Source organism: Aplidium turbinatum, chromosome 4, assembly GCF_918807975.1.
Source record: "Aplidium turbinatum chromosome 4, kaAplTurb1.1, whole genome shotgun sequence".
Lineage (NCBI taxonomy): Eukaryota > Metazoa > Chordata > Ascidiacea > Aplousobranchia > Polyclinidae > Aplidium > Aplidium turbinatum.
This window is the reverse complement of record NC_137475.1, coordinates 39,782,488-39,888,233: the sequence shown is the minus strand read 5'-3', so window position 1 is coordinate 39,888,233 and position 105,746 is coordinate 39,782,488. Positions and strand designations below refer to the sequence as shown.

Here is a 105,746-nt window from a genome sequence, read left to right as displayed (position 1 = left end):
AGTATATTGACGATGGCAAAAACAGCGGGTTTGCAATAGCCTCAAGTCATTTGTATTGCAGTGCGATATTATATTATTTAAACTACGAGGATAATTTAGTATTCTTCCCTGTTACCACTAAAGCGCGTTCTAAAACACTTTTTGTCATGTCTGCCAAATGCCTGTGAGTAGCCTATAGCTAGCAGCAACGAATCTGACTTTGAAATGCAATCATTTCTTCAAACTAATGTTTAAAAGTGAATCATCCACTTAAGATGACAACTGGTAAATGCGTACAAAAACGCTCCAAATTTGCTTAAAACGTTAACATCAATTCCATGACTAACCTTACTTTTTCAGTCTAAATTGAACCTAATATGAACCATAGGCATACGAAGCCGAGCAACGTTATCAAGTTTAACATATTTAAAGATTATTATATTTACAAAAAAACACAAAACTACGCAACAATTAAATATCGAACGTTTTCGACATCACAAGATGTCCTCTTCAGGAATAATATACATACAACTTAACTACATCTGAATAAAATACAATAAAACGTCACATAAAACGTCACAACCCACTTTTAAACAGACAATTGTATGCTTGCGGCTCGTCTTTCTTGCTCTCTGTATTTTAAAATTAGTTTTTTCGCACCTTGCCTTTCTACCATATCATGTGATCTGTTTAACACCTTTTGATGCAGTTAACTTTGATTCTCGTGGAGCCTATCGTTGAGTTTGAGCTAGTCAGAAGTACTGTGCAGTTTTTGTTTTTTCCTGTTTATAGATTTAGTTAACCATTGTATTTTATTCAGATGTAGTCAAGTTGTATGTATATTATTCCTGAAGAGGACATCTTGTGATGTTGAAAACGTTCGATATTTAATTGTTGCGTAGTTTTGTGTTTTTTTGTAAATATAATAATCTTTAAATATGTTAAACTTGATAACGTTGCTCGGCTTCCTATGCCTATGGTTCAACAAGACAAACTCTCTACGGTACCGAAGCTGAACCTAATATATAGCCTACACAGCTTTCTTGTTTTCGACTGCTTCTCATACCAATCAGTAATGTGGCCCCAAAAACTTTTACATGTAGCCTAGGTTACAAAATAGGGATTAGCTCAAGATCACGATCACTGGTTCGTCTCTCGGGGTGTGCACTTGAGCAACGCATTTCAGGACTGCTCTCCATTCAGCGGCACCTAGTGAATGGAATAATTCCCCGGCGGGCGGCAACAACACTTCAACAATCGGAAAACTTCACTCTGCCAATCTCGGTAACCGGCCCTGCGTCAAGAGCCTCTACATCTACAAGTAGGCCTATGCGAAACTGCCAGGAATAATCTATCAAGGCTTTGTCAGTCTGAGGATAAAGATTCAAAACCAAACCAGCTCAGTCTCACGGGCATGCAGCTTTAGGAATTATTTTGCTGATATTTTGTCTTCTAACGTTCTGACGCAGGGCCGTTAAGAGAATAATTTCGGCCTGGTTCCAAGTTCCAACGCTATCCCAGCCCAGGGTCTTCGAACAACTCTAAAAAAATTGCTTGTTAAATTATCAAGGAAAGAAGTGATTTTCCTAAAAAGAAGGAGTTATTTCCAACAACCATAAATTTGGTGCAGGCACACAATATCTAAAAATCCGACTTGGCTTCGTTAATGTTATGAGCCCCTAGGAAAATTTTTGAACCCTAAAACAGGGGCGTATCTTCAATGGAAGCAAGGGAAGCATTGCTTCCCCTGTCAAAATTGAAAAAAGAAAAGCTGATATTTTTCAGTAAAACGATTTCGTAATTTCTTTACCTAAATGCGATTTAGAACGGTTTTTAACTCATGCCCCCCGTATGAGTTTGAACTCGGTTTTAATTTTAAAAAAGTTGGACGCCAACGGAAGCAAAGATTCGTATTGCATCCGTTGCTCTCGTTTTTGCAATAAGAAGAAACAAGTTTGAAAGAAAGGAAAAAAGCAGCGCAAAGTTTTCGCAATTTACGTTTCTTTTAACTAATCGCTGGAAGCGATTTAAAAATTGCTTCCAGTCGCGGGGTTGCCAGATTAGCCAAATTCCGCGAATTAGTTTTTTTTTAAATAACTTTTCAAAATGCATAATAATCAATATTTCTCTAATATTGTAACCTTACCAGATGAAACCATATTCAACATTGTTCAATACATGTTCTATACTTGTTTAATACTCGTAATGTGGCGGATCAAAACTCATCCGCTACTTTTATAGGCTAACTTGCTATTTTTTGGGCTACCGTACTTTCAGAATTATTTTTGCTACAATTTAATAAAATCCACTACAAGTTATAAAATATATACGCAAATTTTATTATTTTTGATAGAAACAGGTAAATATATCGATTTGGCCTTTTTTGTCTAATATTTTCCTTGTTTTGGATTTTGGCTTTAAGACTTTTTCATAGTCTGGCAACTCTGCTCTGTTGGATGTTGTGCCAGTGAGCTATGTAATGAGAAAATCTAGGGCACTGTTATGGTTATAATTAGGGCAACCAATTTTTTGACCTAAAAACTTGAAATTTTGACTTTATAATTTACAAATTTTGACCTAATTTTGACAAATAACTTTATGCGTTTGCAACTCCAATGCGAAATATAAAGCATATTAGAAATCAAACCGTTAGGTAAGGATATCTTCTTTTTGTAATAAAATAAAAGAAAAATGTGGAAAACTCAACGACACCACAGCTAACGAAGAGGTAATGAAAGTAACTCGAAAAACGGCAAACGATAAATATGGAGTATGTCTTTAAATATCCCGAAATTACTGAAAGGCTTTTGCAGTATTATACAGTAGAATTCGCCTATAGTGACACCCCTGAAGGGACCGCGGAAAAAGTGTCACCATAACCGAAGTGTCACTATAGCCAAATGCTACTCAACTTTTGCGTATGCAAACGGGACTTTGCAACAGGTGTCACTATAGGCGAAGTGTCACTATAGCCAAAGTCACTATAGGCGAATTCTACTGTACTTCTAGCTAAAGACAAATTTGAGAACATCTGGAAGCTAAAACTCAATAAACAGTTGTAAACTTATACTGGTTTGAGCATTCACCTAACCAAGAACAAAGGCCACGTTATCTGCATTCCACGCCTAGCCTACTTAATGTTCAATTCAGTAGTGGACGAAGCAAGATTATTACCTCAGAAATTGCAACAAATAGATCATTACGTCAGAATAGCAACAGAAATTGCAACAAAAAATCAGTATCTGTATAGCTTTAATAAAATATCAATAGAGATAACAAAAACTACGTTAATAGAAAATTTTGACCTAACCATAAAATTTGACTTTTTTTTTACTTAATAACTTTGAAACCTCTCTTCGTGTCAGCCTGAAATTTAGTTTATGGACGTTTTATAAACTTTGAACAAGGCAGAAAAATTTTGACTTTATTGACTTTTGGTTGCCCTAGTTATAATATCGGCCTTGTAAGCAAAAGTTTGAGCCAAATGTTGGCTTTACACTGTTATCCTGGCTGGATAGACTTTGGAATAAGACAGGATATGTGAGGTCTAAGCTAGACTTGACTTTGTAGCTGAGTTTTTGGTGTTCTCTAAATATAGTCGCATTTTTGCCCTTTGCCCGTTCGTGTGTAAGAGCTACCTTTAATAAGTTAATAGCTGTTTATCTGCTAATAAATTTCATATAAAAATTACCCTAAAAGTGTTTCCATAAAGCAGTATAATTCATTATTTGAGTGTAATTTTGCAAAATTTTTCCGGGGGAGCATGCCCCCGGTCCCCCTAGAAAACACGTGCCTTCGGCACGCTCTATTCCCCCACGAGTTTTATTGCTTCCCTTGCTCAACCAATCAGGATACGCCACTGCCCTAAAATCATTTCTAGTCTTGGTCAAAAATTACGCTACCTCTTTGACCTCCGTCTCTCCCTCAACGCTACAGGGCCCACGACATGGTCACTCTGCTGACCATCAATGTCGATGTTGAGTTCCTCCCTGTCAGACAAAATAGGCAATGATGCACCCACACAGGGGTTCCGAGAGGGGGGGAAGTCGGGTAACTTTTACCCCTAGCACAACACTGTAAAGGAAAAACGCGTACCAGCAGTTTTTTGTGTTTTCACTTTTGAGGAAGACCCATTTTGTTACTACAATAAAAAAAATGCTCCTACTTCATGGTAATACGAATTAATGAAACATGTGTTCTTTCACTTTTCCCTACTATACAGTAGACTCAAGGATTTCTAGAAGTAGGCTACGGGATGCAAAGGCACTTGTTCAGAGTAAGGTGAGTTGTGAAATGGTGTTGCCAGATGTTTTTCAGCAAAAAAACTCTATTCTTAGTCAGCTCCAGGGGTTTACTGATGGGGCCTATGGCACTTTTAGATCGGAGTCCTCGTGCAAAAAAAATTATCGCGCCGATTGAAAGTCACCCACACCGTTACTAATGCTTTTCAGTGAAACTAATGTGAAGCTGAGTCGCCACCTTGTTACTAAAAATTAACCTTGAAAGAAAAAAGAGGCAAAAGAGGAAGAAACTTCAAAGGCTGAGAGAAAATAATAATAATAAGACCAAATCACATTTTTCCACGTCGGGGGCTCTTCAAAAGGAGACCCGGAGCAACTGCACTCCCCCTTTCAATTGAACCAATTGTAGATCCACTCTTGCCCAGGGAGCAAGCTAGTTTTCGACATGGAAAATCTATTGTACAGTAGGCCTACACCGCAAATCACTCCCATGACTCAAGAGATCGAAGACTGTTTTGAGGCCAAGAAGAAGGTCGGCGCTGTGTTTCTCAACCTCACAGTCGCATACGAGACTGTATGGCACCAAGGCCTCACCTGCAAACTGCACCACCTTTTTTCATGGTCCGCATGATCATGGAGCTCGTATTAGAACAGGAGTTTTACTCTTACCACCGAAAGTGGCAAACTAAGCAGGTTCAGTTCAACAGGCCATAGCCCTAAAAGGACCATAAGTATTTCTTTGTAAAGCAGCGTAGCCTACTGTTCATAAATGAGATAAATCAAAGGCTATTATAATCGAAAGGGCGCCACTCCGCAATCGTCGGCGTGCCTTTAGGCTAAATGTCTTGCCAAAGACACAGCTATGCTGTTGAGCGGTATCACACTCAGCTAAGTAAGTTACGACGCCTCTTAACTATGGTGCTCCTCAAATATCTGTCCTGACTCCCCTTCTGTTCAACATCTACAGTTTTACAATACACCGACGACCTGCTAAGTGCTAAACGCCGTGGCCTATCTGCACGTATGCCTATGCAAATGATTTAGGCATTCTACACCAGTCGAAACATTGGGAAACATCCAGAGATGTTCGTATACGCCGCAAATTCTACGCCGTAGACTTGCGGCGTAGACCTTTTGTTTACGCTAACGCTTGCGGCCACATTCTTTGGATAGTTGTCTCTTGAGGCTACGCCGTAAAGTTTTCGCAGTTTTTTAGCGCATAGTGTCAACGGATACTTTTTAATGTCTTAGCTGTTGTTTGCATTTTTTTTTTATCAAACTTTCCAAATTTTGAATAAGTTGAAAGAATGTTTTCAATGGGCAAAGACATATTGAAACCAAAACGCAGTAAAATGTCAGATGAAAACTTTCAGATGCTTGTGTTTCTTCGTAGAAATTCAAAATAAAACTTGTTTGTTTCGAGTAGTTTATAGGCTACCGTGTGAATGTTGGGCACCTAGCAAACAAAATGAGTTACGCTAGTGTATGCGCTGACGCCGCCAACTTTTTTTACAAGTTACGTTGACGCATACGGCGTATGGTTTTTCGAACGTTTGCGTTTACGCTGACGGCATCAATATTTTTTGTGTGCGCGTACATCACTGGAAACATCAGAAGGGAATCTAAATCAGGATATTTTTATAGGCTACTTTCGGCATAGGCTACTAGGCTACATCCAAAGATGGAGATTGAAGCTCGACGAAATCACAAAAGTGATGACAGTCTTCCATTTAAAAAATCTGGAAGCAAAACCTTAGATCAAGGTCCACACCGATGGAGAAACCATATCTTTCTGCTCAAACACCAAATATTTAGGCTAGCCTAGTCCTGGACAGGTCGCTCACATACCGTCAACATTTGGATTCACACCCAAAAAAAGATATCACGCACAGCTTTGCTAAGGCGACTGATCGGTTCTGGCTGGGGAGCCGGAGCTGACACCTGCGTATTGCCATTATTAAGCTAGTCTACCATCCAGAAGAATTCTCTTCACCTGCCTAGAATCGCAGATCACCATCATATATCTCACTGGCCTTGTAGGCTGGCAGGCATCCAACCAGTTAAGCTTCCTCGCAAAGAAGCTATCCTGTCTCTTTCCCACCTCGCTATTTAACCCCCAACCACTTGCTCCATTCAAGGTTCTACCTGTCTGCAAGCAAGCAATCCTGATAATTGAAATCAAGACATCCATTTGCACAGGCCGCACAACTCTTAATGAAAACCGCTGGACTAATCTATTAGTGTGGCTACCTGGGAAGACCACAAATGGAGCTTGGAGTGGAAAAAGCTCCTCAAGTCCTCAAGACTCCAAAGCTTTATCTCGGACACTAGCTGTCATCCTGCTGGAATGCTTATGCCAAGAAAGGCCTAGGTGCGGCTCAACCGCTTGATTGATTGACTGAATCTTTGTCCTCGGACTGGGAAAGCTTCTTGCAGAGCTTAATCCTAGCAGTTTCGCATACTTGTAGAGGCTTTGAATCACTGACGCAGGCCCGGTCACCGAGGTTGACAGAGTGAAGTTTGAAGTTTCCGATTGTTGGAGTGTTGTTGCCTGGGAATTATTCCATTCACTAGGTGCCGCTGAATGGAGAGCAGTCCTTAAAGTGCGTTGCTCAAGCGCTCGCCGTGAGAGTCGAAAAAGCGCCGCTTGATCGTGAAGCTTCTTCGTTTCAGAAGTGACGCGCTAACCAATTGAGCTATCTTGGCAGTGTCGTGGGACTATTCTGCACCAACATACACAAATACAGAATGACTCCATGTGCGATCTGTGAGTGCACAGGGAAGAACTTACCGCAGACCACACTATTAGCAACTGTGTCATTTATTATGTGTCAAATAGTGTGCATAGTCTGAGCGAGCTGGATGACGAATCCATCTAGTGGCTGCTCGACACCTTCCCAAATATCTAGCTTGAGTCGCCGCCACTGTTAAGGGTGGAAAAAGGCAGAGCCCCTCGGTCCTTGGAAAAGCTTCACACGAAAAAGATCTTGCTGATTTGGGCAGCCATAAAAATGAATTAGTTAATATAGCCTAATTGGCTCTGATTGAAATTAAGTACTTTTTGTAGTGTTGATTAGATAGGCTAGTAGGCTTAGGCTATAAGTTAGCCTATATTGTTTTGTATTTTTATTTATAGGCTTATTTTATTGCTTTTGCTTCCATTATTCCTTCTATCTTTGTCCTCCATCAACAGTCAACACATGCATATTTGGGCAATTTCAATAAAATTATGCTATTTGGAAAGTTCTAGTTTCGCCCACAAAATGTCTAGTTCTGTAACCTACATACCTCTACATCAGGGGCGTATCCTCAATGGAAGCAAGGGAAGCATTGCTTCCCTTGTCAAAATTGAAAAAAGAGAAGCTGATATTTTTCAGTAAAACGATTTCGTAATTTCTTTACCTAAATGCGATTTAGAACGGTTTTTAACTCATGCCCCCCGTATGATTTTGAAATCGGTTTTAATTTTAAAAAAGTTGGAAGCCAACGGAAGCGAAGATTCGTATTGCATCCGTTGCTCTCGTTTTTGCAATAAGAAGAAACAAGTTTGAAAGAAAGGAAAAAAGCAGCGCAAAGTTTTCGCAATTTACGTTTCTTTTAACTAATCGCTGGAAGCGATTTAAAAATTGCTTCCAGTCGCGGGGTTGCCAGATTAGTCAAATTCCGCGAATTAGTTTTTTTTTAAATAACTTTTCAAAATGCATAATAATCAATATTTCTCTAATATTGTAACCTTACCAGATGAAACCATATTCACCATTGTTCAATACATGTTCTATACTTGTTTAATACTCGTAATGTGGCGGATCAAAACTCATCCGCTACTTTTATAGGCTAACTTGCTATTTTTTGGGCTACTTTCAGAATTATTTTTGCTACAATTTATTAAAATCCACTACAAGTTATAAAATATATATGTAAATTTTATTATTTTTGATAGAAACAGGTAAATATATCCATTTGGCCTTTTTTGTCTAATATTTTCCTTGTTTTGGCCTTTTCTTTGTATTATTTTGGCTTTAGGACTTTTTCATAGTCTGGCAACTCTGCTCTGTTGGATGTTGTGCCAGTGAGCTACGTAATGAGAAAATCTAGGGCACTGTTATGGTTATAAATAATATCGGCCTTGTAAGCAAAAGTTTGAGCCAAATGTTGGCTTTACACTGTTATCCTGGCTGGATAGACTTTGGAATAAGACAGGATATGTGAGGTCTAAGCTAGACTTGACTTTGTAGCTGAGTTTTTGGTTTTCACTAATTATAGTCGCATTTTTGCCCTTTGCCCGTTCGTGTGTAAGAGCTACCTTTAATAAGTTAATAGCTGTTTATCTGCTAATAAATTTCATACAAAAATTACCCTAAAAGTGTTTCCAGAAAGCAGTATAATTCATTATTTGAGTGTAATTTTGCAAAATTTTTCCGGGGGAGCATGCCCCCGGACCCCCCTAGAAAACACGTGCCTTCGGCACGCTCTATTCCCCCACGAGTTTTATTGCTTCCCTTGCTCAACCAACCAGGATACGCCACTGCTCTACATCTACATGTATGCAAAACTGCCAAGACTGTGCTTTCAAAAAAGATTTTCTTTGTCCAATAAATAATAAACATTAAGATTTTCATAATAATTTCACCCGCTACAGAGGGTTGCATAATACATAGCCCATTTCAAATATTCTTTTCAGCAAAACTCAAGCTTTTGATATGAACCAACTAATTTACAGTTGGTAGGGTACATGAATTGCTGTTGCTGCAAAATTTCTTATTGAAGTGCAGGCTACGGCTATTAGACAAAAAATATAACGTCAAATCACATTTTTTCATGGACCTTATGGAGACTAGTAATTTAGTTGACCTATGATTGAAGTAACTTTACGTAAAGAAGGTTTTTGCTTGGTATGCCTTTCTTTTCCTTTCACAAATTTTGCTTTCCAACTTGGCTGTGGTTGGTTTTGAATCTTTATCATTGGACTGGCAAAGCCTCTGGTAGGTTATTCCTGGCAGTTTGGCATACTTGTTAGGGTTTTGAATCACTATCGCATTCGCAGGGCCAGTTGACAGAGTAATTGTTTCTATACTGTAGTTGTTTAAGTGTTGATCTCGGAAGATTATTAAATCCACTAGGTGCCGCTGAATGGAGAGCAGTCTTCAAATCAAGCGCACACCACAAGAGCAGAACCAGCGTCGCTTGATCTTGAGCCAGGCGCTTAACAACTGAGCTAACGGGACTAACTTGATTTCCAAAAGCAGCCAATGCAACCTGTGGTGTAACGTTGTTCCAGCCAATTGTTCACCAAATCAAACGTCATATAAAACCGTTATGGTCTACTTAACCTAGCTGGTATCTTACGTCATGGAAATTGCTAGAAAATGTCCAAATATTGCACCATCGTTTGTAAGACCTGATGAAACATTGCATCATCACCTTTGAACACCTGTTTGAATTGCTTCACAATTCCTTTCATTATTACGTCACATAACTGCTTACGTGAGTTTGAGATATCGTAAATTATTCTGACCATTCGTAAAATTGTTACTTGGAAGTTGGTCGCAAATTTAACTGTTTTGCTTATTGCTTGCTAGCTGGACAAAGTTTCCGTCTTTTATCTAAGTAGTTTGTTGTAGTGACAAGTTTTTAGTGGTGTATTGCGTTGCACTTCATTTTCGATAGCCGCTGGCTAATTTTACAGAAATACACTTTTTAAATAGACGTTTCAAAGGAGTGTTTCTTTTTCGGTCATTACATACAGACGAACGGATCTGGGAATCTTATGTTACAATTTTCCCACGAAGAGATTATGGTTTACCGCTGTGACCAAACGTGAACATTTTTCATAGGAAGTATACTAAAATAAGTATACCGGTATAACAGTAGTAGGCTAGAGTTCGTGGTTGTGATATAGGGTAACGGTGTACCATGGTAACAAACTGGCGTCGTGGCAGTCGAAGTTGCTGGAGATGGTATTGGTAACGATGAGCAGCCGAAGGAAATTAAAGTTGATACTGTTTTCTGCTGTCTTAGGCCTACTACTGGGGAAGATGAAAGTTAAGAATCATCCTAATCATTATTAGCTGATTGCAATGACTAGAATCTAGTCAGTCTAGTCACTAGATGCTCTAATTGAATTTTAGATGAATCCATTTATTGAGAGCCCAGCACACATGGCGATTCACTCAGATAACCAAGCGATCGCAGCATTAGCTGAGATTGTCCATTTTAAAGATACCGTACCGATAAAGAGTTTGCAATCGGTTATACAAGCTACTAAACGAAAATAGTGACGTCAAGTGGCGAATGAGGAAAAATATTAATTATCGATTTTGTATCAAGAATAGGAATATCAGTATGTGATGAGAATGAAATGTAGAATATGATACAAAAATACCGTACAAATATGTGAGAATGCCAAGTCGCAGTCGGTACAGTGGCGTAGCCAGAAAAATAATTTGTGGGGGTCAAATATTTGACGAATTGAAGAAAACGACAAAGTGTTTTGTTTGTTTGTTTGTTTGTTTGTTTATCTTTATCCTGCATTGCGGGAAAGCGGACTTGAGCGCTATGCATCGGTGTACGCCTTCCGACGTACACCTGACCCACGCTGCAGCCGACGGCAATGTCTGTTTCCGGTTGTCTACTCTACTTATGACTTAAATTTGGTACTACCCATTACTCGAAATCGATCACTGGGTAGAGGCAATTATCGTAAAGTTTCTTGCCCAGAGAAACAACAGCAAGTGCGGGTGGCTGGAGTCGAACATGCAGGCTTTCGACTGTGAGCCCAACGCGCTAACCACTCGCCATTTGATTTAAGACATCGCCACCTGATGTGCAGTGGCGTATCCTGGTGGGTTAGGGAAGGGAAGCAATAAAGCTGGCCGTGCCGAAGGCACGCGTATTCTAGGGGGTCCTGGGGACACTCAAATATTGGATTATAGCGCTTTTTGGATACACTTTCAGGGCAATATTTGTATGAAATTTGTTAGCAGACAAACAGCTATTAACTTGTAGCTGTCAGCCTACACACGAACGGGAAAAAACTGCTGCTAAAATTAGAGAACAAAAAAAACTCAACCACACAAAAACTATACAAAAACCCAACAAAGTAAGCGATTTTGAAATTGCTTCCACAGATTAGTTAAAAGTAGCGTAAATCGCGTAAACTTTGCGTGATTTACGATTTGCAAAATTTCATGGTGTCTTTCTGTGTGTCTAAAACAAGTTCTGGGGGTTGTTAATAGCCAGATGTCTTGGAAAACGATATGTGTATGTCGGAAGGCGTACACCGATGCATAGCGCTCAAGTCCGCTTTCCCGCAATGCAGGATAAAGATAAACAAACAAACAAACAAAGGGTTCAACTTCGGAATCCAAACTTTGAAAATTTGGGGGGCCATGGCCCCTTTCGCCCCCCCTGGCTACGCCTATGAGTCGGTACAAGAGCACTTGCCACATTTTTTATGCAAGCACAGCATTTTCGATGCAAGCTTTTACATTTGCTTTATCAAAGGAACGGTTTGTGCTTGTGCTTCTACCATAATACTGTTTTTTGATCGATAAATGACACAAAATCGTAGTTCTTTCGACTCTAGCAGGAGTTACAGTAAGTATTGTTCTTTAGCGTTCTCCAGTGATAAGTAAAATAATGTGTGTTCAACCGCTAGGTAAGATACAGAGTAGTCCTACTTGTTGCCACGGTCACTGAGACACTAAACTTAGGTTGGAACAGAGATAGCAGATTCGAGCGGAAAGCGAGATTTTTTATTAGCTTTTCAAATAGCGGTTGAGAAACAGTGAAGCACAGATACATGCAATTGAAAAGACAGGGAGTACGAAACAACCTTGTGGTTTTCTAGTGTAGATGCTACCTGAACAGATGAGACTGTTGCTCTTGTACCGTTCTGCCGTACTCACAAAGGCCAGTTGTGCTGAATTGCCCAACCATACGATGTTAAAATCAGTAGCAGAGTTCATCTATCTGTAGTGAATGAAAGTTTGAAGTGATTATTTTCCTACACAAAACCTTGAGGTGTTGAATGTAAGCCTACTAAGGTTAACGATAACTTTTAGCCTAGGTTTCTTCATTAGGTTGGTTGTGGTAATATTAAATTAGCCTAAGTAGCACATCAAGAAAACCAAATAAATGGTGCCGTACAGAAAAGTTTGTCTACTGGACTTGGATTTGAAGCATTTTCGCCTGATTTTACATCAAGTGAAATAGACTGAGGACTGAAGCTAACCAACTGATAAAAGCAAGCTAGAAATGTCAGATTTTTTACCCTTGTTTTAAAGTGGAATACATGTGACAGCTGTTCGAAAAGACACACAAGATGTACTGGTATAGGTAGGCTACTTTATTACCGTACTTGTAAGTTCTGGTTCTAGTATGTACATATGATCAGAATTCAGGAAGTTAATTGGTAATGCCTACATGTGGCAATGGTAAAGAAAACCTGAGCAATCCATAATTTCCCAGCTTAAACAGTTAGAACATATGGAATATTTTAAACTTATAGGTTTATTTTTGTCAATGAAGATATGTTTTAACATTTGAATGGAATAAAAACTCATTTCTTTGCATTTCCTTTGAATGCATCACTGTCCTGTGGTGTTAAACTGGTGTCTTTTTGAGTGTAGGTCAAACTTATTTATCACTAGGCCATACATAGGCAGTTAACATATTGCAATTTTTCCTATGAGGCAATAAAAAAATCAATGATGCTTTTTTAATAAGTATCATAAGACCAACAATGTCTTCAAAGCAACTTGTTTATTGTATGTTTAAAGGTTCTGGCAAATGATCCCGGTATCAAATTGTCTAGTCATAACATTGTTTTAAAGTTTAAAGCCACCATATTGTGAGACACATCATTTTCCCATGATATAATGTAGTGGAAAGCTTAAAACCTACAAGACCTTCGTGTTTGTGAAGCAATAAGCATCTGTGGCTTCCGACTTGGCAGCTAAATCAGTAAATCATCATAGTAAGGTTAATGCTCTAATAAATGGCTTAATATTGAATTGGCTATGCTAAACATCTGCTTGCTAAATTGAACCCTTGAAATTCAATAATAATATTTGTAATTAAATAACATAGTTTAGTTCAAGTGATTCACATTGCATTTTTTGTTTCTAGGTTACCAACTGCAGATTAACTAAATGTTTTAATAGGTAACATCAGTTAAAGTAAAAACAGAGAGTGACTGTTCACCAGGCATTTTATAATAAAAGTAATTTGCGTTCTTCTGGTGACTATTTACTAGGTTACCTCCTGATGTTAAAGATGATAACTAGCTTTTGTATTGTTAACCTGTTTTGTTAACCTGTTGTGTTAACCTGTTTTAGCCACCTTGATAAAGTCAGTCGTGCTGACTGACGAAACGTCGGAAATACAAAAGCTAGTTATCATCTTTAACATCAGGAGGTAACCTAGTAAATAGTCACCAGAAGAACGCAAATTACTTTTATTATCAGTTAAAGTATTGTAATTGGTGGAAATATTTGTGAAAAATTCGAACGCTTTGTGGGTTATGATGGATGTGGAAAGAGAGTGTACCCAGTTAGGAACATTATTTCAGAGCATTGTTACAGACCTAAAGGTATGGTACCTGCTCAAATTTTAGGTTTGATATATTTGTTTTATCAGATTAAACTGCACTGTACGCTTGTACAGTATGTTCGCTATTCATTGAAATTATTACCAAATTATACATGTTTTGCTACATTTCAAGTACTTGTTAGAGTTTGTTGCAATAAAACGTGAATACAATTCAATGTCATTGCTATAATTGCTTTTGTGTGATCAACTGGGTAACAAATGCACATTAATTGACTCAGAATTGAAAGTTTTATGAGGATATTTAAAATTACATCTCATTAACAGACATTATATACCGTATATAATATGAGTAGACTACCCTTTTAATTATGTTTTATCTATTTATATACAGTGCTGTATTCGAGGGTATATGGCGGTATACGCAGTGTACTCCCTGCTTTTTTCGAGCAACCATAGTATACCCTCTGACCTTTCAAAGAGAGTGCCTATGATATCCTTACTGATTCTTGACAACTACTAACTAACTGCTTAACCCTTTATGAACTTAATTCCGTTCTGCGAGTTTTATGGTTGAATGTTTTCCTTTGAACTGCCTCTTATAAACAATTTTGTAACCCTCGTCCAATTTTGATAATTCATGTTATACTAGAATAAAGATTAGTATTTTGCAAGTTGTGTATTATTTACCATTTTGGAAAATCTGACAGTATACCCTGTGCTTTTTTTTACAAATACAGCACTGTTTATATAAATCAAATATAGTTATTATCATACTATCTGAAGCCTTTACAAATTGTTTCACCTAACGGATCATCAGAAGGTCTGAAAAAACATGCAAACAGTAAAGAATCGATAATTCTGAAAAGATATTAAATATTACAACTGTAATTTAATCTGCCAACAAAAATCTCTAAACCTGTACTTCCTGAGAAGATATTAAATATTACAACTGTTATTTAATCTGCAAAAAAAATTAATTCTCCAAAATTAATTCTGCATTCTGCAAAAAAAAAAAATTAAAATTTAATCTGCACTGTTTATATATATATATTTGATCAAAGTTTTTGATTAAATTTATACTTTTATAATGTTAACTATTGTGTGGCTAACTGGTGTAATGTTTCACATTCACATGTGAATGGTATTGGTTTAAGTATAGATGAAATTGTGTGCAGTAGTGTGTTATGTTTTGTGGTATGATAAGTTCTTGTGGTAAGGTACCCATAGTACTTTCATCTATTATTGCTAGTCATTTACATAATAAGTAGGTTATTGCTTAAAGTGTATATTACTATAGTGAAAATCTCAAAATTAGCAGGCTTCTTGCTTAATAAAAGCAGGAAATTTTAATTCCTGTTTTGATATCCGTTAGTTTGGTTTGATAAGCATCAGTCAACATGTTCAAAGCATGCATTTGTTATTTTTTGCAAGCGTGAGTGCTTTTCGTTTTTCTAATTTCCTATTTCATACTTTAAAAAGATCAATGTTTTGATTTGCCTCAATAAAACAAAAGCATATTGTGTAAATTCACTTTCATAGTTGGTAAAGACATCCTTTTCACCACTGTGGGTTACTGTATGGTATAAGGTCAGATTCTTTGATGTGGACTTCTTGGGTTAACATGATCAAGATAATGCACTAGAAATATCTCAATAGCTTATTTTTACTTTTTATTATAAAACATCTCATTGTGACACATGTAGCCCAAATTCAAAGACATATTCATTTTCATTGATATCATGTGTTAACATTTGCAGGCAAGCTCACCAGCATGGGAGGACTTTGTTAGTAAAGGCACAAAACTTAACAGCCTCCTGAGGTAAAATTTCATTTTTGATAAGTTTTCAATTATTTTAAACTTGTTTCTAAAACACTTATGCAATGTGTTGTTTTGTGATCATTTTATAAAATTGTATTATTCTGTCAACAGCTGTGCAACACTGCTGTTGCTACAGAATATAGAATAAGAAAGGATTTAAAATCGATGGTTGAAAGCTTAGACTTTGCGTTTGATTTGAAGTTGAATTATTTATATTTAGTTTGTTTTGTTCATTTCAACAGCAGTTAAAATGCACTTTTAAAAGTGGTTTTCAACGATAAAAAGATAACAGTCAAAAAACAATGATATGCTTTGGCAATGAAGTTTAATACGCGTGTACTCTGGTACTGTGAAAGGCTGTTAGCTCAGGCCACTGGTAAGGTTTCAGCCGTGCACTTGCAATTTCAGGTCTACAACCACCGCTATGTCTGGGTTTGTGGAATCCATCCAGAAGATCGCTGACATTGCAACCAATACAAAAGGTATTATATTTGTCCTCCATCCAGTAAAAGTTGTCTTGTTTATACCCATTTAAAGTTGACAAACAAACACATACCGGGGGTTGATAAGTGCATAGCCAATCTGCCTATATATTTTTATTGCTTTAAATGATATATGTGATTATCGTATCCAGATTATTCGATTATCTTAGGATTTTTACCGGGTAAACTGTTTATATATTTAGCTAGTAAGTAATTAGCTGATTACGTTTTTACATGAAAGTAAAACCTTAACATTTTGTTGTCTGTTTATTTATATAGTGAATTGTATTGACGATGTTATGGTATAGGCTAGTTTCCACAAAAGATTTGAAAAACTTAAAAACTGCCACTAAAAATGCAACTTACATAAAATAATAGATTTTGAGTAAACTAAACTTGTTATTTTTCTTTGAGCATTGTGGGGCTTCAACCCAGTAAACGTTGACACAGCAATGCTGAAGTACCTGTTATCTGATTTGTGTTGTTTTAACAGTTAGCTTGTTCAGAGAGGTATGTGAAGTCCTTCAAGTGATTTCAATGTTAAGTTTATTTTTGCTAGTGATGTTGAACAATCTGTTTAAACATTTCAGAAAACTGTATCTGATTTTCCTTTTGCTACATCGTGTAACCGCATAGTTGCTTATGATTGAAAGTGGTGATTATGTTATAAATCGCATGTCCTCACTTTGTCCATCGCACCTGAAGCCCATAAACTTGTAGTGTATGGATTTATGATCATTTACTAATTGCCATTTTGTGAAAATTTATTGCTTCACAAGACTTTAGCATGTTTTGCCACACTGATACTTTCTATACAGCAATATAAGATCATATCATATATAACATAGCTGAGACAGTGGGTGTTAATTTTGATGATGCTGTGTCGTTTTATTAATATTGTTGTCTTGGTTGATCAGCAGCAAACAAATGTTTTCTGTAGCACTTTTTGTATTGCCACTTATCGGAGGATGCTTACACTTAGGGTACTTTGGTAAGTTAAATGCAATTGGTAGTTTATATCTAAATATGTGGTGAGAATGTTTTGAAACAACCAAATTGCTTATGTTTAATAGTATTTTGTCAAGTGGGTGTGAGCGGGAGTGATTTTCAATGTCGCCTTTTCATGGCTTTCACATTTGTTAGTTTTTGTGGTTTGGGAATTCCTATTGGTTGAAAACTGTGAAATCATCCGTCAAAGCACTTGTGACGTCACAATGAGGCCTTCATCTGTTGTCAATTTTTGAAAATTGCATTCCTCTCTTGGGACTGGGTTGATTAATCATACAGAGCGCTGTTGGACGGCACTTCATTTTGTAAAGTGCCCTTGTCACTCTGTCACAATAATTGTTAGGTGTTCCGTGCGCAGTAAACATTTCAAAGTTTTTGATAGTTGCGCTTATAAATTTCAAGAAAATAAATGACTATTTTTTTTCATTCAATCGCTTTAACCGCTGAAAAAAAAATATAGCCTACAAATTTTGAATTTTATTGAAATATGATGCGAGTTGATATCGAATCAGGAAAAATAACAGCAGTTTGTATTTTTCCTCGGTCCAACTTCATTTAATATGAAGCTTCTGTCTTGCTCGTCCTAGTGTCTTGAGTTCCCCTGAATACTTGAATAGTGTTCAAGATTTTGCGATAGACAAATGCACTTGTAACTGGTGTGGTTCAAATCATGTAATGACTCATACACAAATTCAAACAAACTCCATTTTCACTGAAAAAGTCGGAGTTTTTGTCGTCTTGTGTTTCTCCTTTATGCTTCACGCAGAAACTTTACTTGTTATCTCGCTGTCTTTCGTTTGCTTTAAGCAAATTTGTAAATGGTATTAATATGTCGTTACACTCACGGTACGACAAGGCGATGGGTGGAGAGATCCGGACAGCAAAATCCGTCATTTTTACAATAATTCAGCGTCTGCAGACATTGTAAAATGAAACAAATAGCAGATTTTGTTGTTTGAGAATTAATTTGAGACTGTGTCGTCTTCAGATAAGACATGCTACAATTTGTATCCGTTTTCATATCTGCAATAACTGCTGCTTTAATCTGACATACCCTGAAGTGTGACACTGCGGAAGGTATTGGATTACTGCTTGCAGTTTCAATTGAAATAATCTGAATTCCTTTCAATCTTGATCTACCAACGCAAACTTCCTGTCACATCGAGTCTTTGTCAATTCGTAAATTTGCTTTTCTGTTTCGATTTCAACTCAGAAACCATCAACTAAACCTCCTATCACGGTAGTGCAAAAGAGTAGATGAATTCCACAGCGATTTTGAAGCTGCGACGTTTTTCGAAAATATGCAAGTACAGTATGGCAGTGCATTGGCGCAATGAATCTCCTAACCATGAGAATATCAGTACAGTAGTTTCTACAAGAACTTAATTGCATTTTGCTAACATGACATTTCGGATCATTTTCCAATTACAATTGCAATACAGTCAATGAAACCCAAAGAGGGGAAACATACTCATACAATTAGAGATACAAAAAATTTTTCGGCAGAAACATTCTTATGTGATCTTGAGAATTCGTTTACAAATCACTGTACATTAGATCAATCAACCCATAATCAATTTAATGACTTTATAGATACATATAACGACATCCTTAATAAACATGCACCACCTCGAATCTTGACAAGAAAAGAAAAAAAGCTCAAGGCTAAACCATGGATAACAAAAGTAATCTTAAACTCTATCAAAACCAAAAACAAATTATATTCCCTAAAAATAAAAACACCAACTGATAAATCTGCTCATGATGCCTACAAAAAATATAGAAATTTGCTCACTCATATTAGGGAACGAGCAAAAAAGATGCATTACAACTTTTTAATTTCAGAGAGCAAACACAACACTGGAAAGACATGGGAAACCATAAATGATTAATAATGAAATCTTATCTGAACCAACACAAGTGAGCAACTGTTTCAATGATTATTTCACTGAAATTGGTCCTTCAATAGCATCGAAGATTCCTTTGTCAACCACTGGGTCTCCACTAAATTTTCGAAGTGTTCCATATTCCTTTTGTCTGTCACCCATCACTGAAGAAGAAGTGCTTAAACATCTGCACAATTTGTCGTGCTCTAAAAGTACTGGATTCAATGGAATACCTATGAAATTTATAAAGTTATCCTCATTAGTAATAGCACCCATCCTCACTAATCTATTCAATGAATGTATTAATCAAGGTGAATATCCTGACATCCTAAAAATTGCTCTTGAAAGTGACTCCTATACATAAAAATGGATCTAAAAAAAGCTGCAGCAACTACCGACCAATATCAATCCTGTCACCTTTTACAAAAGTATTTGAAAAATGCCTGTTTGGCCAAATGCACAAATATCTAGCAAAAAAAGACCTTATTACACCTCACCAATTTGGTTTTAGGCCAGAGCATTCCACTTCACTTGCTGTTTCAAACATTTGTGATGACATTTTAGCAAATCTTGATAACAAAAAAACCACCTGTTCGGTATTTCTTGATCTTGCTAAGGCTTTTGATACACTCGACCATACTATTCTCATTAAAAAAATAGAAAAATATGGATTTCGAGGCCATTCCCAACAGTTGTTAAAAAGTTACATCAGCAACCGTCAACAATACACAGTTGTAAATGGTCTTTCGTCCACTTCTAGAAAAGTTACCTGTGGAGTTCCCCAGGGTTCAACATTAGGACCTCTCCTCTTTTTGTTGTATGTAAATGATCTGCCAAACTCAACAAAAACGACTGTTAAATTATTTGCTGACGACACAAATCTAATGATGGCAGACAAATGTGAGAATGACTTACAACAAAATGTGAACACAGAACTCGAAAAGGTTCTCACTTGGATGAAACTTAACAGGTTATCAATAAATTTTACAAAAACAGAATACATGCTTATTACAAACAAAAAACAAATAAGAAATGTTAACATTAAGATTGGGAGTAAACCAATTCAGGAAAAAGATCAAATCAAGTACCTTGGTGTCTATATTGATAATAAGTTAACGTGGAAACACCACATAGAACAAGTCTGTGGGAAAGTTGCAAAGGGTTCTTGGGCACTATTAAAACTGAGAGATTATGTGAATTTAGACACATTGACAACCGTTTATTATACTTTAATTTACTCCCACCTTCAATATTGCATTACTAGCTGGGGTAAAGCTTGCAACAAAGTTCTAGACCCTCTCAGAAAAATGCAAAAAAGAATAATAAGAATAATCACAAAAAGCGATTATAGAGCCCATACCAATCCATTATTTTTTAAAATGAATATCTTAAAGCTGGAAGACTTATGTACACTGGAAGTAAAAAAACACATGTTCAGAGTCTGCATGAACTTGTACCCTTCTGCCTACTGTGCATTGTTCACAAGTTCTTCACTCATCCACAACCATAACACTAGATATCAAGCAAACAATAATTATTTTGTTAAACGCATTAATACAGAATTTGGCAAAAATCCATACAAGTATTTGGACCAGTAGTGTGGTCAGAGGTTCCAAGCAATCTCAAAAAGTTATCTTTTTATGATTTCAAAAAACATAGCAAAGCATCAGCTTTGCAAAGTTATGATACTTGATAAGTGGGTCTTCATTTGGCCTAAGCTCTTACATTCAACAATGTCTATTGTCATGGTGTCCAGTGTCCACTGATTTTCATGATTACTATTTGTTGGAAAATCTCGCATACAATTTTATGAAGCTGACAATTAATTGTAAGCTACTAGTCGAAGTATTAGTCTTGTTTGTGTTTTCTTTTTTGATTGTAACTAATTTGGTTAAATTGTTGATTAGTTTCATAACTCAAATTATTCTTTCCAGGGTGGCAACTGACTAGTTGACCGTATGGTTGTTTCGTTGTCTCCCTATCAATAACAAAACCTAAACATTGTATGTATTATTGTTTTATGTCACTTTTGTGTTTTGTTTTTTGATAAATAAACGATTGATTGATTGCAAACGATCATAATCACGTGTTGGACTGAAATCTTTGCGATACTGTGAACAATTCTTTGCCACTTGATGTCGCAACCCTAAATGTAAAATAAATAAACATACATAAAAGGGACTTAAACAAAACAATAATTGCTATTAATACTATAAAAAGTGCTCAGTGCCAAGCAGAGCAATTTACATTAAAATTAGTTACTAGTTTACAGAAAACCTTAACAGCCTGTTTCACCTCAATAGGATCATGAGAAGGAACTTATTCAAATAGAATCTTATATTTATAAATTATTATGACGAAAAGAGACTTATATTTGTGGTTCGAAGTGTTACCATGTTTTACCATAAGTGTTCTTTGATAACGTTCGGGCTTGTTGGTATCTTATGACAAGCCTGAAAAGGGGGCAAAGTTTTTCTGATCCTTTGTTCAAAGAATTAAATGATTCTTAACAGTTCGTGCTGTTCTCTACCCAGAAAACCACTCGTTTTTACATAAATTCAACGTCTTTAGACGTCAAATCAATATGAACGGGATTCGTTTGGAGAATGGGTCAATGCTTTAAAAGCCCGCGAAATTACGTCACTGACGCGAGATACTTGACACCTCTTACTCCTCCCAATAAACGCGATCTTAATTCAGCATTAGTGTGCTTATTCACGAGAGCCTCGATTGTTGCGTTCCACGTGCAACTTCCAGATTGCATTTCCAACTTCACTGAGTAGTTTCGCTCTCCCTTTCTTTTATTGGCTAAGTGATATCCGAAGATGGTCGTGTTTCGCCATCTTCAAAGCAGTGGGGACATGTAATTAGAAGCATTCAGTGGCTGTTTGTATACTGTATGTAGAATTGTAGATGTTGTCTTGTACTCATAAATTGAAATGACGTGTTTTCTGTTCTATGTCGAGCTGTCTTTTTCGTGTGTCGTGCCTGTTCCAGGCTTGGACGTTGATGTGTAATTTTCTCCGTTTATTTTAATATTTGACTGTTTGTAGCATGAAGGTATCCCTGGTATATCTAATCTTATTTGAAACTGCAAGAAAACTGGAAAAAATGTCTTCAACCATCAGAGACCTTGGCCCCACAGTTTGCCGTGGAGTGGCTCTCGTTTTGTAAACTTGATACTTCGCTAAGCAGCAAGCGAAGGTTCGTGTTGTACGTTTACGTTTGTACGTACGTACGTTTGTAAAGGAGCTTGAACAACAATATTTCACCAGACGACCCCACCTAAAGTCACTTTGTTAAAAATTGAAAACAATCCTGTTTACTTGAGGTACAACTGATGGTTTCCACGAGCAAGCTTTGTAATTGTTGTTTTGCTTGTACAGCATCCGGAAGGACACTGAAATTAAATATTCATATTGAAATCATATCATATTGTTCTTAGTCATCTACCTGTGGTTCAATAACATTCTTGTTGCGAAATATTGGTAGAAGATGCTTTTGAACTCACTAAAGAATCGACGTTTACCGTGGGCGTGGATTAGATAAGCAATGCGGATTATTACTGTATTTGTAATCTTAGTCATTCACTACGCGCTTTTTGAATCGAAGGCTGATGACAAAAGGTTGCTATATTTAAACTTCCGAAAGAGATACCAGGCCGCATTCACACATGTATTGATAACTCACCTGGGAAAAGTTCCAACTAAACGCAGCAAAAATGTAAAGTTTTCTTGGCTGGACTGTTCCATTTTTTAATTTGGAAAAAAGACGGAAAAGTAGTATAATTTGTTTGTTATGATGCATACATTTCTGCAGTTGAACGTTTTCAAACTAAATGAATCAGAGGATTTTTGAAGATCGCCACACAAACAACTTTAAAAATACTTATGACTTCATACCATGTTATAAATATCACGTTGATGTAATTTGTGGTTTCAAAAAAGCATATTTTTTACCTTAGCTCGTTTTTATTTCAATATTTGTGTATGGAACGTATTTTTATGTACCCTACATTGTGACATGACATAGCGTTCGCCATGATTCGCACTGGATTCGCACCATGTATATTATTGTACAACGTACCAGCATTTCAAGATGCCTTTTTCTCATTGTCATATATTAAACTACCGTAGTTACAAAGTAAAGGCATCAACCAAACCATAAGTTACTTTGCTTTCATGGACTAAAAGCTATGTTAATGTACTGCTGTATTCCGGTTAGTTGGGTTATCGTCGTCGTGTGAGCCTCTGGGGCCGAGGGTCTTTCCTTTTACCGCCCCAGATTCACGATGTTCCTGGACTACACTGAAAGGCTGCTAGAGAGCAGCCAGTTTTTTTTTAAATGACGGTTTTTTCTGTCTGGAATATAAATTTATGTTTTACTGTAGTTCAGTCGCAGACAACGGTTGATGAATGCAACTGTTGTTAATATTTGACAGCGATCATGCATGTTTAGGAGAGACTTTGAACGGATTTAATGGCAGTAATGTTAGCACTAAATGCAGATGTCATAAAAAATTCCTTCATTATTCACTTGTTGTTACTAATTTATTGTTCTGCACAAACAACTATTTTGTAAGCTAACAGCTTTTTAAAATGCACCATTAAACTTTGTAATCAGGTTGTCGTTGTGCAACAGTCCTTTAATTTTTGGAAACAAAGACCATCTTACAACCTAAACACAGGTTGGAAAAGCCTTCATGAAGCGTTCTATTCCACGTTTAATCTGTGGCATTCTAAATTTCCCAGTACCAGAGGGTAAAAAATTTGTCTGTTTAAATTCCCGAAAGCGAAACATTGTCAGATCAGTTTTTACCGCAGAACTTTCACTCAATCAAACTCGAGTTATTTACGGCACCTACCAGCTAAACTTAAGCTTGAAATATGGAAAGTCAAGCGTGCAACGTGAAGCTCTAATCACTAATGCTTCACTGCACCCTGTCCTGTACCTCGGTTTGTTTGATTGATTGTTGAAGCATCTCAGGTTGCAGCTTTATCGCATTTCTGGTTGAGCTCATGGCACCTAAGAGTGGATGTTCAAACAGAATGCAGCTTACTTACGCTCACTTTAATTCTCACTTTCTCACCCTTTTAATTTGGCATGCTTCTCATTTATTTATTTTTCTGGTTAACTTGAACATTTTTTCCGAATATCTTTACTTAAATGTTTGATCAGCTACACCGAAAACATTGCTAAGTTTTTAGCTGGGTATTTTTAAATATATTATACAAAAGGTAAAACCTTCTCTTTGTGGCAAACCAAAAGTTTAGGAGTTCATGCCCCAATAAATATCTTTAGATCGTTCTAAGCCAAATAAGCGTGTTAGAATTACAGTCGGAGTCTACTTTTCGCAAAGTAACAATGAATCGATGCAGCATTATCCAAACTCTGGTTGCTTAGATTTTTCTTCGTTTGACACCAATTTCTTTTACAGCAACCTTTTAAATGCATTAAAACTGTAATTAATGTCGTGCAGCTGGTAATGCGCAATAGGCTATTGTGTCCTTCTACAAAGTAATAAACTTTATGGCGTTTGAAAAATACCTGGTATGGAAGAAACGAAGTAGCTTATGAAAAATAAATAAAACCTTTTCAATCCTTCGTACGACGTTCCATTGGGAGCCGGTTCGACACCACTCAAGAGCATGTGGCTGTGTCTAGATTGGCTTCCTTGTCTTTTCGTCCGCTTAATTTAAATCTTCAACAACTGGGCTAAGCCTGGCTACGACAAAAACATTCTTATTTTGGACGCAATGTGACCCATTGAAAATTGAATAAAATTTTAGTAGCTAAAATTACTGTCGCCAATGGGTTTGTGTGCAATGTGTGTTGCTTTCTGCATGTCACAAAGAGGAAAAGTTACATTCAGATGTGGCGACAAATCATGGCGAGATTCTGTCACTATAAATGGCTTTCAAGTTGCCTGAAACCGTAGTTCGAAACTACATATACTTGTTACCACTCGAAATAATGTGACTCAAAATCATGAGCTTGTAACCTTGCTCGTTGCTACGTTTTGTAACTTTTTTTAAGCAAACATCATCGCTGATGGTTTTCATTTCTTCAACGTGTTTCTACGTTGTGTCATTTTGTGCTACTGTTTTAGCGTTTTGATGAAGTCAGTCGTAAAGGTGAACGAAACGTTGGAAATACAGCTGATTGTCGATTTCAACACCTTGAGATGGCTCACTAGCCTACAATTCCAGGAAGACCGCAGTAGACAATTAGCGAACTGTTCCCTGCACTGCTGTGTTCTTTTGCTTCGCTTACCGATCTACGAAAGTTTATGTCGTATTATCGTCACGCGACGTCAAAGCGGCGGTGACTGGACACTATTTCCTGGATGGGTGTTTTGCATTAAGTTAGTCGAACTGTCTAGAAAGATATTACAGCCACGAGTGACGAGCGCCATCCCATATGTTGACTGTTGAGACAGGAAGTCTTGCTAATATTTTGTACGCTGCCTGCTGCTTTATGCCAGGGTAACTTATATGACCAGACCTGTATCACGTTTTTTGCCAAGCATCGTTTTCTTGAAGTCTATGAACCTTAGACTTGCCATCCTGTAAATATTTCCTCTACTCACCGTCATATTCATTGTCTAGATTTTCCAAAATACTGAGTACGAATCAAACCAAAGGTTAGATCTTTGTTGTTGGATCTTTCGTTTATATTAAAGATAAGCACGATTTGATTTAAAAGCTGCTATTTTGCGTTGATTTTAAATGCGTCATATTTACGTATAAACGCCTAAAATTGCTGTATTTCTGAAGCTTGTAAGCTGCGAGTATTGGATACCACTGCATTGTATAACAAACATTATTCATTGCCACAATGGTTTACATTTGAATTGGCTGACCGATTCTCAAGTGAGCGGCACAGTGTAACATATCTTTTGAATGAGTTTGTTTTCATGTTTAGAGACATTTCATGTTCCAAATATTGACAAAAGCTTCTCTCAGCGATTTGTAGTGTCGTCCTATAAAGATATGGTGACCAATGAAATTGGTGACCCGCGAGCTTTGTCTTATGTATTCTATTGTGTAGTGGTATCCCCATTGTGGGATCGCTTGAGTCACGGTAAATTGCAGTCGGGCGTTTTTTTCGCTGCGTTGTATGGCTAAATATGCTGAATGCTTTGCTGCATTTTTCTGTTGACAGTTTTGACCTCACATAATTTTAAAATATAATTTTCAATTTTTAGAGAGCAATATGATATGATAGTAATATACAGAAAACCAACAACGATAAAATAAAAGCTCAGTTGTGTATTTTCACAGTGGTAAACCTTGTATCTCCTGACCAACTCTTGAGGTTCACAGATTTTTTTTTCAGTTGCAGCGCTGTTGAGTGAGTAAAAGCGACTTTGTGGTATGTAGTTATCTTGGCATTGATGTCTTAAACCGACCGTAGCGAAACAGAGAAGGTCGAAGTTCATGGGAAATCAATTGACAATCTCCAGGAATGTATCGTTGAAGATTGCATTACTGGAATGCTCAGGCGGCTTCGTATTATGAGAAAGTGTAATTTTGACCGTGAAGCAACGTTGCTAGATGCTCATCCAATGCAAACTCATCAAGCCAATCAGTTCATTTTTACATCGACTCAACGTAAAAAGAACTGATTTTGCTCTCTGGGAAGGACGTGTACTCTGATAAATGACAGAATTCAAGTTCTAATACGACTTTGATGTCATGTGATAAAATTTCGTTTGTTTTGAATCCAGTTAAATTCATCACTCTGTCTTCTGCAATTTCTTTCAGCAAACGACTGTTGCTTTTGTCGACTGTTGCTATAATCTCATAAACACTGATTGTAGCAAATATTTTCCAATAAATTTAAATTGATTTTATGATTAACTTGAAATTTAAAACCACCTGACACTTCAGTCAATATGCAAGGTGTTGAAAACAGCGCCGTCACGTAATCGGCTGAAAGTCCAACTTGGTGCCCTTCCGAAATAGGTTTTGAAATATTACGATGGCATTTTGTTGCAAACAACTGCTTTGGCGAGCCTCGAAGTATCTCCAGCAATGGCCACCTTTTCCGATTCATTTTGCATGTACACAAAATGACCAAAAGTACCAAAATGTACCAAGAGTACCACAAACACCAAATGTACACAAAAGGACATTTTTCAAAAGATTTTTTCAAATATTTTACTTTCATATTAATTTTTCATTTAGCATGCTTATATAGTGTACTTTCTGTTTACTGGAACAGAAATATCTGTGAGGCCAGCTTCTTGTCATTGCATTGGATGCCGTGGTTTTTCTTAACATTTCCACTGAAGTTTGAGTAGTACGCAATTGGTTACCTCTGTTAGTGTGGGAATTGGCAGGTTTTCATTGGTGCTTGTGTGTTTAATGTTCCTTGTATTTTTAACTGATTTCTTTCGCGTATTAATCATCTTGGATACAGCGCCATCTTGAATTGTATTATTTGAAGCGTTTGATTGATCAAATTCTATCCTCCAGCTTACAGCAACCTACAGTTTACAAAGTCGCGCGCGAAAACTTTGACAAAGTTATTTTTTACCAAACTCTAGTTCAGTTTTGCAAACAGAGAAATGCAGGCTGTTAGTTTGCAAGTTAATTTTTCTGACGCAATGTGCCGTAACTGTTGACGCGGCACTTAAGGCAAGAGCATACTGTGTATATTGTCGGGTGCTATTTATACTTGAAGTCGCTTCGTGAGTGCACTTCGTAAAAGAAAATCGATTGATTGGAAATAGCAATAATGTGCATAATTTTGCTTTCTGCAAACATCACCGTGAACTGGTAATGACGATTTTTTCTGTCATTCATTTCTGCTTGAGAGTGAAAGTGACACTCCAGTTGACGTCATTAGAAAAGGCCGTCACTTCTCAATTTGATTTTCCGTGCAAGTTTAAAGTCGTAACATTATTGTGGAAAATATCTCTCCACTGGTTCCAGATGCAGAATTATCCTCTTTCTTATGCAATTGTGACATCAATTTATTGCGTTATTTTTGTGGGTGAAGTTGGATTCAGCTTGCACATCCGTCGTTTTTACGTCTGTAGACGTTAAATCATTTGAATAAAAAAAAGGACAGATTTGACAGCTAGGATTGGACAAAGTTTTATTTTATAACGAAAACAAGAGTAACCTTAATCAAAATGGCAGGGTCAATCAGTCGCATTATAACTAATCCGATGAGTCAGTGTTGCCATTATTGTTGCCTGACAATGTCAGGTCAAGCTGAAAATGAGGACAAAAGACTTCATTGTATTCTTGTGCCTTTTCATTTACCAACCGACCAAAACGATTCAATGACTTTGGAAAGAATTGACCCAAATAAATGAACTTTGTTGGAGTTTGTGAAGTGAAGTAATTTGATTTTACTTTTTATCTGTCTTTTTTTAATGTTTTTATATTTTTTGTCTTATTCCGTGTTGTTTTTCTTGCTGTGAAGCACTTCAGAGCTATAAAGTGAAATTATGTATAATAATAATGTACAATATCATTGTTTATTCGACAAGATCTGCCAATTTGAGATGGATCTTGTTGTAGAATATATTTGAGAATACCACCAAACAACCAATCTTTTCGTGAATATGGAATAGTGTATTTTACATTGTCTTTGATGATTTGTTGCCACAAGTGAAGGTTACAGTCCTGCCCCTTCAGCAACCTTTCTGTATTTGTTTACTGGGTTGTGGGCAGCTTAACGAAAAAATAATCTGTTTACTCAGGCCATTGCTTGAAGCCACAAAGAAGTCTTTAAACAACGCAAATGATTCCTTGTGGTCCTATTTCAAAGATTGCAAATAAACTGTTTCTGCCACTGAAATTTTCTACACTGTGTGTTTACTGTTGGCGATCCATATGAACATATCATCATCCCACTCGAAAGACAGGAGGAACATTCTCAAGTGAGGCACATCACCATCTGCTGGTGCTTATTCTGCCCGGAGTTGTCATTTACTTTTGCCCGCCGCTTGTTCGTCAGCTGGTAAAGCATTTAGACATGGTTCCAGTTTGATCATGGTGAATTTTTTTTCAAGCGAAATCCGTATAAAGCCATGCCAACACAATATATGGATTATCCACAGTATATTTTTGTCTTATTGTCTTATTTATTTTAGCATTTGGGTGTGTCATTTTTGAACCAAAAAAACGCTATTGTATTGAAATAAACGCCACTTTATTGTGTTGACAAGGACATGCCTTATTACCATAGACGTGAGATCAGTTGGCCTCTTTTCTCTTTTAATCAATCGATGGCCTTTCTGTTTGCTGTTATACTTTATTGTAAGTAATAATGGGATTTGATTTTCTTTATGTTGTTCTCTTGGGACAAATAGCGATTTTCCCAGCTGGCAAATCAAGTTCTTTATCTCTTGATAAAAGTCAGCCACTTTCAATCTCTTGTGGTGGCTTAGCCTCCTGCAGTCTCCAGAAAAACTCAAGTTTTTTGTCGTATCGCCTTGTGGTTAAAGATTTAAACTGGCCGGGATGACAGGGAGATCAATTGTCGTGTCCACCTTCAGGCATGCGGCCCGCATGCCCATAAGTGTCCTGCCAAAGACGCAGCCGCATGCTCTTGAGTGGTGTCGAACCAGCGCTCTTTGTGGCGTGAGACTAGGTTGAAGCTCACGAAGAACCACGTTCAATACAAACGATTGGCTCCACTATCGCACTGCACCACACGTTGTTTTTGTGGCTAATTGGCCTTGATCAGTTGATTAGGATAGCACAATAAACCCCCACGCGTTTCATACCAGTTGATTTGTCGTTTTTGCTCCGTTTCAGCGTTTCCAGACGTGGAAACAGCATAGCAATGACGGCTTTTTTTGCTTGTCGTTGCTTTAACACCGTGTCATGTGTTCTCTTTCGATTTGGTGTAGATTGAACATCACGAATTACCAAAGAAAAGCGAAAGAATGCCTTTTTTGTGTATGAGATACAGTTAAGGTGTAAGTTAAAACACATCCCTAAAAATTCAAGATGTGATTTGTTTTTGCACAATGTCTAAAATCGTATATATTAGTGAGTGTCTGCCACTGTTTTTGGTGAAATCTGAAACCTCATTTTGTACATTTGTCGTTACAAGTTGCCATCATGTGCATTAGAGAGTGTCAGTTACATTTGTATCTTTCGTGAATAGATCTTTATGTGAAATTGTATATCGTGGGCTTTGTTCATTTACAGACATAACAGCGCATTGTGTATCGCGAATATGACGACCACCTGGTCTCACATTTTCAACGATTGTAAAACTATCATTTCAACGTTGCTGGTACGTGGCCAGACCCAGACAGCAAAATCAGTCATGTTTACGTCGTTGAATCAATGTAAAAATGACGGATTTTTCTGTCTGTGGACGTACATTATGACTTCTGTTTTGTTGCGACAAATTGAATTTAGAAGTTGTTGTTTACCTGAAATTTTGAATTGTTGCGGAAAATTGGCGACATGTAATGTAACCTACAAAACCGCACGCTTTACGAACCAGTGAAACATAACTGCACCAAGACATCACAAACAAAGATATCGCTTTGAAAGCTTTTTTATCGACCTTGACAAAGAAGCAGTTTATTTATGACAAATCATAATGAAAGCAGCCAATTTTAGCAGCGGAAAAGGCTTTCTAGACCTACCTGATTTTATGGCTCCCACAACTCTGCGTGCTCCGAAGTGACATGCATGACTGCATGCACTTGTGCGTAACAATGCTGCAATTCTCTTTGGCATTTGGTTGGCTTTTGCATTAGCCAGCTGAGAGCAGAGGCTTGCTTTTGTTTGTCTTTCGTCTGTCAAAGAACCTTTATAATTATTAACATCCAGTTGGTTATGCATTAAAATATAAAGTTACAAAGAACCCAGACAGACGTCTGCAGACGTTGAATCAATGTAAAAATAATGCATTTTGCCGTCCGAGAATAGTCTTGCCACTTGGCTGGTTGTTTTATAATAGGCTGAAAAAACAGTTTATTGCTGGAAACATCTCTTTGTCCAAACAGGATGGCTATTCATGTAATAATGTCAACAACAAATGTTACCAATTTGCAAACAATTAATTATAAAAATTCAAAGAAAATGAAGGGGTGTACCCAGGGTGTACCAGCAAACATCTATGGGCTTGAGAGGTTAACTGTTATTTTTTATTCACTAATTAATTATAACATTGCAATTGTTTACCGAACGACGCAAAGGAACAGGTTGCCGAGTGCTTATATAATTAATGATGTTATTTCTGTTCCGTACTCCATTGACCCTTTTTTTCAATCTAAACCATCTTAAGTTTCGCTGATTTGATATTTACCGGCAGTAAATCAACTCAATATCTTCAAACAGCCGTGTTGAAGTGTTTTGCTTTAACTGCTGACTTGCAGTGTTGCCACAGTATCTTGCATAATTTATTAGACAGCTTCAACGGAAGATGGCTCAGTGATGTTTTCAGCATTTTTTACAGTCACCATCTGTCCGTGCATCTGTCTTGTACATATTTGATAATTTGACTTTTTTCATCGTTTCAATGTCTGTCTACGTTGAATTGCAAACCGCTGGTCTGCATACTCAACTGATGATTAGAAGGTTGCAAGTTCGATTCCAGCCCATGGTACGACGACCTTGAAAGGTCTTTAGACAAAAATTTATCATGAGAAGAAAACACGAAGATTGGTGTTACAAGCTGATAGCCATAAGCTGTTACTCCTTGAAAGTATCTGAAAACTTCCAACTCCATAAAGCTTTAATAAATTAGGTTTGTTTGTCGTACTGAGGTCTTTTTCATACAGGCTGCTACGCTACGTCTGGGCGCTTAACATGTCGAGTGCCGCTATAAGCGCTATGGTTTTAAGAATGCAATAACGCCACAACAATTCTACTTTCTGTCCAAATGTACCATCTTTTCACGGTCAAAGTGTTCTTGTAAATGTTGCACCCTTCCTGCTCACCAAACAAATGGTCTTTGGCAAAGGTGACCTTGCACTGACTCTTCCGAAGTTTAGCCTGCAGTTTACGGAGTTTGGGTGATTGTTTTGCATTATCTAACGTCAGATCACCGTCACCGTTTGAGTGTTTTAATGTAAAACCCTGGGAAGGATTAATTTCAAAAGCAAATTTCCTAAATTTTTCTTCCTGTCGCAATTTTGGTTCCAAAATAAACATTAAGACCTATACACAGCCTTTTTTGCATTGCTTCAACGCCTGTAAACGTTGATGCAATGCAAAAAGGACCAAGTTGTTGGTTAGAAAAAGCACTTTCAGGCAACTTCATTATTCGGTCTGGTGAGCGTTGGAAGCAATTTAATCATCAATTCTAATTATCGTGCATAATCTTTTAAGGCGAGTGGCTGCACAAAACAAACTGCTCACCCTCTGAGTTGTGCTGGTGTCGCGTAGACGCATTCTCGGCTTGTTCTTAAACGCTGAAGATAGCACCAGGTCCTCCACCACATCACATCTGGATCTGGATATAACTTCCCATCTCAAGAGGCAAAATAGCGTTGAAGAATACTTTTTGGTGCCATTTGTTGTTGTTTGCAAAATGATTTTGCATCTGGCTTGTTTCAGCTTTTTTTTTTCTGTGACTGTTTAGTTTTGGATTTCAATATTTAAGTTTAGAGTATTTTTCTACTAGTTTCACCGATTTCATTGCTATCTCAACGAGAAAAAACGTCAGCAGACATTGAATCATTGAAGCCAGGACTGATTTGCTGGCTGGAATTCTGATACTTCGCTTCATTTAAATTAAAAACATTTGCGAACTTTGTGCTAATCCAGGCTTGATTATCTTTTTCAATGTAACAATTATAATAGTGCATTTTGTGGATAAGCCTGATGCTGTTCAGCCTGCAAAATCCATCTGTTCTGCATTGATATAATGCCAGAAGACGTTTTTTTTTTTTTTATCAAATGCACCAGCCAGGACCAGTGGGTGGTATTTTTCTGATTGATCCCTCGACTTTCTCGCTACTTTGAATCAAGTTAGAAAACCAGACAGGAAAAAGATTCTTGAAACCAATCATTATATTTTGAGGTTGGTTTAAAAGAATGTCCTAGAGCCGGAATCTCATCGCTTTGAAAACTGGTTTAAGTTTTAATCTCACTATTGAATTGACAAGATCAATCACCAAATTAGTTGTGCACTGAGCCTTTCTATCGTATTGTGAGCTTGTTTGCATCGCAAATAAACGTACAAAAGTCTATGCTGGAGCTCCTTTCCGTGGAAATTTGCTGTTGAAGATTGCGAGCTGCACTTTTGTGAAAATTCAAGACACATTGATCGAACAGTAATGAACACCACAGAATATGTAAAAAAAGGAATTTTTTATGGAATGGGGCTGTGAAGCACTGTGGGACAAAAAACACGCTGGTGACAGTTTCAAACTTACGCCAAGTTCATCAGGACCGAATAACCGTAGATGTTAGCAGGGTACATAATTTCAACTAATAAGTGTTGTTGTTTTAAATTGTTTTAACATTGACGGCGAACTGGGATGCGGTTGTCACTCGCACAATTGTGACGTGGCAATCTTAATATACAAGTTAGATTGACCCGTAATAAGTGCACCGCCGTGTGAAATCTAAATGCGACTGTTCGCAAGGCAGCTAAACTAACCAATGTATCAGCATGTCCGCCGCTATGTTGACGAAGATTGGCCAATTAACCACAACTCAGTTAATAAAATCCGTCCTTTTTACATTCAACGTTTGTAAACGTTGAATCAATATATAAAAGATGGTTTTTGCCAGCTACAAAGTAATGATTTTATTAGCTCTAGTTTATGTTACTCGGCAGTCGAGTGTAGCGAAAATTTACAGCGATGAACACAAGTTACGCCCATGAGCTGGGCTCACCAGTATCTCACCATTAATTCATGCCACAGACGCTCGACCGCACCGCTACTCGTCAAGTGAATTTTAACCGTTGTAGAAACCTAACGCTAAGGCTACACCGGTGCGGTTAACGAATCCCAATGCTCGATGCTCCATAGCGAGAACTAACCCTTGTACTTACGCCGAGTAGATCACTTCTACTTAGCTCCAGTTTGGTCGTAATCATTTTGTGAATCGACAATTTTCACATCAAAAACCTACTTGCAAAGTGAATCTAATTTTTCCGGATAGTTAGACAAATCAATGCAGATATTGAATCTATGTAAAAAATACGAGTTCTGAACAATCATTGTTTGTTTCTCGTAATTTGTTGTTGTCCTTTCGATTTTTGACGCCATCATTTTTGTTTATTGTAAGTTTAGAACTTTGAGAGTTAAACGTAACAGCTAGGCAAGAACTCATCTCTGTTACAAAAGATCTTGTGAAATTTTATGTTGATTTTTTGTCGTACAACATCAAAGTGATGTACAGTGTATTGCAGTTTTTTGTTTATTCTACAAAACATAACAATTATTTTACTTTCTGGCAACTTCTTCTAGAGCACTTTGCACCGCCTTACGTCGCTTCTACTTTTATGCACGTTGGAACCATGTAAAAAGCAATTTTTGTTTTGTTGGTTAGTCACTAATGGGTTTCAGTAACAGCTCATTTATTTCGATGATGCAGTGCTTAGCACTGAGTGACAGAAGTCTGAGGGACTCTTGGTGGTCCTAACAATCTATTCAGCGTATCGGCTTAATTCAACTAATGACCGAAATGCTTTCTGAAATGTCCAATGAGTAATTGCAGCTATTGGTTAGCAAAAACCGGTGATCTGCAGACTTTGAATCATTGTTGGGATGCTTTTGTCAGATGGAGCATCGGATCTTAGTCCGACATTAAACACTTCCTCTATAGTTGGCTTTCTTATAAACGGAACGGTCGGGTCACAGTTGTAACCTTTGTTCACGAAATTAAATAAAGAAGAGTGGCATTACTTGCAGTTGTGATGTTTTCACTCTGGTGTTGCCGCCGGGTAGAAAGCCAACCTTTTTTGCATTGATTCAGTGTCTGCATGCGTTGAATCAATGTAAAACAGGACTAATTTGCTAAATTGGTATTTTGCGTGTTGCACCATCAGTCGCGTTTTTTCTTTGTGAAATCAGACATTTTAACTTTGCTTGAAAATGATTTTCTTGCAATTAAAACTTTACATTTCAAAACTTGTTTGTTTTTAAAAATGCATTTTGTGCGTAAGGGGAGCGCTTTTTTTATTAACCAAACAAAACAAACACAAAGAAACTTAAAAAGTTGTTGCTGAAATAAATGAAAAAACGGAATGTCTTTGCAGCGAAAAGTGTTTGCTTTGAGATAATATGTCAGGAGACCGTCCAGACAGAAAATCAAACGTTTTTTTACATTGATTCAACGTCTGCGGACGTTGAATCAATGTGAAAAATGATTGATTTGTTGTCTGCGGAATTACTTATCGTCTTATCACAAGCACAACGTCGTTTCTTTGATTTTCGACATCGATTTGATGCAAAAGCCGTGGTCTGTTATCTTAAGATTGAAACTAGTTTTGTAATTCTGCCTCGTGTCAGAGTCAACTCATCGGGTCATTTAGTTTTGGTGTTCAATTCCACACACTTGTCACCACAGCAGGTTAAGCAGTTGTGATGGTAAACTGTCTTTGCTTGCTCACTTTGACCTTTTCTTTGCATGAAAATTCCACCGTAAAAAATGACTCCCATAAAAAAACAACCGCATCGATTTGAAGCTAACCTGCTGTGGTTATTTTGGTGTGACGTCAGAAAAGCTATTTGTCAATATTCCCTCAATATCCTTTTTGTATTACATGAGTCTAAGCAACGCGGTCTAAGTCGAGAAAGCTAACTTGTCAGCAATTAACATTCCAGTATATCAGGTTGAAGTAAAATATTTCGAGTGTGACGTTTCTTGAAATACCTTTTAGACTGCCAATATAATCAACAATCGTGGCTATTGTAATTCGCATTTTTCAAACTAAATTTTGTTTTTCTGTATTAAGTATATTCACTTTTATTCAGGTTCTACGAAAGATGTTGGGAGCGCGTTGACTCGAATATGTGTGAGACAAAAAATGATGGAAAATAAGCTGAAGCATTTTACCAAGTAAGATTTTGTTTTCCTGTTCTGTTGAGTGACGGCTGCCTGGGAAATGACTTCACAAAGCAACAAAGTACATCATGCAACTGACATTGCACAAAACCTCTGTCGATTTTTTTCCTATTTGAGGCTGTACACTTTATTGCTTTTAAATTGCATCTATAGACAAATTTGTTACAATACACCAATTGTGACAATTGGTTGTTTTTGTGAACATTAGACGTCGCCGGACAAGAGTCGACAAGCAGAGGTTTTTGTCTACTGCGTTTATGTAAAGTTTGGGCAATTTAACCTTTATCCGCGACAACTGCTCAGCCAACGAGTCAGGAAAAAGGAGCTGATTTACAGGCTGGATAGAGTCCAATAGCAGACTCTCTTTCTCAAAAGTGCAGTTTAGCCAGGATTAACCACCAAAGAAACTTTATGTGCAATTTTATGCTTTTCAACAAAAATGTTCGATGTTTCAGTGCCTTGCTGGAAAAGCTTATTTTTCCGGTACAAGAACGTTTGGAGGAATGGAAGAAGGTGTCCAATCAGCTTGAAAAAGATCACGCCAAAGGTTGGTGCATGTTGGTGTTGGCTGCTTCAGACATAGGATAGCTCTGCCACGGACTGCGCTTTGTTCGTTTCGACCATTCACTTGACGACTACGTGCTTGTCGGCTGCATAGCCGAGTGGTGAGAGCCACGGAACGGCAATCGAAAGGATGCCGGTTCGACACCGCTCAAGAGCATGCGGCTGTGTCTTTGGCAGGACACTTAAAGGCATGCCTGAAGGTGGACACAAAGATTGGCTTCCTTGGCTTCCCGTCCACTTAATCTAAATCTTCAACCACCAGGTGTAAGCCTGGATACGACAAACCAATGCGTGCTTTAATGCTACAATACGTAGTCTGTAACTCTGTAATCATTTAAACATTTTGTATTAAAAAACAATCATTGAAACTAAACGATAAATTTTAGCTTTCAAATCAAACTGATTGGTTGTCAAAGCGATCATTTAGTATTTCATTGATATATATATATTTTAAATTTAAGGGTCTTTTGCACTTTGTCAAGGCGAGTTGCCATTGCTTCTAATTTAAAAATGTTGTCAAAAGTACAGAAGCTAGGCCATCCATGCTTGTACTTGTAGAGATTTTGGTGCCAGGCCTTGCTCTATCTTATCAATATTTGATCGTTTGTTTTGTGATACTTTTGGGACAATGTCGTCAAACACTAATTGTCCTCTTAGATTACAAGAAAGCTATGCTCGAGATTAAAAGAAGAAACACAGATACCCTGAGGCTACAGAAGAAATTGCGCAAGGGTAAGTAGTGCACCGTCGGTTGTCGGAAAGAAAATCTTTGTTATTTTTCCGGCTCATCTTTTGCTGTTACATAATTGCTCATAAGAAGTCGACGGAAAACTTTAATTTTATCCTAATGTTTAAGCTTTTTTCTTCTGATAGTAGGAAGGTGTATGAAACGTCACAGCCGTCCCTCGATTCAGTATTTGCTTTGCCAGGATGTTTCAAGACTTTTCGTTCCTTTACAACTGCACTTTTCCATTAGATCAACGTTCCTTTGCATCAACTGAATGCTCCCCTTCGACCGAGCAGATGTTTGATAAGCGGTTTTCTATTAACAAGAGCAATAAAACTATAGACTTTGTAGTTCTTCGAAAGGGGTTGAAAGGTCGTTGTGGAATTTTCGATTGTGTTGAAAACAGGTTCACAAAAGCTGTAATTTTTTGCATTGTTTTTACACTTTTTTGGGGTTGAAACAATATAAGATAGACAACTTTTACTTGCTAAGAACTCTCCCATCACGATTGTCTAAGTTTGCCAAAAGGTTGTGATTTGTATGATGTTATTTAAAATGTAGAATGTCTGACGTTAAACAGATCGAGTCAGCGTAAAAAGACGTTGTTTGAATGTAAGCTTCTTTTTGTCGGACTTCAATGAAAAGACTTGCAGTATTATGTAAACGTTAAAATTCAGAACCTTTTGATCGAATGCTTAAGACTTTTTCATCTACAAGAAAACTTTCTCAACGATTTTAAATAAACTAAAAGCTTCCCATTAATCGCTTTTCTTAGAAATCGCCCCCACGAGTGGGGCATTCCGATGGTACTGACGAGATGCCTTCATAGAGTGGGTGTCGCTCATATGGTGCATGAATGACTCATCATTCCAAGCGTGTGATTAACGCTCTTTGACCGTCATTTTTGTTGCTTAGTCATCAAAAGCGCTAGTTCAAACTACGCAAGAGTAACGAGCAAAATCGTATATTGGTGCCACTTCATTTTGTTTTCATCGCAACCTTTAACCCCTTGCACTCATCCGGGCGAACTTCGATGCGCCATAAAAGTTCATATAATTGCGTCCACAGCAAAACCGTCATTTTTGCATTGATTCAACGCTTGCAGACGGATATAAAGATGACGGATTTTGCTGTCTGGGCATGGACAATTGGACATGTATGCAAATACACAGCTAACAAATTCTATTTTTACGTCATCAGACATTGAATCAACGTAAAAAGAACGTTTTTTTTCTTGTTGGACAAACAATGTTCGGTTTATTTGTCTTGCGTTATCATTGTGTTTCTAAGTTAATTTGTAACTGCAAGAAATTGGTGAAATCACTTGATTAACGTTTTTTCGACGTTGTAAACAGCGAAAGGAATGTTGCAAAACATTTTGTTCCTCGCTTTTTGTGGTTATTTAATTCCCACAGTCTTGCTGGATTTGACTCTAGTCACTGAAACGCATGTCTCGATGTTCTAACTTGCTGGTTTGTTGATGGTGGCGTTGACCTGCATGAGTCTTGAATGTCTTAATTTTGAATGGCATTTAGTCTTTTGCAAAATAAAGAAAAGAAAACGCTGTTGTTTTTACCCTGAAAATTTTCACTGATGCAAATCATTGCAAAGTTCTTTATTTTGGCAATGTGTTTTAGCAGCTCGAAGCTTTACCCTTAAATATAATCTTGAAAGTGACATATATCTTATTTAATTCTCTCCACCCAAAGTAGATTCCCAACCAAAAAAAGCAGTATTTTTACATCGTTTCAATATCTGGAGATGTCGAAATGATGTGAAAAGGCAGCTTTTGCCGGCTGGGATTAAGCACTTGGGAATGGTGCTTGTTTGAAGTGATTGGCCCATCAAGTGCTTCTTGCCGAAACTCTTCGCCTTAACTTGGTGCCTAATCTCACTTGTTGTAATCTTGCTCGTTCTTTTTTTTACAAAAGTCTCACCTCTTAAAAAAAATGTTTTTTTACTCTACCTATAGGCTATTGTTTTGGTTTCTTTTAAAAATTTGAAAAACGTCATCTTCCAGGCAGCAAGCCGGATCTTCAGCACCAACTGAACGCAGCCATGCATGACGTTAATGAACGCTTCACTAACTTAGAAGAAATAGAAAGGTCCGCCCTGAGGAATTTGTTGGTCGAAGAAAGGTCAAGAATATGCCTTTTTGCCAACTGCCTGTCGCCGGTTCTGGTGAGATTTTTGAAGTATAGTTGTTTTGTTGTTTTATGTCAAGCCAACGACATACAATGTTTGGTTGGCTTGACCTAAACAGCATTATTTTTCAAATTTTCCTGCTGGTATTTTTACGTCTTTGTCTGCCTTCCATTTCCTGTTTACAGATTAGATTTTAGGAAAAAATCGTTTGAAACCTGTAACCTTTGGTAATACGCGACGTAGAAGCCAAAACTGCTTCTTACGTTGTTTCAACGTCTGTAGACGTTAGCTGGGAGTGAATTATCTTAAATGAAAGAACTGACGTTGAACTTGCGATTTTCCATTGTTCGTATCGGCTTCAAATCTTTCACAAGTGAAACCGATTTAATCAAAACTGATTTCACCTCGAAGCCTGCTGTGACGTCACTTGATCCAACTCAATCTCGATTAGCTCACCACATAACACTGAACAAGAGTTTGTAGCAACCCGGATACACAAATGCAACATTGTATCGATGAGATGCATACTGACCATCGACGGTTGGTTGTCTAGGTTTGATATAGTCCTTGTATTTTCTTGGTAAACTGAAGCTTTATTCACACACGTTGTGTTTCTGAAACGTAAGAAAATGTTACATTTTAGTCATTTTTTTCAACGTCATCCAATGCATTATCTAACTTTACAAAGTAGAGCATCAGAAAAAACTTCAAAAGTCTAATGTCCAGTTTTGTTCCGAAACTAAAAAATCTTGACCACAAACGTGGCTGTTTCTCCCAACGTTAAACCAACGTTGCTTTGATGTGGTATTAGCAATTAAAAAGATACTTTCTAATTTTTATGGTGATTTTTTTGCCGAAGTTGCAGCATGAAAACATGAATTAATTTCGTAAAAGAAAAATTTTCCATTTTGACATCACTTTTACAACTGGTGGCGTTGAAACGATGTAACAGTGTGATTTTTACCTATACGCATTAAAATCACTGTAGATTGTAAATCCATGTATTTGTCTTTGGTCAGACGTATAGTTAATTGCCATCTTTCTTGCATTGACGGTTGTTCATTTGAATAACAAGTCTGGAATTAACAAGAAATTGCCGATTGATGTCATTTAAAAGCTTTTGTAAAATGTCAAGCCATTGTTTCATTGACGTTTCTATAAATATTTGTTTTAAGATTTAGAATATCTTGCCAGTAGACATTGTGCTTGTAAAACCATTGACACTGCAAATCGAAATTTCGCGAAACAAATTTATTAATCCTCTCGACAAAAATCTAGATCTAGTTTCTCAGGAAGTCTGTTGAATAGGTGTCCATTGCGGGAGTTTACTCCTCTTAGTGATGCTAGTTCAAGTGAAGTTCCCAGAGAAGAAAGCGGAGCCAATTGGAGTCTTTTTTCTATCACAATAGTTGTAAAATCGGATTGGTTCACTCGGATTTTAAGAGGTTTTGTGTATTCTGAACAATTCGAAGCAACTTCGAAGTGGCGGAGATAGTTTCCACAAAAACACGACTGTTTCAATTTGCTTTGGCAGAGAGTCATGTTTGTGCTACGAAGTTCAATGCATTTTCACTTTTGAGCATTTGAGTAATTAAATTTTGAATTATACTAACTTAATTAACATTTGAGTAAATTATACTAACTTGGGTCTACTCTCACGAATTTCTTTTCTTTTTTCTCAAGACCATGTCTTTGTCTCATTTATCAAAATTTATATAAACACCTCAAAACAAGAATTTATTTCTATATTTATAATTGTAAATTTATATCGGCATTGCGAGAAGTAAACAACATGGCAGCCAAATAATTTCTTGCTGAGCTTCATTTTTTGTAATTGATTTTCAAACACCAAACTTACATTGTGTGACGTAAAACTTCTTTTGCAACTGCTCTCAAACTTCCCTGACTTCTAGGAAGCAAGTAGTTGTGGGTTGTGGATGATTGGTGAAGTTTATGCATCGTTTCAACGTCGTCAGATGTTAAAACAATGTAAAAATGGTAATTTCCGAGGCCTCCATTTCAATAAAAATAAACATAATTATTTTCTCCACAAAGCTTGTTTTCATTCACAAAGCTACAATAGTTGTTGCTGGTACAGTCAGTTACCATATTCAGTCAAATACATGATTTTAATCTTAATAAACAATCTCCGCAGATCCTTAATCGCTTACGACTGGAGACACAGCCACATTAGTCTCTTGTCTAAGCGCATTCCTTTCTAAGCAAAAGTTAAATTCCAATTCAGTTAATGCGTATGGCTGGTAGATATGAACTAATTTTCATTGTCGCCGTAACGGAGCCACGATTTAATTGCATCTAGTTTGCTATATCTCTCAATCGACGCCTAAACCAATACCCCCAGCGTGCAAAATCTGTCATTTTTACTTTAATTTAACGTCTGCAGACGTTAAATCAATGTACAATTGACGGAGTTTGCTGTCTGGGTATAGAAATCTTGCTTTCTTGCGATGTTATGATAACAACAACAGTACACAAAAGGACCTTGAAACCAACGAATTAAAAGATTTTAAAATAAAAAAATTATGAAGATAAAAATTACAAACTGTTTCGTTTTCAGGACTTGCAAGTTTCAATGCTGAACGAGGTGTCACACATCCAGGATCTCACTGCCGATGTTGCCTCTTTTTGTCGGAATCCGAAACAACTACCAACCTCCACCAACCAATTAGTTGAAGATTTTGTCTCAGCCAACAACCAGTCTACTTCACCCCTGCAGGTTCGTATCTAAGTTGGCAAAGCAGACGCTGAATCAATGTAAAAGGAATGCCTTTGTAAGCTGGAATGGTCTCTGCCGGTTGGAACTCTGCCAGCAAATCAGTATTCTTATTGATTCATCATCTGTACACATTTAATCAATGTAAACACAACTGATTTCTTAGTTGAAGGTTTAAAACGAATCTGTAATTTATCTTCATGTATGCACATAGAAAATATGGCCAACAATACTTATTAACTCAGATTGACTTGGGATGATGATGCTTTTATTTTGTCTTATGCTTATCCAGTAGTTCTCAAACTGTGCGTCGCGACGCCCTGGTGCGTCGTTGCACTTTTTCAATGGCGTTGCAGAATAGTTCCGTTTCTTGGCTGAACTCAGTTTAAGATTATAAAAATGAGGTTAACCCTTTGAGGACCGCTGGGACACGTGTGTCACATGCACTTAGCCGATTACACCGCAATTAACTAAAAAAAATTACCACTGCTGATAGGCTACCCTAACGTAGTATTGGATGCCTATCCTTCAAAAAAAAAAATCGGAAACTCTGAATCATTTTTCTTGGTGTTATTTCAGTTTGAAAACATTGAAGAGTTGAGGTTACCTACGTTGTTTTCCCTTCAAATTTGCGAAACCTATTTATTTGCATTTGTCCAAGCTCGAGTCGAAATTTGCAAAATACTTCCCGGAAAGTTTTTCAAACTACGAATGGATTCGTGGTCCTTTCGTAGTAGAAAATCCGGCAAATTTTTGGATTCAATAAACGACGGTTATCCAGGTTTGGTAAAAGAAAGCACTGCGAATTATTATCCCATTCGCCACGTCGTATTTATGTGAAGCAAAATTTTCTGCCTTGGCGGTGATAAAACCAAATATCGATCACGAATAAACAGTGAAATAGAAATGCGGGTGGCAATTTCAAAAATTCTCCCAAGATTCAATGAACTAAAAAGCCCACACGTCACATTAAATAATATGCATTTCTTTTTGATGTTGTATCAATAAACAAAACTTTAATCATAAGTTTCTTGATTTACTTTTATTTGCTGGTGCGTCGCAAGTCCAGAAAACTTTTCCAGAAGCGTCGCAACAAAAAAAAGTTTGAGAACCACTGGCTTATACCAATGCCCATTGCTTATCTGTACGGATAATAGTGAAAGAAAAAGCCATTATTTGTAATACATTTATTTCAGTGAACCTTTAAAACTGTTTTGTATTTCTCTGCTTGTTGTCTATCATTGGATGGGCATTGTCAGAATCTATATCTCCTAATAGTCTTGATAAACATCATTATCCAGCAACCGTTGTTGATTTTATTTCTTATTATGATCCAGGACATTGATACGAATGGCTTCCTGAACAGTCCTCCACCGTCTCCTACCTCCACCGGCAGCAGAAAATCATCATTGTGCAGGTATGTTGGGTGGGGTTGAAAGTGTGCGAGAAGGTTGTCGAAAATGGCGAATATACTTTATGTTTAAGCCTGTAGGCCAGTGGTTCTTAAACTGCGTCTCGACGCCTTGGTGCGTCGTTTAGAATTTAATGTCAGACTTGCAGCGATTTTGATTTTCTCGTCGTGTTTTACTGGCATTGTTAATGTTTTTATAAATTCGGTGGCTCAGTGGTTAGAGTGTCGGCCTCTGACTCAGTAGGCATGAGTTCGATACCCAGTCAGGTTATATACCAAAGTCTTTTTACAAGTGACACTGAATCTTATTATTGCTAGGCACTTAGCTGAGAAATAGGTTCAGGATAACAGTGTGCTCGGCTGTGCCTCCATACGGCAGCTCTGACCATAAAGAAAACTACATAGAAACAAATTACGAACGTTTTCGACATTACAAGGTGTCCTTTTCAGGAATAACAGAACTTTTACATCTAAACAAAATACAATGATTAAATATTAAATTAATCAACAGGAAAAAAACACACATTGCTTCTGACTAGCTCAACACTCAACAATAAACACGAGAATTTCAAACGTCACTGCAAGCGGCGTCAAACAGATCACATGATGTGTACGATAGGCAAGATGCGAAAAACTAATTTTAAAGGTTTCGATGTAAAAGTACTTTCATTCCTGAAAAGGACATCTTGTGATGTCGAAAACGTTCATAATTTGTTGCTATGTAGTTTTCTTTTTTGAGTTGTGTAAATATCATTGCAATAAACGTAAATATGTTTAATTTGATTACGTTGCTGGGCTCCGTGTACCTATGGATCAACAAGACAAACTCTCCACCATAGCTCTATTATTGTCTTCACTAATTTGCTTCGTGGATGTTATCGCTCATCTTGTTTATTCAGCTTGAACAGTCTGGCGAGCGCCGACTCCAGATCCAGTGGATCATTGAACAGGAACTCTTCATTCCACCTTCGACATTATCAGGTGAAATTTTAGGCAGTTTGTCTACTAATGAACTATGTGTAGTTTCTTCTGCATATCAGCACAAACGACTCATTACATCGGCGGCTTACGAGCTGATTCCACCCACCAGGCTGAGACAGCTGCATGCTGTCGTTTGATTTCCTTCCACAGTATGTGATGTGAATAAATATAAGCATCATTATAATAGTCACAGTAGCAGGGTTGGGTATTGGTTTTTCTTTTTACATTACTTTAACGTTGTTGTTGAAACAATGTAAAAAAGCATCTTTTCTCACATTGAAAGCTTACCAAGAACCATACCGATGATATTTGTGCTGTATCGTTAATTTGTATCAAATCCTCATCATATTGATGATTTCACCGATCTCTTCTACTTCCACCGGACTTGTTTTATGCGAATGAATTTTTTTGAAATCTAGAGTTGTCATCGTCGCAACAGTGGTCCGATGACCGGCCAGGGAGGTTCAGCATCATGTCCTAGTGTCCCCACCGGTGCCGCAGTGGCCAGGTTATCTTCTGTCTCCTCCCACGATTCCGGATTTGTGTCCACGGGGAATGGAGCGATTCCTCCAGAAGCTGCTGACCATAGTTTCAAGACTCAAATGTCGCTACCATGTGGCAAGGTTGGTTGCTGATTCTTGAATGAGATATATTTGCTGAAGAGAAACTCATCTTCTTAAACACACACGTTACTTGAAGAAGATACGTTATGCTAGCTGAAAGGGTTCATGCAAGGTTCTGTTTGTAGTTTATGTGTTAGTGCGTAGCTATATGGTCTGAGTACACGCTTGATTAAACTACAAATTTTATGTGCATTTCTGATTTAGTGCTTTATCTGGAAGCATGCCTTATTCTTTTCCTTAGTAGTGCTGCTGCAGTTTTTACTGTTGTGTATAAATTATACATATAAAAAACTGTTTTATAAAAAGTTTCTGGAAAAGTACTTTGATTTTTTCATGACCCTGTTTTCAGATTGATGTTGGTCACGACGTGGCTGATGGTGTTCCTCCTATCATCCGCTCCCGCTCCAACTCCGAGCAGATTGTTGATCCCACAACGCCATCATTTACTCAGGGCAAGACCTTCTGGAAAGACTTGTCCAAACCAGGTGATTACTTTGTTTGGATACCATGAATTTTCTGCATATTCTACATTGTCACTGAATGGATTGTGTAGATACATGACCTTTGGTCTTGCTGTTCTGTCAGTGTACCTTATTTAACACAAACCTTGTTTTATGATTGGCCAGATCAAATGTCAATTTTTTTTCCGTCCTGACCTTTTATGCTACAGAGCATTGAAATAATTGTTTTTAACTTTTGCAACGAAAGCCGTAAGCAGCTAATGTCCACTCTGGATTGGCTTTGTAGGCAAATTTATTTTGAAATGACCTCAAACCTATTTAAGTTGGACTTTAAACTTTGACTACAAATTATCTTCAAGTTTGCGGTGCAAGAATACGTCATCAGTTGCGTCATCACAGTTTTTGACTCTCTCATGACAGTTAGTTCAGTTGTTTGTATTTCTGACACTCACAGCGAAAACAAATAAACAATACACGTCAACATAGCAAGGTCTAAAAAAAGATAGAAGCGACAAAACGCGAACGTTAAAGCGGGCTTGAGACCGAAATTAGTGATGTTGTTAGATTTACGTCTATTTGCTTAAAAATAACGTAAGTCTTTAACGTTTCTACCTTTCCAGGTCCGTACGATCCTCCAGCTCCTCCAGTGAACAATCCTGATTCCCGGCGAAATGTTCTTCCTAGTAAACCCACCCCTCCCCCTCTTTCTCCAAAGCCATCCTATCTCTCTCATCACTCCGTAGAAGAGACCAAGTCTTCTCGACCCGTTCCTCCTTTCCTCCATGCCAACACCACTCCATGTTTCTTCCCCGTTCTTCCTCTCAAAGACGACAACTTCCTTCCGGTTCCTGCTCCAGATAAAAACACTTTTTCATCTTCGGTTGTTGGAGAAGATCCACTCCCTCCACCTCCCCCAGCACGTGCGTAGGAAGATTTTCTTGATCTGCTCTTTTGCTATTGTGCGATTGGTTTAATTTTCTACGTTTTAAACTTGAGCTCTGATCGAAAACACGACTTCACCTAAAAAAAAAATCGATTTACTGCATGAAGCCATAGATTAAGTTTGTAGGTGTTCTGTCTAAACTAGGCTATTATTAAGGAGTCCTTTCAATATTCTGGCAAGGTTGTTTACATTAAATGATTTACAGTCCTCAACAACGGTGAAGAAGCCCTTTCCAACACCACCACATCCACTTCTGTGCCTTTCCATCCTCGCCATGAGGTATCAGTAGAAGACTCACCCAATCTCGAAAACTCCCAGAAGTCTCACATGACTCAGTGCATTGCAGCAGCTCAAGAATTCCACTCCATGACCTTAGGAAGAAAAAACAGTAACCATAGCTTGCAATATTCCAGTAGTAGTGGATACAGCAGCCAAAACACCACTCCTGCCTGTTCTGAAGACACAATTGCTTCTCATGGTGAGACAGGCTTCTTAAATTAACTTGACCGACCGCGCCAGAATGTTTTTTCTGTGATTACAACCAAATCAGTTTCAGTGTCACTCACGGTCTATGTGTATTTCTTTCCTTCCAGAGACCGACAACTGTTCTGTGGACAATGAGGAACCGCAGCAACATCAACCGAGCAAATCCGCTCCTGATCACGAAAAATACTCCACTTTGCCAAAAAACTATGGCAACGGGCATCACAAGCATCACATGAAACGACCCGCGTCCACTGCAGGAGTGCCTTCTTCGAATGGTAGGCTAATTATTTACATTATATTTCTTTAACCTCGTCTTTACTTTTGTCTAAACTTACGTGAAAAATGCGGCTGAAGATTGTAGCGAATTCAGTTCTTACTTAAGTTTTGCTAAGAGTTGTGGAAATGTTAGCTATCGAGGAATGAAAATCAGCAACAAGCTCAGCAGACCGCATGAAGTGCATTGCAAGTGATGCTGCTTTCCGGTTTAATGTGTTTCAACACGACGTAAGAACATGCAACTGTGTCTTTAGCAAGACACTTAATCACATATCTAAAGATGAACACGAAGACTAACTATCTTCTCTTCTTGCTCACTTAATCTAAATTCTAACTACCAGATGTAAGCCTAGACACGACAAAGAAAGTTTAATGGGTGACAATGACAATGATAGCATCCAATTGTACAAACCTGATTCGACTCACGGCTTCAGCTGGTTGTTGAAAACACCGAAGCAAAGTGCTTGACAATCAAAGATTTATTACGGCATTTTGTTGCATGCTTTTCATTAAACTGTTGTATTTTTTTAAGTTTCTGCGTATTTCCCGTTGTTATTTGTTTATAAGTATGAACATTGAACAAGCTCAAACGTTTAGCTGAAGACTGTTGAAAATTATTAGTATTTCCGTTTACACGTATATGGTTGTAACTCCAACTCATGTCATCTGTTATCTCACTCAAACTAAAGTCGAATTGATCTTTTTTTGCTTCCAGCAACCACGGATGAGATTGACTGTAAAACAGCCACCATTCGACGCCAGCCGTCCAGCAAGTTCAACTCTGTCAGGAGGACGACCAGCGGACCTAAACCAATCCAGACTCCAACCATTCCAAACATGATGTCAGTATTTGTTCCTCCATCAGAGCGGCCGGACGGTAACAATCCCAATGGAAGATCATCGGATCCCTCCAGGTTTCATAAATCCCACTTGGCACATGAAGCTCAAAATGTATCCAGGGACTTGTCCTCATTCCAACAGCTCAATGGATTGAAACATAATGCCTCGACTCCAACGACGAGTAACTATCGCCATGGCAACGGGTACTTCCCCAACATGACTTCACGCACGAATGGGCAAATGTAGCGCAACTAGTGTAAATCGTCTTCTATTTTAGTTTTACTTAAATCGGATGTTAAGAGATAGAACGCATTGGTTCGTGCTAGGTATAACGTAAAAGGAAGGTGACCTCATTGAAAGAATGACGTTTACAACTGCCATAAAATAACTTTCGCTTTCGTTGTACATTCGTTTCAGTACTGTTGCTTTAATTTTTGACGTAAGGAGTAAGAATTAACGCCAATTTTCTTATTGGTTTGAAGCGTTTGTCTTATTTTGATGACGTGGATTGGCACATGAGGTGGTTACCCAGAACTCAAACCAAGACAGCAAATTAGTCGCTTTTTACGTTGAATCAACGTCTACAGACGTTGCATCAATATAAAAAGCGACTAATTTGCTGTCTGGGAAATTAGTACTTTTTAGGTTTGATCTGCAGACGTTAAATCAATGTAAAAGCAAACAATTTTGCAAGGTGGTTGCCAAAAGAAAATGGTTATGTTGGTGTTGTTTGTGGTGTAAGAGCAAATGTTTTGGCTTAATTTCTTTAAAAAATATTCTTTTACCAAAGTATCTATAATTGTGTCAATTTTACGTTTGTTTGTTTTGATACAATGTTGCTATTTTTGCATCGTTTTTGCGTCACCAGACGTCCAAACGATATAAAAGTGCCGACTTTATTTTTAACAATTCCTGTGTGACAAGAATCTTACATTTTTGATTCGTCATGTGACGTTATTTTAACATTGAAAAGCCCACTTAGTGCGTTTTTTCTTGTGCCATTGCCTTCCCCTAGTAGTTAGTGTATCTGGTAGACTTCATTTCGACTTTATTAACCAGCTCGTTAATAAATATTTTGCAACGTCAGTGTACCTCCCCAGACGACGAATTTGTCGTTTTTTTACATTGATTCAACGTCTAGACGCTGAATCAATGTAAAAAAACGACTGATTTGTTGGGTTTCGTTACTGATTAAGACTATTTTTTCGTTATAAATTATTGTAGTCTTATCTATGATTGTGTAAATATTATGCTCGACGATGTTACCAACATTATTATTTGTCCTTTTACTTCCAACGCTTTTATCATTGTATCATCTCATTGCTGTCTCTGTTAATTGGTGAAAAATGCAATTATACAAGTCTCATTATGAAACTGTTTTACATTCATTGGAAGGCCACAAGATAAGGTAGTTTGCTGCAATCAGTTCATGGGGCATAGCAGGAGATCCAGCCCACAACAACTTGCTTACAACTAATTAGTGCATACTCAGACAGCAAACCATGTAATTTTGCATAGATTAGACGTCTGCAGATGTTGAATTCATAAAAAGGGATCAATCTGCTTGCTGGATAACGCATATGTTTCCGTTGACACGTGGTTCTGATTCCGTGGGCTCAGCTACGCTCAAGCGTCGCAAGCTATGTGGGAGACTAACTGGAGGTTCAATTCCATCGACCAGACTAAACTTTGCACCTTGAAATTTTACTTACAGTGGAAGAATACATGTAATTGCAACACAAGATAAAATATCACGAAGAACACGCACAAAAACATTAAAACAAAGACTCAATATTTCATGCAAAGAGTTGCCGACACAACCAGGAACAAATTAAAGTATCGTGCTGGTAAATCAGCCCTGTTTTACATCGATTTAACGTCTAAAGACGAGGAATCACTATAAAAGTATGGAGTCAAGGGTCTGGGTCTTTAAACAAACCAATAATTTTATAATTTTTGGACTTAATTTGAGATATTAAAAGTTGCAGTAAAAAATTACCGTACATACGGATTGCGGATGCACTTTTAAAATCTGTAAAATATTCCTTTGAACCAACAATGGTAACATTCTAAATAATGATAGCACTGACAGTTCCATGGGTACCAATTGATAACATGCCCTAACATAATTGGAAAAAATGCAATATTTCGTAACAAAACGAGGCCCATTTGATATACTGTAATTGTATGGATTCAATTGTATGGATACTGTAATTGTATGGATTCAATAGAAGAGTTTTTAAACTTCTAGATTGACTCCTTGTAGGCTAAGTTATCTTTCCTTGGAATAAGCTGATTGCTTCTTTTTGTTTCTCTAGATTTTTTATTTGCTGTAAGTTTTGTACAATTTATTGTGCTAAGATGATATTTTTTTGTAACTTATAATTTTATTTCCGCCTGTACGTGGCATCAACAACGCAGTTCGATCTCCGTCTTCACTTGACGATTCTTCACCGCTAGACGGCGTTGTAGAGTTACATTGTCCAGTTTTTTCCCACATCACTAAATCGTCATTTTCACACAAGCATCTGGTGGGTGAGCCTTCCAATGCGGTGTAGGCGTCAATGCAAGACTTTGTGAATAAAAGCGACAGAGAGGCATCCAATACAAAGCCCAAAAGTTTCAACCCGACCTAAGGACATTTGAAAACCAAGGGTTAAAACTAAATCAAAAGTTCAACTGAAAGTAACTGGTTTACCCTTCTTTTAGCCTAAATCAATTGTTAATCTAACACAAACGCGATTTGATAGCAAGAATTAAACGAAAACAGAGTAAAAATGACAATGGTATAATTTAATACGCACAGTAAACTCTGTCCGATGGAATCTAAAAGTCAGAAGTAAATGAAATGCAATTCAGCAAGGCCACCAAACAAAAAAGTACAAAAAACAAGCAAAAACTAAAGTAGCAAACAACCATCTTATCAAGTTAAATATAGGTTCCACTTTGCACCGATAGTTGAATAAGGAAGCAATTTCATAGAAACAAATCTATTACGGCCTTCTGAGCATTTTCAAAGTTTACCAATAGGCTATATTTAACTACTGGAATATCAAAGTGCGCTCTTTAATTTTGGCATTGGCTAAGTTATTTCCCCGAAAGTCACTTTATCCGGTGAAGCTTTCACCCGGTCTGACCCAATCTGGTGAAGATGTGCACCCAGTAAAGTGCTATTTGTGTCAAGCGTATAAATGTATTGAAATTAGGTACCTGCAGGCTGCAGCTAATAAGGCCCGGCCAGTAATAAGGCCCACCCGTTGTTACAAATATTTTAAACAAAATTGGAAGCTCTGATTGCTGCTATGGTGAATTGAGACTGACTGGCAAAGTTTCACAGCCAAAAGTTCAGATCTTTTTGAGTTACGGAAAGGTGAAGTTTAGGAGGCTGAAATTGAGTGGTTTTATTAATTTTCACATATTTTAGACTGCTCTGCGGTTAACAAATCGATGATCAGACTAAGCTAATGTTGGTTCTAAGGCCCATGGGCCCATGGGATAGGAAAATTGTACCGTTGAGCACCCCTGGTTAAGAAAGTGAGGGTTAAAGACTTGAGTAACCCAAACATCTTGTTACACCATTAATCCAATTTGTTATTGCAATGGAAATATCATATTTTCAGTATCAAAATACTTTAGCATCTCTACCATATATGAAGTCACCATGTCGCTTTGAAAAAAATGAAGCATGGTGGGGGGAGGGAATAAAGTTGTCTCTGTGTATTTACTTATTAGTTATGTGCCTGTGTTGTCGATTAGAAGTTGTTTTGTGGTGTTGTTATTACGAAAATACACCTTTTCTATCATTTTTGGTGCAGATTCAAACCGGGCCTTATTCACAACACATGCATCTAATAAGGCCCGCTTGAGATTTATTTTATTTTTGTAATATTTCACAACTCCTTTTACTTAGAAACTTTTTTCACAGATATGTTGTTTAGATAGACCCAAAGTATCCTCATTCCAAGTTTCGTTCAAAATTATGCAGTATTTAGAAAAATATTGAGGTTTGAAAATTAGCGGGCCTTATTAGCTGCAGCTACCTATAAAATGGTTCACAGCGTATATTGCACTCTTAGCTCACAGATTTACCTCCATGTGGTGATCGTAATCTTGAGGGATATCAACAATCATTCCAAATGCGCAATATAGCATCAAGACAGCCACAAAAAAACAGTGCATAAAATCCTGAAAGAAAAATAAATTTAATTGTGCTTTTTAACTTTTGAGACTGGACCCATCAAAGAAGGGACATTGCAACAACTGAATCTCGAGGCTAAGAGATCTTCACAAGTGGCTTATTTTTACTTAAAATCATTGCCCGTAATGCTAACTGCAAAACAGAACAAGTTACAAAGTTGTAATCATATAAAGCTGTCGTCATAGGCTTGCAAAGTTTTGATCTTATGTAAGATTTTGATAATGTCATTAGGCTACTACATCTAAATGGAAGAAGGCTTACAGAAAGAGCATAATTTAAAGCAGATGTTATTGACAGAAGACGAAAAAAGTCATTTGATTAAAACAATGAAAAAAAGACAACATCGATAGATCGGACACAACTCTTTATCATGAGGGATTACTAAGAAATATATGCTATGGGTAGTAGAAGGTGGAGACGAAAATGTTCCATTTTGTGATGAAAAAAGATCAGTTGTGATAACATGAGGAGGAAAAGGGAAGACAGAAACACTTTAACCATGTCGCGAGGAAGAAAACACAGCGAAAACAAGTCTTCAGTTCAGAGTTAATGCAAAGTGCTAACCATAATAATAATAATAATCACCAGGTAGTTGGCATACTTACAATATAAATTAAGTTACTCCAAGACCGCTTCGAGGGGTTAACCTTTCTTCCAAGCGTTAATCTTCCCTTGCATTGATGACAGACATTAGGATTTTGCGGCGATAATTCTGTTGGTCCACTTCTTGTCATTGCAAACGTAATCAGCAAAGTGGTTGCCAATGACAACCAAGCAACAATCCTATTAACGTCGAAACTTGAAAAATCTTTTCTCCACACGACATTGATGGAGCTGAGGTACAACAAGCAACCCTCGGTGGTGGCAATATAAAGGAGCAACACAGTCTGTAAAGGAGAAATGAAATCGTTCAATGAGGTTTCAATTATCTTCAAGTTGCAAAAATGTTTGAGACAATTAGCGAAACAATGATACTTTATCGTTTTGTCGCTTCTACCTTTTTCTAGACATGTGCTATGTTTGGCATATTCTGTTTTTTCGTTGTGAACGATCAGAAATAGAAACAAGCTGAACTGAAAGCAAAAACTTTCCTACTTAGTTATGACAGCACAAGATGTTTGAAGTGTTCAGATTTCGATTTTGGGTTTTTCGAAACGATGTTTTCTTTGGTTGCAACGAAATCGAATTCTTACCAAAAACAGTCATAATTTGAAGCGAAATCAAACCGGAACTTTTTGTAGAGACACTTAGTTTCGAAATCTATTTGTGGTGAACAATAGTGAGGTTGAATTAATTGGAAAATAATCTCGTTTTGAACTCACAACGAGATAAAATTGTTTTAAAAATCGAAACGAAATTATGACGACCGACTTAGTCAAGAAGTGAAATATTGTTAAGGCGGATAGAGATTGCGTAATGCGCAGTGTTTACAAATTGAAAGTAGAACATTATCTAAAGCGTTAAATGAGTTATTTACTCTTTCTTTAGAAGTCAAGGCAAAAAAACAAAACAAAAGTAAGATCATTACAAAATTTATTAAATTTAATTATAAATTGTTTAACAGAAGACTTGCTAAAGACCTATGCGTGCTACGTTTGACTGCAAATCTTTGTGATTTTACATCTCCTTCCCAATTTCAGTTCATTTAAATATAATGATTCTCATATAGCTATCCTTGCTCATGTCATCTACGGTATGTTGACGCATTTTTCTCGCCACCTTCTATAGCGTTTAATACGCCCCAGTTGCATTGACATGGAGTCCAGTTCAGGGGTGCTTCAGAACTTGAGATATTTTTATGAGTCCGATATCAATTCAGGACCCCGAGAAAGACAAAAACACCGTATGTTCTTTGGAGTATTTTTTTTGAAAGTTTATCGTTTAGGGGCCAGGGCTTCATGTTTTGGTATCGGTCCCAGATTATCTCCACAACGACCCTGGACATGCTATTTCGTTTTACTACAAGCCTACGTTATTGAATTGATAAAAAAAACATCAATGACTTACAATTTTCAAAATCTTTTGTACAAATACTGGACGTTGAAGTTGGACTGAAGATAGACAAGAACAGTGTTCACATTCTATACTGTTTAAACAACAATTTTTCATGTTTTAAATTTGCGGTTATGCAGCCTCCTCTACAGTAGTCTAAGTTTCATTATAACCTAAAAGTTGAAATATGGTTAAACTTAGGCATACAACAATTTGTGTAATAAAAAATCGTAGCCTGTAGAATAAAAACCAGTCAAACATTTTAAATTGTATTTTATTTGTTAGCTGCTTAGGCCATGAAGAAGCCGATTATGTCAAATATATTGCACTACCACTTTTCAGACCTTGATAAAGTTGCCACATAATTTACTTAGTGATTTCAACATAAGGTACATAGTACACTTTAACAGAAGTACACAAAAAACCAAACATCGTTACTTATATAACTATTCTATGACTAGTCCGTCCCGATAGCTCAGTTGGTTAGCGCCTGACTTCTGGCACAAAGAAGCTTCAAGATCAAGCGGCGCTGGTTCGTCTCTCGGGGTTTGCGCTTGAGCAACGCACGTTAAGGACTGCTCTCCATTCAGCGAATAATTCCCCGGCAACAAGACTTTAACAATCGGAAACTTCACTCTGTCAATCTCGGTGACCGGGCCTGCGTCAGTGATTTAAAGCCTCTACAAGTATGCGAAACTGCCAGGGTTAAGCTCTGCAAGAAGCTTTGCCAGTCCGAGATTAAAGATTCAATTAATCAAACTAGTAATAAAATGTATGCATTGCACTGAAAATGTTAGCTCTTGTAAGCCCGGTTTAACCACCTTCTGCCATTTGATTTTAATATCAGATTCGTTTAAAAATTCGGATTATTCTCAAGTGAACAAAATCTGAAAAGAGTGAACCGGAAACATACGGTACGCCTCTTTAAGATTTATTAGACGTTTAGACCCATTGTAGCCTAACGATTCTTGCTTGGTTAGCAGATAGAGTACCCGCCGCTGAGTCGGTATACCTAGGTTCGATACCCTGCCTGATCATATCAAAAACATCGTGGCACTAAACTTTGTTTCTGCTTAGCACTGAGCATTGAGGGAACGGATTTAGGGAGGTAGTGATGTGCTTGGTTGCATCTCTATACTGCATCTCATCTGCACTGAAACTGTTTCTCTGGTGAAGCGTTGCGAGTGTCGCGTTCTGCAATGGATGCACCGCTGTATACAATAAAACATCCCAAGTTATATTTAGCAGCTGGTTTTGTGTCAACTCAATCAGAGAATACAAACAATGTTGCTTTTATTTATTATTAATACCGTACTCCAAACTGGGTGTGTAAGAAACTGTCTAAGAATCTTTCGAGATATTACTGGCTTTTTGGTATGGCTAATGGCTATTGTATACGAGTTATCTGCTGTTCAAACCTGTCCGTTTTTAACACCCACGATGCCCAGAGAACTGAAAAGAATTTCAACTGCATTGTGGCTTCTCTAATAGTAATACGGTCTTCTATGAGAAGTAGAAGATACAAAGTTTGAATTTTAAAGCAAAGAAGTTCTTTGTTCCAATACGTGTAGCCACTGTAGGTAGCCTACTGTATACCACACACGTTTCCTTTGTGGTGATGCTTTGTTTTTTTATGATTTTGTATCTATCAACACTTCATTGGATTTGTTGCAACAACTAGCAGATACAGAACACTGACAGAATATTTCGTTGACCATTCGCCGATGGTCTTTTGTCGTCTTGCCAGTACGGTAGGCCACTTGTTTCGGTCTAACATCTAACAACTTGTGATATAGCCTATTTGCTATGTGCTGTTGAAACAAAAACATAAAGAATTTGATATTCTGAGTCTGGTTTGAGACAAACGCTTGACTGTTATAAGACAAACTGAGGGTAAGCTTTCCACTTACTGTTTGATTCCGCTTTCACGTTTATTTTGAGGATCACCGAAGCTTATTCAAACTCTTTTTTGCTGTGCGTTGACATAACATTTAATCACGCTGAATTAATGTAACATATTAGCCTACAATATAACACTGCCTAGTCACAAGAAACTGATCAGTGATCAATGTCTGCTCAGAGCTTTCTCTGTGATAAGTTAGCATACAACCCTCAGCTCAATTGCTTTTGTGTTCCTTCCTTCATCGTTGAGCAATCACAGCTTTCGAAGCTTTTTATTGCTACATAGGGTTAACGTTTCAGGCTGACGGATAAGCGTTTTGTGTCGCACTAGCTGGTCTTGGGGTATTCCAAGAAATTTCACGCTTGTTGGACTTGGTGCCAAACAAGTTTGAAGATAGACAATTTCGTGAAAGTGTGAGACTTAAAAATTTCACAACCTCTGTCTCTGTGTCAAGTCAAAAACAAACTTAAACCAATGCAAGTCTTGACTCTTGATGGTGATGCCATAAAGTAAATTGCGCCTTTCAGTAACGAAATCAAATAACAAAATACCTAAACAACAACGAATCAAGGACTTCAACTGATTTACTAAAATTACATTCTTAGATCCTATTAAACGTAAAAGCCAGTTAGAAACATTAAATAATGCCGTAGATAATATAACTTCAAAAATATTGGAAAACCAAACAGCTTGCTTGTTCGATGTTAAAGTTTAATAGTTTTCCTTTAAATTTTAAAGTTGGCCGGGTAACTTAATGATGCTTACTGTATCATAACGTTGTTAAACAGTTATAATTTTCACTAAACTCCAGTCACATTTCCAAATAAAGCTGCTGTGCTAAGCAGCTCTCTGCTGTACAAACACAAGGTACTTGTTCAGTGTGCAAACATTACGAACGCATTGCCCGATGATATGGGTCAGTGCTGAGTTAAGCGTACTCAACTGTTGTCCTAACGGAAAGCTCGTTTCGCAACAGTAAACTTTGACGACATAAATTACCTGAACAGTTGTGCTGTGTCACATGAAACGTCTATTATTTGGTTACGTAAAGGGTATTTTTTTACCAAGTTTAGAATAAAAAGGGTTGACTGAAACCATGACGTAAAAATACCTCAATCAAATAATTTTTAGTTTGCTCACTAAATTCCCTTCCTTTTTAAACTTCGCTCAACAATGATAAGTTGCGTAATTTACGATTTTGCTTCAACTTATCCTTGTATTGAAAGCAGCACTGCTCTGACATTGTATCTCAAATACGGTTCCCATCCACGGCAAGTTGTGTAGTTAGTACAATAGCCTTCTAGTCAATTTAAGGGGGTACCATGGACTGAAAGGTCTTTCCTTGTAGAATGTTGCCAACCTTTGTGTAATTGCGTTAAAAGCAAAACTCATTTTTCTAGCACAGTTTGGATAGAAAAGTTACTTTTTTTAACCTTAAACAGACACAACTGAGCAACAACACAGCATTTAACATTATAAAAAAATAAAAATAAAATAGTAGACGTTTTCGGCTGTGCATATAGCCCTTATCATTTAAGCTTTTAAAACAAAATAATTTTACATTGTATGAGAGATACTAGAGAAACATACAGTATAACAACAAAAAAGATTTAATTAGAGAAACAACTTATGACGAAACTTGTTATTCATGAAATACTATCGAATCCTTTTGCCCCATGACATGAAAAATTAAGCCACCCTATCTGTTTTTGGCTGACGGATTTTTTGAGACTCTTTGTAGACGTTAGGAAATTCTCAGCTTTGTAAGCCCCGGTTTAACTCAAAGCAACTAAGCTGATGTAAGCTTAGATATTTGTATAATCGTCTCTGATTGAAATACTTCATTTCACTGCGAGTTACTTAAAATAACGTTTTTATGGTTTCATCTTTACTTTGAACCTAACAATTTCATCAGTACACGCAATAGAAGTCATTGACACCACCGAACAACCATAGAAAAAATCACATATCCATGACAAAAGATTTACTGCATGACCGATTCGCTTCGCTGAACAAAGGAACGTCAAGCTAATGGCAAAGCTTGGGGCATTGTTGATGTTAATTTAAAAGTTTGTTATCAGAAATAATATATTGTTTATGTTTAACACTTTTGAAAAAACACAACTTGTTTGTGCTATGCTAGGCTGCTTGCCAAATTGTTTATGGTAAAAGCAGCATTGTTACGAGAGGTTTCTACAAAGAAAGGAAGGAAACGTGATGTTAAAATCCACCAACTTTAGATCAATTCAAAGTTTGGAAACATGGCTTACTTTAAAATACATGTTTAGAAACATAAAAAAAACTTGTTTTATTTGCTGGGCTATGACATTAATTTTTGTTTGGAAAAGGAAGGCCCAGATTAACCATTTATTCTTCCACTCCCACGCACTTTTCAGTTGCCCCCCCCCCCCAGCTGAGAAACAACGGTTTATATATCATTTAGTCTGTAGCAGTTCGTTTCAGCACAGCTCACCCCATTTTCAGCTTGGTGGTTGTACGATTGGAATATATGGTATGAAATGAAACCATATTACTTCGAGTGATTTCATTTCTGTTTCAATTTTGGCATAAAATCAATCGAAAAGAATTAAGGAGAATAAATGTTGCTTACAAAATGAATTGTCTTTGTCACCTTTGACTGCCAAGTCTGTGTCAATAGTTTGAAGCTCATTTATTTGACGTAAGAAAAACTAAGGTTTGACCGATAACAAAGATTTTACAATTAACTTGTTATTTACTACAATTTACTGCTTTCAAATTGCTCTCACAATATCTAATTGTAAAACAGCGTTCATTCATATATGTTTTTGTGCATTGTCTTATTACCAGAAGGTGATTAAATTTCTTGTAAGTTATCTTAGCCTTATGACTCACAATCAACCCGAGCATACCCCAATCTGTAATACGATCCTGTTTTGGCTTCATAACGTGGGTTGCTTTCGAACGACGCGTTCTGACGGTTTCAACAATGGAATTGATCGAGACAAGATTTGTTCTAGCGATACAGTCAAGATCCAACGGCTGTAAGAGAGCATAAAAAATCAAGGAAGCCAGGTTGTGCTTCCACAATGCAAAAGTGTTTTAGTTATTGAAAGTGTTGACAAACTATAAACTACTGCATTCTGAGGAGATCAATACGCTGAAGTTTATTGGCATGCTATTTTAATCGGTCATTATTAGTATAGTACACGAAGAAAGCATCAGTGAAGACAGAAAAAATGGCTGACCTGTTTCTACCGCCTATGACTCCAACAACTCCAAGTAATCAGCTTTCAAGCCCACCTGGTGAAATAAACAACACAGACCTTATTCCGCCATTGCAAAAATACACCCGTTATGACGTGTCTGAAGCTGATGATCCTACCCTAGCCTGGGTCAGGTCTTTGCCTTCGCCAGGAAACAGATCTTTTATTAATAACGATGTAGCAAGACCAGATTCGAGGTGCTTAGAAACTCCTTTCCTTCCGTTGAACGGGTGGGAAGACTTTGCAAACATTCCCCAAAACTTCGATGAACCTAATTGCAACAATGCAAACGAAGAAGTAAAAAATGAAAGCAATAAAACACCACAAAAACGACCATCAACGAAAGAAAGAGACTTTTTACAGAAAACAAAAAGTGATATTCTATCACAAAATGCAGCAGCAAAGCAGCAGCAAAAAACTGGTAAGTGAAATTGTAAAGAGTAACCGTTCGGTTTGTTCAATCGAATTCAAACTATACGGTCTTTTCCTTTTCCGTAAAACCAGCAAAGAAACCTTTCGATAGTTTATACACAAAAAATGTGTAAAGCTTGATTTTAAAAGTATAGAAAAGTTGCAGGTGATGATGAAAAGTTTTACGGATTTAAATACTGTTGAACGACGTCTAACATGTTAATAAAAGATAAAATTGATTGGACCAAGAAAAGTTACATGATTTTTCTTGGTTTGGTCGCATTTACTGTATATATCGTCACAGCCCTTCTGAGGGAAAAAAATGTGTTTGCTTGACTGTATTATTGCAGGGCAGGTACAAGTTTGTAGCAATGACTACGCTTTGAGTTTCTTGCTGATAAACTAGAAGTAAAATTTAATCAGAACAAACTTGGATCATGATGAGAACAGCTTTCAATGAAAATAAAAAGTTTCTTGTGCATAGTAGCCTACAGCCGTAATATAATTTCTGGAGATATTTCGCTTTCTTGTACCATAGACACTAGACAGGCAAGGCACAGCAACACAACATGGTTGAGCATTATAAAGTTATATTACACATATTTACAAATAAATTAGATATGCGAACGTTTTCTGCTTAGCCTAGCCCTCGTCAGTAACATCAAAATGTTTTTGGTCTGTTGCTGCAGAAAGAAGATTTCCGTGACGTCATTGCAATACCTTTTTTCGCAGGAGTGCAGGTCGTTCACCGAGTTAAACAAATTAAACAAATGCAGGGTTATTGGTAAAGTCAAGATGCCATTGAGCAAACAAAAGGCTTATAATTAGGAACTTTATTTACATTTATGCTCTTGTATCCAACTTTCAGGGGCAGCAACATCTCAGCTGATGGTCGTAGCGAAGAAAGCTAAAAGTAAACGCAACTGTTGCACGACGGTAGAGCATCAAAGTTATTTCAAACAGTTTAACATTTTATAAGGACTTCTTCGTACAAAAAGCAGTGAAAGAGGCGAGGAGTTTTATAATAAAAATATGACAGCTGTGATGAAGGCAATAGATTATATGTGTATTTGAAATATGTTTCTTTTTAGGAAATTCAGCCAAGAAAAACGTTATGGACAACGATAAACAGATTATCACCAAAGACCAGCACCTGGTATGAAATATGATAAGTCTATTGTAATTAATAGGCTACTGCAATTCGATCTATTGAATAATCGAAGGAATTAAACATGTAACTCTCCAGACGTGTTTTGTATTTTGTGCGCTGTGAAACACACAGCTCGTGAAGTCGTTTTTGCAAGGCTTTATTTTGTAATTTTTCGTCTTTTGTCCCTTCTAAATTGTTGTAGGCTAAGGCTTTTGCTCTGAAAAGAAAATCATCTGCACGATCATAACTACAGAAACTGTTTGAAGTTACAACATAACATTGTTTAATTTGAAACTTGTCAATTTGCAGTAGGAGGCTGAAGCTACTACTCAACAGAGCGCTAATTAACAATACAAATTTCCATTATACTCGTTCATTTCACGGACAGACATTATTTGTTGTTTGTCACTAGTGTTTTTTTTTGTCAGTTTCCAAGTGATCCCTCCATCACACCAGATGGAATTGGAGATGTTCACAACGATCTTTTGGAAGATGTTTTAGCTCTTGCATCAAGAGAGACTGGAATTTCAAATTGTTCCATTGCCTTTGACAACATCCCAACGTCAGCAAACGTCAATGATCCTAATGGGTTTCAATCAGTTCTTGACATCCATGATTGGGAGTTTGTTGAATCTTTGCAGTATCAAGGTTGGTTGGTTTTTGAATCTTTATCCTCGGACTGACAAGGCCTTGATTGGTTATTCCTGGTAGTTTTGCATACTTGTAGAGGCTCTTGACGCTTGGCCGGTTACCAAGATTGGCAGAGTTAAATTTTAAGATTGTTGAAGTGTGGAAATTATTCCATTTACTAGGTGCCGCTGAATGGAGAGCAGTCCTGAAAGGTGTTGCTTAAGCGCACACACCGAGAGTCGAACCAGCGCCACGTGATCTTGAGCCGGGCGCGTAACCACTGAGTTAACGGGGCTAATGGGGCTAAACGGGGCGAACGGGCGGACAACTAACAAGGTAAACCAGTGAAGCGCGTGTTTTTGCTGAAATAATTTGCATAAGATTACCAGTGTGGCATACTTTCATCCTTCCTTCCTTCTTTCCTTCCTGTCAGCTTTTTAGCATGCTTGATGATCTGTGGGCCATAAACCTACCAGGCTACAATACAGTATGTATATGATTAGCTACTTTTGCTAAAATCTAGTCTTAACAAGCTGCATGGCCGGTGGGTTTTTGTTTTAGTCCTAAACTCAGCAACAAAAACCGAAATCGGCTGGAGGCCAAACATTCATTAATACTGTACGTAGATACGAAAATATGATGATGAAGGAAACAAACTGACAAAAGCAAGCTGTTTTCATTAAGATCTACGAAATCTGTAGGAATCTGACTCGGATCTGGTCCCAATTATTTTAATACCTAAACATGGCCACAAAACTGACCCAAAACATTTAGAGACTTTACAACATTGCAACGGATTTTATAGGATTGAAAAGAAGCTTTGTTCACTCACTTGTTGTACTTTGGTAGTTAGTCCTTTGCAAAAATTTATTGCTCGAATTTCTTTTGTTGGCATTAACGCGTTTTGTAATTAAACATTTTTGTTTACATTCAGATGCAGCCGCTACCGAAGCGCCACAGCAGGACTCTGGAACCATCGTTAAGCTTAGCAACAGCTCCGTTATCTCACAGCAAGAAGAATTGTACCAGTCTTTAGGTCAAAACGACGCTTCTAACCAATTGACGGAGGCTCTGAGCTTCCAATCGGACCCTTGTACGTCCAATATAAGCAATTCTCAATTTGTTCAAATTGCAACCAAGGGCGATCCAAAAGCTACAAGCATCACACCAATTATTCCAACCGGTTCGACCGAAAAAGTAATTGTTATAGAAGACGACGAAAACGATGTAACTTCAACCAGACAATCAAGAAAGAGAAAGTTGTCGCAAGACAATCGCTCAGAGCCGCAACAAGTTTTGGGAAATGACGTCATCCCAACAACACCCGTGCGAGACTACACACCTATCGTGCTTACGCCTGTATCCCAAACCCACGAAGAAGATCGAAGGTAAAAGTACACGGTTCATTTTCTGTCACTTTGGTTTCACAGCACAGGTACTGTAGAAATAATAAGAAAGTAGTAATAATCATTTTATTTTAAGTGGAAAAATGCAGCATAACCTCTGTAGGCTACAGTTGTGGCAAAGCACCGTTAGATGAAAACGATACTTTATGACCTGTGTGTGAATAATGATGAATTGTTATGACTGCTTCGCTTAAAAAGATTTTTTTTTAGATGAAGTTTTGCGTTGTAAATAAAAATTAATGCCATTTTTTGAACTGATTCTAAAATCGTTTAAGCAAAATCGTTATTTATCGATCACATTTTAAAGTTTATAGTATTAGTGGCCAACTGTCTGGTAAAGCTTTGATTCTGACCGTTATCAGAAGCGTCTACCATAACCAGAAACTTTTCATAGAGCTGCATCGGTTGGAAGCAGCATCTGCAGTGGCATGACCAACGACATGGCCATTGCAAGTGAAAGCAAACTGCCAGATAAGAAGCTGATGGGAGACATCGTGCAAAGATACTTGCGGAAGAGGGAAGAGATGAGAGTGGTCATCCTGCACGCTAAAGTCGCTCAAAAATCATATGGAAGCGAAAAAAGGTTATTTTTGTATAATTTAACCTTTTACATAACTTTTACATTATAAACTCATAAACTGAGACAATAAATTCTTGGACAACTGAACAATACAAAATAGCACTCTTCAAAAACAACATTTGATTTTACAATATGTCGCAGGACAATTTGGAAACTTAATTTTTGTATTAGCTATAGTCGCATTCTTAGAGTTTGATCATAATATATTTAAATAAAGCATTGAAAGTTGATCTGAATTTTTATTTAATTTTTCAACTCAGATTTTTCTGTCCCCCACCATGTGTACACTTGCTGGGATGCGGCTGGAAGACAAAACAAAGACGTAAAGCTGCTTCTTCATCAGCGCAGTCTCCTCTTCCTTCTCCAGGAGGAGGATCAGCATCAGCATTGAGTGCTTCGGAAGTTTGTCTCTTCATGGGTGTAGGAGGAGGAGATAATGATCTTCAACAAGTCCAGCTTGAATTGCCACACAGAGTGAGTAGTTGAATTTGAGTTTAAGAACTACTTAATTCACAAAATACAACGTATTAGTTTGAAACATAAGGTTGAATATTTGCACAGCTGCAGCAAAGCACTTGTGAAACGATATTGCATCGAATGGAGTGACAAAATTAACCCGTTTTAGAGGATATTTTCATCACAAGCTCAAAATTTAATAAAAGTGACTGAATATCTTTAAACTGAGGTGTTTGTTTATGAAATGTTTGCATACGTTGAGTTTGCAAATTGGAGAAGCATAGAAACCACACAAATCCACAAAATGTTTTATTCGTTATATAATGTACCATAAAAAGTGGTTGAAAAAAGTTTTTGTTCTTTAATGAGATACTTACAATACCTATATAGGCTATGTATTCTGTTATAAACTATTTTCAAATACAAAGTTGAGTATGTTTAAGATGTAGGTGCAATGCAATTTAATCATTGCTATTTCAAAAATTGTTGTCTTACGAAAGGCTTTTTTGTACCATATTGTTTACTTATTTGGCTAATGGACACGTTTTACATTGATTTAACGTTTGCATGGTTGAAACAATACAAAAAAGTTGGTTTGGATGCTGGAGCACAGTAAGTGAGTATAATATATATTCTTCTTGCGTTGATTTTCAGAACTACGCCGCAGCCAAAACGCTGCACACTCCAGATTCGGATAAAAGAAAGAATTTTGAAATCCACGTGAAAATGTTTTACGGTGATGGCTCAGAGATCGGACTTTTTCATTCTCAAAGAATAAAAGTAATTTCCAAACCAAGCAAAAAGAAACAAAGCGTTAAAAACACAGACCGTACGTATAAAAAATCAAAACAGAGGCCTGTTAATGAAGAATGCAATAAACACTTGATAGAAGGATTAGGTAGGCCTAAAAAACCCTGAAACTACCAATAAACAATTGAACAGTTCGATCAATATCAGTAAAACTAATGTTCATTGCCGGTATTTTGATGAAGTTTTCAGCAATTTTTCTTTCGGGAAAGCTACAATTCAAAACCATCTGATAGTCTCGCTGTGTTTTAAATTGTTAGGTTTGAGAAATATGGGTACAGGCCAACAGGGTAATTTGAAAGACACTAAGGATGATAACAATAATGCCATAATGAAAGTTCATACTGTCAAGTGCATTTCGCTGCAACACAAGTTTAACCGGAAATTTAAAAATGACATAAACATAGACAAATTTGGAAACATATTTAATGAATAATGCTTTCCAGTTTGCATCCCTTCTGGCAGCAAGGTGGCGCTATTTAATCGTCTAAGGTCACAAACCGTGTCGACTCGATATCTCCACGTCACAAAGGATGGATACAAAGCCAGCTCCTCCCAGTGGGGTTCTTTTGCCATTCATTTGCGTAAGTAAAATAATAATGTTTTTTTCGATCGCTTTGCGATATGCGTTGCTCCACTGTAGGGTGGCTCATTTTCCTTGATGTTCTTTAAAATTTTTGTCAGTTTGGGATAATGTTCCATTTTGCTCACTGATATTTGTAAACCAAAAATTTTTGTTGGGTTTTGACCTTTGACCCTGGTTCACCCAAGGAGAAATTCTGAATTTTTCTGAAAAATTAGTAAATTTCGAAGTGGTTTAGAAGTATCTCAAGAGAGGATTTCTCAAAATTTGACCACGTGATTTCGACGTCACTTCCTCTGTAAGAAAAAAAAAATTTTTTTTGGAGCTTTTGCGCCAGCCTACTTCACAGCGCTTTAGAAAGCAGACAGTGTCAGTGCGGTCGTATGGAGACGCAGCCGAACACGTTACTCTCCTGAATTCCTGAGTATCAAGCAGAAACAAGATTCAGTGAAATATTTAAAAAGTGTTTGGTATGACCCGACACGGCATCGCTCATACCTACTGGTTCAGAGGCGGAAAATCTAACCACTAAGCCATCGATCTTTCACTTATCTTTTTGAAAAAGAAATAAAACTGAACTTTTACCATTGAAGTAATTCATACAAACTCTCATGTTCATGATTTATCGATTTTTAAATCAGACAATACACAGCCTTGTTGGTCAACATTCATCTGAGTAACGTTACGTCAAGTAGTGCATTCCATTCAGCTTGTTCTAGAAAGCTCATTGCTTAGGGCGCTCTAGCAAATCTCTGACAATCATAGACTTTGTTGTCACGTGATCTATGGTGGTTTTGTAATCGCTTTCAACAAACGTGGTTTGATAATCTCAAGATGTTGCAGTTTTGAATTGAAAACAAGAAAACAGGCTTCCACTGTAATAAATGTAGACTTAAAAGTGCACGTTTTAGGTTCATTCTATTTGAATAAGTTGAAGATGCTATTCCTTTGGCGAAATCGATTCTTAATAAATTACACTAAGAGGCTAGATTGCTGTGCAAACGCCAGTATTTGATGAATGCAAAATAGCAGTACCATGTTTTAGGTCCAGGCATATTCTGGCGATATTTATCAATGGTTCTTCTAAATGACATGGCACCTAATTCATCGCAATGTTATTAGTATGTTCATTGATGTAGCCTACATGGCGCTCTTTTCATTTGAGATTTTGTGTAATGGCTGTTGAATGCTGTGGATTAGATTTCTGCGTACTTTGTGTCTGATGCAAATAAATAACAATAAGATAAGTAATAGCCTATCTCGTATATTGCATAGTTGACAACACCCAACCGGAGGGGGAAGTTTTTGAGGTGGAGGACGGCTACATCCACTACGGGACCACCGTGAAACTCGTGTGCACGATCACTGGCTACACATTACCAAGACTTGTGAGTTTAATAGAAGATGCAACAGCACTAATGGGATTCAAGTATTTCAACAATAATTTCTTTCACAAGCAGCATTCCATATTGCAGCACACCATATTTGCGGAATGTAGCGATCGTGTCTAATTTGAACTGATCATCCTGCTTCGGTATCAACCACGTTTTAACGTTCGCATTATGTCTTTTCTATCTTCTTTTCTAGACTTTTGCTATGTTTAGCATATATTGTTTTTCGTTACGATGTTCAGCATTTAAAATAAACTGCTGAACTGGTATTGACCAGGCAATGCATTGCTCAAAATGACACACGAAACCATACGTTGTAAACAACCACTTCGCGGAGATCATTTAAACTCCAGGAACGGGTTCGCACGAAGTGGTTTGAACATTATACTGTATTACGACTATACAAACGGCATATAATTTACTAAAATTCAAGCCTATCTCTTTATCTGGCATGAAAAACTGATTAATAATCGTGGCTTACCGGTATCGGCGTGCAGAAAGAGCATCAACACTCTGTACCTAGTTTGTTATTTTTCTTTTAACCGGAAGCCGCACATAATGCTTCCAAACGTATTTTTCTGATGCATGATCTACATTTAAGTCCTTAGAATAGTTACTAGCCCAACCAATTAGTTGATAAAGAGCAGTTTTAAATATTTTTATCCAAAACCATACAAGCTATACTAAATTGAGCAAACAGTAAAACAAGAAAGAATTCCATGTCCATCTGCATGTCAAAGTGACTTGACCCAGACTCATGCTCCCGGCTGGTGCGAAACCCACGATGTTTCGAGGGTTGGTTATATTCCCCATCGGCCACGCAGCTGGCTTTTGAGATGGAAAGTGATTGGAAACGTTGTGATGCTACTATCAAGCTCTGTCTTCAGCATATAAACGAACATAGTATATACAGTATATGCAGGGCCTCCGAGAGAAATCATGACTGGTCGGGAAACAATACTAAACGTGGGCCCCAAAAAAACATTTTTCAGCAAAAATACAAGTAACGAATTTGTATCATGCTTTGCATCATGTGTCTTAAGTGGAACTTGGCTGCTTTCCTCATCGTGAAATTGAATTTCTTTAAAGTTTCGATTTTAAACATGAAAAAACTACTTTCTACTTTCAATATGAAAATCACTCCACTACATTTGCAGCAAAATTGCCATTGTTGCTCAATATTTTTTCTTGAAAGAATTGCAGTGAAGTTATATGATGTGCACATCTCATACATGGTGCCTTTGGCCACGGCCGTTTGGAGGAGAATTTAGGCCCCGTACCAAAACGATTCTCTGGCCCCAAATAAAAACACTTCCAAGAAAAATGCACCATATCCCAAGAATGCAGTAGATTGTGGCTGTGCAAACTCTCTAGTGTTTGGGCAGTGTGGGCGTGTTTTCTGATAAATTCTTGTCTGTTTGTTGTGTGGAATCCTGGAAGAGCCGCTTTTGGGTCGGTGATAACGTCTCCACCTTTGACTAGTCTACGTCACTGCGTCTGCGTTGGTTCCAGTCATGTTGTGAATCGAAATTGTTATAGGTGGTAATTTTAGTATAACCTATAGTAGATAGAGGAAGAATTGTAAACACACAATGCGGGCAATGAAAATAGCTCAACAAAGCATTCAATCTATTCCGAACCTTTTGCAATGCAGTTACGGATCACAGCATCAAATAATAAAGATTTTGCAAGGTCTAATTTGATGCACAACATGCATATACTGTTCACTCGGTTTTGAGTCGTGATGGAGCGTAAACTATTCCTACAAATTTCTGTGTGCTAAAACCACGTTTTCAACTCGCAACCGTTGGAGGTACAGGTTTACGTAACAAATTTTCAGAGCAACAAAAATATTTGGAAAAGTGTTTCGAAAGTTGCAATCAATGATTTCCTTGAGTAGATATCATGGGGTGATGCGTTCCGGTTTGCAGCTCAATTTTGCTCGGTAGCTTTCTTTCAAAAGTAGCCTACCAACTTATCCAAAATGTCATTGTTGTACAACTTGTTTAAATTTGTTCCACATGCCTGCAACTACACATCAGACATACAAGGGTATTTCCATTGGACTTCAAACTTATCGATATCTTTGAGTTTGTTGATACATTTGTAAATAAACTACCAACAGCTAGCGAATCCTTTGCAACATAGCGTAGGCCTACAGTAGAATAAATTTCGTTTGTAAGATTGAGCTGGTGAAGCGGAGTTGTTGGAGTGTTCCGTCCCAAGAAAAATAAAATCTTTTTTTAATTTATAGTTCCTATAACAACGCTTGCGAGTAGCCTACTTTCCAGCTTTCTGTAACTTTGATTACATCTTCCTTTAACTTCATTAAATTCATCAGCTTATTGTCCATTCGTCGTCGTCGTGTGAGCCTCTTTTGGGGCCGAAAAACATTGCACAGTTCTTAATCGCTGCATAAATAGGTTAGTAGAGTGAATCTCGCTTAGGACTGTGATCTACATAATGCAGAAAAGCACAGGTTTGAAGCTGCTCAGGTAGGCTGCTTGGAAATGGGATAACTTTCTTTAAAATTTCCTATCTGACTTGACTGCAGTTGAAAATGACATAAGCTTAGTCGATCAATTAGACTACTCAAAAATGATATAATATTTGGACAACACTGCATACCATGAACTATCCATTATCATATGCCTGACTAACGCAGTTTTTCATGTCAAGGTACAGTTGGTCAAGCAAACATAATACACGCTTAGCCAAAGCAGCACTAGTTTTCAAGTTAAAACAAGACAAAACGTTCAGTGATACAGAGATCAGCAGGCTTAACAGCAACAGATTTCACGTGTTGAAGCAGTCTAACATAGCCGGACTCAATACGAGAATGGTTTGTTCTTGATAAGAAACAAGTAGCATTTACAATGATCGGAAAATACTTGTAACTACGCATTTCATTCAAAAATTTGTTTATTTTTAAGTTGATAAATTTTTATTTTAGTAGTAAAAATGGGCCCCCCTCAAAAGTGACAAAACGAAAAACTACTCGTTTTTCCTTTACAATGTCATGCTAGGGGGGAAAGTAGCCCAACTTCCCCCCCCTCTCGGAGCCACTGAGTATATGAGGTGAACACATTATACGACCCTACTACTATTATAAAAGTAAGTGACACTTTTCAACTTCTTGAAGATTATACGGAAGATAGACAAGCAAATGGCGGTGGTGAACAGCGATGAGCCTGTCTCTCAGCTCCATAAATGTGCACTGCACTTGAAAGACACGGACAGGCAATATCTGTGTCTGTCTCAAGAAAAGATTATAGTTTACAAAGTAAGTGTTTTGGACTTAGAAGTTCGATTCTTACTCTTGTTTTTTGCACTAAAAATATAGGCAAAAGGTAATAATTTCACAATCGTTTGATTTTGCTTACATGGAGTGCGATAGAAATACTTTGTTGCAATGAAATATTTCCAAGACATGTTTCCGATGTTTAATGATATATGAAAAGCAGTGAAGTAAACTTAAACTTTCCTCTGATTTAACAAATCTCTCAGTAAAATCAATAAAACAATTTGTTTTCTTGTTTCAGGCCAGCCCACATCCAAAGGACCAGGACTTGGATCGGTTAACCGACGGAGCATGTTGGACAATAATCTCTACGGATAAATCCGAATACAGATGGAGCGATAGCGCTTTCAATTTGGTCAACAATGTCCCTGTTACCCCTGTTCCCGTTGTCAAAAATTTAGAGGTAGAGGAATGAGAGAATTTAAAGTGGTAGCCTATATTTTATAAGCAAAAACTTTGGTTAAAGAAATACTGAAGTCACATTTCGAAACTTGTTGTGTAACCAAACCAGAAGTGGCATTCTCGCAGTTTTGCAATACGATTGTGTAACTTCGACATTCGACATCTAACGACAAGCTGGGTGCAACAATAATGTGATTCCTCCGCAGAATACAAATAAAGAAAGGATATAACAATTTTTTTAAAAGGAACGCATCAATGCACATTTCATATCCTTTGAAACACATTAATTAATAAGCAGAGTTTTTCGTAATACAAAGCAGACTGATGTGTTGACTGGGATGACAATGGCTCAGAGTTTAAGAAGTTTTTCTGTTCTACTTTCCCAATATACATAACAAAATAAACAATTCCTTTCGAACAATGTAATCTGTTGTGCAGCTTAAATAATATTGGAACACATTTTAAAATAGAAATTGAGGGCGATTGGATTTATCAAGGCCGTGTTATCACTACAAATAACTATCTTTGCTTCTTTGTGTTCTGGTGAAAAGATTACAACCTAAACGCGTCATAGCCATCGTCACGCGGTGACAGATCGGAAGAACAGTGTTGCGTTTGTAAACCAGACGAACTCCATGTTTTTTCAAGCACTTTACGCATATTATATACGTTTAAGTTACTCAAGAAGTAGCGGAGGAGATAATTAAGCACGCAGTTAGATTTGCTCGTAAAATCGATTTAGAAAATAAACAAATAATGTTTAGTAAACCCGCTTTATTAACAAGGCTCACCCTGTCCGTGGGTTGCTTGGATTCGTACACAGCTCAGACTTTGCAAAACTACTGTAAAACATTTAGATTAAAAAAGTAAAGTGATAAATTGATTATTATCTATTGTCATCTTGCGGTTGGTTTCAAAATTACCTCATGCATCGTTTTTTTTTTTAGTTTAATTAAAGCAATCCTAGTTCTCACCATTGAGCAGACGTTCTGATTTTTATTGTTTGAAGCACGTTCAGTATTTGACTAATTTGTTTTTAATTTCTGTAAGTTTGAATCATGTTGGATCTGTGTTGAATGAAAAACATTTCGTTGGATTTCTATTTGATTTGCCTCAACACGTTGGTGCTACGATGGAGTGAAGTCTACCCAGGGCAGTTGAGAGTATAATTCAGGTCCGGTACCAACGGTCCCAAATCAAGTCACTTTTAAAAATACGCACCATATCCAAAGAATATATGCTGGTTTTTTCAAGTTCCTGGACCGTTAGAAAGGTTTCGGGCCCCTAAAGGCATCTTGTAAAATTAGTAGTTGAAATAAACATATCATTATATGCCCAACTCTAACCGTTCATGTGTTTTCCTTTATATGGGCAGTTTACCCTGTGAACCTCACACTGTAGTAACATCTGCACGTTTTTGTTTCAACAAATGTGTTTTCCGCATATCAGATCAACGGAAGCGGAACCATGGCTTTGGCAGAGATCTCTGGAGAGAACTTTACTCCAAACTTAACAATTTGGTTCGCTCATATTGAAACTGAGACAATGTTCAGGTAAAGGTGTTCACATGTTAAAAATAAATGACAAGGAAAAATCATGCACACTTACAGCATAAGACAAGAATGCATTCAATTTATTGTTAAAATATTGCTTTTTTGTAAAATTTGTCTTTATTCATAAAATTTAGATTTTTTCTGACCAATGCTGTAGTTAATAATTCATCAATGATTTAATACATCAGTAGCTTATCTGCTTATTAAAAAAGTTAAATTATGTTTTATGACAGGTGCAATGAAAGCATGGTTTGCATTATTCCTGAAATCAACAAGTTCAAACCAAAGTGGAAGTACGTAAAGAAAACTGTTAAAGTCCCTTTGCTACTTGTTAGAGAAGATGGAGTTATATATCCATGTGGGGTCAACTTTTTCTACACTCTGGAACGCAAAGTTAAAAAGAACACCGATCAGTTATCATTAAAACAAATACTGAAACAGCAACACTTCCTATGAAGAACAGACAAAGGCCAACTGTTACAACAGGCGCGTAGTTGCTGTGATGATTACATTTTAAGTTAAATCATCTATATTGCAAGTCACATTGTATTAAAGAGAAGTAGATCATTCGTTTTTATAACTTTTCAAATTTACCTGCTATAATTTTGATCCGGCTACAAATTCTGTGGTCAACTAATCAACAGAATACAAGCACAAGACTAAGAGACAGAAAAATCAGTCATTTTTACATTGATTCAACGTCTGCAGAATGTAAAAATGACTGATTTTGTTGTTTAAGAGATTTGATGCACTGGATTTATAAGCGAACTTTATTGCGGAAGTCTTAATTTTGTGCTTGCCTGTTCAGTAGAAACTGTTAATGCTGGCCATGAGATGGTTTGACTATACTTTGCTATCAATAAATATACAGACAATTGATATTTTCCAAATTTGTTATTATTTGTGGCTGTAGAAAAGTTACTATTTTTGAACATCGCCAGACTATGATCTCACTTTTATAAACAATAAACAGAATAATACGATAATAAATTTTCTTCAATAAATGATGATTTATCTTATACTGTCAATAAATACAATGTTTACTACAAACATTTTTTTAAAACAACAATAACTTATTATGGGACAATAACTAAAGCTGATACCATTGACGACCTTTAACCTTGTAGGAACAACGCTTGTTTTCAATCTTTGGAAAGTATTTCACATTAAAACCGAAGCTCCTTAATCTTTTTTTTCTTCGAGCAACATTAAAACACGTCCAGCATTATCGTTATTACTACAGTACCGTACATGTATTTGGCACTTTTCAGTAGTAAATAAAGTCAATTTGAGCATTCCCTGGTTACATAACGTTGCATTAAACATTTTCATACATGAACGCTGCAACAAAGATAGCATGCAGCACAAAATACAATTGTTTTTCCATTGCAACCCTTGTGTTATTTCTAATTACAGTATGAACGCCTGCCTTGTAAGCTACAGTTTACTGGCATTTCAAGATAGGCTACCTTATACTCTGTCATTAGTTAAAACTTCTGGACTTGCTCTGATTATATGAAGTAAACCTTATAAAAACATCCAAAGATTCTGTATCTTTTGTGTATCTTATTGTTTTTGCATTATCAGTGCAATCATACCAATAATATTATATCAGTAACCTATTTATGAATTTATAAAGTTGTACTGAACAATGAACATTGCAAAGTTGTTTATACCGTATATATGTTGCAAATATAGCCCAGCGTCTTTAGTCTTTTCATGAAGGAATCCTTTTCAAATGTAAAAGCGCCAGTTAACTGGATGGTCTTTGTTTGCTTGTTTAATGCTTTTATCAATTGCATATTTTCTACAATTAACTTATTTCTCGTACAAAATAAAGCATATGATCGTTTATATTGGTCCCACTTTCTCCCTTATTAATTTTCGGTTTCTTAGGAACTCTGCTTTTTACCCTTAACCAGTAGTGTTGACAAGGAGAGCCAAGGAGAAATTTTAAATTTGACCGGGATGATTTTGTAGTCCCGGAACATAAATTTTCTTGCACGTTATTAGTCTTTTTAAGTTCAAATATCAATATAAGTGCTTCATGTACATTTCTTTGTTATGTAATTTTGAATTATTGAATCACTTGGAAAACGTGCTCTATGCAAGTATACGGTGAATATGCAGTCGATTGGGTCCTTGGATGGTTTAAAGGAAAGATTTTACTGCATTCATTCAATAAAACACAGAAGGCTTGCATGTACAGTACAGGAACTCTGTCCAAGAGCTGCTGTGCTCCATCATTCAAAAAAAATTTTTTTTTTGCATTTTAAAGAGTTAGAGAAATATAATACATGGAAGATGAAAAAACAACATAGATAAATGATTCAAGGAAATCACCACTTTACCAAAATTGTATGAAAAAAAAATTACAACAAGCTACTTGATAATAATTCGAGGAAAAAATGAATGTGCATCGCAATATCATTGCAGATAAAATATTCATTGACATATTTTCGAAAGTCTCTCAAAGCCAGAAAACCTTTTTCAATAAGATGGATGGTGAAGTTAAGTTAAGATTTTCGAAAATGTTTTTAAAATAGACCTGCAGATAGAGCGATCTGTAAACGTGTAAACGAGTTTAGAAAATTGATCAAATAAAGATAAGCAGCCACGGCGGCACATCGTGAGGCAGGTGTAAATTGTCTAAGCAAGGTTTGTCACCAACATATTAGAAAAAGGTTTTTGGTGTGAGTGAAGGGTTCAAGATTTAACTGGTGTTTTGGTACTTGCTTGTAAATCGGCAGAATATTACAGGTAGAAACCTAGTAGCCTGCTAGTGACTAAATTATTTTTTTGATATAATATCATTTTCACTTTATAGTTACAACTAAATTTAATAATCAGTGAAAAACCTTTTCACGAGAACTGCAGTCAGTCTGAATGGCAGTTTATTTTTGTTTACCCAAGACTGATCACAGCTATGCTGTCATAGGCATTAATTGAAAAACATCTAAGAAAAAATATAGGATTTAGCTTTTAGCTTGAAAATAGTGAAAATTTGTAGCCTAACAATTTGTAGCATAAAGGTTACAATTAACACTGGTCAACAAGGACTACCTTAAAATATAAAATTGTTGTGGTATCCCACTTCGACAATTGTCTGGAAGGGAACTGTTTCTTATATTTTTGCAAAGTTTCTCTGCATTTTTATGTCAAAATATTGGCAACGATGCTAGTTCGCACATTCAATTTTCTAAGGAAGATCGCTTCATTGCACATGTCAGTGAGACTTTTATTTTAACATGCGCAAAAAAGTATAGCTCCCCGGACAACTACTTTATTTGGTCCAGATCTGGTGGAGATCTGTTCAGATCCGTACCCGATCTGGAAAAGATCTGGACCAGATGAAGTGGCTGTCTGGGTCAGCAGGTACCAAAGCGTGGAGAACCAAAGCGAGATATTTAGATACAAAACTTCAATCTAATTCATATTATGTGAAATGTGTTATTGTAAGTTGAAAGTTATTCGATAGACCTATAGCCAGGCATTGACAGTGGAAGTGTTTGAATCCAAAAGCGTAGACTTTGTTGAAAGGGCAACACTGTTTGCTTTCATAACTTTTTATTATTTCATTTTGTCTCTAAAAAAACATAAAGTTGTCTGTGTAAGTAGCCTTAAAAGGCCCAAAGTGTGCTCCTTTGGCAAAGGCCCTTTGACGGTTGAAAAGCCCTTTGGGAAAAAATGGAAGGTTCTTGGACCTCTTGGCGATGGGCTTGATACTATCACTAATAAATAGCTTTTTTAACAGATTTGTCTGTTGAACATTTATTGAAATTGATGTTCTTACGGTACGGTAATACAATTAATAAAATCAACAGCTTCAGTGAAACATACAGCTTAAAATGATGTTTCTTTTTGGCAAAGAAAATGTTTTTCACCGCTCAAGGCTTTAGTTCTTTTAGTCTGAATCTCTTCAGGATCTTAAACTTGAAAGTCAGACAAAAAGAACTGGAACTTTGAGCTGTGACAAACCTTGTCCTCACCATTATTCAATTTCTGTAGCACAAATCAACTCTTTATGATTTTTTTGTTCTGAGCAGAGAAAAATTGACTAATAGGTATGACGGTATGACGGCACTACTTGCAAAATATTTTGTCTATTTCAGATTCACACTAAGTGTACAAGAGTGACGATAAAGTAACAAAAATGCATTATCTTGCCGGTTTTGCTGCGTTCTTTCTTTTCGCAATTTCCCTCTCCGTACCCCAAACCGATCGAGAATCTGATGGACGTTTAAACAATGAATTCGATTTGTCTTCTATGACGTTTTCTGTGGACTATCAAAGATCAATGCAAAAGTCTCAAAGAGGAAGACGCTTACATTCACGTCATCGCCACCTACCAAAGTCAAGAGTTTTTCAGGAAACGTTGCCAACATTAATTGCGATCAAAATAAAGGTTTGCACAGCCTCTATAATAAGTTCTACGGTATCAATTCTCGCATTTTGATCCATGCCCGGTATTTTTGATTGTCAGGCAAAGCAGCCAATTTTCGTGTCCAAAAATAGTCACATGCTTTCTGTTGGTGTCGAACTAAGATTCTTTCGAAGTTTGTACCACTCTCACCACTGATTCACCCAGACTGGCTCATGTACAATGTAATCTGCATTGTAAATAGTTTGGAGTTTAAAAAACAAAAAACCTTTGATTAGTAGCCTATAATTACCAAGTGACAAATCTAAAGTTATAGAAAAACACAGCCACATGCTTTTGAGGGGTGTAGACCCGAATTTGGACTCTCACTACTCGGCTTTGCAGCCGAGTAGTTTATTAATGCTAAAGAACACAAACATTTTGCTTATCGTGCTTAACCATGCCTTAAGTAGGCTAATGTGGCTGTCAAAATATACTTTTTTTAAAGAGTAAGTGTTTGTATTTGACCAACTGCACTTAGGCCTACTGCGTCTCTGTTGACGACTATCAAGATCTTATTTCAATCCAGGCTAGAACCAATTTACATAACTTAAAAACAAAAAGCAATTTATTAAAAACAACTGCAATAGAAGTTAAGGCTCTTATAATTTAACTTTAGTAGCCTATTTTTAAATGAATTTTTGTGAACCAAAAAGTCGTCAGGGCACAGAAAGGTACGGCTTTGAGTCACAGTGAAAAGATTGTATTTTGAAAAAGGCCTTATCTCACACGCCTACTCGCGTCTTGCATAAGCAAAACTATTTGAGATTGAGATATTTAGGGTTTGAATATTGTCTTTGTTTAGAGCTACTGTATCCCTGGTAACAGTTACGTCAAAGGCACACACCTAGTCGCATTACGTGTCTTTGTCGAAGTGAAACTGTCACGGGTCATATAACGCAATTTATTAAAACTGAAATATTTTGCCAAATTCAGGCAAATAGAATAACTTAACCTCGTTCATCCCTTGTCGAGTGTCGGAAGATGATTTTTTCTTTTATTTCTTTGTCAAAGCAGAGTTTAGGTATTTATCATGTACCATACTGTATAGTCTGTTTTGTCTTCTTTTTTAAATTTACTTTTATGATAGATTACATTCAACTCAGGGGTAAATTTACTCGATAGAGTCCTACATTTATTACACAGAGTCCTACATTTATTACACAGAGTCCTACATTTATTACACAGAGTCCTACATTTATTACATAGAGTCCTACATTAACCACAATGTCCGCCCCGATAGCTCAGTTGGTTAGCGCGTGACTTCGCGAACGAAGAAGCTTCAAGATCAAACGACGCTGGTTCGACTCTCGGGGTGTCCGCTTGAGCAACGCACGTCAAGGACTGCTTTCCATTCAGCGGCACTTAATGGATGGAACAATTCCCCGGCAACAACACTTAAACAATCGGACAACTTCACTCTACTTATCTCGTTAACCGGCCCTGCGTCAAGAGTCTCTACAAGTATGCGAACCTGCCAGGACAAGGCTTTGTCAGTCCGAGGATAAAGATTCAAAAAGTTGAAAAGTAGTTTGCAACGTAGCAATTAATTATTTTTTTTGCAGAAGTTCATCAAATCCATGAAATGTTCAAGAGCTCAAAACCTTTCCATGACCACTTCTATGTGTAAAAAAATTCGAGCAATTCAATTTAACGAGACTAGACTGTACATGACACCTTGGCCGACTGAAGCAAACTATTCCGTTGTAAGTTCCATTGCACCGGTTTAGTTAATTTAACAACGATCTAAGATCGATGATATCTTAGTGTTCATAACTGTTGAAACGTGCTTGAGTTTGAGACGTTAATTAATCTGTGTTCTTTATGGTAAGCGTCATAATTGCGGGATACATCACAATTCGTATATCGCATTTCTTGTGAAACATTTTTTTATTCTAGGCCTATCTATCTTACGGTCAAATCATATTGTAGAAAAAGTAATCTCAAATACCAAAATCTTAACATGCAAATAAAGTCAGTCAGATAAGGAAGCTTATACAACTTATAGATAAAGCTTTCGACTTTTTGCAACCATAAACAGGACTTCTCCAGCATCTTATTCAAATAGAATCAAAACTTATTTTTAGTGACAAAAGGTTCTTACTAAAATTTTAGTTCAGGCAATTGCTGTTTGACACTGTTGGAAACTTGAGTCTAGTTTTGTATCATTTAATTTCAGGTTATTCCCCGAGGACGTTTGACGTCTAATTCTTCTCATGATGTGGTAGCAGTGTTGGACCCCTTTCCAAGAGCTGGGTTTGGTCATTTAATTATGATTTTTTACATCGACAGGAAAACAGAAGCTACCTGCAAAAGGAAAAGCATCATACGGAGTATCTTGAATTATATTTATAATTACTTGACTAGTTGTTGTGTTTTTATGCTTTTTATTTTTTATCAAGTTATCACGATAGAACTTGGTCAGTTTGTTAATTCCTAAAGATAATATGTTACATGAAACATTGAATTAACGCTAACACGTTTTGTAAAATTTTTCAGATCGAGGGCGATGCTTAGTTCTTGCGAGAAAAATCTGCGCAAATACTTCTATTTGTGAAGTGGACTTTATACCTCTCGTCTATGACTCGAGCACACCTAACGATCAAAGTAAGAAAGCTCCTTGAGAATTTGGTGCCGTATATATACGGTCATTTGTACTAAAACCTTTAACAGCAACATAGGTGTGAGTAGGGCAGTGGTAATTTTCTGGGACGTTACCCACCTACAGTGTTGCCAAGTGGCAACTATGCCTCTACTGCCACAGTCGCGCAGTTTGTTTGTAGGAAAAAATATGTTTAAAAGTTGTCATCACATAGTTTTATTCTTATCTCCTGGGCTTTAGTGCCTTCATTTCATTTATTTATCATTTGCACAACAATTTTTCATCGTATTTTCCGTTTTCGTATCGTATTTTCACCACTCAATCTAAACTAATAGTTGGTGCACTCTATAGACACCCAGGAACTAATTTATCTTCTTTTGTTCAAGATCTAAATAATTCCCTAACCACTCTGAACGAAAAGAATGAAAAGTACTATCTTCTTGGGGACTTTAATATAAACATCACTAATTGCAATCTCCCTGGTGTGACCGAATATTTAAACATGCTAGAAAGCAATGGAGTGTACCCTCTGATAGTTGAACCAACCAGAGTGACTGATACCTCTTCATCAACTATTGATAACATTTTAACAAATGACACTTCAAACGCTATCCTGCCTGGTATAATTACTAGTGACCTCTCGGACCATTATCCTATATTCTGTATTATTTCTGGTTTAAAGAACTGCTCTCGTTCAAATGCCTACTTTGTCAGAGACAAACGGCACTTTAACCTTGAGCTATATTGTAATGATCTTAGTAATCATATGTCTGAATTACTACCAGTATTGTCTGAATTGACATCTGATAATTTAAACTTGAAGTTTGCTCGCTTTGTGAAAATAATCACTAGCGTAATTGATAAACATGCTCCACTTAAACAACTCTCTCGTAGACAAACTAAATTAAAAAGTAAACCCTGGCTGACTCGAGGATTGCTTGTTTCCATACGAAACAAACAAAAAATGTACAAAACTCACTTTCTAACAGGAGGCGAAACAGGAAAATACATTTACAAAAAATACTCAAATAAACTAACAAAGATTAAAAGTATAGCAAAAAAGCAGTATTTTCAAAACCAACTGAACATTAATAGTAATGAACCAAAAAAAATCTGGAGTATTATAAATTCTCTTTTGCCCAATAAAAAGAAAACAACCCAAAATGTTGATTGTGTTCGCGTTGATGATAAACTGGAAAGCGATCCAAACATAATAGCTGAGAGTTTTAATTCCTTTTTTGCCAATATCGGAAGCCACCTCGCAGAACGAGTCGAAACTGATAAAACAAATAATTTTGAAGACTTTTTAAGCAACCGTGTTTCCTCTTCTATTTTCCTTGAACCACCAGACGTGTACGAAATAATAGAAGAAATACATCAGCTAAAGTTAAATAAATCAGCAGGGAGTGATGGTATCTCGCCTTATTTCCTTCGAATCTCTTCGACTATCATAGCCTTGCCTCTATCCATCCTTTTCGACCACGCATTTTCGAATGGCATATTTCCAGATGTTCTCAAAATTGCTAAAGTCATTCCAATTTATAAATCTGGAAGCAAACTCGAAACAAATAATTATAGACCAATTTCTCTACTCTCATGCTTTTCAAAGATTCTAGAAAAGTTAATGTTCAAACGTTTGACGTTGTTTATAAATAAGCATTCGATCTTAACGCCTACTCAGTATGGCTTTCGTGCCAACCATTCAACAAGTCATGCTGCTTTAGACATTATACGAGCAAATGCAGAACAATGAATTGACTGGACTTGTTTTACTAGATCTTAAAAAAGCCTTTGACACAGTTCATCATGAAAAACTCTTGCATAAACTTGATCATTATGGAATTCGAGGAGTTGCCAATGCCTTACTTACTTCCTACTTGAAAAATCGTAAACAATTTGTGTCTATTGGTCAAGAAAATTCTACATTAAAAGAAATAAAATTTGGTGTCCCTCAAGGGTCCATATTAGGACCGCTTCTCTTTTTACTTTATATAAATGATATATCTAACTGTGTTTCTTCTGTTCCTAGATTATTTGCTGATGACACTTGTCTTGTTATTAAAGCCGATAATTTATTAAGTCTTCAAAATTTAATTAATCTTGAACTGAAAGGAATCAAACGTTGGATCACAGCCAATTCACTTACGATAAATGCTTCTAAGTCTAACTTTTTAATAATTGCACCCAAGACCAACCAAAAATCAACTAATGTTGAAGTATTTTACGGCAATACCCAACTAAAAAATGTTCACACTGCTAAATACCTTGGTATCTTAATTGACAAAAATCTATCTTTTCTTCCTCATATTGATGCTCTATCTTCCAAACTCTCCAAATCTGTTGGCATACTCTCTAAATTAAAACATTGTTTATCTACTAAAGCTATGCTTCAGCTTTACTATTCTCTTGTGCATCCTTACCTAATATACGGACTGACAATTTGGGGGTCGTCATACAAAACACATATTGGAAAGCTTGGTGTTTTGCAAAATAAGGCAGTCAAAGCTGTTGTGAAAGGCAAATGGGCTGACCATGTCACACCCTTTTATAAACAACTAAATATCCTAAAGTTAAAAGATCTGTACAACTTTGAAATTGCTAAGTTTATGTATCAGTTTAGTTTTAATTTATTACCCGACACTTTTCAAAACTACTTTAAAAAATGTAACCAAATTCACAACTTTTCTACTCGAAACTCGACCAACCTAGATTACTATTATTATCGATACACAACCACAAAACTACAACGCTCAATAAAATACTCTGGCGCAAAAATTTGGAATAATATATCAGATGAAATTCGCAAATCCTCATTCACAACTTTTAAAAGAATGTACAAAAAGAAAATTATTGACTCATATTAAACAAATGCTAAATTAACCTACTAATCAGTTTTTTGATTTCTTATCTTCTTGGACAGCTTCACCGTTATTTATGTATTATTATCTCTTTGTCTCAATTATTCAATTATAATTATCATTGATGAGTTAAGGGTGGCTGCTTGACTTGAAGACCTTGAACGGTCACTTCGCAACCTCCCGCTGCTGTGATGCTACCATCATTTTTTACTCGTTTTTTTTTATTGTAAACTTTTCAACAGTTTTACTGTACATTGTGTTTTGATTTATTGTACATATTTTTCGCAGCGGCCAATAAACAAACAAACAAACAAACAAGTATTGAGACTGCACAACACTGCGTAGGTTACAGCACAAGTTGTTGTTGTTTGGTGTATTTCAACCACCTGTAGCCTATAGTAGAAGTTTTCAAGGTGAGATTCACGAATCTCAAGGGTTCACGAAGAGGACGTGATGTAGGGAATGACTTACGCGTGTGCCTGTCTAATATCGCTTCTGGATTGAAAAAAACTTACTTGCAACAAATGGGCACAGATTTCACTCTAAGTTCAGTACATAAGCTACAGCTGAAATCAAACCTGTTGTAAAGTGCTAGTTATATTTGTGATCTTGCTATAAAAGTCATTGAATTTTTAAGTCATATGTTAATACCCGTGGCATTATCATTTGCAACGAGTTAGTCTATATATTATTGCTGTATTTGGTGTCAGGTATGCGGGGGTTCGGGCTGATTGTTTTATAACTTAGGGATACTACAGGAAGAAGGTTGAAAACCCTCAAGCTATAGCCTACTTTGAGCAACGAACCATTTAGTTGTAGGCTACCACGACTTACTGGTAGCGATTAAACAACAAAAATAAATTTTGGGCTGTCCTTTACAGAAGTTTATTATAATTAAGAAAAATTGCCTTTCCTCAAATTATTGACATAGAAAACAAGGGTATAATTGTTGCCACAACATTTCAGAGCGAATTCAAGCTCTGGAATGTCTTCCATACATAAAGGGGTTTGATAGGTGTCCCAAAACTGTGGTCGACTCGTTTCTTCCCGATTGTGAGCATGCACAAAATCCGCAGAGATGTAACGCAAAGGTATGCAGACTTGACGTGTTGTTAGTTGTTGAAACCGTTTTTGTGATAAACAAAAACGCAAAACAAGAAAATTAGGAAATAATGTTGTCATATGTATAATTGTATAAATCATTATAACACTTTATTACTTCTAAAATTTAATTTTACTTTAACGGCTTGGATTAAAACATATAGCTTCATAAAACTTAATGGGCAACACTCCCCTCTGATTTGTGTGTATATTGTAGCATGTACTAACTGATAAAAAAACTTGGGCATGATTGACCTAATTTTGATCCCAAGATGGTGGCCATTCCGAAAATTAGCAAAATGGCGGTGTTTATGTTGCTTCTATGTACGGCGATGAAAGACAAGTTTCGATATTATTGTGGTCAAGTCGTGAATATGACCACAGGGCAATATTGTCAAAAATTCAACAGGACAGGCTACCAAGATACTATGGACGTGGCAAAAAAGGAAATAACCATTTATTGTTTCTTTCTAACCGCCTTGGTAACTTTGTAGAAAAAAAGCAATCTCTTTATCGCTTGATTAAAGTTATCCCAGAATTAATATTCTATCTATTTGCAGAGAGCCTTAAAAAAGAAAGTTCCAAAGCATTGGAAATTCAACCAATTTTATAAAACTTGTGATTACGCGCTAATGTTATTTGGAGGATGGAATGATGTCACAAAGCAGCTTTGGAATGAAGATAACATTCAGACGTTTCATTCAATGTTACAAAGAAATGGATTTCAGAAGGATTACATCAAGATATTTTATGGTGGAGAAAACCATGAAAAATGTAAGTAGGTATTTTAAGAAGAATTAAATTAAAGTAACAAATTTATCATAGGCTACCACTAATCTATTGTGCTTGATGCCAGAATTGTGAAATCTAAGACTGTAACCAGATATATCCTCCATAAAAAGAACCACGTACTCCACACCCGACTCCTAATTGTTTCAAGAAATCAAGAAGCTTTGAAATTCTTTTGATTACCACCAAAATTGATACTTGATGCTAAAATATATTTATAAAAAAAGTTCGTAAAGCGAAAGTAAATATTGCAAACTTAAATGTCACACAATTCTTCCTCTTGTCGAGAGTTGGGGGCAATGAAACGCCTCACACAATCATTTTATCTGGTACAGATCTGGTAAAGATGTTGTCAGATCCGTACCCCATCTAGTAAAGATATGGACATGATAAAGTGGTTGTAGGGGGGAGGGGGCGAATTCTTTTGTTGTGGGATTTTTCAATTTCAATTTTGTGATCAGTCTTTACTGTAGTAACATTAACTTAAATCCAAATTCTTGATGGTCTGCTACTATTTGTTTTTCCATTCATTTTCCCTTCTTGTTGTTATTTTGAATAGGACAATTTGCAATAATGTGGCCAAAATACTCCAGTTTCCTTGTCTTATTTACTACACCAAAAGATAGACTAGTTGAATGAAGTCGATTTTTGAACAATACAACATCAGCTTGTTTTGAATCAAAAACCGTTTCGAATTTTTTGATAACTTTATGGCTCAGTTCTATAATCAGAAAATCTTATTGTTCAAACAAATTTAATCAACCTCCAGACATGCGAGACATCTACGGTGAGACACTGTGCAGTAGCGACAAGTCTGTGCTGCGTAACCACATCACAACATTGTGTCAGAATCCTTTTTGTGACTCATTTGTCATTTATATGAACGGCCCTACTGTAAGCGATGGTTCGATACTGCTTTGGGACAAAAACGAAAACGGAAAAGTAAGCATATAAATACACTGTCTTGCAACCATTAATGTGCTTTTTATTTGTTTTATCAAACCTTTATTCTTGCGTGTTTTTCTTTAAAATGTGTCCAAATGTTGAAAAAGTACATGGATAGTTAGCCAGGTGACCTAACATACGTGTATATATTTAGGAATCTTTGGTCACTGGAGAGTATGTTGCTTTGTAATTCATTTTATTCAAAAAGGACTGTAGCCTTTCAAAATCAATAGTCTGTAAGGAGAACATTGTAGCCTAAATGAAATTGCTTTAAATCAAAAATCAAAAATAAAACACTTTTACTGATGATGGAATCTGATTTCAAATGCCATCCTAAAACTTTTTGTACAAAACCCACTTCGTGTGAATAACAAGTGACTAATCTAACTTCGTTAAAAATAATTTACTCCGTGGCGACATCTAGCGTTGTTTGATTAGTGGAAACTGAGACGATCGCGATAGATGGGGGACGATCGCCTTCCCTGAAACACAGAAAAATAACATTGTTCAGGGCGTATTTACAAGGTCAGATTACTGTAAATCTACACATTTTGTTTTGTGAAAATCGCCCTCCACCCCTCCTATAAAAACTACTTGCTAAATCCCCTGTTATGAACGATACTTTTAGTTGCCTCTTAATGACACAGTATATTGTATTTTACTTTTCCAGGCAGAGCCAGCTGAAATTTACAATGTGGAAGAATTCTTAGATGACATTTTCGACTGCTCTGCAAATCATGTTTTTGTTTTTGCTGATCAAAGCTATTCTGGTATTTTCACGTCATCATTGAGCAGACGTTCAAGTGCTTCAACCTCAACCAAGGGACCAGGCGGAAGAAACCCGTGGAAGAATGTAATTTTATTCACAAGCGGTAATTCAACAGACTATTCTTGGCACCGTGATGCAACAGCGCAATGGAGCACTCTGAATCCTAATGAAACGGTGTCTGCAGCGTATAAAGTAAATGAAAATCTTCTTGCTTTGTTTATTGTAGCCTACTGTAGAGTTTCTTTGTGACGCAGAATTTAAATATGGCGAGCAGAAGCTTTTTCATTGCTCGAAGCTGCAGCAGATGTACTTTTCATCCGACTCTCTTCAAGAGCTTGTCGTCAGAAAAAAAGTGAAGCACTAGAAGCACTATTCATTAAAACTCTTGATTCAGACATGCCATCAAGAAGAAATCGTTTATACCTTAATACTTCTTCGTTAGACTGAAATTACTCTATGTTGATTCGCCAAAATTTATTTCCTATTTTTATTTTCTTCTATCTACAAATACCTCACAACATTTAAAATTAACTTTGTTCTGATTTCGTTTAAGTTTTCGTTTTTTGTTTAAGTTTTGAGCAATGAAAAACTTCTCGCCATGTTTATTTATTGTTGCATTTAATATCATGTGATTTTTGTGTGTTAGGTATCCTCTGTGGCACCACACAGTGGTGTAGTGAGGGTTCAAAAACAATTTTTCTCACCAACAAGCAATAGTCTCAGACGGAATTATCACGTACTTCGTTTCGAATGTAAAAATCATAATTGCCTGGATTTTAATACGAAACAGATAAAGATGTAATCGAAGCGAAATATGATAGTACTTTTTCACAATGAAGTTTTTTTTTTTTTAATATTATTGTTTCAAACTACTCTAGTGTAGTTGTGCTACTCCATCACTTGACTTAGATTTTGAAAGCATCAGAACTAAAAAAGAACTTATACTTACTACAAATCTTGTTTTAAACTAAAATTTACCCAAAAGTGCAGAGCTGTGACAGGGGCGCCGGAACGATTTTTGACTGGGGGGGGGCAGGATTACGAAAAAAGGGCACTTTTGTTTACTAGAAGGCCTATTTTTTTCAAGTTTTAAGATAAAATATAGCGATAATGCTTATCTATCAGCTCACTATGTATTGAGTAATGATAGCCTACAAGTGTCCGGTATACAAAGAAGGGCATCATGCTATGTTATAATGATGTAACCTACTGTCAAGCCTTAAAGCAGCCGGCGGCCATGGCCGCTAAGTAGTACTTGAATAACCGCCGGTGCTACCTCCTCGATCGGCCAAGTTTGGCCGCCGGTCTCTTCTAGCCAATTATTTAATTTCGCAATAGAATGATCCTGGATTAACTGTCGAAAATATGTACAGTAGTATCAAAGAGTGACGCAGAATTAGGTCAGCGCGTCATAATCGCCACAGTTGTATTGTGCGGGAATATTTGTTATTGATGGAATATATCCAGCTGCGATCATCAGCACTGTAAGTCTTGTTTGTAATTCCCGACGTTTATTTTAACAAAGTGTTCATCCGAAGTGCTAATTTACGTCGGCTGGCAATATTGTCGTTTTTATGTCGATTCGATGTTGTCGGACATTGAATCGTTGTTAAAAAGGAGAACTAGGTTAGTTGACATCCGAGGGGAAAACATTTTTGAAATTGATCATATTTAACAAAAAGTATGCTTCTTTTAGTAATGCCCTTCGCATCATTGAAATACCTGTACTTATTTTATTACCTTGCCGTCATCGTCAACACATGTCGAACGTTGTTTTTCGTTGCTGAAAAGAATTCTAGTGGAGTGACGAACTTCTTTAAAATCAGCTACATTGGAGACACTTGTGCGAGTGTCGTTAGATGGTCCCGCAGTACTGGATTACAATCCCGATAAAGCAGTTATTGCGTGGTGCAACGATTCTATTGTAGGACGTCGCCCAGGCCCAGACTTCAACAATGCTAAGTGATCATTTTAGCATTGTTGCAAGTTTAATTCTATTCTATTTAATTCTATTTTACCGCCGAGAAGGAGCTCTCGGTAGGCCACGATGGCTGCAGAAAAAAAACGAGTTTTAAGGCCTGTACTGTGAGGCAAAATTTGTGCCGTAAATATTATTTTGAGGCAAAAATGAAAGATTATAATTAGGCTTAAAGCGAATGGCAGAAATTGTTATATTGCAAAATGTGCAGTAACTTACATGACTTTAAAAGGGCACCATTGCTCCCCTGCCCCTTCAACTGCAGAAAAATTGAGGGCAGGGGGGGCATCCCCCCTGCCCCCCCGCTTCCGGCGCCCCTGAGCTGTGACATGTACAGCACCCTATCCTAATGAATTGTAGTTATCTAAAATGGAAAGTAATTTATAGTTTATTTATGGAAACACTGCCTCAATCTAACTCTTATTTCAGAATAAACAATCCTTACACAGCAAGCCTACTTATTTCAACCTTCAACGTTCTCAAGACTTAACTATCTACGGAGCTCCTTTTGAGGAAGAACTGGATAGAAACGCCGATGACTTCAAGGGATGCCAGGATCTTCCAAAAGCTCAATGGACATTAAACTTTGATGCATAAAACTTGAAAAGAATCTTTTTTTTATAATTTCATTTTCAACGTTAATCCAAATGAAGAAATCGAATGTTGCAAAATTTCGCCATTTGCAAAAGCACAGTGACAAAAACTTGATGAATTTGATTTCGCGGATCGCAGTTTTGATATTTTGCGTTGACCTACAGTATTTCGTAATTTCTAGATACATGACACTTTAATGAAGATATTCTTTTGGCAGAGCGTTGGCAGGGAGGCCCAGAGGGTATTTTTGGACCTAGTCCAGAGATGACTTATAGAGTCCGGTAACTTTACCAAGCGGCCCGCAACTTGATAAAACCACCTCGTAATCTTTGCATATAATGTGCTTTTCTTAAACGTGTCTTGATGTGAAGTCAGGGGGTCTCATAGTAGGTATCATGCCACAATTATTCTTTTAACTGGCGTCACTTTTGTCATGGAGTTAAATGCTGTTACTTTAAAGATAGTCGTTTTGACATTTATGTTTGTGTTCTATGATTGTTTGGAAGTCTTTGATTTCAGAACGGGAGACGTGCTTTTCTATTGAATGACCGCTGATGAGATGTTGGAAATCGATAAAAGGAGTTTCAAACACAAAAATGATAACAGCTATTTTATCACTGATAAAACAAATTTTGTTGCAAATATCGTTTTTGTAAAAAGTACCAACAAAAAAAGAGTGCTCGTTTTAATTTGACTCTTTTTCAACGTTAATCCACAGGTCAGTGGTTGGTTTCATTTTCGACAAAAGCTGTACGGAATTGCTCACTTGTAGATAATTTAGTCAAAGACCTTTAAAGATGCTATATAATGGAATAAATTTAAAGTACAGTTGTTCACCGGTAAAGATATCAACCTCTATTTTGTCATTTATACCTATTCAAGTAATCCGTTGACTCGTACAATAAAGTTTTGGCGTGTTTAACCATTATATTCACAACGAATAATACTATAGGCTACTGGAGTTAAGGTGAATAAAAATTAAGTTCATAGTTAACCGATATTCATCTACTGAATGGAATAATTCCCTGACAACAAGACTTCAACAATCGGAAAACTTCACTCTGCCAATCTTGGTAACCGGCCCTGCGTCAAGAGCCTCTACAAGTATGTGAAACTACCAGGAATAACCTATCAAGGCTTTGTCAGTCCGAAGATAAAGATTCAAAGTCAAACCAAACCATATTGCAAAATAGCTTACAGTAGCCAAAGCTACATAGGATACTTGTAAGGAATATTAAAATAGCTCCCTGCTTCTACATTTGGCATAGCCGTCTATTGGCAATAAGGTACATCGCATCCATGCAGAATACTGCTTGCAAATTATTATAATTACTGTTTTCAACAAATATAAAATTTCAATTGTGATCTCACCCATGCAATAGCCTAAGCGTTCATATAAACTTCAACACTGAACTCCTTTCAAAAACTCCGGTTGAGAAGAGGAGACAAAGTTTTTTGCATTATTTGCCGGCTTGAAGGAAAGCCTCGTTATGGGTAGGCTATATGAAAATTTACTGTAAAATAATGCACTTTTATTGTCGCTTAAATTAACAAATCCGTAGACCTATGCAAAATAATAAAAGCTTTAGGCTACTTGGTTATCAAATTCTATAAAATTTTCCTTCTGTCATCGATTTATCCATTCTTGAAGGGAGTAGTCGTACTCATTTCCGGTGTAGGGAATGTTTATTCTTAAAGCAAAGAATATGAGTCCAAATGCCATCATTGTCATTCCGAGCATTATTCCTGTATTCGCAAGCTTTCGTCCAAGCAGTGAGCTTTGATGCGCTTTCTCGAAGTTACCTTTAGCTAAATATTCACGAACCTGAATGCAAAAATAACATAAAAACATGAAGAAAAGGCGTAATAATGATTCTAGAAATGGAAATTCAAAAATTTAAATAGATTTTAATTTATTTCAAGGATTTTAAAGTCTAAATCTGACAAAGATTGCCCGAATATGGTTGAAAAGGGAGAAGGGTTAACGTTGAGAAGTGTATCCGCTTGTAAAAATCGTGCCATATCTTATCATTGTGGCAAACGCTTTGACAGAAAGTAGAACTACGATTCTGACTTCCTTCAATCGACCTAAACCTGTGATAAGTTGACAAAGAATATCGGATCAGCGGCAGGTTTGGCTAAAGACGTGAATCGATTCTGGATCGTAAATCGCTGCTAGAATTTTTGGTCTTGGCACTAACTGACCAAAATCAAAGGCCGGACCCAGCACATTAGCTGGGCGGTTTCAACATAACACAATGATGCGTAGGTTTGCATTAATCCAACCTAGCAAATACACCGTAGATAAAGTTACTTTTCTGCGGCGTAGGATGGAGCGATCGCATCAATTGTCTTTCACTGGATCTTTCCTCCACTTAAATCAACTAAAATACTTCGTAACAAGCTTATGGTACCAAAACAAACATATCTAGCCTGTATATCCATTTATCTCCGTTATACGGCGTGGAAACATGGGCACACACTAGCAGGCAATGATGAGGTCGAAAGTTACGAAATAAAGATGTTGCAATGGACAGATGGAGTCGAAAAGCTTCAAAAAATCAGTAACGATTACATTCTAAAATTACATTTTCAAAAACACGAGGTCACATCTAGAGAATCATAGTTGGTGGTGTCCGATATCTTAACTTGAGCAAGACCGTTTTTGTAGGCTTTGTTTAAGCTTGCAGTGAGGTGTGCAAGTAAATAATTTAGCGACTACGACAGTAAAGTTCATTATGAGACACAGAGACAGGGAGACTTTTCCTGCCCAAGTTCACTTTTTATGTGGGTTAACTATTAAATAACGTTTGAAAAGCAAAAAGTGGATGTTTACAAGATCCGTGTAGTGAAAGATTACATAACAGAGTATTTATTGAACGTTTTGTCGGTCGATCGAGTGCAAAAATAAAAACGCACGATAATTTATTTACATTCTTATTGATTCTATGCAAAATTTATTACTTTTAACGGGCGTGAAGCAGCAGCAAAAGATATCAAAGATTTCAAATTCACTCAACCTGTAGGCCAGGACAAAATATTAGGCTATTGTGTTCTAGTACAGCAAGATCAAGCGGCGCTGGTTCGACTCTCGAGGTGTGCGTTTGAGCAACTCACGTTAAGGATTGCTCTCCATTTAGGGGCATCTTTAGTGAATAGAATAATTTCCAAGCAAGAACACTTCAACAATTGGAAGCTTCACTCTGTTAACCTCGACGACCGGGCCTGCGTCAGTGGTTCAAAGCCTCTACAAGTATACGAAACTGTCAGGATTAAGCTCTCAAAGAAGCTTTCCCAGTCCGAGGATAAAGATTCAATCAAATCAGATAGACTTAATTTTAAGACTTGTCGTTTTCAAGAACATACTTGGGATATTCAACTAAAGCTGAAATGTTTCTTTATTATTAAGACCATAAATAAATCCAGGACAACTGTCCTCCACGAAAGATGTAAAATGTTGAAATAAGCGACAATATCTTGTCAGTGATTTCTAGAAGTACGTAGGATTTCCCATAAGATTTCTACGCTCTTGACTTCCCCGTATCCCGTGCTGTATTATTCACAGGGCCGTTGACAGGATTTTTCGGGCCCGGTACCAATTTATTTTTGGGCCCCCTTCATCGATAATGTTATAAATATAAAGGTGCTAGCGGTTGCGTTTTTGAACTTTTATTTGTCACATGGCGCTAGAGTATTACTTCTCAATTCCATTGATGTTTCACTGGTCATTTTAGGCTCACCAGAAGAGAATTTACAGCAAAGGTAGTGCAGACAGTCAGAAAGTTTTCAATTTGATTTGGGAAAGGTGTTTGGGTCTCGGTCAAGCATTTGCTGATTGCTGCAATCTAAAAAGCGGCTTGGTCTAATTTTTAGTGCAGAAATAGGGATAGCAATCTTCTTACCTGTACCATTTCAGTTTTTGAGTTTGAACAAATATTAGCCTGTTTATTTTGAAATTCGTGTTTCGGGAAATATCGTGGTTAGGAAAATCACTATAACTATACTAGACTAAGTTCTTATTTTACTGTTTGGTGGCTGAAGTGGCTATTTTACCACCAGAAAGCTGAAGTGGGCCCGGCACCCAGAAGGGGCCCGGTACTTTACCATCTGACTGCTGAAATGGCTGTTTTAACTTCTGATGGCAATTCCTTTAGATCTGATTATATTAAGATCTTGATAATGTTTGAAGTCACAGGGATTTTTTTAAATCCGGGCCTCTTAAATATTCCGGGTCCAAAAGTACCACCTAGACCTCCCTGTCAACGCCCCTGATTATTCAACCTATCAATCTGCGATCGAGGTAATATCAGTTTCAAACATTAGTAATAAAAAGCACTCATTCTATTGTAGAAAATATGATGACTTACCTTGTAGGAATATACTAATGATGCCAATCCTAATGGAGGAAAGCAGAGGAGCATGGCAAATAGCGCAGAATAAAAATTATCTGGAACATGTTCATTGGCTAAAGTTGCACTTGGTGTGTATGACTGGTTCTGTAAAATATCAAAATGCTGATCTTTTTAAGGTTCAGGAGAAATCCGGACAATCAACATTCAGCATGTTGTCTGGCTAACAAGACACTGGATCAGCAAAATGCTGAAAAGATGCTTAAACAAGGAACAATCATCCGATGCTGTACGATTTTTTAAAATATGTCTGTGAAGCAAAAGTGGAATAGAAATTAAAATTATTTGTCCATAGAAACTTAATGGATTTTACTCAGATCGTATTTTAGTGTGACCAGTACAAACCTAAATTTCCCAAAAAAATCAATATGATTCGAAATTTTATTGATTTCAGAAACAAAAAGCAAAAGGCTTTATCACAACACTGTTACAAATAGTAGTAATGGAGGTACAAAGAAAATGTTCAACGATTATTTTCAACACAAAACTTCCATGTGTTGTACTGCAAGAAGGTAAAATATATTCATCTAGTTAACTTACACCAGGGTGAAGTTTTTGTATACTTTTTGTCAATATAAATTACTGATTACGGTTAGAGATGGCACTTTCAAATATCCTTCTAAGTGTTCAAGATGCCATAGAGGTCTTTTTATTGAAAGAAAAAATAAGTGTAAACTTTTGTTAGAGAGTGACTTTTAACAAGCATATACTGTAACAAACCATGACACTCTTTCACTTCAACAATGAAAGGGTCATACGCAGGTAATTGCGCCACAAGACAATTGATCACCAATACAATACATTGAAAGTAACAAAAAAGTAACAGAGTTATGGCAACTGTTATTTTGCCCCGATAACTCAACTGGCTTAGCGCTCGACTTTGTGGACGAAGATACGACAAGATCAAGCGGCATTGGTTCGAATCCCAGAGTGAGCGCTTAAGCAATGCATTTTAAGGGTTGCTCTCCATTCAGTGGCATCTCGTGGGTGGAATAATCCACAGATTGCCACACTTCAACAACAATCGAAAACTTCACTTTTTCGATCTAGGTGATCGGGTCTATGTCAGTGGTTTAAAGTCCGTACAAGTATGCAAAACTAGCAGGATGAATCCGTGAATAAATGCTTCCAGTCTAGCACAAGTGACCACAACCTAACAGCAATGTTTTCAAAGTTATAAGGGGCAATGGAGGAAAGAGTTTGAAAACCACTGCTTCACATTGTACAGTATCTATGCTTATTGATGATGGTTCCAGGATTATGTTAGGCCTATATGGACAACTGGATTAGCACAACAACAAAGGTTCCATTTTGTTGGGTATGAACATGTTTCATGAGCTACACTTTGTAAGATTTACTTACTTTGGCCAGCAAAGCCGAATTTCTTCTGGCCTGACTTTGATTGATTGGTCGATTTCTTTTTCTTCGTTGCGTCTTCCTAAGAACCGATCCTCTAGTTAACTTCTTTGTTGGAAATTGATTAAATGATGTTTTGTTCTTTTCATAACGTTGGTGGTTCAACTTTTTGCTTGCAGAGTATTGAGCTGCATGTGATAAGGAGGAATACTTTTTCTGTGCTGACGCATTTTCCAATACCTGTGATAAAGAATCTGCTCTGGGCATGACGTAATGATTATAATTTGCATTGTCTCCGGACAGTTGCCAAGCAGTTGGTTTGCTATGGTTATTGTAATTGCTATAATAATTTTTCCATGGATGGGCCATTGAAGAAGTTTGTGAAAATGACGAGCCGGCTTCTGTAGCGTCTAAGCAACAAATACTTGACTTTGTTTGTCTTTGATCTATTGAGCTTTGTATCTCGTCTTCCGAGTTGGTTATAAAAGGTCTTTCTACTGTTGAGTTATCTGAGAAATATTGATATGTTTCTCCAAAACTTGGATTCTTTGTGGAAAATGAAGTTTCTTGCAAAGGTTTATGTTGCCTAACTTTACTGATAGTTGAGCAGTTACTTTCAGATGTTGAGGGACCACTCAAAGGGTGAAAGAAATCTTGATGCAAGTAACCATTTTGCAACTGATTAACAGCTCTTGGAGGTCCGATACATTGTAATTTACCGTTTAAATTATTTTGAGAATACTGTTGGTAGACAGCATTTGGCAAATGGGAGTAAAGGCAAGGGTCGGTTTGGTGATTTTCTGGAAGGTCTCTTGTTTCGTTGCCGAGATACATTGTCGGAATCTCGTCGTTTTGAAAGCGCAAAGCGTATTTGGAAGTGGGATGGGTTAACTTTGTCTTTTTTGTAACGTTACCTTTTAAGTGTTTCAAATCAGTTAAATCTTTTTTGGAACGAAATTCTTTATTAAGTTGGCTTTCCATACGTTGTTCTTTAATTTGTTTGTGGCTTAGGCCGTTTGCCATAATCTGCTTATTTACGTCAAGACGAAAACTTATAGCATTTTATCTGAAAGAACAATAATAATACTGTGCAACAAATTTATAACTTTAAATAAAATGAAGAACCAAAAAGGGATGGGGCACTTGGTCACTTGCTCTTCTAAAAAAAAGAAATGAAGAAAAACAGAAAAACAAAAAGGAGTAGGCCTATTTCGTACTAAAACACATTGCTCACCCAACTACTCAACCGATAAATTAATCTATTTCAGTGTTTAGAAGTATGAGGTGAAATGTGCTTTGGGTAACTGCAATGTGGTTAGGTGGCACAACCGCAGACAGATTTTCGAAATTTCCCTGAATAACTATGTGATAGGCCTGCCTATTATAGCCTACAAAAGACTTGGCAAAACTTCTTTAAAAAACAAGTTATTGAAATTCTTTTGTAGCCATGAAAAAAGGATTGGATATTTAAATTCAATTTTAAATCAAATCTTATGACTCTTAGCCTAACTTCTACAGAAATTTGCTATTTAGTTGGATGGATTTAATTAAACAGGCTACAAAGTGTGACTTTTAAACAAAAAAAAAATGTTGGAGCACAACACACGCAAAAGGAGACCAATACGAAATAAAAATTGCCAAATTGTTCTGGGGGCTTGTCTCCAGGCCACCTGTCAGTCTTTTCGTTATTTCTTAACCACAACATTCGCATTGTTCAATTAGCTTAAATTTTTATGTAATTGAAAATCTGGTGCTCTCTAGCCCAAATTTATTTTCTAGATCCACTACTGCAATGGTACGATAGGTGCGCGTTGTAAACTTAGGCTACAAAGCAAACATAAAGTAAATATAGATTACAACATACCATTACTACTACTACAGGCAAGCATGATTGACAAAATTCTCCGTTATGCACATCAAATGTTACATAATATTGCCTGCCATAAGGCAAGTACACACATTTTGACAAAAATTTGAAATAAAAAAAATAAAAAAATGGAGGGTGATGGAGATAAACGGATTTCATATTCGTGCTCAGAGCTTCGGAAATATCCAGAAACAACTCTTAACTTTTATAAATTTTTGTTTGGGTATTGCACAGTGTAATTAGTGTAATTTTCTATAATGCTGTATACAAGACTGGTATAACTCAACTCCGCACTGTACAATGCAGACAATTTCTATGCAGTTATAGGCTATAAAGATGCCGAGTACTTTTTTTTCCTAGTTTTGGTGTACAAATCGCTCATGAGACCGATTTGCAACATTTGGATATTATTGGAGCCCCAATATAAAGTGATGTGCAGGAAAATTTTGTTTTTGGCATGATCCGAGCAGGTGCCAAACCGACATCAATGGACTCAGAGCCATAAACTCTACCAGAGAATGCTATTGAGCGAGTGAAGAATATCATCATTATTATTAAGTTCCTTCCTCTCGTCGAGGATTGGAGGCAATGAAGCACCAAGGTGCTCTGTCGTAATAATAATTTCACAATGTAGATAGTCATGTGCTATGCCATGAGCATCGTCATAGCACATGACTTGGGAAATTTGTTCCGAAAGCTTGTGCAATTCGCTAGTACCACAGCGAACTGGCATCATCAGGCTAAAACAGGTTGTTATTATCTACATTGTGAAGTCAACAACAATCGTGCTGGTAAAAGCGAAACTCAATCTATTAAAAAATAATAATGTTACGGTTTTTATTGATTGTCGCTTTATAACAACTAAGGTCATTTTGCGACAGGGCTCATTTTTAATTTTATATCAGGTTTACGATGTCATTACATTATTACCTGACTTATTCTCGCTGCGTTATGCAAGAAATAATAAAATCGGTACCGTTTTTAAAGTCTTCGGTGTGTCCCGACCTGGAATCGATGTCAGATCTACCAGTTCCGGAGCCTAAGACGAAACCACTCGGCCACTAAGCTGGTCGGGTGGCGGCGAGATTTAACAGTTTTAAAAATCAACTTTTTCACCAAACTTTGAACATTCAGTTTACGTTTTTGTGCAGTGAAATGATGACATAAACCATTTCAAGAAAAAATACTACATCGCTTGAAGCTTAAAAATGCAAGATTTTAGGGGACGGCTTAAACCGTAGACGTCGCTATGATAGCATTCGGACTGCAATCTGAACGCTAGGTCTCATCTTGCACGGCAAACAGGATTGCCATATTGACGTTTTTAACGCCACATTTGAAAGTTTTGAGCGTTTTTTCATGCGTTTGGCAGGCTACTTAGGATTTAATAGTTTGATGCATTTTGGGGGTTTTTTAAAAAATTTTCAGCATTGCAAATAATTAAAAAAACTCTATTTTATCAATGTGCAGTAGCCTATTAATTACAAAACATCAGGTTTGAAAAGGCAACTTTTCCCGAATCTTGATTATGCTTTTCATAATCCTATTGCATTTTGGGCTAATTTTGTCAACAGCAGGATCACTGTCATAGCTTGAGGTGTTGCGACCGTGCCATATTTTAATCTGAACATATATTAAAAAAAGATCAAGTTTGTAAAGTTTGACTTTAAAACCGCCAATAGGGCAATCCTGTTTGAGGTGCAAGATGAGGTCTAGAATTTGGCTTCCAGTCCAGATGCTATTATAGCGACGCCCACGCTTAAACCTTTGGTCTACTTGCCTAAATGCACTAATCCAAAATTGACATAAGAAACTTTAAAAATATCAATATTTACCTTTCAAGGTGTATTAAGGGGAATCTAATTATTTAGAATAAATGTGTGATCAATGGATCGATTTTTGCTGGTGGCTGTGGAACTTGCAAATACAGTACAAGAACCCTGACTTGCCTTTTGAGTCTACATTCTAACTTCTGCCAACAGCTGTGAATTTTAATTTTCAAAGACGCAATTTAAGAAACCTAGCAGCGTATGTGAACTTTCTATGTTTGTAGTAACAGCATTTTGAATTGGAAAGTTTTGTGATTTTTTCCAAGCCATTACTTTACATTTACATGATAAAAATTATAAAAAAGAACAGAAAACATTCAAATTTCGCTTTGAAGTAAGCATACATTCGTCTACACAGCCAACCTAAACTAAATAAACCATACAAAGAAAGAATATAAGATCAGGCCATAAAAATCAAAAAATTGTATTGACTCATGGACGTCAGTGGCGGATCTGGAGAGGAAGGGGATGGGAGAGCGACTGGAGTGATTGCCACTCTCCCCCTAAAATACAGAAAAGTAACTTTTTTCATGGTATATTTGCAAAGTAGAACTGATATAAATCTACACATTATTGCGTTTAGTGGAAAGCTCTCCCTTTAAGCTATACTCGCTGGATTCGCCTCTGATGGCGCACGGTTTTAAAAAACTGTTTGTTTGAAAATACGGTTATGCTTCGGTTGATGCAGTAGCCTACGATATTTTTGACTCACTTGAGTAAGTCCAATTTTAAGATGCCCTGCACTGGAGATGTCATGAATAAGTTTCAGTAAATATAACAATTTTTGTAGAAAATGTTATGGGCAAGATAGTTTCATGATAAACATCAAGAAAATCAAACCCTTGGCAACGAATAAAATGTTAAAACAGTATCACCACGTTTTTTATATGTTTTATCAATATAAAAGTCATTAATTTTTCAGCAGCTTTGGCCTGATAGTTTCGAGCAAATATTATTTCCGTTTATTTTCGATCTATCGTAATTGAATTTACAATTTGATTTTCTTCGATTTGACGTCACGGGCAAAGAGCAAAACATGACGTCAGAACTTGTGAGCCATCTGTCTCATACGTGTATTGTAAAAAAACTGCGCGGAAGGAAACCGCACAACATTCTTGAAACTTGGTGATGTATACAAAACATTAGCGTGGGGCCGAAACGTATTTGTACTGCGGCTCAGCTCCACATGGGCGTTATTTCCATTGGCCAGCGATCAAACTCTGGCAGATTATTAGGCTACAGTAAAAGATAATCCAGCTGGCGTTAAACTCGTGCAACACAACGCAATGCGAGACTGCAAGAGCAAGAAGCGCTGGTTCGGCTTCCGAAGTGTGCGTTTGAGCAGCTCATTTTATAGACAGTTTTCTAATCCGAGGCATCTAGTGGATAGAATAATCCACAGACAGCGACACTTCAACAAGCGCAAACTTTGCTCTAGCAATGTCGGTTACCGAGCTTGCATCAGCAATTCAAAGTCTCTACCAGCATGCGAAACTGACAAAATTAATCTTCCAAAAAGGCTTTCTTAGTGTGCAAATAAAGGTTTCCACAACAAATCCAAAGTGTCACAATAAAAAACTCTCTTACGCTGCCGACCAGTAACAAATAGCTTGTCAATAAGTAGCCTACTGGCCCACGACCAGGTGAGTTTCAACCCCTGACAGCTCCTAGATTATTGTATAATCATTTCTTCTGAGTAAAATCAAATCAGTCGACATGAAAATAAAACGATGACTGTTTGCTTAAGACTGTATATAACTTTTGTAGGCCTTCCTCTTTGCTTTATAGGCTATTTGTTTCTTGTTTTGTGATAGGCTATAAAATCTATCTCTATACTGTGCTACTGATTAAACATCTTCTTTCAATAAAACTTCCAATTCCAACCAATATTTTTAATTCTATTTTTTCAAATCCAGCAAACTTGCCCTCCTCGACTCCAAACAGAAGTTCTTACAATAAAAGTTTAATAAAAATACCTTGGGTCACCCCGGGACTAGGGGGTCACCCTGCACAGCAAAGCTGCCCACATAGCCCATGCTAAAGCAACACATAGCCTATGCCAAGCACTAGTACAGAATTTCAGCACTAGTTCCTAAAATTATTTACATCTGGAACGAAGCAATGACTCATTTGAATATACGTAAATCTGCCTCCAATCAGAAAAATTTTCAAGTTGAATCAGATATTAGTGCAACAGTTGTTTTCAACGAAATCTGAATAAAATCGCAATTTACCAAACATTGAACGTAGGCTACAAGGTTAAACCGATGCATTTCCACAGCCTTTTGTCTGGAAATGTTGTCTCTCTCTGCACAACCTTAACGGTTGGCTTTGGAGAGATTAATAAATTATTTATTCTAAATCCTTGCTAATTGACGCGCCGTTACGATTTCTGTTTAGGAATGGTTGGCAGAAACTGCCTAGAAGCTGCACACATACTGTTGTATTATGCTTTCAAAACAAAACTTGATAAGAACTCAACTTTTTGTCATTAACCCTAAGAGCAAACTTTTGATTCAACTATAATATCCAGATACCACATGGAACCATCACCCGAAACCATTTTGAGGAAAACTGAATTTGTTTAAATAAGTGCTGAAAATAAAATCTATCTTTCAGGTTTAAGTAGGTTAATTGTGTCTGTGTTTCGGCAAGGCACTTCATGGCGTGACAAAATAAAGGAAGCAGCTCACTCGATGACTTCTATACTTCATCAACAGATTAATCATATTTGATCACCTGTGGCCTCCCATATGAACTCCCTTCAGTTTGCTATGTTTTTTTTTTTTTGCTAGTACTTCTGGCATATTTTTATTCCAGTAAGTTGCTTGATATTGTCAAAATATTTCATTTTTTGTCGTCCGTTTGTTCGTTTGCCTTGCACCATCCCAGCAGTCAACATTATGACTACATGTCCCTTAATAGCTTCCAGTTGTTTGGTGTGTTAGATCTGTGATTGCAGTGTAGAGTACTGTAGGCCTATGTTGTTACAATGGGTGAACACTGCACGTTCACATGATTAATTGATTATAGTGATGACTGTAAATTTAAATTCAAATATTTCAGTTCATCTTGCTTATATCTTGTGTTTAGTAACAAAAGAAGTTCCAAACCGAAAAGGCTATACTGCAAACGTATTTTCAAGTGTCTGAAAGAAGATCTCCAGCCTGAGACTCATCTGGAATCGATCTAACATGTTAGGAGGCGTAAATTATATATTTTGATGGTGTCATTTTTGATTTATCTCAACTTCAGTAACTATTATTCATGTAGGCCATGTATTGGGAGTCGTCTGATAAAAGAGAACGCGATAGTAGACAGTTATGTTTAATGTTGTTGCCTTATCAGCATCAGTGGCCTACTGTTTATTCCACATTTTTATATATAGTCGCTTTAATTTTGTAAATAACGCTTAAAAAGTGGTTTGGTGAATGAATGATTAAACGAAGATGATTAAACTTACTTGTTAGATGAATGATTAAACTTACACAGCTTTGGCACATTAAGTTTTCTGAATGATCTCTCTACACCAACGTAAATCAACAGCATAAAACATAGCATGAACAAAAAGTAGGAAAGCGTATTGAGATTATTGGACCGCCTAAGAAAAGGTTACAGCAGCTAAAGTAGGTCTAGCACAATTGAATAACACTTTTGATTATGGAGTTTAAATAAAAAGTACGTTACACTTTTATTATATTTTTATTTAACAAATTAGGTTTTTGATTTTTTTCACTGGTAGCCTATGTCTCACTAAACTCTTAGTTTTCATATAAGTTCGGCTGCAATCCTCCCTCAAGCGTGGAAGTTTTTTTTTTCTTCTTAGTAGGCTAACCAATAGCTTAACTATAGTACACTATATGATCACTTGTGGAACCAACTTTATTCTCGTTAACAAAAAAAATATTAGAGCTTCGGTAGAGAGTTTGTCTTGTTCAACCAACGTGTACAGAATGCAAAAACAACGTTTCTATCAAACAATTTGAGATGATGTCCAGAGGCAGGTCTGAGCATCAAACCAAAATCTTAGAAGCCTTGTACATAAAACGTAACAATCCACATTTGAACAGACAATTGTATGATTGCGGCTTGTCTTTCTTGCTCTCTGTATTTTAAAATTAGTTTTTTCGCACCTTGCCTTTTTACCACATCATGTGATCTGTTCAACACCTTTTGATGCAGTTACTTTTGATTCTCGCAGAAGTCGCAGAGCCTATTTATATTGTTGAGTTTGAGCTAGTCAGAAGTACTGTGCAGTTTTTCTTTTTTCCTGTTTATAGTTATAATAACCATTGCATTTTATTTCAGATGTAGTTAAATTGTATATATGTTATTCCTGAAGAGGACATCTTGTGATGTCGAAAACGTTCGATATTTAATTTGTTGCGTAGTTTTGTGTTTCTGTAAATATAATAAACTTGTATATGTTAAACTTGATAACGTTGCTCGGCTTCGTATGCCTATGGTCAAAAAAAAATTATTATTAATTAGGGAAGTAACCCTTTCTTGAACAAACAATGTATGCAAGAAGTAAAAATTTGACAGAGACCATAGCAACGTAATTGCACTTTGAAACTAACCTAGGTCATAGCAGGAACTCCAATCAAATAGTGTTTTGTTCATATAGCAGCCTTGTCTTTTTAATCTAAAACGATATCACGTTTCATAATTATTTAAGCCTTAATTTACTGAATTGTCTGCAAATTTTGCGTTTAATCATAAAAAAACTTGAAAATATGAAAAAGTAATGGGCTGCGTATTTTGTAACTTGAGGTAGGCTACAATTACGCTTACTGCAGTTTTCATCAGAGACCTTTCCCTTGAGTTTCAACTGTCTGTTCCACTTCAAATTAAAGTAACGCTTCTGGCCAAAAGTTAATGCATTCTTCCTAAGTTTTTCATTCTACGCTTATTAGAGATAACAAAACCGTGGATATCGGGAAGCTATTCCCAAGTGCATACAAGCCAGCACGACAACCATGTTGAATTGATTTTCCAACTGCAAGTTTGCTTTCAAACTGACACGCTTCAGATAATTTATGTCAATTTAACATTTGCTGTTACTGCAGTCACTAAAAAGAATTGACACATATCACAAAATGCTGTTCGGTATTTAGAAAAAGAAACAGCTAATGGATAGGCCGATGGCTTTGCTTGTTTTTTTATAAATCCACCCTAATCACAAGATGCCTTTTTTCTACCGACAAGATTTCATTCCAAATTATTGGAAAATCCTGAAAGAGTGTGTTACTCATTGGAGTACAGAACGCGACACGGATGATCTTGTGAAGCTATGTCAAATCTGATTCTGTGACAAACCTTCCAGTCATTTACACAACTTGTACTGAAGCTCACCGTGAAGTAAGAAAAGCTTTCCACATCACCAAATCTGAGTTCAGGTGGAATTTTATTCCCAAGATATTTCAAACAAGGACTAACACGTACACATAACTGAAAACGATAAACCATTTTTTTTAGAATAAGGTAATAATAAGAAAAGAGTTTAAGCAAATAAAAATCAATTTGTCAGCTGAGCAACTTTTATATCATTTTATCTCGTAAGTGCACAATTTAAGGGAACAATAAGTTTTCATATGATAGAAAATAAGTTTAAAATATGTTCATTTTCGTATAAGCCACCGGTTCAACTATTTGATTTAGCATTTGCAGCAACGACATAACAATTGCCTCTTCTTTTCTGAGACTGCCTCTAATACCTTTCCATCTTGTATGACAATTTTTTTTTGTAATAATAAGACAACACTTTTTGATACTACTTTGTCGGCCAATAAAAATTCTTTCTGAAATGATTTGCAGTATCTGGTTACGTCACTGGCAGGAACAGGCCGTTGAGAAGATGACGTGGGTTCGGTATCAATAAAATTTCTTATCCCCAAAACAATAAAAACAAAACACATTTAAAGAAAGAAAAATTTAAAAAGAAAAACGAGTAAATAGTCTAAATCAGCCAAGTTTGAAAACTAGTAAATTTTATTGCAAAAACTTTCGCCATCATATGCCCAAAAGAAACTTTTTCAATTAAATGTCTGATTCTGTTTGAATTTTTTTGATTGGTTAATCGGTTGATTATACTGTATCTGTTACTGTAACTTTTAATTCTCTATAACATTGAGAAACCGGAACAAAGGGTATGAGACATCAGCTATCTAGCCTACTCCATCACTAAAAAGCAATCTAAAGAATTTCAATGAGTTCATGAAGTAAAAATGTGATTTGGTAGTGTTTCACTCAAAAGCAGAAGTTACCTTCAAACAATACTCCCCTATATAAGCCTGCCACTCATTGAAAATCGAAGTAAGTTTGCACCACATCAAAAAAAAACATCGGTTCAACAACAATCGAAAGGAATCCGCTGTTTTAGTAAGACAGTTAATGAAAGGTTTGAGGTAGACAAGTAGACACGAAGATTTGCCTTCTTACTTTTCAATCCACTTGATGTAAATGAGCAAACACTGGATAAGGCAAAGTAGTCTAGCTTTTCAGATTAGATGAAACAAAATACAGACTCATCAAATAAATCTGTAAACACTGACCACGGCAATGCAATATCGGTGACAGAGGAGTCCAGGGGGTACTTTTAGACCTGGCTCTGAGATGATTTTAGGGGCCCGTAATCTTTCCACAATCTTGATTTGGGACCCGAAGATGTCATTGGTACCGGGCCAGACTTATCCTTTCAAAGGCCCTGCAACGAAGTAGGCTAATATATAGCCTAAGCCAAGGTACTACAAAAAGATAGGCCTAGTAGACTTGAAGATGTTTTAGAGTTGCTGTAGTTTCATTTTCTGTATCACTTTAGTTATGTTTGCGTGTAAGCTCATGACAGGCATGAGGCGGGTCCGACCAGAGTTTTAGCAGACCTAGTTTGTCATTTGTGACATTTTCTCTGTTCAAAAAGCACAGCAGGTTGTAATATTTATATAGGCTGTATAACTACTGGAGCGGAAATACTTCGACGTATATTGTTGTTCTCAACAGTAGACTGAACAATACGAGATTATGTTTCATCTATTGTGCCAAGCTATGCGCTCAAATGAATGTTACACTCGGATCATTATTTTCACAGAAGATTCGAGCAAACGCTTTCATCTTCTTAGCAACAACTTTTGCTGGTACGTCGGTACTCGGTACTGTAAGACTTTAGAAAAAAGTAAATCTGTAAGATAGTTTTGGCTTGGAAGATGAAGCATACCAAGATCTGCTTTAAGAGAATACTGTTTTGATTACAAAAGTTACAACTAACGTCAGATTTACAAAGATTTTAAAATATAGGCATACAAGGTAGAAAACGTCGTCATCCAAATTTATGTAGACGAGGTATCTGTATGTCAATATGTTTGTCAGTTCAGTTTCAACGATAAATTATAAAGCGTGCATTAATGGCAGAAGATTTAGTTAAACACAAATTTGTTAGATTTTGTAAGCACTGTAGGCCTAGTACACAGACGGGGCAGAAATCTTCACGATCTTGAAGATCATTTTTAGTTTGGTAATCTTGATCAAAGATCACTTTTTTTGATCTTGAAGAACAATAAGATCAAGATCACTTTAAAATTAAAGTTTACTTACTAGAATGATTAGATAGGGGCATTTCTTTAGTGGCAATTTCTACAGTAACATTAAGCCACTGTAAATAATATGTGTCCAAGAAAAGTCGATTTAAAGTTTTAATCTGCTTTAGTGAGTGTTGCTATTTCAAAATTTAAAAAGTTTTCTGAGTTTGTCATAATATATAAGTCAACTCCGTATATACTTTACGTTGACCGTTGACGTATGATAAAAAATGGTTCAATTTTGTTCACAATTTTGTTTTGTGAATTCTAAAAAGTGTTTGCTTTCTTTGACCCAATATTAGATTTTTAAAAAATTTAAAATGGTAACTTCTAAAAAAAAACAGAGAAGATAAAAGCGTTTGCTCAAAGCTTCTGTGAAAATATGATCCTGGTGTAACATTTTTTTGAGCGCATAGCTTAGTACAATAGATGAAACATAATCCCGTAGGGCCGTATTGTTCAGTCTACTGTTGAGAACAA

The 105,746-nt window shown here is 36.8% G+C and overlaps 5 protein-coding genes across 5 annotated transcripts; 3 read left to right on the top strand and 2 right to left on the bottom strand.

The window, feature by feature from the left end:
• Nucleotides 1-13,672: 13,672 nt before the first annotated feature.
• Nucleotides 13,673-49,535, top strand: LOC145768555 (protein MTSS 1-like). Its single transcript, XM_082580077.1, has 16 exons — nucleotides 13,673-13,812; nucleotides 15,530-15,591; nucleotides 16,000-16,073; nucleotides 35,886-35,970; nucleotides 36,432-36,523; nucleotides 37,198-37,272; nucleotides 39,288-39,448; nucleotides 41,991-42,149; nucleotides 43,484-43,563; nucleotides 44,457-44,538; nucleotides 44,958-45,161; nucleotides 45,511-45,646; nucleotides 46,243-46,542; nucleotides 46,771-47,043; nucleotides 47,159-47,326; nucleotides 48,043-49,535. Exons 1-16 carry the CDS (start codon nucleotides 13,744-13,746, stop codon nucleotides 48,411-48,413), a joined length of 2,391 nt encoding a protein of 796 aa, XP_082436203.1. The 5' UTR covers nucleotides 13,673-13,743; the 3' UTR covers nucleotides 48,414-49,535.
• Nucleotides 49,536-49,862: 327 nt separating this feature from the next.
• Nucleotides 49,863-54,518, bottom strand: LOC145769550 (uncharacterized). The gene is made up of 4 exons (XM_082581201.1): nucleotides 54,373-54,518; nucleotides 52,971-53,252; nucleotides 52,257-52,352; nucleotides 49,863-50,799 (listed from the first exon to the last, which is right to left on the bottom strand). The coding sequence occupies exons 1-4, from the start codon at nucleotides 54,472-54,474 to the stop codon at nucleotides 50,524-50,526; spliced, it is 756 nt and encodes a 251-aa protein (XP_082437327.1). The 5' UTR covers nucleotides 54,475-54,518; the 3' UTR covers nucleotides 49,863-50,523.
• Nucleotides 54,519-59,294: 4,776 nt separating this feature from the next.
• Nucleotides 59,295-74,264, top strand: LOC145768103 (suppressor of hairless homolog). The gene is made up of 13 exons (XM_082579574.1): nucleotides 59,295-59,926; nucleotides 61,008-61,072; nucleotides 61,495-61,714; nucleotides 62,631-63,084; nucleotides 63,497-63,685; nucleotides 63,943-64,156; nucleotides 64,793-64,967; nucleotides 65,392-65,529; nucleotides 66,804-66,916; nucleotides 70,062-70,202; nucleotides 70,462-70,623; nucleotides 72,072-72,175; nucleotides 72,409-74,264. The coding sequence occupies exons 1-13, from the start codon at nucleotides 59,479-59,481 to the stop codon at nucleotides 72,629-72,631; spliced, it is 2,646 nt and encodes an 881-aa protein (XP_082435700.1). The 5' UTR covers nucleotides 59,295-59,478; the 3' UTR covers nucleotides 72,632-74,264.
• A 2,064-nt stretch (nucleotides 74,265-76,328) lies between these two features.
• On the top strand, nucleotides 76,329-89,161 carry LOC145769158 (uncharacterized). Its single transcript, XM_082580749.1, has 9 exons — nucleotides 76,329-76,580; nucleotides 78,161-78,301; nucleotides 78,775-78,928; nucleotides 79,095-79,202; nucleotides 83,022-83,146; nucleotides 83,717-83,930; nucleotides 84,715-84,887; nucleotides 85,561-85,851; nucleotides 88,067-89,161. Exons 1-9 carry the CDS (start codon nucleotides 76,329-76,331, stop codon nucleotides 88,232-88,234), a joined length of 1,626 nt encoding a protein of 541 aa, XP_082436875.1. The 3' UTR covers nucleotides 88,235-89,161.
• Nucleotides 89,162-89,858: 697 nt separating this feature from the next.
• Nucleotides 89,859-95,019, bottom strand: LOC145769157 (uncharacterized). Its single transcript, XM_082580747.1, has 3 exons — nucleotides 94,003-95,019; nucleotides 92,599-92,727; nucleotides 89,859-90,056 (listed from the first exon to the last, which is right to left on the bottom strand). Exons 1-3 carry the CDS (start codon nucleotides 95,017-95,019, stop codon nucleotides 89,859-89,861), a joined length of 1,344 nt encoding a protein of 447 aa, XP_082436873.1.
• Between the last annotated feature and the right edge of the window lie 10,727 nt (nucleotides 95,020-105,746).

Coding starts and splice junctions, on each gene's coding strand:
- LOC145768555 (XM_082580077.1), top strand. CDS start 13,744: ATGATGGATGTGGAAAGAGAGTGTACCCAGTTAGGAACATTATTTCAG. Junction 39,449..41,990: donor ACTGCCTGTCGCCGGTTCTG/GTGAGATTTTTG, acceptor TTTCGTTTTCAG/GACTTGCAAGTTTCAATGCT. Junction 45,647..46,242: donor GAAAGACTTGTCCAAACCAG/GTGATTACTTTG, acceptor CTACCTTTCCAG/GTCCGTACGATCCTCCAGCT.
- LOC145769550 (XM_082581201.1), bottom strand. CDS start 54,474: ATGAAAAATTGTTGTTTAAACAGTATAGAATGTGAACACTGTTCTTGT. Junction 53,253..54,372: donor TACAAAAGATTTTGAAAATT/GTAAGTCATTGA, acceptor TCTCCTTTACAG/ACTGTGTTGCTCCTTTATAT. Junction 52,353..52,970: donor GGAGTAACTTAATTTATATT/GTAAGTATGCCA, acceptor TTTTTCTTTCAG/GATTTTATGCACTGTTTTTT.
- LOC145768103 (XM_082579574.1), top strand. CDS start 59,479: ATGGCTGACCTGTTTCTACCGCCTATGACTCCAACAACTCCAAGTAAT. Junction 63,686..63,942: donor TCATATGGAAGCGAAAAAAG/GTTATTTTTGTA, acceptor TTTTCAACTCAG/ATTTTTCTGTCCCCCACCAT. Junction 72,176..72,408: donor GAAACTGAGACAATGTTCAG/GTAAAGGTGTTC, acceptor GTTTTATGACAG/GTGCAATGAAAGCATGGTTT.
- LOC145769158 (XM_082580749.1), top strand. CDS start 76,329: ATGCATTATCTTGCCGGTTTTGCTGCGTTCTTTCTTTTCGCAATTTCC. Junction 78,929..79,094: donor AAGGAAAAGCATCATACGGA/GTATCTTGAATT, acceptor AAAATTTTTCAG/ATCGAGGGCGATGCTTAGTT. Junction 84,888..85,560: donor ACAAAAACGAAAACGGAAAA/GTAAGCATATAA, acceptor TTACTTTTCCAG/GCAGAGCCAGCTGAAATTTA.
- LOC145769157 (XM_082580747.1), bottom strand. CDS start 95,019: ATGGCAAACGGCCTAAGCCACAAACAAATTAAAGAACAACGTATGGAA. Junction 92,728..94,002: donor ATTCGGCTTTGCTGGCCAAA/GTAAGTAAATCT, acceptor GATATTTTACAG/AACCAGTCATACACACCAAG. Junction 90,057..92,598: donor CATTAGTATATTCCTACAAG/GTAAGTCATCAT, acceptor TTTTGCATTCAG/GTTCGTGAATATTTAGCTAA.